A 144,179-nucleotide genomic window follows, 5' to 3' on the forward strand; every position below is an offset into this window, starting at 1 on the left:
AACTGCTAATTATCGTCTATGTGAGAATTAACTTACTACTTGGTCAAGTTTACAACCAACATATTTGCATCGCGATTCACGCGCTCCATGAGTTGCAAGTGAATTGCAACTAAGATTTTCAGTTACAAGTGAATTGCGGCTCAGATATCTTTGTTGTGAATGTGTTGCAATTGGGATTTTTCAGTTGCAAGTTGAGGTGCACTTAGATTTTCCAGTTACACATCGGACAAGTGAGTTGTAACCGAAAAAATTGGCCGGTTCACACAGGGTTGCTAGATGAGAACTATCTTAGCACCCAGTCGAGTCATACACTATAAAATTTGCAAAATGCCTCCAACCTTTATATTTACATTGTGATTCATGCTAATCATAAGTTGCAACATGAATGGTAACTAAAATTCGATGATTTCACTTGATTGAGAACCAATTTAATTCTCAGTCGACTGAAAATTAGTCACTTGGTTTTGCTAACTCCTAGTCAACTGAGAATTAACTTACTTCTTAGTCAAGTTCTACAAATTAAATTTTATCATATACAAACATCATGTGTGTACAAAGGGATTGGAAGTCTTGTTGTACCATGTAGATCAAGGTATTTGCATGGTTGCTGCTATCAACTAAGTTGAATATTCGTGACAGTGTCCAACATCAACACTGGAAGGTGACGGATGACACGCATTGTGAGCTCGGTCCAAATAGGGTTTATGAGGACCAGACACACTTGTTCTTTGAATGTAATTTCATCATCAGGATATGGAACTATCTTCAAATCTCGTGGGAGTCAAATGACAATATTCGGTCAGTGATCGTACACCTTGGTAGAATATTTGACTCATAATGAATTAATGGTAAAAAAATTTAGGCAAGAAAGGCCTTCTTTCGGCAAATGGAAGTGCAAATTTCTACATGATATTACTCTACTGCGCTATAGGGTAAAGGCCGGCTAAATATAAGGATTGTCTTTTAGATTGGGTCAACTCTCTTCCTTTAGGAGTTTGCTCTCTCCTTTTGTAAATAATTGTGTCGCTTTTGCCTCACAGTCCATGGTAAAAACAACAACTTAGTTCTCAGCCAACTTCTAAATCGTAGGATTGAATCGTGATGCATGCTAAAATAAGTGCAAAATGAGTTGCAAAGAAGAATTTTCTAGTTGCAAATGAGGCCGCAGAAAACTGTCTGAATTGTTGGATTGCCTCCTGATTCGTAAGTTTACAAAAGCTTACAAAAGCAGAATGCTGGCATGTGGAAAATAAAACATGCAGAAAATTTAAAAGGTTGATGTGTGTATTGGCGAAAAATCCGAATTTTTGCCATCCAGTTTGGAAATGTACACTTAATTAAAGATGCAAGACATGTGGCATCTCCGTTAGTTCGGCCAGCCGTCAACAACTTTTTTTTTTTTTGCCGAGTGTAGCAAAATACGCTGCAGGGTTTGCCGTGTTTTATGCCCTTTGCCGTGTATCTTGGATACTGCTTGGCAAAAGAATCTTCCTGTAAACGGAAATGCTGATAATAGACATCACCTTGCGGGTGGGTGAACGGTGCAACAGCCAATCTCGCTCGCCCAGTCCAGGACTCGTATCTTGGCCGGACCTCCACGGCTCCACGGCACGCGCACCACGACGCGAGCGGTCCTCCCTCCGTGTCTCCCCGCGGGCTATATGTACAACCCTAACGAGTAGACGCAGCTTGCCAACACAAACACACAGAGTCTCATAGCTCCCTCCAATCTTCTCGGTAGCCTCCAGACCAGCCTAGATCCGAGAGCTTGTGATCGATCGAACCCTTGCAAGCATGGCTTCCCCTTCCCGGGTGCCGAAGGAGGTGCCGGGCAGCTACGGCTTCCCGTACGTCTCGGCCATCCGCGACCGCCTGGACTTCTACTACAACCAGGGCCAGGACAAGTACTTCGAGTCGCGCGTCGAGAAGTACGGCTCCACCGTCGTCCGCATCAACGTGCCGCCGGGCCCCTTCATGGCGCGCGACCCTCGGGTCGTCGCCGTCCTCGACGCCAAGAGCTTCCCCGTCCTCTTCGACGTCACCAAGGTCGAGAAGAAGGACCTCTTCACCGGCACCTACATGCCCTCCACCTCCCTCACCGGCGGCTACCGCGTCTGCTCCTACCTCGACCCCTCCGAGCCCACCCACGCCAAGGTCAAGCAGATGCTCTTCTCCCTCCTCGCCTCCCGCAAGGACGCCTTCATCCCGACCTTCCGCACCCACTTCTCCTCCCTCCTCGCCACCGTCGAGTCCCAGCTCGTCCTCTCCGGCAAGTCCGACTTCAACGCGCTCAACGACGCCACCTCCTTCGAGTTCATTGGCGACGCCTACTTCGGCGTGCTCCCTTCGGCCTCGGAGCTAGGAACCACCGGCCCGACCAAGGCCGCCAAGTGGCTCATCTGGCAGCTCCACCCGCTCGTCACGCTCGGCCTCCCCAAGATCCTCGAGGAGCCGCTCCTGCACTCGTTCCACCTCCCTCCATTCCTTGTCAGCGGCGACTACAAGGCGCTCTACAAGTACTTCTCCGCCGCCGCCACCAAGGCTCTCGACACCGCCGAGACCCTCGGTCTCACACGTGAAGAGGCGTGCCACAACCTACTTTTCGCCACCGTGTTCAACAGCTACGGCGGCCTGAAAGTCCTGCTCCCGGGCATCCTGGCCCGCGTCGCGGGCGCCGGCGAGAAGTTCCACCAGCGGCTGGCCGCGGAGATACGCGGCGCCGTGGAGGACGCCGGCGGCAAGGTCACGATGGCGGCGCTGGAGAAGATGGAGCTCACCAAGTCGGCGGTGTGGGAGGCGCTGCGGCTGGACCCGCCCGTCAAGTTCCAGTACGGCCGCGCCAAGACCGATCTCGAAATCGAGAGCCACGACGCGGTGTTCGCCGTCAAGAAGGGGGAGATGCTCTTCGGCTACCAGCCGTGCGCCACAAAGGACCCCCGCGTGTTCGGCGCCACGGCGGCGGAGTTCGTCGGGGACAGGTTTGTCGGGGAGGAAGGGAGCAAGCTGCTGCAGTACGTGTACTGGTCCAACGGGAGGGAGACCGAGAGCCCCAGCGTGGGAAACAAGCAGTGCCCGGGGAAGAACCTCGTCGTGCTCGTCGGCAGGCTCCTTGTCGTCGAGCTCTTCCTCCGGTACGACACCTTCACCGCCGGCGTCGGCACCGACCTGCTCGGCACCAAGGTCGAGTTTTCCGCAGTCACCAAGGCCACTTCTGGTCCTGAGGCTGTATCAAACCAGCAGCACTAGTCGGGATCAAGATCAACGGCAGCAAGACGTACTTTCCCCAGTCATTGATCGATCCTCACCGTCATACATATCAGTGTTGCATGCATGCATGATGCATCTTAATTCCTTTCGGTTGCTTCCCAGCATGTTTATTCTTGTAATAAGGACTTTTCGGTAATAATAAGATTCTCCCTCAGGGTTGGAGGATAGACGACTATTGACTTGTTGATACAAAGTGAGTCAAACGTAAGTTATCTCTTTCACCAACATTTTTTTAGACAAAAGCTTCGAAATGAGCCCAGCTTTGACGCAAGGCTGCATTCGCAGCCACGTACTAATTTAACTACGAGTACTACGTACGTGATCCTATCATCAATCGACCTAAAAAGTTGCACAAAAGTGACTGACCAAAAGAACCTAGATCGGAAATAATCCAACCGTTTTAAGATCTCTTTGGGCAACTGGAAGAAGGAAATCATATACAATATACAGTACCATATTGCTTAGTACTTTTGGCAAGGAGATAGTGAGAAAAAGAAATATCGATTGACTAAATGGAATGTAGTTTGCCGTCCAAAAGACCAGGGAGGACTTGGGATTCATGTCTTTAGGTCAAGAACCGAGCCCTCCTTGGAAAATGGTTATTCAAGTTATTTCAGAAGAAGGTATATGGCAAACAATTCTCAAAAGAAAGTATGTAGGCTCGAAGGCCTTGTCCCAGGTCTTTTGAAAATCTGGTGACTCACACTTCTGGGCTGGACTTATGGCGACGAAGAAATTCTTCTTCCCATACACATCTTTCTCTATCAAGGATGGATCTCAGATACGTTTCTAGGAAGATAAGTGGTTAGGCAACACTACCCTTCGGGAACAATATCCAGCCTTATATAGTATTGTACGCCACAAGTCTGATACCATTGCAACGGTGATGCAAAATTCACCATTGGCGATGGCATTCAGACGTGGCCTAATAGGTCCAAGACTTGCATCTTGGAATATGTTACTTCAACGACTCGAGAGGGTCCAGTTGTCGCATGGGTCTGATGTGGTTCGATGGAATCTTAAAGAGAATGGTAAATTCTCTGTTGATTCTATGTATAATGCGTTGATTCAATCCGATACGCCAGTTGAAAATAACAAAAAAAATCTGGTCTATGAAGATTCCTATAAAGACGAAGGTCTTTGCCTGGTATCTTCGTAGAGGGGTCATTCTTACTAAGGATAATCTTGTGAAATGTAGTTGGCAAGGTAGTAAAAAGTGTGTTTTTTGTCTTCATGATGAGACAATCACCTTTTTTTTCCAATGTCAATTTGCGAGATCTATATGGTCAATAACCCAAATAGGTTCTACCGTGTACCCACCTTGGAGCGTTGCACATCTTTTTGGTAGCTGGCTCAATGGGGTGGAGCGTAGGTTCAAAACTTTTATTCGGGTGGGGGCGATCGCCATTATTTGGTCGCTATGGCTGTGTAGAAATGACAAGATTTTCCATGATATTAACTCTTCTTGTTTGAAGGTTATCTACCGGTCCACCGCTTTGCTCCGTTCGTGGTCTTTGCTTCAACGAGCAGAGAGTTGCGACCTCTTTATGGAGGTATCTACACGATTGGAGGATGTGGCGAAGGATATTTTGTTCCCAACATGGATGGCGGCGTAATCTACGAATAGAGCCTCCTGCACCTTAGGCGTGCGTCCTTATATTGTTATTTCAGCTATTGTAACAAGACTGGTAGTTTGGTGTGTGTGTGCGGCTGTGTGCATCATGTTATGCAGATGCTAGATGCTGGGTGTAATACTTTTTTAGAGTAATGAAAGCGTCCTTTATCGAAAAAAAAGTGACTGACCCACTTCGACGCTTGAAGCGTCATGCTGTCTTCGCAAAGCATGTCTCAGATTTATCTAAATATGAATGTGTTAACGTTGGAGGCGTTAAATTGATCTACCGAAAACAAGCAATCATAGCAAAACGACACCGAGATTTGGTAACGCAGTTCGACAAACGCCTACATCTGCGGGGCATGCTTTACGGGCGCTCCTTCCCAGGCACTATCACGGAACCGTCGATGACAAGTCCACCGAGGTGTATAGACACATCAGATCTACAACGCCACACCGGTCCAGCGCCCCTACCATGTGCACCGGACCGTCGCCGAAAATCAATCTTTTGTCTAACGTACAACTTGTGTTTAGTTTGACTCCAACACGCAACCTTCCAGATAATTACAAGTCTTATTGTAGCACTGCTCGTACACATGTTCGACATAAATTCAACATAATGTATTTTGACGTGATTTAGTGTATAGATAAATTTAAACTTGGAGAGATGTGAGACATCCTAATTTGGGCAGAGGATAATAAGACAAACAAAGTTTTATCTACATTTTCTAATGTCTTCTCTCTTCACTAGTGTAAAACCTTGTCGAAGTTTTATAAAGTAGACTAAATATGTTCCCGCGGAAAAAATAGACTAAATATGGACCAAAATAAGAAACCTACACACTAAAGCGCTTCTAGATATATGCATTTTAGAGAGAAAAAAAAATCCAGTGAACGGACAACTGTAATAAAAATCAATGTTCAGCTACTCCCTCTATTCACAATTATATCGCGTTCTGGATTTAGTCAAGGTTAAATTTTGTGAAGTTTGACCAAATATCTGAAAAATATTAACACCTACAATATACTTTTTTATAGTAGTACTCAACAAATTATAAATTTAACAGAACCCTGAATGTGAGGTAATTGTGATTGGAGTAAGTACAACATGAAAAATGAAGAAGCAAAATCTCCAACTTAGCAGCACCCGGCCTAGGCTGCACAGATATCGTCATAGTCAACACCTACTTATCCCTCTGTGGCAGTCATGCATACATCTTGGCTCTTGCTCGGTTGCTTCCCGGCCTGTATATATGTTGCCAACTTGCCCCTGAGTTTAGGTATGTATGTATCAGTGTATGGTTTACTTTTCCCAATCTTGCCCCGAGTTCTTCCTAGCAGTGTAGAAGGGATAGACCTTTTGCGACGGAGTTTACAGTGAGTCAGACGTCATCTCTTTGACAAGCATACACAACACAAAGGTTGCATCAAGCCATCAAGGGTTACCCATTATAGAAACCTAGGGTCGCACCGATCGACGCGAGAGAATCGAGGCCACATTCAGGTTTGACGCAAATGAAATAAAATTATACACTATATAAAAGACAATCAATTTACCATATCTCACATTGATTGGGGCACTGTTTATGGGCTATTTATCCTTTCCTTACCCCATTCATGGTGCAACACGTGGATCCTTTTTTCCCTTCTATTTGATTCAGTCGATTAGATTTCCTTTGTTTCTTTTTTTCTAGATGGAAAAGATTACCGGTTACCGGGGTTATAGCCTTTTGCCCACGAGCTCTTTCGGTCATTGTGCTGTTGCTGGGTGAGCGGTCAAAGCGGCGCGGAAATATCGAGAAGCTCCACATCTTTCGCTTGAGAAACAACCAAAAAAATAAAGATCCTCTCCCCTCCGGCCCTCCCCATCGTCTTCATCCTCCTCCCTGACCTCCCCTGCAACAGTCCCACGCGCCCATCTGCGTCTACCTCCACCCGTCATCTGGCGCCCTCCTCACTGGTGCCCAATGTGCGCGCCTCCACGAGGAGGTTCATCTCCGCGCTCCAGCCGGAGGAGCTCATGGTCCTTGACGCGGACGAAACGCGGAGGGGAGGCTGGAGAGGAGCGGGGCAAGGAAGCTGGGAGGCGTGGGCGAGGCTCCCAATCCTCCCATCCTCTCCTCATGTCTGGAAGATTCGATGGTGGCTGAGCCGTCCGGCAGGGAGAAGGGGCGGAGGGTATGGAGACCGCCTCGCCCACCTACGTGGATGGAGGCGGCAATCGGCGGGGCGGAGGCCGCGGCGTCCACCGGCGGAAGGGAGGTGGGCGGATACTGTCGGGGATTGGGGCGGATCTATTGACACAGACAACAAGATGGGTGCAGAGTCTGGTCCCCCTCGACTGTAAGCGGCTGTAAGCCACTGAATACCATGAGAAATTGAGAATCAAGTGATTGCTCTTCTTTTCTTTAAGATCAGAGATGCTTTCACCCAAAGGTATACATACGTACGTCTACTCTTTCTTGATGTGTTTGTAGTCCAGAAAAGTTGCGGTGTATTTGTCTACTTCCTAATTGCAATCGAATACCCTATGAGTACCATTGTAAAATTATTATGAGCAATACAAGGTTTAATCGGTAGCTGCCCCTAGCTAAGTACACATTATAACTGTCAATATCATTGCTCGCTTGATGATGTCTGCACTTTTTTTTCTATTTCGTTGATTTCATTTTTTTTTAGGACCTTGCTCATGTGGGTTCAATTTGAAATCATATTTGTAGGCTAGAAGTTATCGTTTTTATTCTAGCTCTATGAAAATTAGTTGCCTAAAACTGGAGGTGCACTAGATTTTACCATGTTTCTGCTAAGGCATCCTCTTTTAGCCCACAGTTGTATAATTAAAAGCTACATATTGACATCGAGAATCACGATATACAACATCGTTTCTGAATTTATACATCCATCTATAAGATGAACAGCAGAGGCTGTTCACTAGATACTAAGGCCATAATCATCAAAGTTAGTTTGTGTATGTATTATCTTATGATGCGCTGCGGGTAGAAGGTAAAGGAGCGGAAAATGATGTTTTATTCACTTTTTAGTGTTCGCAAAGAGTGAATTCAGGTACTTCTTACTGAAACTACTCACCCAAGAGGTATTACTTCTGTAAATTTAGGGTTGGTGCATGTGCTTGCTTGCCAGGATACTTTCTTCTTTCTCTGTCATATGCAGGTTGTCATGTACATCCTTTGTCTGATATGGGTTCTTCTACCTCTGTTTTTTCTCCGCACTCTTATATTCATTGTCAACCTGTTATTATGGTTGCCTCTGTTGGTTCTAGATTATGCCGCACACCTGATGGTATGTTTGTGCTGATGCTCCTCTTTTTTTATGTTTGTTACACTGTGTACTATGTAATCATATTCTCAAATAGAGTTGCTCTGATTAAAAACCAGTATGCATATATAGAATGCCTCATGTGTACATCATCATGGTACAAATAATGATCTGTAGATTCTTGCAAGCTTTGTCATTATTTGTCAAGCATAGATATTGTGAAATGCTATACTATGCTATCAGGACATGATTTCTTTGTATTCAGTGTTCAAGGGTATATGTTATATCTCTGCCTGGGTTTTTGACATGGTGCTGAGAGCGAACTCAAGCTAGTGATTGCATATGTGTCAACAAGGTGATGGACCACCTCTTGATTTAGTTAAGATATTTTTCTCCTTTTCCTGACTATAACTTTACTCGAAAATCCATTCAGGATGCTGTTGTTAACTCAAGGGAGCGCATGAAATTTCTCCAATGGATAAAACTATTGCTAAAGTTCTTAAGTATGGTTTACTTTTCTGCTGCAAAAACAATAACAATTGTGCTGATCTTACTTTCCTTCCCTGGATTATATCCAGACCAGCTTCAGTATAGGGAAAGAAAGCTTCCGTTTGATTTGTTCTGAATGCCTACACCGGTGAACATTTTGATTTGTCCCTTCAGAAAAAATTTCTATTTGGGAAAGTTTGTTGTTCCATTCTGTATCTCGAATTTCTCAACGGTGGTCATTGCATTTTCTGTTATAACAAGGTCTGCTATATACCAAAAGGAATCTTAGCCAAACATTCATGATGAACATATACAAAATTTTAAGGAACAATCTTTTTTCCAGTTATTACCTTTGTTGATTTGCAAGAACACAGTTCAAGATAGTTGAATCTGATTTGTGCACCGAAGTAAGAGTAATTTTCTGAAGTACTTCGATTTTTCTTGCATTATATTTACCTGAGTACTTTGTTTGAACAGTTTGAATGAATTGGTTCCTGGTGCACAGCTCCCCTCTCTGAGGAACTAGACGTTGACATTCATAGATGGAAGATGTCTGGGACCTTGAAGGTCTTCGTGGACACAGCCTCCAAGGGAGGCTGAAGGTGTGGATCAACCTGGCCGATGAGCTGTAGGTTGATGTGAATGGCGTTGGCGAGAAAGTTCCATTGTTTTCTTATCAGTGGTCATCTTTGAGATTTGTTCCTTGCATGTGCTATACAAATTATGCTCCTGGCTGGTGGTATACCGAAGTAATGCCTTTGTCGAATTTACAGAAGTGCTATTATAGCCCAGTTTGACCTAGAAACAACGGTGTTGCATGAATGCAATCTTTCCAATTCTATCTTAATGCCAATGTTCTGCATGAATGGTTTTTGTAAGTATCGGACATACCCTCCTTCTAATAACAGGGCTGGTACATGTTGAATTGAACCTGTAGGTTGGCTTGATTATGCTTTGAATGTTGGAAGAACATGTTTTGTGCCTGTATAGCCTTTTGGGAAAAAAATCTCTGAATAATTTCTCTTTAATTATTGGTTTCTACTTTTATTGCACATATGTGACCTTGAAGAACCTGAGGCCACAAATATATCTACTTTCAGACCATTTGGCAGATACATATACCAAAGAATGAGACCACTGAGCATTTTAAGAGCATAATCAATTATTCAGGTCAAAGCTTTCTTTTTGTGTCGTGTCCCTAGAGAAGCATAAGCATACCTCATGTTTTGAAGCAGCACTGTATAAACTTACAAAACACTACATTTACTTGGACGATTGAATCATAGCGTGAAGTGATTAGGACGGAATTACAACACTGTACTCTTTGTGCTAGAATTTCAGTCTTGCAACACACAATTTCTATAGACAGTTTTCTTCGTTTTATGAAATTTAGTATAATAACTCTATCATGAATTCTACAATTGGAAAGTGAGTCTGCCTTGGTGCATCAAAATGTCCACACTTGATACAGTTAGGCCAGCGTCCGCCCGTCTGCGATTCTTTGTGGCGCTTCATTCCATATAAATAGGTCTACATTTATATCCTATCCCAATACCTAACAATTGCACAACACATTTCCTTCTATGCATCAGAATCGTTTCACGGGCGCGGCGTGCCGCCGCGCCATAGCTTCCTAGTATGCATGTAAGAGCTAGAGAGGGAGGAACATGCATGCATGATCACGAATTCACGATGCGCATGCACGACACGCATGTAGATCGGTGACTGGCTGCAGCTTCTCGATCTCGTCCGTGGAGAACGTACGATCCACATGAATCGTTTGGTGGGATACGCGCAAATCAGGGGGTGGAACTGACTTACTATGTCTGGCCGGGGTTGGTGCGGCCGGCGTCGCTCGCTGTAGCCGCCACCAGCGCGCCACGCCCGGTGGACGGTATTACAATATTGTTGTGCCTGTCTATTCGTCTATATGGGTGGAAATTATTTTGATCTTCTAATAATGCGCGGTATCAACTACTTCCTCCAAACGAAAAGAATGTCACGGAAATGTATCTTTACCTACTAATAAAGGAAGTAATGTTTCTCCCCTCTTTTTTCATCCGTTTTAAAATTATCCCTATTTTTCAGTCGAATTACAGAAAATGCCACTGCTTATGTTAAGCTACCAGCGTACGTGGAAAAACCAGAACGCTATCCCTTTTTTACTTCGCTGGGAGTTCCCTCGTCCTTCATCGTACTGGGCCAACTTCTCTGTTGGACCTGCTTCCCAGCAAATTGCTGCACTGCTGGACCTGTGCGAAATAGGCGAAAAAATAAATTGCGATCGTGAGGAATCAAAGTGGACTGGTAACGTCGGTCAAAATTAGTCCCACCTTGGTTCCTTATAGGGACTTTTACCGATTCATATACCTCGCCAATTGGCAGGATTACCAGCAAGGTGTCCAAATTAACAAGCAGCACGTATGGCTAATTAACCTGCCATGAGCAAATATAATGAAAGGCATGACACGAGTTGGTCCATGAATGGATGGATATGGGATATGAACTACGCTGCTTGCAGACGGGAAGGAATTCGACCGACGAGGAGATGTGTAAGCCTCCACAGGCTGGGCCGCGTTTCGCTGCCGCCGCCGGAGAAGAGAGCATCTTCCAAATCGATGAATGAAAGACGAATGGAGCATGGCGGCGCAGGGGCTGTACACGGCTGTGGCGGCCTGGTACTTTGATGGACGGCGGAGCTGGAGTTGCTAGCGGCGGCGGGCGTGTGTGATTGGTGAACGAGGCCAGAACTAGGGGATAAGGTCGGGGGGCGTCGGAGCTACCGGCCTGTTCGGCTGGGCCGCTTGGCTGCGGGCACAACAGGTATGGCTGCATTTATTTCTTTTGTTTTTTTGTTTTTTGAGAAAAATAAAAGAGATAGAAAGAGAGACCTTGGGAGACACTAGACCACGGATTGCACAGTTCTATATTATGGTTCACAAATTATTCCATGGTCACAAATTATTCTTCTTCTTCACAATTGTATGGTTGTATGCACGCCCATAATTAACTATTCCCATAGTCACATATTATTTCAGTTACAACTTTGTGCGTTTTTATGACGCAAATTTATTTTCTCCTGTTGCAATGCACGAACATGTTTTTCACAAGTTGTACTTGCAAAATTTTGAATTTGTTGCATGTCAAAAGTTTTTTTTAATGGAGGATGAGACCTTCAGCCTCCACATCGAAGAGATACGAACCTCCTTTATGAATTTGTTGCAGATTATGGGTACTTAACAGTAGCCTATTACTTTTAGAGTACGTAGACACTTTGATATGATCATGAGGTGTAAAATACTTCCAATAGCCTTAATGTAATGTCGTGACTGTTAATGCTTTATTTTCATTGACATCGTTGCAATTTTCGCTATAAAATGATTTAAATTGTCAGCTGATTTGCACCATTACATGTTTAAAATTCATGTTCTATAATTTACATTTGATCGACGCGCAGATTAAAATATATGAATATTGTTCTATTGACTTAATTAATGTGTCACGGTAAAAACTCACAGTCTTCGTGCTTCCGCAGCAACGTGCGGGCATTGTACTAGTCTATATATAAATAGTGTGTCTCTCTCTTTCTCTATAGGCCCGTTTTTAAGAGTCTATGACAATCATCTAGGTATGATATACACAATGCTTTTGTGCGTGCCTCATGCTTGGGCTGTCAAGGATTCCTTAAATAAGGTGATAATGTGTGAGTATATATATGTGTTTTGTTTCCTAGTGCTAAGCTTTGGTCCTTAGTCTACGCCGGTAGACCCACTACCAATCTATCATTGCAACATAAGTCCACCAGAAATCTAGATATATGTAAGCCTTTTGCTAGTTCCAGATCAACTCGATAACCGTTAGATTGCATCGTGATTCATGCATATGAGAATTACACATGGATGTGTAATTGCACATGCATATGCAGTTGCATATTCTTTACCCCAGTTACACGCCATACACCGTGAAACCATGTTGACCAGGAATTATCGACCGGAAATTAGCCGCGTCCTATATGTAAACTATACCTCTTCGAGGTTTTACTCGTATGATTGATAATTGGTTGAGCGGTCTCCATCATAAGTTGATGTCTTTAGTTCTAGTTGGAGCAGTCGTTCTTTGTTGCACACAATGGCTGTGTAAAATAATGCCGCGTTTGATGATTGGAATACAAATCACATCTGCTTGTTCTATACTGAAATAGATACCATCCTGGTGATGCTACTGTGCAACTGTGTACACATTTGGGTGGATTCATCAGGCCTTTGTTTACCCGCGATGCATGGATGCAGGCCTAATTTTCGTACCAAGGCATCTTGAGTGTTATATATGCTTTTCCGAGTTTCTATCCTTTCAAAACTACGCACACCTTACATGGTTTGTACCCGATTTTTTCAGCTTGTACTTGGATGGTTGTGTCCATCTTCGATGCATAGGCGGGTGAATTAATCTCTTTTGTGGTTTTATGAGCTTGTTAATTTTGCAAAGAATCGATTGAATATGATTTGAGCCGAAAAACTTTACATATCTGATTAGTTAACAGTATAACTTGCCTACCTAGGAGCCTCAACAGCCATTTGGACTCATAGGCCGTCCCATCCGGAAATCGTACGGTGCTAAAGATGCTTCCGTTCCCGAATGCACCTTAGGCAGCATTTAGCGATTTTATTTCGTTAAACAAGCCTTCTTCCTTAGAGGGCTGCTACTCCCCTAATGGACCTACGCGTCACCAGATTATTTGGGCCGCTAATCTTTAAAACATCCCTATTTCTTGGGCCTCCTCTCTTCCTCTATCGGACACATGCATGAGCCGTTTCTGCCTCTTTTGTTCCCGTACCAGAGTACCAGACACAGCCAGGACAAAAAAAAATGGTCTTCATTCTCCTTCACGATATCTCCGCCTCCGGCTCCGCCGCTAGACCTCCGCTTGTGCCGCATGTCTAACTCCGCCTCTACCGCCGTATCTCAACCGCGTGAGTTCCAGCTAGCAATCCCGTCGTCACACCGAAGGTAGGTTAGGAGCTTCACCATTGTTGCCCTTTTTGGATCGCCGCCAGACCTCCGCCTGCGCCGCCAGTCTAACTCCGCCTCCGCGGGAGTCCCAGCTACCAATCCCGCCGTCACACGGACGGTAGGTTACGACTGGCGTTTTTTGGTTATATTTTCAGCCGGATTCAGAGAGCCTGACTGTTGTCTTCGTTCTTCTCCGGCACCGGCGACGGCGAAGTTTGTACTCCATGCATGCCTCGCAGTGGACTCCCTCGACATGGGCCTATGATTCGTACATACATCCGTTCGAAGATCAGGCCCATCATCGGAAGAACGATTCTGCTTCTAGCCCAGATTAGTGTATCTAACAGCGCCGCATAATGATGGATTGATGGTGGTAATTTCGACCCCTTCATCATCCCTGCAATTATATTCCGCCCGTTATTATGACGATTAATTGGAGCGTTACAATCACTTCTCCCCTCTCGTTGATATAAATAGGTGGAGGCAGCACTCTATCTTTCCTCAGTCCTTCCATCTCACATTCCACCCCTCATTTGTTGACTGGAGATGATATCTGCTTAGGTTTTTTCTTTCTGCTTGCGTGCAATTTTAGTTTTGTGCTGTAACTACATTCCGGCCAGAATTAGGTTGCAAAATGGCATATTGTTACTTGTTCCAGGGATTATTGTCTTTCTTTGATCCAAGGATTGTCGTCTTCATTTGTTCCAGACTTTTATTCACGGATTTCTGAAAACAGCTATATCACATTCATTTTCCAACATGGCTACTGGACAGGTAAGCTTACTGAAACATTGGATTGTACCACTGTTTATATATTCTTTGTTATATTTTCCTCCATTTGAATTATCACCTTTATACTGCATGGACCTACTTAGTTTTTTAGTTACAACAACTTTATGCATCTTGCTGCACCCTGCATACAACATTGTAGTCGGCAGAAAAGAAGCTGCAGAAAACTAGAGCAGCTTAATTTAGAAGTTAACTTGTTAAGAAAGTATCTTGCTTATTCAGATTTTCTTATTTTCCAAATTCCTATGCAGTTCACTGCTGAGGTAGCATCCATTTTTGTCGAAACTCGTGCTTGCATGTTAGCACTAAATTAGGATGCTCTTTCACAATTCTGTTGCATGGTGACAATGGTTAGTCTTTCACCTAATTGTCTATGACTAAGTGCTCTTGGTGTCAATTCTTAAAAGTTCTGAAATATTTATTCTGTACTTTGGATTACTCGTATTCCACATGTCTTCTATGGGTTCAGTGCCAGCGAATATACTTGGGAGCACTTTATGTCAATGGTTATGGAAAATCTGTATATAATGCCATACTGGTTTAGTGGTTGTGTTTCTTGTGAGATTTAGCTTGTTCAAATATACAGAAGATTTGGTAACACAAAAATTATTTACGTTGTTTTGTTAAGCCGGTGCAGGATCCATCAATGTCAACAAACGGTCTTATCTGGAAGATATCATTTAGACTGACATGTCTACGATTGATGTCATGGATTATTCAGTAGTTCAAAATTCCTCTTGTGAGATTTGTTTTGTTGGTATTCTAGAACTTTGTATCATTCTTATTTTCCCCTGAATTTATGGGCTTTAGACCTCCAGTGTTAGCGAATATTCTGCAGAGTATTTTCAGTGGTTACGAAAATCTGTAGATAATGGCCACCAGTTTTCAGTGGTCATGTGAAATCCATACTTAGTGCCCACCTTATTTAGCGAGAAGTGTACATGAATATTTCTGGCAAGACTTAGTTTTGAAATATACAGAAGATCTGGCAACACATAGTTTTTAGCGTTGCTTTGTTAACCTGGTATAGGAACATCAATGCCAGTGAACGGAGTTACCTGGAAACATGGATGATTCAATAACTCAATCAGAAAATTCCTCAATTTGTTTTGTTGGTCTCGCACACAATAAAACTTTACCTCGGATTTACTGTCAGACTGGCCTGGTAAAGCATCCAGAGAAGGCAAATAATATCTTTCAGGTATACACAAAGCCCAAGAATTAGTTATTACTATGATATTTATTTACCATAATATGGTTTCATAGGTACAGTAATGCTATGTGTATCTGAAGTGGTTAGTTATGGAGCATCCTTTTCTTGAAATAATATCCAACTTCTAAGGAAGAAAATTACATATACTGTGCTACCTAGAAATAACATTGTTTTTAGCCTGTAAGGTGACGTTGGACTGAAAATCCATGATTAGTATGTTCCTTCATGTGCTTATTGTATACCTTGAATTACGATATACTCACATTTGAAAAGGTGAAACCAAAGGCTATAATGGTGGCATGATCTAATACTAATATTTATCATTAATTTATCTTTTCCTGGTTCCTTCTTTCCAGGTCAATCTGGAGACTAAATTTACTTGCAGCTCAGGCATTGCAAGAACACCAACACATGAAGTTGCATCTACTGACGCAAACTTGCTAATTGTGGGAAGATCAAGGAGTACATATGGCATATAACAGTAAGCTCCTAAAACAAGCAAATAAAAAAGAAGAGGAAGCTACGTCTCTGTTATGTTGAAATCAACTCTTATGTTCTGACTTTTCTCAAAAAAAAAACTCTTATGTTCCGACTCTTAAAACCTCAAATGTGATTCTTGATATTCAATTCGTTTACCTATATTTTAGTTCATATTATTAATTTTGCTGGAACACTCAATGATACAATTGTGACCATTATAGGATCCCTCCGAGGTGCAAACTACTGCTGTGTGTATCCTCCGAACAACTGATCAGTGAGTGCTAGGCTGTCAGAAAGTAGTACTCAATTTCACAGTTGTGACCATTTTAGGAATCCATTTGAGGTGCAAACTACTGCTCCATGAATGTTACAAATAACTGATCAGTAACTGCCTAATGAATTTGGAAGCTCGTTTAGTGCTTTTTGCTGTCTTGCATCTGATCATAATGCTATGGCATATTCGGCGTTTGTAAAGATACATACTTTTTTTCCTTCTATTATCATGTGTGCTAAGTTCCATTTCTGTTGGTGTAACTATATGTTCGGATGGAGAATCCATTAAATGATGACGAAATGTTGGTACATTAATAAAATTTAAAACAAGCAGTTGTCCAGTTCATGATTTCTTTGTAAATACTTTTCTGGTCAGGCTTTAGGAGATATGTACATACCTCTGGACTTACTAATAATACTGTTGTAATATTGCTCAGCTAGACTAACAATGTCTTTTCATTTGAAATCAAGGCCTATGGTTACATCTCATGCCTAATCTTTCTATTTTCTTCAGTTCATTTGTATGCGCTTATTTGACATTTTTTATGCATGGAAAATATGGTTTAAGTGAATGACCTGTGTCACGATACATGTGTAATAAGACCACTCATGCTTATATATATATGTACAAATATGGTGTATTATGTTATCTTTGATGCACTGTTGAAAGTATTGTTTGGCAATGCAAGATGCTATGCAACAACAACATCATGTCTTATTTGCACTCTTCGTAAATTGCACAGAATTAGTATATTATGAGAAACATTATTTGGAAAAAAATGTTCTGTGGAGACCTAAGCACCTAATAAGTTCAATTAGCAGCATATTGTATTGAAAACCCCATTTTAATCAAGGCTTATATTATTATTTGTGTTTATCGTGCAGAAATACAAGATGCACCATCCAGTACGTATCTCGGCAAGATGCATCGTTCAGTAGTTAGACTGGGCTGTTGCTGAGAAATGAACCTAGATTCACGTTTTTCTTTTAAAGTCATGAACTTACTCCGTAATATTGGTCTGATCAGTTATTTATTTTCAATGTTCAGTACCTTGAAAAGACATGTCCTATCACCAATATAGCACGTTTAATTTGTTTCATATATTTTTATCTTCCTGATTTTACAAAATATACTTCTCTTATTTTCCATCACCATGGACGGGCGCGGCAACGCGCGTCTTTATGGTCTAGTATCATGTAAAATTACATGCTCTTGACAGTTTAACAAAAAAAACTGACATAGAATTTAATTTCTTCGTTTACATGGAATTGCATGCTTTAATTAACCGGTTCCAACCTTTCCATTAGCAACTGTTTTCGCATCCGGTTCACGTGGAGACGAAGAAGCATTGGTACGTTATCTTGAACCCACGGACCACATGTGGCTCCAGCAAAGCAACCCGCACCCATATCCATCTACACAGCGTGTTTGGCAACAGTGGGGAAGGGGATGTTAGAACTGGCCCGACACACCGTGTACTTTCCGGCGTGAGCGACGACGAACGACGATACCAGCGAGACGCACAACGTAGAGCAAAGGTACTAGATTACTTTACTAGCAGCTAACAGCTCACGTACTGATCACTGCACACTCACGTACCTAGCTAGCTTGGCTAGAGTGCTTTCCTAGCTAGTAGCTCACGTCTGAACTTGACGAATGCTGTCTCGTCGAAACACGCACACAAGACACGATTTTGGATTGCTAGAGGCCCGTGTCGAGCCTCTCGTAACACCTCTTGCTTTCTTTTCTTGGTACAGATTACAGGGGGTTACAGGTGTATATATAGTAGTCTTTGTGTAGCTAACCTAGTAGAATTAGGACTCCTAATCCTACTTAAACTGGACAACACAAGACCTACTCGTATACACGGACGTATACCACTCGTATACGACAATGCCGCACGATGCCGTATTGGCATCGACGTGCTTAATTCCAACAGGGGAATGGTAGTTTAGTCGTGGGAGTTAGCTGGGGGATTAGTCAGGGGAAATAGCTATTTAATCCCATTCCCTTATTTGGTGCCTGGTGAGAATTAGCTGTGAAATTTCAAAGGGAGTTCCTCGCCCTGTTTCATTCATGGGATTATTACGCATATATAAGGCCTAATTAAGCATAACGAAAGTTGCGTTGGTGTAAATTATTCTTTAATATGGTCATAGCTGATGTAGAATCATACACCTCATCTCAAGTTGCAAGCTAGCCAACACAGGGACTCGGCTGTCAAACAACACATGAACCGTAGCTCCACCAGTGGCCTGAATTGCAAAGAGGAAGCTGAAAAATTAATTTGTGCCACACTGTAAAAAGACATGTACTAATGAAATAAAAAAATTACACAGCGCGTCTGCCACACAAGCTCTCCTGTCCTATCAGCAAAGAAGGCCTACACAAGAACATCCTGATGGCTAGACCATCCATGTTGTTGGTGCTGAAGAAAACGATCAGCCCAGCCATTTTCACATAACGTGAAACAACAAAAGAAGAACAAGCATACCAGAGCAAAAGCAATGAAAATTAGAGACTGCTGGAGTTCAATGCATCCATTCATATAAAAATACACTACCTGGTAGTAGTTAACACAGATTCAGAGGAAAAAGCAAAAAAATAAAACAAGACGAGGAACAAATTATGGGATAGCATACATTATCCAGACGCAACGAAAATAGGAAGGGGCACAACTCTGGATCAATCTGTAAAGGAAAATGCTACAAGATTCAGAATTTAAATTCCACTTTTTACCCCCTAGTTTCGCATTTTTGACATAAATTGCCCCATTTAGCAAATTTTTATTCTAATTACCCCATTTAGCAAAAGTTGTTCCAATTTTTACCCCTTCTAAAATTTTGTGAGCATTTTCAGCGGTGTGTCCTTGTTGCCTCTGATATACATGGCAGCCGTGTTGGCGGTTCTTGTTCCTACGTTTTTTCCTTGCGGTTATTTTTTATTTTGGATCTTTGGGGGGGGGGGGGGGGTCCTTTTTACTCCCGCCTTGTTCGTTTTAAAAGGACTCAACGACGTAGTAGTCGACGACAACTGGGAGTCGTCGAGGAAATTCTTAAAGCCAAAGACAACAACCATTGTGAATGCCATCAATCTCGTGTCGTGGGATCAGAGTTGTTCTCAACGCCGGCAACATGTATTTGGCCAAAGTAACTACCACATTACTGCAGGCAGCAGCTAAGCACCAGTTTGCCTACATATCAAGATAAGAATATTGTATATTAGTCCCTCCAGACCCAGAAAAGAACCATAAGGGGTAAACGAAGAAGAAAATCTTCCTACATGGCCCACATGTGTACCTGACAGCTAAGACCTACCAGTTAAAATTGTCACTAAATTTTAGAAGGGGTAAAATTTGGCAAAACTTATGGTAAATGGGGTAATTAGGATGAAAATTTGCTAAATAGGGTAATTAGTGTCAAAAAAGTCAAACTAGAGGGTAAAACATGGAATTACTCTTTGTGAGCAGAGGCAGATAAGTTCTACTACATGGGAAGGAGAGGAAAAAGGCAGCTGATTTGCAATAATTTGCAGTATTTCAGATTGCAGGAGGAAGAACATGCCTACATCAGCTCTGCTCGCACCTGGTGTCGCCTCTGCAGATCAAGAGGCGGTTAGACCTTTTTTCGAGAATTACGCGGGGGGGGGGGGGGGGGGCCCCCACCGCTTGTTATTATTGCTCGAGAAGACTTGGCAGTCATACCATCCGTACAGAAAGTGAAATACAAAAAAATTACATAGTAGCGGACAGGAGGAAACTACGAAGGGTATCCAGCCGACCACGGTCATGAATCATGTATCTCCATCTCCAAGTAGCGAGATCGTTGCCAGCTCTGCGGAGCACATTGCAAACCGAGGATGTCTTGGTGATACGCGTACAACACGCGACCGTTGGGAACCCCAAGAGGAAGGTGTGATGCGTACAGCGGCAAGTTTTTCCTCAGTAAGAAACTAAGGTTTATCGAACCAGTAGGAGCCAAGAAGCACGTTGAAGGTTGATGGCGGCGAGATGTAGTGCGGCGCAACACCAGGGATTCCGGCGCCAACGTGGAACCTGCACAACACAACCAAAGTACTTTGCCCCAACGAAACAATGAGGTTGTCAATCTCACCGGCTTGCTGTAACAAAGGATTAGATGTATAGTGTGGATGATGATTGTTTGCAGAAAACAGTAGAACAAGTATTGCAGTAGATTGTATTCGATGTAAAAGAATAGACCGGGGTCCACAGTTCACTAGTGGTGTCTCTCCCATAAGATAAATAGCATGTTGGGTGAACAAATTACAGTTGGGCAATTGACAAATAGAGAGGGCATGACCATGCACATACATGATATGATGAGTATAGTGAGATTTAATTGGGCATTACGACAAAGTACATAGACCGCTATCCAGCATGCATCTATGCCTAAAAAGTCCACCTTCAGGTTATCATCCGAACCCCTTCCAGTATTAAGTTGCAAACAACAGACAATTGCATTAAGTATTGTGCGTAATGTAATCAATAACTACATCCTCGGACATAGCATCAATGTTTTATCCCTAGTGGCAACAACACATCCACAACCTTAGAACTTTCTCATCCTTGTCCCAGATTTAATGGAGGCATGAACCCACTATCGAGCATAAATACTCCCTCTTGGAGTTACTAGCAAAAACTTGGCCAGAGCCTCTACTAACAACGGAGAGCATGCAAGATCATAAACAACACATAGGTATAAATTGATAATCAACATAACATAGTATTCTCTATCCATCGGATCCCAACAAAAATAACATATAGCATTACAGATAGATGACCTTGATCATGTTAGGCAGCTCACAAGACCCGACAATGAAGCACATAAGGAGAAGACAACCATCTAGCTACTTCTATGGACCCATAGTCCAGGGGTGAACTACTCACTCATCACTCCGGAGGCGACCATGGCGGTGAAGAGTCCTCCGGGAGATGATTCCCCTCTCCGGCAGGGTGCCGGAGGCGATCTCCTGAATCCCCCGAGATGGGATTGGCGGCGGCGTCTCTGGAAGGTTTTCCGTATCGTGGCTCTCGGTACTGGGGGTTTCGCGACGAAGACAATATGTAGGCGGAAGGGCAGGTCAGGAGGCGTCACGGGGGCCCCTGATACGTCTCCGACGTATCGATAATTTCTTATGTTCCATGCCACATTATTGATGATATCTACATGTTTTATGCATACTTTATGTCATATTTATGCATTTTCCGGCACTAACCTATTAACGAGATGCCGAAGAGCCAGTTGCTGTTTTCTGCTGTTTTTGGTTTCAGAAATCCTAGTAAGGAAATATTCTCGGAATTGGACGAAATCAACGCCCAGGGACCTATTTTCACACGAAGCTTCCAGAAGACCGAAGAGGATACGAAGTGGGGCCACGAGGTGGCCAGACAGCAGGGCGGCGCGGCCTGGCCCTTGGCCGCACCGGCCTGTTGTGTGGGGCCCTTGTGTGGCCCCCTGACCTATCTCCTCCGCCTACTTAAAGCCTTCATCGCGAAACCCCCAGTACCGAGAGCCACGATACGGAAAACCTTCCAGAGACGCCGCCGCCGCCAATCCCATCTCGGGGGATTCGGGAGATCGCCTCCAGCACCCTGCCGGAGAGGGGAATCATCTCCCGGAGGACTCTTCACCGCCATGGTCGCCTCCGGAGTGATGTGTGAGTAGTTCACCCCTGGACTATGGGTCCATAGCAGTAGCTAGATGGTCGTCTTCTCCTAATTGTGCTTCATTGTCGGGTCTTGTGAGCTGCCTAACATGATCAAGATCATCTATCTGTAATGCTATATGTTGTGTTTGTTGGGATCCGATGGATAGAGAATACTATGCTATGTTGATTATCAATCTATTACCTATGTGTTGTTTACGATCTTGCATGCTCTCCGTTATTAGTAGGGGCTCTGGCCAAGTTTTTGCTAGTAACTCCAAGAGGGAGTATTTATGCTCGATAGTGGGTTCATGCCTCCATTAAATGCAGGACGATGTGAGAAAGTTCTAAGGTTGTGGATGTGCTGTTGCCACTAGGGATAAAACATCGATGCTATGTCCGAGGATGTAGTTATTGATTACATTACGCACCATACTTAATGCAATTGTCTGTTGTTTGCAACTTAATACTGGAAGGGGTTCGGATGATAACCTGAAGGTGGACTTTTTAGGCATAGATGCATGCTGGATAGCGGTCTATGTACTTTGTCGTAATGCCCAATTAAATCTCACTATACTCATCATAATATGTATGTGCATGGTCATGCCCTCTCTATTTGTCAATTGCCCAACTGTAATTTGTTCACCCAACATGCTATTTATCTTATGGGAGAGACACCACTAGTGAACTATGGACCCCGGTCCAATTCTTTACATCTGAAATACAATCTACTGCAATACTTGTTCTACTGTTCTCTGCAAACAATCATCATCCACACTATACATCTAATCCTTTGTTACAGCAAGCCGGTGAGATTGACAACCTCACTGTTTCGTTGGGGCAAAGTACTTGGTTTGTGTTGTGCAGGTTCCACGTTGGCGCCGGAATCCCTGGTGTTGCGCCGCACTACATCTCGCCGCCATCAACCTTCAACGTGCTTCTTGACTCCTACTGGTTCGATAAACCTTGGTTTCTAACTGAGGGAAACTTACTGTTGTACGCATCACACCTTCCACTTGGGGTTCCCAACGGTCGCGTGCTGTACGTGTGTCAAGCTAAATTTCTGGCGCCGTTGCCGGGGAGATCAAGACACGCTGCAAGGGGAGTCTCCACCTCCAATCTCTTTACTTTGTTTTTGTCTTGCTTTATTTTATTTACTACTTTGTTTCCTGCATTATATCAAAATACAAAAAAATTAGTTGCTAGCTTTACTTTATTTACTGTCTTGTTTGCATTCTATATCAAAAACACAAAAAAATTAGTTACATGCATTTACTTTATCTAGTTTGCTTTATTTACTATTGCTAAAATGGGTACTCCTGAAAATACTAAGTTGTGTGACTTCACAACCACAAATAATAATGATTTCTTATGCACACCTATTGCTCCACCTGCTACCACAGCAGAATTCTTTGAAATTAAACACCTTTCTTGAATCTTGTTATGCGAGAGCAATTTTCTGGTGTTAGTTCTGATGATGCTGCTGCCCATCTCAATAATTTTGTTGAATTATGTGAAATGCAAAAGTATAAGGATGTAGATGGTGACATTATAAAATTAAAATTGTTCTCTTTCTCATTAAGAGGAAGAGCTAAAGATTGGTTGCTATCTTTGCCTAAGAATAGTATTGATTCATGGACTAAATGCAAGGATGCTTTTATTGGTAGATATTATCCCCCTGCTAAAATTATATCTTTGAGAAGTAGCATAATGAATTTTAGAAAATTGGATAATGAGCATGTTGCACAAGCTTGGGAAAGAATGAAATCTTTGGTTAAAAATTTCCCAACCCATGGACTGACTACATGGATGATCATCCAAACCTTTTATGCAGGAGTGAATTTTTTTCGCGGAACTTATTGGATTCAGCTGCTGGAGGTACCTTTATGTCCATCACTCTTGGCGAAGCAACAAAGCTTCTTGATAATATGATGATTAATTACTCTGAATGGCACACGGAAAGAGCCCCACAAGGTAAGAAGGTAAATTCTGTCGAAGAAACCTCTTCCTTGAGTGATAAGATTGATGCTATTATGTCTATGCTTGTGAATGGTAGGACTAATGTTGATCCTAATAATGTTCCGTTAGCTTCATTGGTTGCTCAAGAAGAACATGTTGATGTAAATTTCATTAAAAATAATAATTTCAACAACAATGCTTACCGGAACAATTCTAGTAACAACTATAGGCCATATCCTTATAATAATGGCAACGGCTATGGTAATTCTTATGGGAATTCTTACAACAATAATAGGAACACACCCCCTGGACTTGAAGCCATTCTTAAAGAATTTATTAGTACACAAACTTCTTTTAACAAATCTGTTGAAGAAAAGCTTGGGAAAATTGATATACTTGCTTCTAAAGTCGATAGTCTTGCTGCTGATGTTGATCTTTTGAAATCGAAAGTTATGCCTAATGAAAATCATAATAATAATATTGTTACTACAGCAAATGCCATCCAAGTTAGAATTAATGAGAATATAAGATTGATGGCCGAATTGCGTGCTAGGTGGGAGAAAGAAGAAAATGCTAAAGAAGATAATATAGCTAAAGTTTGGACTATTACCACCACTAGTAATGCAAATGCTCCACATGTTGCTGCACCTCCTACTATTAATGGTAAAAGAATTGGTGTTGGCAATGTTTCCACTTCCAATGCAAAGCGCAAAAAACCGCCTAAAACTGCTAAAACTGCTGAAACTGCCTGTGATAAAAGCTGAAATTTTTTCCAACATTGGGGATAATGATCCCATTGCTTTAGATCATAATGGTTTGGATTTTGATGATTGCCATATCTCTGAAGTTATAAAGTTCTTACAAAAACTTACTAAGAGTCCTAATGCTAGTGCTATAAATTTGGCTTTCACAAAACATATTACAAATGCTCTCATAAAAGCTAGAGAAGAGAAATTAAATCGTGAAGCTTCTATTCCTAGGAAGCTAGCGGATGGTTGGGAGCCCATCATTAATATGAAGGTCAATGACTTTGATTGTAATGCTTTATGTGATCTTGGTGCAAGTATTTCCGTTATGCCTAAGAAAATCTATAATATGCTTGACTTGCCACCATTGAAAAATTGTTATTTGGATGTTAATCTTGCTGATAATTCTACAAATAAACCTTTGGGGAGAATTGATAATGTTCGCATTACCGTTAACAATAACCTTGTCCCCGTTGATTTTGTTGTCTTGAATATTGAATGCAATGCATCTTGTCCCATTATATTGGGAAGACCTTTTCTTCGAACTGTTGGTGCTATCATTGATATGAAGGAAGGTAATATTAGATATCAATTTCCTCTCAAGAAAGGTATGGAACACTTCCCTAGAAAGAGAATGAAGTTACCTTTTGATTCTATCATTAGAACAAATTATGATGTTGATGCTTTGTCTCTTGATAATACTTGATACACACTTTCTGCGCCTAGCTGAAAGGCGTTAAAGAAAAGCGCTTATGGGAGACAACCCATGATTTTACTACTGCACTTTAATTTTATATTTGAGTCTTGGAAGTTGTTACTACTGTAGCAACCTCTCCTTATCTTAGTTTTGTTGCATTGTTGTGCCAAGTAAAGTCTTTGATAGTAAGGTTCATACTAGATTTGGATTACTACGCAGAAACAGATTTCTTTTCTGTAACGAATCTGGTCCTAATTCTCGGTAGGTAACTCAGAAAATTATGCCAATTTACGTGAGTGATCCTCAGATATGTACGCAACTTTCATTCAATTTGAGCATTTTCATTTGAGCAAGTCTGGTGCCTCTTAGAAATTCGTCTTTACGAACTGTTCTGTTTTGACAGATTCTGTCTTTTATTTCGCATTGCCTGTTTTGCTATGCTTGATGGATTTTTCGATTCCATTAACTTTCAGTAGCTTTGTGCAATGTCCAGAAGTGTTAAGAATGATTATGTCACCTCTTAACATGTAAATTTTAATTGTGCACTAACCCTCTAATGAGTTGTTTTGAGTTTGGTGTGGAGGAAGTTTTCAAGGATCAAGAGAGGAGGATGATACAATATGATCAAGGAGAGTGAAAGCTCTAAGCTTGGGGATGCCCCGGTGGTTCACCCCTGCATATATCAAGAAGACTCAAGCTTCTAAGCTTGGGGATGCCCAAGGCATCCCCTTCTTCATCGACAACATTATCAGGTTCCTCTAGTGAAACTATATTTTTATTCCATCACATCTTATGTACTTTGCTTGTAGCGTCTGTATGTTTTTATTTTTGTTTTTGTTTGAATAAAATGGATCATAGCATTCATCGTGTGGGAGAGAGACACGCTCCACTGTTGCATATGGACAAATATGTCTTTAGGCTTTACTCATAATATTCATGGCGAAGGTTGAATCTTCTTCGTTAAATTGTTATATGGTTGGAAACGGAAAATGATACATGTAGTAATTGGTAAATTGTCTTGGATAATGTGATACTTGGCAATTTTTGTGCTCATGTTTAAGATCTTGCATCATATACTTTGCACCTATTAATTAAGAAATACATAGAGCTTGCTAAAATTTGGTTTGCATAATTGGTCTCTCTAAGGTCTAGATAATTTCTAGTAAGAGTTTGAACAACAAGGAAGACGGTGTAGAGTCTTATAATGTTTACAATATGTCTCTTATGTGAGTTTTGCTGCACCGGTTTATACTTGTGTTTGTTTCAAATGACCTTGCTAGCCTAAGCCTTGTATCGAGAGGGAATACTTCTCATGCATCCAAAATCCTTGAGCCAACCACTATGCCACTCGTGTCCACCATACCTACCTACTACATGGTATTTCTCCGCCATTCCAAAGTAAATTGCTTGAGTGCTACCTTTAAAATTTCTATCCTTTACCTTTTCAATATATAGCTCATGGGACAAATAGCCTAAAAACTATTGTGGTATTGAATATGTACTTATGCACTTTATCTCTTATTAAGTTGCTTGTTGTGCGATAACCATATTCCTGGGGACGCCATCAACTACTCTTTGTTGAATATCTTGTGAGTTGCTATGCATGTCGTCTTGTCTGAAGTAAGGGAGATTTACCACTAGAATGGTTAGAGCATGCATAATGTTAGAGAAGAACATTGGGCCGCTAACTAAAGCCATGATCCATGGTGGAAGTTTCAGTTTTGGACAAATATCCTCAATCTCATATGAGAAAATTAATAATTGTTGAATGCTTAAGCATTAAAGAGGAGTCCATTATCTGTTGTCTATGTTGTCCCGGTATGGATGTCTAAGTTGAGAATAATCAATAGCGAGAAATCCAATGCGAGCTTTCTCCTTAGACCTTTGTACAGGCGGCATAGAGGTACCCCTTTGTGACACTTGGTTAAAACATATGCATTGCGATGATAATCCAGGTAATCCGAGCTAATTAGGACAAGGTGCGGGCACTATTAATGCATGAGGCTTGCAACTTGTAGGATATAATTTACATAACACATATGCTTTATTACTACCGTTGACAAAATTGTTTCTTGTTTTCAAAACCAAAGCTCTAGCACAAATATAGCAATCAATGCTTCCCTCTGCGAAGGGCCCTTCTTTTACTTTTATGTTGAGTCAGTTCACCTATCTCTCTCCATCTCAAGAAGCAAACAGTTGTGTGAACTGTGCATTGATTCCTACATACTTGCATATTGCACTTGTTATATTACTCTATGTTGACAACTATCCATGAGATATACATGTTACAAGTTGAAAGCAACCGCTGAAACTTAATCTTCCTTTGTGTTGCTTCAATACCTTTACTTTGAATTATTGCTCTATGAGTTAACTCCTATGCAAGACCTATTGATGCTTGTCTTGAAAGTACTATTCATGAAAAGTCTTTGCTATATGATTCATTTGTTTACTCATGTCATTTACCATTGTTTTGATCGTTGCATTCATTACATATGCTTACAATAGTATGATCAAGGTTATGATGGCATGTCACTCCAGAAATTATCTTTGTTATCGTTTACCTGCTCGGGACGAGCAGGAACTAAGCTTGGGGATGCTGATACGTCTCCGACGTATCGATAATTTCTTATGTTCCATGCCACATTATTGATGATATCTACATGTTTTATGCATACTTTATGTCATATTTATGCATTTTCCGGCACTAACCTATTAACGAGATGCCGAAGAGCGATTCTTTGTTTCTGCTGTTTTTGGTTTCAGAAATCCTAGTAAGGAAATATTCTCAGAATTGGACGAAATCAACGCCCAGGGGCCTATTTTCACACGAAGCTTCCAGAAGACCGAAGAGGATACGAAGTGGGGCCACGAGGTGGCCAGACAGCAGGGCGGCGCGGCCTGGCCCTTGGCCGCGCCGGCCTGTTGTGTGGGGCCCTCGTGTGGCCCCCTGACCTATCTCCTCCGCCTACTTAAAGCCTTCGTCGCGAAACCCCCAGTACCGAGAGCCACGATACGGAAAACCTTCCAGAGACGCCGCCGCCGCCAATCCCATCTCGGGGGATTCAGGAGATCGCCTCCGGCACCCTGCCGGAGAGGGGAATCATCTCCCAGAGGACTCTTCACCGCCATGGTCGCCTCCGGAGTGATGTGTGAGTAGTTCACCCCTGGACTATGGGTCCATAGCAGTAGCTAGATGGTCGTCTTCTCCTAATTGTGCTTCATTGTCGGGTCTTGTGAGCTGCCTAACATGATCAAGATCATCTATCTGTAATGCTATATGTTGTGTTTGTTGGGATCCGATGGACAGAGAATACTATGCTATGTTGATTATCAATCTATTACCTATGTGTTGTTTATGATCTTGCATGCTCTCCGTTATTAGTAGGGGCTCTGGCCAAGTTTTTGCTAGTAACTCCAAGAGGGAGTATTTATGCTCGATAGTGGGTTCATGCCTCCATTAAATGCAGGACGATGTGAGGAAAGTTCTAAGGTTGTGGATGTGCTGTTGCCACTAGGGATAAAATATCGATGCTATGTCCGAGGATGTAGTTATTGATTACATTACGCACCATACTTAATGCAATTGTCTGTTGTTTGCAACTTAATACTGGAAGGGGTTCGGATGATAACCTGAAGGTGGACTTTTTAGGCATAGATGCATGCTGGATAGCGGTCTATGTACTTTGTCGTAATGCCCAATTAAATCTCACTATACTCATCATAATATGTATGTGCATGGTCATGCCCTCTCTATTTGTCAATTGCCCAACTGTAATTTGTTCACCCAACATGCTATTTATCTTATGGGAGAGACACCACTAGTGAACTGTGGACCCCGGTCCAATTCTTTACATCTGAAATACAATCTACTGCAATACTTGTTCTACTGTTCTCTGCAAACAATCATCATCCACACTATACATCTAATCCTTTGTTACAGCAAGCCGGTGAGATTGACAACCTCACTGTTTCGTTGGGGCAAAGTACTTGGTTTGTGTTGTGCAGGTTCCACGTTGGCGCCGGAATCCCTGGTGTTGTGCCGCACTACATCTCACCGCCATCAACCTTCAACGTGCTTTTTGACTCCTACTGGTTCGATAAACCTTGGTTTCTAACTGAGGGAAACTTACTGCTGTACGCATCACACCTTCCACTTGGGGTTCCCAACGGTCGCGTGTTGTACGCGTGTCAGCCCCACACGCTAGGGCCGCGTGGGCCCCCCTTGGGCCGCGCCGCCCTAGTGTGGCGGTGCCCCGTGGCCCCACTTCGTCTTCCCTTCGGTCTTCTGGAAGCTTCGTGTGAAAATAGGCCCCTGGGCGTTGATTTCGTCCAATTCCGAGAATATTTCCTTACTAGGATTTCTGAAACCAAAAACAGCAGAAAACAACAACTGGCTCTTCGGCATCTCGTTAATAGGTTAGTTCCAGAAAATGCATAAATATGACATAAAGTATGCATAAAACATGTAGGTATCATCAATAATGTGGCATGGAACAAAAGAAATTATCGATACGTCGGAGACGTATCAGCATCCCCAAACTTAGTTCCTGCTCGTCCCGAGCAGGTAAACGATAACAAAGATAATTTCTGGAGTGACATGCCATCATAACCTCGATCATACTATTGTAAGCATATGTAATGAATGCAACGATCAAAACAATGTAAATGACATGAGTAAACAAATGAATCATATAGCAAAGACTTTTCATGAATAGTACTTCAAGACAAGCATCAATAAGTCTTGCATAAGAGTTAACTCATAAAGCAATAAATCAAAGTAAAGGTATTGAAGCAACACAAAGGAAGATGAAGTTTCAGCGGTTGCTTTCAACTTGTAACATGTATATCTCATGGATAGTTGTCAATGTAAAGTAATATAACAAGTGCAATATGCAAGTATGTAGGAATCAATGCACAGTTCACACAAGTGTTTGCTTCTTTAGGTAGAGAGAAATAGGTGAACTGACTCAACATAAAAGTAAAAGAAAGGCCCTTCGCAGAGGGAAGCATTGATTGCTATATTTGTGCTAGAGCTTTGGTTTTGAAAACAAGAAACAATTTTGTCAACGGTAGTAATAAAGCATACGTGTTATGTAAATTATATCTTACAAGTTGCAAGCCTCATGCATAGTATACTAATAGTGCCCGCACCTTGTCCTAATTAGCTCGGATTACCGGGATTATCATTGCAATGCACATGTTTTAACCAAGTGTCACAAAGGGGTACCTCTATGCCGCATGTACAAAGGTCTAAGGAGAAAGCTCGCATTGGATTTCTCGCTTTTGATTATTCTCAACTTAGACATCCATACCGGGACAACATAGACAACAGATAATGGACTCCTCTTTAATGCATAAGCATGTAGCAACAATTAATGTTCTCATATGAGATTGAGGATATATGTCCAAAACTGAAACTTCCACCATGATTCATGGCTTTAGTTAGCGGCCCAATGTTCTTCTTTAACAATATGCATGCTCTAACCATTAAATAAGTGGTAAATCTCCCTTACTTCAGACAAGACGGACATGCATAGCAACTCACATGATATTCAACAAAGAGTAGTTGATGGCGTCCCCAGGAACATGGTTATCGCACAACAAGCAACTTAATAAGAGATAAAGTGCATAAGTACATATTCAATACCACAATAGTTTTTAGGCTATTTGTCCCATGAGCTATATATTGTAAAGGTAGAGGATAGAAATTTAAAGGTAGCACTCAAGCAATTTACTTTGGATTGGCGGAGAAATACCATGTAGTAGGTAGGTATGGTGGACACAAATGGCATAGTGGTTGGCTCAAGGATTTTGGATGCATGAGAAGTATTCCCTCTCGATACAAGGTTTAGGCTAGCAAGGCTATTTGAAACAAACACAAGGATGAACCGGTGCAGCGAAACTCACATAAAAGACATATTGTAAACATTATAAGACTCTACACCGTCTTCCTTGTTGTTCAAACTCAATACTAGAAATTATCTAGACTTTAGAGAGACCAATTATGCAAACCAAATTTAGCAAGCTCTGTGTATTTCTTAATTAATAGGTGCAAAGTATATGATGCAAGAGCTTAAACATGAGCACAACAATTGCCAAGTATCACATTATCCAAGACATTTTAGCAATTACTACATGTAGCATTTCCCGATTCCAACCATATAACAATTTAACGAAGAAGATTCAACCTTCGCCATGAATACTATGAGTAAAGCCTAAGGACATATTTGTCCATATGCAACAGCGGAGCGTGTCTCTCTCCCACACAAAGAATGCTAGGATCCATTTTATTCAAACAAAACAAAAAATAAAAACAAACCGACGCTCCAAGCAAAGCACATAAGATGTGACGGAATAAAAATATAGTTTCAGGGGAGGAACCTGATAATGTTGTCGATGAAGAAGGGGATGCCTTGGGCATCCCCAAGCTTAGACGCTTGAGTCTTCTTAAAATATGCAGGGGTGAACCACCGGGGCATCCCCAAGCTTAGAGCTTTCACTCTCCTTGATCATATTGTATCATCTCCCTCTCTTGATCCTTGAAAACTTCCTCCACACCAAACTCAAAACAACTCATTAGAGGGTTAGTGCACAATCAAAATTTACATGTTCAGAGGTGACATAATCATTCCTAACACTTCTGGACATTGCACAAAGCTACTGAAAGTTAATGGAATAGAAAAATCCATCAAGCATAGCAAAACAGGCAATGCGAAATAAAAGGCAGAATCTGTCAAAACAGAACAGTTCGTAAAGATGAATTTTATTGAGGCACCAGACTTGCTCAAATGAAAATGCTCAAATTGAATGAAAGTTGAGTACATATCTGAGGATCACTCACGTAAATTGGCATAATTTTCTGAGTTATCTACAGAGAATTAGGCCCAAATTCGTGACAGCAAAGAAATCTGTTTCTGCGCAGTAATCCAAATCTAGTATGAACCTTACTATCAACGACTTTACTTGGCACAACAATGCACAAAACTAAGATAAGGAGAGGTTGCTACAGTAGTAACAACTTCCAAGACTCAAATATAAAACAAAAGTGCAGTAGTAAAATAAACACATGGGTTATCTCCCAAGAAGTGCTTTCTTTATAGCCATTAAGATGGGCTCAGTAATTTCAATGATGCACTCACAAGAAATAAGAGTTGAAGCAAAAGAGAGCATCAAAAAGCAAATTCAAAACAAATTTAAGCCTAACCCACTTCCTATGAAAAGGAATCTTGTAAATAAACAAATTCATGAAGAACAAAGTGACAAGCATAGGAAGGCAACACAAGCTCAACTTCAAGATTCTCAACATAAAGAGGGGAAACTTAATATTATTAAGATGCATATAACCATGTTTCCCTCTCTCATAATAACTTTCAGTAACATCATGAACAAACTCAACAATATAAGTATCACATAAAGCATTCTTATCATGAGTTTCATGCATAAAATAATTACTACTCCCAACATAAGCATAGTCATTCTTATTAATTGTAGTGGGAGCAAATTCAACAAGGTAGCTATCATTATCACCATAATCATCAAATATAGGAGGCATTGTATAATCATAATTAATTTTCTCCTCAATAGTAGGTGGATGATAGTCATCATTGTAATCATCATACATAGGAGGTAAAGTATCATCAAAGTAAATTTTCTCCTCCATGCTTGGGGGACTAAAAATATCATGCTCATCAAAACCAGCTTCCCCAAGCTTAAATTCTTCCATAGCATTAGCAATAATAGTGTTCAAAGAGTTCATGCTAATAACATTGCTACAACTATTTTGCAGACAAAGTTCCATGGGTTTTTTTAATTTTCTCTTCAAACACCTCATGTCCTAACTCAAGATAAATACTATAAAGATCTCCAATATTTTTGTTGTTTTCCATTAAGCCTAACTAGTGAAATAAAAACATGCATGGAATTAAGTAAAGTAAAACAACTAACTAATTTTTTGTGTTTTTAATATGGCAAACAAGACAGTAAATAAAGTAAAACTAGCAACTAATTTTTGTGTGTTTTGTTTTAGTGCAGCAAACAAAGTACTAAATAAAATAAAGCAAGACAAAAACAAAGTAAAGAGATTGGGATGTGGAGACTCCCCTTGCAGCGTGTCTTGATCTCCCCGGCAACGGCGCTTAAAAAGATCTTGATACGCCAGACAAAGACGCGACCGTTGGGAACCCCAAGAGGAAGGTGTGATGCGTACAACGGCAAGTTTTCCCTCAGTAAGAAACCAAGGTTTATCGAACCAGTAGGAGCCAAGAAGCACGTTGAAGGTTGATGGCGGCGAGATGTAGTGCGGCGCAACATCAGGGATTCCGGCGCCAACGTGGAACCTGCACAACACAACCAAAGTACTTTGCCCCAATGAAACAGTGAGGTTGTCAATCTCACCGGCTTGCTGTAACAAAGGATTAGATGTATAGTGTGGATGATGATTGTTTGCAGAAAATAGTAGAACAAGTATTGCAGTAGATTGTATTCGATGTAAAAGAATGGACCGGGGTCCACAGTTCACTAGTGGTGTCTCTCCCATAAGATAAATAGCATGTTGGGTGAACAAATTACAGTTGGGCAATTGACAAATAGAGAGGGCATGACCATGCACATACATGATATGATGAGTATAGTGAGATTTAATTGGGCATTACGAAAAAGTACATAGACCGCTATCCAGCATGCATCTATGTCTAAAAAGTCCACCTTCAGGTTATCATCCGAACCCCTTCCAGTATTAAGTTGCAAACAACAGACAATTGCATTAAGTATGGTGCGTAATGTAATCAATAACTACATCCTCGGACATAGCATCAATGTTTTATCCCTAGTGGCAACAGCACATCCACAACCTTAGAACTTTCTGTCACTGTCCCAGATTTAATGGAGGCATGAACCCACTATCGAGCATAAATACTCCCTCTTGGAGTTACTAGCAAAAACTTGGCCAGAGCCTCTACTAACAACGGAGAGCATGCAAGATCATAAACAACACATAGGTATAAATTGATAATCAACATAACATAGTATTCTCTATCCATCGGATCCCAACAAACACAACATATAGCATTATAGATAGATGATCTTGATCATGTTAGGCAGCTCACAAGACCCGACAATGAGGCACATAAGGAGAAGACAACCATCTAGCTACTTCTATGGACCCATAGTCCAGGGGTGAACTACTCACTCATCACTCCGGAGGCGACCATGGCGGTGAAGAGTCCTCCGGGAGATGATTCCCCTCTCCGGCAGGGTGCCGGAGGCGATCTCCTGAATCCCCCGAGATGGGATTGGCGGCGGCGGCGTCTCTGGAAGGTTTTCCGTATCGTGGCTCTCGTCTTCGGGGTTTCGCGACGAAGACTATATGTAGGCGGAAGGGCAGGTCAGGAGGCGTCACGGGGGCCCCACATGCTAGGGCCGCGCGGGCCCCCCTTGGGCCGCGCCGCCCTAGTGTGGCGGCGCCCCATGGCCCCACTTCGTCTTCCCTTCGGTCTTCTGGAAGCTTCGTGTGAAAATAGGCCCTTGGGCGTTGATTTCGTCCAATTCCGAGAATATTTCCTTACTAGGATTTCTGAAACCAAAAACAGCAGAAAACAGCAACTGGCTCTTCGGCATCTCGTTAATAGGTTAGTTCCAGAAAATGCATAAATATGACATAAAGTATGCATAAAACATGTAGGTATCATCAATAATGTGGCATGGAACATAAGAAATTATCGATACGTCGGAGATGTATCACTTGGCGTTGAAGACGAGATCGTTCTGAGCCTTCCATATAGACCAGAGGATTGTCGCGACGTCGGCATGCCAGATGTGGGTAGCCGTCCCGGGGGGTGGTGGTAAATCCCAAAAGGAGAACCTGCCGGCAGGGACCAAGACACCCAACCGCGCCCACACCTCGGCGGCAAGCGAACAGTCGAAGAAGAGGTGCCTCCCCGTCTCGGTCGAGGGGAGGGCCGCACACACATTGGACGGGGCGCAGTTCTTGTAGAAGAGGTTGGATCGAGTGCTGAGCCTGTCAATGTCGGCGAGGTACGAGAAAAGCCGAACCTTGGCAGGCAAGAGGAGGCCCCAGGAGGTGCAGGCGGACACATCCTTGGCATGCCGGGGGGAGAGCATGCGGTAGGCCTCCCTGGAGCTGAACGGGGGAGCAGAGGGGGAGTCGATGCAGCGGAGATCCTGTCCATCACCAAGGGCGACAGAGCCCACGAGGGTCACAACGGCGCGAAGCTCCCGCTCGGCCGCACCACTCAGCCTAGGCTGGAGTGAGAATCCAGACGAGATGACCGTGGCCACCGAGGCATGAGGCCTGGTGACGTGCGAGAAGAGCGCGGGGTACTGGTCGGCAAGCATCATGCCAGGAAGCCACTTGTCGAGCCAGAAGGCCGTAGAGGTGCCACTCACCACAGAAACACGGGTGATGGCGTGGTACAGCGGGAGACATTCCCGCACGATTTTGTCGATGAAGGAGGGAGATGAAGTCACGTCGCCGAGATCCTGTCCAGAGTGCTGCCGGAACCAATCTTTCCAAGGTAGGGGGTTAGTTTGGTGGAGTTTATGGACAAAGTTAAGAAGAAGACACCTGTTCTGCTGGTGGAGGTCCTTAATGCCGAAGCCGCCCTCCTGATTAGACAACAAAACTTTATCCCAAGCAATTAGACAACGAGCCCCCGAGCAAGTATCCTTGCTAGTCCAGAAGCAAGCGCATCACCTTTTATCTATACTTTCGAGCACACCCTGTGGAAGCAAATACAAGCACATATAGTAGGTTGCAAGATTATTTAGCTCGGCATTACATAACACAAGGCGCCCACCCGAGGAGAGGAGGAGAGCACGCCATCCAGAGAGACGACGATCAAAGGAGAGGATAGGAGGAGCGTAGGCAGAGATGGGAAGTTTAGTAGGAGAAAGAGGCAGACCTAGGTAAGGCTGAGGGAAGGAGGAGATCGGGCACCCAAGAGTAGATGCAATGCAGGTTTCGTCGTCGGGGGGGGGGGGGACATGCATGGGGATGAAGCAAGATTTATGGAAGTTGATAGCTAACCCAGTTGCATCAGCGAAATCATCCAGAACCTCCTTGAGGCAGGACCCGGCTCCGGGAATCGCCTTACAAATAATGAGAGTATCGTCGGCATATTGCAGGACGAGGCACGGGGTAGTAGGGGAGAGAGGGTGAAAAAGCATGTTGTCAGAAAAAGCTTTGCGGATGAGGCGTTGAAGGCGGCGGTTAGACCTGGCGGATAAATGGGAGAAATAGGGATCACTAGTGGAAAACGGGGCAACATGCCCGGTTTGTTTGGGCCTTCAGTCCCGGTTTGCAAACCGGGACCAACAAGGCGGGACTAAAGGGTCCCCCCTTTAGTCCCGGTTCAAAGATGCACCAGGTCCAAAGGCATCGCCACGTTGTGCGGCCAGGGCGCTCGCGGTGGAGGGTCTTTGGTCCCGGTTCGTGGTACGAACCGGGCCTGTAGGTTCTCTGCCGCGGCAGAAAACTGCTATTTCTCTGCCGCGGCACAGGTTTAGGGTGGAGCAGCGTTTCTCTTCCGCGACAGAATTTCAGCAATGCATATATCATTCAAGAAACCACAAAATATTGTCGTAAATATATAGACATCGTCAACAGTACACGTCATGCATGCATATTTACAATATAAAGTCGGATCTCTTTACTAAATCTATTTTCCTTTACGAAATTGATCAAGATCTACGACCTTCCGATAGTGCTCTCCAGTTGGGGCAATGACCTCGGTAAGAAAGAATCCCGTAATTTCCTCTTGAATTGCTCGTATGCGATCCTCCGTTATGAGAGTGTCCCGCAGGCGTATCATCTATATTTAAAAAAGGAGATCAATATATATATATATATATATTTATATATTTATATTTATATATATATATATATGAATGGAACTCAATACATTTGATGGTACTAAGATTAATTGTGAAATATTGTTAACGTACACGAGTGTGGAGTATAGATTCATCCGCATTGATGCCAAATCAATGCACTTGTCTTCTTGGTGGTGGTATCTACCAGGGGTATTTAATTTATGCCTTGATGATATCCAAGGAGGCAATTTCTCATTTGTAAGGCTCGCATGCCTTTATTAGGCGAATAAATTGGTTTTTCTTAAATAAAACTTATAAAGTTGTTTTGTAGTATCTATAAGTCCCTAGTACCTTAAATATTAGCCCTTAGTTGAGTGGTTAGCTTCTGGATTGTTGCATGTTTGTTTTGTTGGTGCAATGTGTTGATTGTGTTCCTTTTTAATTCACGGCGGATTCGGGCATTGTCGAGTTTGAAGGAGAGGAAGAATTCGAAGAATTTGAAGAATTCTAGGGACAATTAGCCAACCAAGGCAAGCCAACTTTTGATCTCCATATGTTGTGCTACTTGTTGTTGTTATCCTCTTATCGTTGTCTCTTGATCCATCTTGTGTTAGTTTTACTTGTGTGTCTATACATGCTTGTCTTAAGTATGTTGAGTTTCTTGACACCCCAAATACCCCCCTAGTGGTATGATGGTTAGCATTATGCCTTTGTAGTATCGTTCTACTTATGATGACACTATGCATGCTTATCCAAAGTATGTATGACCCCCCCTTGACACCTCCGTTATCATCTCCTTAGTGGTATGATGGCTAGCATCATGCCCTTGTTGTAAGCTTAGTTCACCACCATAAAACCTTAGGTTGGGAAACCCCGATGTTTTATGTTTTAGAAAAGCTTTGGAAAACTTTGGGAAGATGAGGTCTTGCCCAAGTGTTGTTTCAAGAAAAAGGCCTTGATGTTTCAGAAAGTGGTAATTGGTTAATCGTTGACAAACAAAGGAAGTGTGGGTAAAATGCTTTTAAAAGAGTAATGCGTATAAGTTTTTGCCATCCCAACTTTTTATCGCGCAACCACACTACCCCGAGTTGGGACGGGGCTTAACTTGTGGTTTGTTCTTCTTAACATGGGACACCGCACAACTATATTAGGGTAAGGTTACCCCTGAATCCGGGTTGTCATTGGTGGAGACAATAGTATAACGGGATGCCTTCGGGGCTACCCGTCCGGACGACACTATAGGTCTCCCGACGTGGCGATGGAGTCACGCTCAAAGTGAGGTGAGCTGCCATGGTGCCGGGGAGGTACATACTCCATAGGGTAGGATCCCGTGCTAAGACGAATGGGCGAAAGGTTATGTCCGAGTTTTTGTCATGGCATAGTTGATATGCGGGGAAGTTTCCCACATGATAAACTCGCGGATCTTGTGGGGAAAGTGTGCAAACTCTGCAGAGTCAAATTATTCGAATAGCCGCGTCCGCGGTTATGGACGAGTTGAAATGGCCATACTTAACCGGGGCTATTTTGTTTTAGAAATGCTTTACAAAGAAAAAGAGGAAGTTGTTCTCGAAGTACCGGAAGGGTACGGGAAAGGTTGACGACCATATGGAGATGGTCGGGAAGGAAACAAAAAGGGCTACTCCCATCCTAGCGGTTTCATGTCGTAGAACTCTTTTGAAGTATCTTCTTCAACAAAGATATAGAGATGTCATAGGATATCTTTTGAAGTATCTTCTTCAACAAAGATATAGAGATGTTATAGGATATCTTTTGAAGTATCTTCTTCAACAAAGATATAGAGATGTCATAATACTCTTTTTAAGTATCTTCTTCAACAAATATATAGAGATGTCATAGAACCCCCTTGAAGTGTCCCCTTCACCCGAGAGGTAGGGATGCTACATCCACAAGAGAAACTGCTGCTCTTTCACATGCTATATCCACAAGAGCAATTGCTTCTCTTTCACATGCTACATCCACAAGAGAAACTGCTTCTCTTTACAAGCTATATCCACAAGAGAAACTAGTCTTTCTCTCTTGTCATCTTTAGTTAGCAGATGTTAGTACCTTCTTGATGGTTTGCGAGTACAATTCCAATGTACTCACGGCTTTGTCCATGGCTATTTACTTGGCCAGACTTGAAGGAATTCAACAAATGAAATAGGATATGGTGACGTCTATGCGAGCTAGGAACGTTCTCCCAGTCAGTTGCATGTAGGGTTATGGCAGATGACTTGGGCTCTACACTGTTGAAGTGATTCCGCTACTCTGGTGATTAAGTTAGGCCCTTCAAGGCTATTATGTAAATATTGTTCATGTGACCTTATTGTAATTTTCTTATTCCATTTTGTAATGGATGATGTAACTTTGATATCAGTTCGGTTATGTGTTCACAGCGCACTATCATGAGATCGTGAGCTGTATACATAACGGATATTTCGGACAGCTAGTGCGGGGTCCCCACACATGTTGTCTGTGTATATATAGGTTGTTCTCCTCGCATACGTTGTTGGGGCAAGCATATGTTGCTAAGTTTTTAGGTATTCGTTGCAAGTATTGTGCAACATTCGTTGCAACAAAAGCTAATAGAAGGAGAAGTCATTTGTTACCTGAAACTATCATGTGTTCTTTTCTGTATTGCTAGTTCCATATTTTCTACTTTTAGTCAAAGATGAGAACGAATAGAGAGAATGAAGAGAGAGAGAGAACACTAACAAGATGCATGCATGACTAACGCGTAAAGCAGGGCATGTAAGTACGTACGAGTTGACGGTGATGATCTACTCGGGGACCAGCGCAGGTTATATAGGCAGCCTTAGGACCGGACGTAACCTTGATGATAACCTTATGGTTCAAACGGCGCGACGATCTATACGATACCGCAGACAAAGTGGTTAGAGCTTGCTATTACTGCACCCATTTCAAAATAAGTATCGCAATTTTATTTAGATACAAACATTAATTTTGTTTTAATGTGTACATACAACTTTACGATATTTATTTTGACAAAGGGAACATTTGTTGCTTTTATCTTTGTTTTTTTAGAAACATAATACAAAGTAGACGCTCACATACATGCGTATACAGTCACCTTTATGAACACATATACGCACATCTTACCCCTATGAGCACCTTCGGAAGACTGAGCCAGCGGATCGAATCTTAAAATTGATGAATTCACCACATGCGCCTCATTATCGATGGTAACGTCGCCTCCCACTGAACGAACATTCCGCTTTTATGAGACACACAAATGTTAAATCTGTTATTTGAACTCTGGTGGGCTAGGGGTACAAAACCACCCTCCTAGGCACCTAACCCGAGGTTGGTTCTCCATCTTTGTTGTTATTGTTTTCTACTTCCTCCACAAATTTGTCTAAATTTAGATATCTAAATTTAGTGTATAGATATATCTATTTTTAGGCAACTTTACAGTATCCTTTTTAGGGCGGAGTAGGCATAAAAAGTTGCTTATTTTGGAACGGATCGAATATTTGTTGCTTTCATCTTTGCTGAATCATGTGTTTGATGTTTGCCCTATCGAATGAGAAGAAAAACCCAAACGAACATGATGTATTTTGACATAAAATAAGTGAGACGCCTAATGCATTGTAGATCTGGCCACGTTAACAAGTATACATAGTTTGACTGGCAAGTGAATCGAACTACTTGAGTCGAATGCTGCCTACAACTACATGCAAGGAATCTGACCTCGATTATCTCGCATCGATACATGCTAAGATGGGCGATTTGCACAAAAATAACCTAAAAGTGAAAGAAAAGCACAGACTGATCCTCCGGCGAAACTATTTTACTCATCTAACCCTTTTGTGTGGCGTCCCTCTCATGGGCGCCACATGGGTGGCGCCCCTGCTGCCGGCGCCACAAACCCATCCGACGTGGCCCGTCGACGCTAAGCTGGCGAGCCGATCCGAGGTGCCACACATGCACTTAAGTTTGGCCGTGCGCGCCCGCCCAGCCCGACCCAGTTTCTTTCTCCTCCCTCTGTTCTTCTTCACTGAGCAATAGGCGCCCGGTTCTCTCTCTCCCCCTACCAAATCCACCACCAAATCATCAGATCTGTCCGTGGAGATCGTTCCCAACTCGTTCCTTGAGGTAATCTCCTCCGTTCCCCTTCTTTTCATCCATTGATTTTGTGTATTTGGTTGAATCTACATGTGAAATCCTAGATGTGGATTTGGTTGATTTGAGGGTGGAGATGGATTTGGTTGGATGTTAGGGTTGTTGAAGTAGGAGAAATGGTAGTGTGCTAGTTTGTATGGGTAGATTATGTTGATTATGGTAACTAATGAACACATGTGTGTATGTGTTGTTCCCATTATGCTAGGGGGATGGAAAGAATTGTTCATGTTCATCATGTGGACAAGGATGCTTTTTTGAAGGAAAACATAGAGCCGAACCCGGAAGAGGTTGACTTGGTGTTTGACGTTAGCCCTAGCTTTGCAGAGGTGGTAGCACAAGTGAGGGTTGAGTTGAATTGGAATGAGCCAAATGATGGTTTTGAGCTAGAGGGAAGGCATAATGTGGGGTTTGGAATGCACACCCGTTGGAAGACAATGTGTATCAACTCCGAGCAACGTTGGTCCGTTTACAAGGAGACGGTGGCCGGGTCACAAGATAAGGCTTTGGAGTTGTTTGCAACCAAGACGGTTGATGCTCGTATCGAGCTTGACCTTAATCGGCCCTCCTCCCCCGTTCGAGAGAGGAGTCCTCCACCCATGAGCCAAGAAGAGGCCACCCAATCTCCCATTGTCCAATCTCCCATTGCCCAACAACCTCCGTTGGATAATGAGTATGACGAGCATGACGATGGTGATGATGGTTTCGAGATGAATGGCAACAATATCGGTGATTTGGATAAATATTGGACGCAACAGGAGATGGACCACTCCATTCCTTATTCCCGATGCTATGCGTCGGACTCGGATGATGATGGACCCGAAGAGGAGGTTGACGAGGATGGCTTGACGGCTAAGGAAGCCGAAAGAGCCGAGATCTTCAAGAAGGTAACCGGACGGGATATCCAGGTACCATTGTTCCGTGATGTTAGTCTTGCGGATGGAGCCGTGGTTGATGGTGGCAAAAGTTTACTTCTTGGAGCTAGGCCACTATCCAAGAGAGATGTGGATGGTAGGACGGCTATGATCTCTAAAGGGCTCACGTTTGATACCTTCTTGGAATTGAAGATATGGTTGAAGGAGTTCTCCATTAAGCATCATCGCCCTTACCTCGTTGTTCACTCGGACTTGAAGAAGCGGTACACGCTAAAATGTGTGGATAAAAGGTGCCCATGGGTTGTCCGTGCAAGACCTTTCAAAAAGGGCCCTCTTGGCACATAACAAGTTGTGTAGCCACTCACATGTGCCGGGGGCCGAAGCTTGATGGCAAGGATGCGCAGCCAGACCACCGTCAACTCACATCCGAGTTCATTGCATACAAGCTCTCGGCGGAGATATCATCACTTCCTATCATGAGCATTAAGTCCGTGCAAGATACGGTCAAATCCCGGTTTGCCTACGACGTCAAGTACGGGAAGGCATGGAAGGCCAAACAAGCCGCATTTAAGATGTTGTACGGTGATTGGGAGGAAGCATACAACCGAGTCCCTAGGTTGTTGTTAGCGATGGCCGCAACTAACCCGGGCATGGTGCATGTGGTGGAGCCTTCCGCAACCAAAATGACATTGCATGATGGTAAAAGAGTGAGGGTATTTCACTGTGCATTTTGGTCATTCGAGCAATGCACGAGGGCATTCGAACATTGTAGGCCCGTCATAGCCGTGGATGGTACCTTCTTGACCGGGCAGTACAAGGGCACACTATTGGTGGCAATAGCAAGTGATGCGAGCAACCGTTTAGTACCACTGGCTTTTGCATTGGTAGAGATTGAGAACAATGATAACTGGGAATGGTTTTTCCATATATTGAGGAAGAGGGTCATACCACCCTCAAAGGAAGTGTGAGTCATCTCCGATCATCATCAAGGAATTCTTAATGCGGTGGAGCTTGCAATTCCCGGGCATGCTCCCTTGCATCACCGATGGTGCATGAGGCATTTTTGTGCAAACTTCTACCGGGCATGCAAGAGCAAAGAGTTGTCTGACCTTCTTCAAGATTGTTGCCTCGCTTACTCTGAGCGCCGCTTCGCAAACCTGTACAATGGCTTGCCACGCAGTGATGTCACTTTGGCTATGTTCTTGTTGTCGAACCATGATGTTGTGTGAACCTTGATCTTCTCGAAGCTTCATGTCGTTGAACCTTATTGTAATTGGAACCTTGATATCGTCGAACCTTTATGTTGTTTGAACCATTATGATGTGTCGTACATATTCAGTGCAATGTTGTACTCAAAAATGTTTGAATATGGTAGGATTTTTCATGGTTTTAACACAAGTCAATGTGTGGCGCCCTTCCCACTGGCGCCACAGTGCACTGTGTGGCGCCCCTCCCATCGGCGCCACACATGACAGCATGTATCAACTTTTGGGTCGAAAACATCCAGGGGCTCAGGACGATTAGTCCTTAGCCGTTTTGGCGAGGCTCTTTGTGTGGCGCCCGTGGCATCGGCGCCACACATGCCAACATATATCAACTTTTGTGTCGAAAACATCCAGGGGCTCCGGACGATTAGTCCTTAGCCGTTTTGACGAGGCTCTTCGTGTGGCGCCAGTGGCATCGGCGCCACACCTGTGGCGCCCGTGGCATCGGCGCCACACATAGAGCCTCGCCAAAACGGCTAAGTCCCAGACGATTTGTCTTGCAGTATGTCTTGGGCAATTACAAATGGATGTGTGGCGCCGATGGGAGGGGCGCCACACAGTGCAGTGTGGCGCCAGTGGGAAGGGCTCCACACATTGACTTGTGTTAAACCATGAAAAATCCTACCATATTCCAACAAAACTGCCATCATGTCAACAGCTATTTCATACACACATCATATCAATAGCAATTTCGTACACACATCATAGACATAACATCATCATACCTAACATCGTAGCACATAGTTTCATACAATTTAAGATAGAATTCAAACAACACGTAGCAATGAAGATAGAGTTCACAACACTCTAAGTTCTAACTATCGGTGTCCGAGCCGGCTTCGCCGGTGTGGTAATGCACGCGGCAGGCTGTGTCGTCGAACACCTTGACGATCATCTCGCCGTCCCCCTCGTAGAGGAAGGTGAGCTGGCAGCCGGGCTCGAGCGCGAGGTCACGGGTGAACTTGTCCCACCCCGTGTGCAGGTACATCTTGCCCTACCCGTCGAACAGGACCTCCATAGGCCAGCGGCAGAAGTTGCAGTTGGCCTCCCGTAGCTGCAACTGCGCCGGCTCGACGCCATCGACGAACTTGGCGAACTTTTCCGGTAGCCGCTTGATGCCGAGTGGGTCGTCGTCGATGCGGAGGAGGAACTCGAAGCAGCGTTTGTCATGCGAAGACGAGGAGGGTGCAGGTGACGGTGAGCGTGGAGCCGTTGCTGCTCCACCGCGGCGGCCCCTTCCCCGGCCCCGGGGGCGCCCAGGGCCGCGGCCTCGACCGCCTCGCCGGCCACCAGGACCGGCCATCCTACATGTTTACATGTTTGAACCATATTATGATCCATTCCACTAACAAATATGAGTTATTCCATCACAAATACTAGGCATATGTAACACATTTGAATGCATTTCCTAGGTAAATATTACACATTTCAACACATACATACATAGGGTTTCAACACATACATGTGAAATTTCATATCTAGGTTTCAACAAATGTATGATTCAAACACATGCATACATGAGGCTACCATCTTCAACACTAACACTACAATATAGAGTGCACAAAAAAAATTCCATGTCTAGGGTTCATGTACAAATCTAGCAAGATCTATGAAATTAGTGGATGAATGGAGAAGATTCGAAGGGGATTACCTTGAGAAATGGGCGGGGAACGATCTCCACGGACAGATCTGGTGATTTGGTGGTGGATTTGGTGGGGGAGAGAGGGGGAGAGAGAGAGCCGGCCGCCTCTGTGAGAGAGAAGAAGAACAGAGGGAGGAGAAAGAAGATGGGTCGGGCTGGGCGGGCGCGCGCGGCCAAACTTAAGTGCATGTGTGGCGCCCTTGCCACGGGCGCCACACTTTCAAAGTGTGGCGCCGGCGAGAGCGGCGCCACACATGCTGCCACGTCGGATCGGCTCGCCAGCTCAGCGTCGACGGGCCACGTCGGATGGGTTTGTGGCGGAGGGTCAATCTGTGCTTTTCTTTCACTTTTGGGTTATTTTTGTGCAAATCGCTGCTAAGATGCTACTTTAGATATGTAAAATGGGTAACTGGTAATGAAATCTTGCATTGCGTATCTACCATTTTTTTTTTTTTGACCTGGTCTACCATTTCTTCTTCTATCTATCCTTTCTGATATTTAGAGAGTCGTTGATTCGTGCACATGAAATTAAATTGCACATAGCTGTCCAATTGCATATGGTTACATAATTATACATTTTTTCAGTTACACGTGAATTACACATATAATTGGGTGATCCAGAATTAAGTTGGCAAACAGTCAACCCCTCCAACGTGAGCTGCGAGGGAGAATCTTATTACAGAAAAGTACATCTTATTTCTCAAAAAAAAAAGTACTCCCTCGCCCATAAATAGATATCAAAGATTTATCTAAATTCGAATGTATCTATACACTAAATTATGGCTAGATACATTCAAATTTAGACAAACTTTTAGCATATATTTATGGACAAAGATAGTACATCTTTATTAGAAAAGTAAACCATGCACGCAAGGCATGGTGTAAAACACGCATGCAGGAGCTCCCAACATGCATGCAGTGAAACCACCGAACAAGATGCATGCATGACAGATATGCATAGCACGTAATTTTGACAATTAAGGACGATCGATCGATGACTGCAACTGCAAGTGTTGCTGCCCTTGGCTCGACTAGTGCAGGTTTTAAGCAGCCTCAGGACCGGAGGTGGCCTTGGTAGCAGCAGTGAACTCAACCTTGGCGCCCAGAAGGTCCTTACCGATATCGGCGGTGAAGGTGTCGTACCGGAGGAAGAGCTCGACGAGCAGGAGCCTGCCGACGAGCACGACGAGGTTCTTCCCCGGGCACTGCTTGTTGCCCACGTCGGGGCTCTCGGTCTCCCTCCCGTTGGACCAGTACACGTACTGCAGCAGCTTGCTCTCTTCCTCCCCGACGAACCTGTCCCCGACGAACTCCGCCGCCGTGGCGCCGAACACGCGGGGGTCCTTTGTGGCGCACGGCTGGTAGCCGAAGAGCATCTCCCCCTTCTTGACGGCGAACACCGCGTCGTGGCTCTCGATGTTGAGGTCGGTCTTGGCGCGGCCGTACTGGTACTTGACGGGCGGGTCCAGCCGCAGCGCCTCCCACACAGCCGACTTGGTGAGCTCCATCTTCTCCAGCGCCGCCATCGTGACCTTTCCGCCGGCGTCCGCCACGGTGGCGCGTATCTCAGTAGCCAGCCTCTGGTGGAACTTTTCGCCGGCCCCAGCGACGCGCGCCAGGATGCCCGGGAGCAGCACCTTGAGGCCGGCGTAGCTGTTGAACACCGTCGCGAACAGCACGTTGTGGCACGCCTCTTCGCGATTCAGCCCGAGGCTCTCGGCGTTGTCGAGCGCGTTTGTGGCGGCGGCCAAGAAGTACTTGTAGAGCGCCTTGTAGTCGCGGCTGACGAGGAAGGGAGGGAGGTGGAACGTGTGCAGTGTTAGGAATAAGCACTCCGAGTCTGGCACGATGTCGTACGTCTCCGTATACGAGTATGTATACGTACATGTTCCGGGTAGGAACACTACGTGTGTTGCACGGTTCAGAGTATACATGATGTAACCGAGTAGTACTAGAGTTAGTCACCGACTAGGTTTGGTTTAGCTAGCTAGATGTGCTATTTATATGCTTGTAACCTGAACGTGTAAACCACCGTGAGTTGAGATTCAATACAAAGAAAAGGACCGAGACGGCCCTTTGGCTAAATTGTTTTGCTGCGTTACGTGAAGTAGCTAGTAGCTAGCTGATCTAAAGGAAGATCGAGCTAGCTAGGTTCAGCTTGGTGGAACGTGTGCATCGCGGCGGAAAGAAAGTATTCGCGTACGTGTGTGACATCTCGCCGGAAGCTCATCGTCAGCGTCGTCGGAAAGCACTCGACGGCAGGGGCTGTGTTTGGTATCAGATCGGCGAGAGTACTGCCGGGTCTGGGCCAACAATTGGTATCAGAGCCTCGTGGAGGATCTCCTAGTAACGGGAGGTCATGACGAAGGAAGTGGGCGAGTATTTAGGCGTTGCGGCGCCGGTGTCGACGCAGTATCCGCAGTACATCCGCGACAACTACACGGTGTGGGCGACCACGATGGAGTGGGCGCTCGAGTCCAACGAAATCTGGGAGGCTGTCGATCCCGGCGGCGACGAGTTCAAGAAGGGCGCGTCGAAGTACCGCAAGGACCGACATGCACTCACGGCCATCTGCTCGGTGATGCCGATGGACGTGAAGCAGCACCTAATCTCGAAGACATCTGCGAAGGAGGCGTGGGAGACGATCAAGACGCTGAATCTTGGTCATGCGCGTGTCCGCGAGGCGGCCCTACAAACCTTGCAGAAGAAGTACGAGAATCTGGAGATGGGAGAAGATGAGACGTTGGACGCCTTTGCTTCGAGGGTCGCTACATTGGTCAATGGGATTCGCGCGCTCGACGAGAAGCTCGAGGAGATCTCGATCGTAAGGCGTTTCCTTCGCGCGGTGCCGCCGCGTTACTTGTTCGTTGTTTCGGCGATCGAGCAGTGCGTTGATCTCAAGACTCTCACGATGGATGATCTAGTTGGACGGTTCAAGGCTCATGATGAGCGGATGAAGATCACCTACGGTGATACGGTACCGGAAGAGCACGTTATGCTAACCCGTGCCCAGTGGCAGGCGGTGGTCGCCAAAGAGAAGGGCGATAAGGCATATGACAATAGAAGTGATAAGGAAGCTTCTTTCCCAGCGAGAAAGTACATCGCAGGGGAGGACGAGGACGACGCTCCGCCGAGGAGGAAGTTTGACATAAAGAAAGTAAGATGTCATAACTGCGGCGAGCTCGGTCACTTCAAGGTTGATTGCCGGAAACCACCAAAGCCAAAGGAAAGGGCTCTCATCGCCCAGGAAGGAGATGATGGACCGATGATGCTGATGCTTGAAGTATGCGAGCAGAAGGACGAGGAGGAGCTACCTCCTCCATCACCGGCTACGGAGATTGTGATGGATCACGGTCTACTGTGTGTGGATCACGTGGAAAAGCTATGTGACGAAGGTGTCGTCGAGAAGCAACGGAGTTCCCCGTTTTCACGTGAAACCACGGATCAGGCAAGTGAAGCTTTGGAGCTCGTTCATGGCGATATATGCGGTCCAATTTCACCCGCAACCCCGTCCGGCAATGAGTACTTCATGCTTGTGGTGGATGATATCAGCCAATACATGTGGATTGTGTTGTTGAAGAGTAAAGATCTAGGTCTACAAGCATTCGAGAAGATCAAGGAAGCTGGAGAAATCGAAGCAAGGGAGAAGAGAAAGTCCCTACGCATAGACCGGGGTGGTAAATTGAAGCATACGGTGGTGGCCATGGCACGGAGCATGATGGAGAGCAAAGGCTTGCCGGAAAGTTACGGGGTGAGGCGGTCAACACGGCTGTCTACTTGCTGAACAGGGCGCCAACTAGGAGTATGGTTGGCGGGACTCCGTACGAAGCATGGTACGGACGCAAGCCCTCAGTTGATCATCTTAGCACCTTCGGGTGTGTGGCCCATGTCAAGACGGTGTCCAGCCATAAAAGGAATTTGGAGGATCGGAGTACTCCAATGATCATGACTGGCTATGAAAAAGGCTCGAAGGCATACCGTTTATGCAATCCCTCGACGAACAAGGTGATTGTCACGTGCGATGTAGTCTTCGAGGAAGACTTATCATGGATTTGGAACTCCACGGAGCCGGATGATACTTTTACTGTGGTTCATAGTGAAGTTGAGCATGCAGATGATCAACCTGGAAAAGACATGGACGAGTCGAGCGGTACATCGAGTTCATCTACGTCGGAACCTTATGACGCTGATGCAGAAGCTGAAAACTTGGGACGTCGTTTTGCATGTCCGGCGGGCGCTACGCTTGGTGATGCATCACTAGTCCCATGCAGCCCAGGGAGCGGCTTGGCATGGCTGCCAGGCTCACACGCGTGGGCAGGAGCTCTGCAAGGGAGCATATGCAGCAGCGCAGGAGGTGTTCGGGCTGGTAGTCCAAGCAGGCTAGGAGGGCCGGATGGAGCTCTGCCTGGAGGCCTTGATGCTCAGCCGAGCAATTCAGGTGGGCAGGTCAGGCCTGGAGAGGCTCTACCGCCAGGACATAGTCCAGAAAGAGTGTTGGGACGAGAACCAGAAGCTAGCGTTGAAAGCCACGCTTTGCCAGGAGCTACGTCGCCAGAAGAAACAACAAACGGGCAGGCCTCGTGCCCAGCAAGTAGGTCAGAAAGGAGCAGACTTTGCGCTGCACTAATAGAGTCAAAAGAGAGCAACGGTTCAGCTGATTTGGGTGGAGGTAGACCAGTTCAGGCTGCACTTGTTCCGCTGGAAGCAGATATTCCAGTAAGGAGGCACACACGTTACATGTGTCTAGAGCTGATGGAACTAGCTATGCACGAGCTAGCTTGTACGGGGGTGCATTATAGCCAAAACCATCGGCAAGAATCGCATCCATCAGGTAAGGAGCTAGCTATGCATGTTCCTTTGAATCTCGGGGAGGAAGTACTTCGACGAGATTACAAAGGTGAGTCGCGAAGAAGCGACGTGGGTCCTCAGCTAGCAAGTGAAGGATCCGCAAGTGAAGAAACAAGTGCGACGTCGGGCGCAGAAGAGTATGTCGTGCTATCTCTACTTACACTGGAGACGAGACGACTACGACCGACACGAGCACGCATGCGACGCGTGTTGAACTACTATTCGAAGAAGGAACTTCGGACGGTAAATAATCCGGTGAAGATGAAGCACACGAAGCAATGTTTGTTCATCAAGGAACCGGTGAAGACTGAAGACGCGGACAAGGACTGTCAGCGTGAAGCTCAGGAGAAGCCGGCGAAGGTAAAGTCGGTAACATGGGTGCCACGAGGAACGGCGAAAGCAATGCCGATGAAGACGCCTGCAAGAAACAGCTGGCGCATTTGGGACCCTGGTGGAAGTGAAGCACACGTCGTGCTTAGGGGGTGATTGTTAGGAATAAGCACTCCGAGTCCGGCACGATGTCGTACGTCTCCGTATACGAGTATGTATACGTACATGTTCCGGGTAGGAACACTACGTGTGTTGCACGGTTCAGAGTATACATGATGTAACCGAGTAGTACTAGAGTTAGTCACCGACTAGGTTTGGTTTAGCTAGCTAGATGTGCTATTTATATGCTTGTAACCTGAACGTGTAAACCACCGTGAGTTGAGATTCAATACAAAGAAAAGGACCGAGACGGCCCTTTGGCTAAATTGTTTTGCTGCGTTACGTGAAGTAGCTAGTAGCTAGCTGATCTAAAGGAAGATCGAGCTAGCTAGGTTCAGCTTGGTGGAACGTGTGCATCGCGGCGGAAAGAAAGTATTCGCGTACGTGTGTGACATCTCGCCGGAAGCTCATCGTCAGCGTCGTCGGAAAGCACTCGACGGCAGGGGCTGTGTTTGGTATCAGATCGGCGAGAGTACTGCCGGGTCTGGGCCAACATGCAGGAGCGGCTCCTCGAGGATCTTGGGGAAGCCGAGCGTGACGAGCGGGTGGAGCTGCCAGAGGAGCCACTTGGCGGCCTTGGCCAGGCCAGTGGTGCCGAGTTCGGAGGTCGAAGGGAGGACGCCGAAGTAGGCGTCCCCGATGAACTCGAAGGAGGTGGCATCGTTGAGCGCGTTGAAGTCGGACTTGCCGGAGAGCGCGAGCTGGGACTCGACGGCTGCGAAGAGGGAGGAGAAGTGGGTGCGGAAGGCCGGGATGAAGGCGTCCTTGCGGGAGGAGAGGAGGGAGAAGAGCATCTGCTTGACCTTGGCGTGGGTGGGCTCGGAGGGGTCGAGGTAGGAGCAGACGCGGTAGCCGCCGGTGAGGGAGGTGGAGGGCATGTAGGTGCCGGTGAAGAGGTCCTTCTTCTCGACCTTGGTGACGTCGAAGAGGACGGGGAAGCTCTTGGCGTCGAGGACGGCGACCACGCGCGGGTCAGGCGCCATGAAGGGGCCCGGCGGCACGTTGATGCGGACGACGGTGGAGCCGTACTTCTCCACGCGCGACTCGAAGTACTTGTCCTCGCCCTGGTTGTAGTAGAAGTCGAGGCGATCGCGGATTGCCGAGAGGTACGGGAGGCCGTAGCTGCCCGGCACCTCGCGCGGAATCATGGAACCCTCGCCGTTCTCCATGTCCGTGCCGTTCTGGCTCATCTTACGCTTGCTGCTTCAGATCGATCGATCACGAGTTTGCAAGCTTCGATCGCGAAATGGCAGGTGTAGCTAGTGGTGAAGATTGGAGGGTGGAGTCTTTGTGCGGGCGTTGGCGGTGTACATATAGCCCGCGGGGAGAGCTGGTAGCGCGCGCGCGGTCTCGTGTTTCGCGTTGGGAGCTAGGGCTGCTCACCGACAAGTTGGAAGAAAAATATTTGGACGTGCCAAGTTTCCGGGATCCACATCTGAAAAAAATAAGAAGTTTCCGCGATCCAAATTAAGCTACTGCACCGACGGTATCATCCGCATTTCCCGCGCGTCCGGCTTTCTTCGGAGTAGCAACGGGTGAAACACCTTCATCCGTTTCAAGGAATAAGGCGCACGCATTATTTCAAGATAAACTTTAACCATAAAAATTGAGTAACAAATTCTTGATTATATTATATGTAATTAGTATGGTTGGATTCGCATTAAAAAACACTTTTTAATGATATTAATTTTACACAAATAGTCTTTATCTATTTAAAGTAATTTTTGGTCAAACAAAAAACTCGTTGAACAAGGACGCCTTATTCCTTGAAACGGAGGTAGTATGATATACCCCACGAGGGCACCCAGGATAAGTATTTCAACACTACTGTCTACTAGTATGTACGTAGGTGGTAGGTGACAAGAGATTAACTTATCAATGCCTACGTATTGTAGACTAGGGTTTCGTTGGAAGTAGATGGCAAGTAGATCTCGAAGGTTTCAGCCGAAAAGTACTCGACGATTATGAAAACTAGGATTGCATGAAACAATGAATCGATCCTCTCTTTGTCCCTCGACTCCCCCTTATATAGGAGGCGGAGCCGAGGAATTCGTAATACACAAGTTACAGAGTCTGGGAGGGTTCCCAACCGTCCCGAGAGATTACAAGTAGTATTCCTAATACAACTCTAGCTTTCCTTAATAACAACTTGGGCTTCCGAATCTCTTTATTCTTCGAGCTGCTCTGTGACTATCTCCCGAAGTGCCAGATTGTCGACTTAAATCCGTCCTTCACCTGGTTGACGCAGAAGCCGCTTCCTGCCTTTTGTTCAGAGCAGCTGTCCGTTTTTCCAATTCTCTTCCGACGCGAGCGAGTCTATATTGATACGCTTGCAACTCTTCCGACGTTGCAGTTGTAGTCATTGGTTCTGTACCATCCATAGCTCTTGCGGCTCTATCCCACGCTTCTTGTGGAAGTTGAACCCTTAAACGCGGCGTAGACCCAACATATTTAGTGCCTAGACCGCGCCTAAGATCAGCGGGATCGACGTATGGATTTCCCAAATCGTCGAAAGCCTCTGATGTCTCCTCCTGATCACGACTTGGTTCTCCGATGGCATAGATCTGATGATATTTTGGATTTTGAACTTTGCTGGGTTTGATGACACCATCACAGAGATTGGTGAAGACCTTTCCAACAGTAGTGGATCTGTCGATGAAGTTGAAGCCGTCGATGTCGCTTGAGTCATCGCTTATATCAGAGTCCGCGGATGACTCGAAGGACACGTCGCTAAAGATCTTGGCGAGTTTTTCACTTGCCCTGGTGCCGATGAAGCGTGGCGATGAAGTCTCCTCGTCGCCTGACTCGATTGATGATGCTGAACTTGAAAAATCGGGATCGACCGCTGATAATCCCGACGAGATCGGAATTTCGAGACGATACGCTCCTTCTTTCTCGACGCGAAAGTGGAACCTTCCGAATGTCATCTCCATGGGCTCCTCCAGATACGTATATGCATCCAAACGGGAGGGCGGGTGAGGTACAAAATCAACTAGACCAGTTTCGATCTATTTACCTCTATCCATCGCGTTGCTTGCAGTTGACGAAGTCGACGAACTTGAACGTGCCATCGAGATCAGATCCTTGACACCTCTAATTCCCACAGACGGCGCCAATTGACAAGGGATTAACTTATCAATGCCTATGTATTGTAGACTAGGGTTTAGTTGGAAGTAGAGGGCAAGTAGATCTCGAAGGTTTCAGCCGAAAAGTACTCGACGATTATGAAAACTAGGGTTGCGTGAAACAATGAATCGATCCTCTCTTTGTCTCTCGACTCCCCCTTATATAGGAGGCGGAGCCGAGGGATTCGTAATACACAAGTTACAGAGTCCGGGAGGGTTTCCAACCCGTCCCGCGAGATTACAAGTAGTATTCCTAATACAACTCTAGCTTTCCTTAATAACAACTTGGGCTTCCGAATCTCTTTATTCTTCGAGTCGTGGGCTTCCAGTAAACCCCGGGTACCATCTTCGGCAGGCCCATTGGGGATGCCAATGTCAGTAGGTGACATCGCCGAGCCAAAATGATGAACATACCAATTTTATTCCCGCGGAACGAACATATCAAAAGCCGTCGGGATGGTGGATGACAATTATGAAGAAAAAAGGCCGTTCTCAGTCAGATGATGTTATTAAGTTTCAATTGCAATATGAGTTGTAACTCATGACAAGGACGAATCACGATGCAAATTAAATGGTGTAAAACTTGACTGCGCATGAACTTAGTTCCAAATCCCAAGAAAAAATGCCACATGTTAAAGTTGTAGGGCCCATAATCAAATTTTAGGGGGGCAAATTTGATGATTTTTTCTAAATTAATAATTGTTTATTAAATTTCACAAATAATACGCGAATCACATGAATTTCAAAATTCATGGGGCCTTCATACGTCCAAAACGTATCTACTTTCCCGAATACTTTTGCTATTGTTTCGCCTCTAATTTGTGTATTTTGGATACAACTAACACGGACTAACGCTGTTTTCAGCAGAATTGCCCTGGTGTCCTATTTTTGTGCAGAAACTCAACTATCAGGAAAATCCCCGAAAATAATCGCAATGGGCCTATTTTCATAGAAGATTGACGGAGCCAGAAGACGAGACGAAGTGGGGCCACGAGGCGCCCTCACCATAGGGCGGCGCGGCCAGCATGGGGCCCGTGCCGGCCTATGGGGTGGGGCCCTCGTGCCTCCCCGACGCTCCCCTCTGGACTACTTAAGGGTTTCGACCTAAAAACGCACGGGGATTAGACGAAATTGCCAGAAGACATCCAGAACTCCGCCGCCATCGCGAAACTCCGTCTCAAGACCAGAAACTCCGTTCTGGCACTCCGCCGGGACGGGGAATTGGAAGAGATCATCGCCATCATCAACACCGACGCCTCTCCATCAACCATCCATGCTTCCCCCATCCATGTGTGAGTAATTCCCCCGCTGTAGGCTGAAGGGGATGGTAGGGATTGGATGAGATTGGTCATGTAATAGCATAAGATTGTTAGGGCGTAGTGCCTAGTATCCGTTGTTGGTACTTTTATGATATTGTTGCAACTTGTTATGCTTAATGCTTGTCACTAGGTGTAAGGGTATTTTACCCTTATCCATTATTTTGGTAACAATGACACCGTGCTAGAGTATTTGGCCTAATACATGTCTATAAGGATAATCTCAGGTATTAGGCAAAGAGGCATAAATGGTGTATCAAAGGAACAAGAAGGCTGAAGGAGACCCCCCATTTCAACAACAATCAAAAAGGGGTCTACAGCAGGAATCCGGTCAGCAGCCCGGTCAGACCGGCCTCCCGACCGGCCGGCCCGGCGTGCCGACCGGTCAACCGGGCGCCAATCGGGCGCCAACCGTGCGCTGATCTGATCCGGTATGTTGCCCGCTCAGCCGGCCTACAGACCGGAGGGCCCGGCGTGACGACCGGTCGACCGGGCGCCAACCGGACGAGCTTCTGGACGTCGCAAAGTGACCCCGGTCGGGGTCCGGCCTGCCGACCGGTTTGGACCGGCTGGTCCGGTCCCTGGTCCGGTTCGACCGGGCTCTAAACCGGACGATCCGGTCTGTGGTCCGGTTGACCGGGTTTGTCGGGAGAAAGGATGATGTGGCAAGTGACCAACGGCCATATTTCGAAGAACACTATAAATAGCCCTTCTCCTACCTCTGAACAGTTAGGCACTACACTACAAGCTGTTCTTGAGCTCTCTCTCTCATACTCCATTGCTAGAAACACCAAAAGCCTCAGATCTCCCTCCTCCTCCACCCAAACTCAAATCCCTCTGGGGAAACGTTAGAGGAGGACCCGATCTACTATTCTACCAAGCCAAATCTCATTCCCCCTTGTATTCATCGAGAAGCTTGCTTCCTAGTGTTCCTTGGAAACCCTAGGTGGGCAAGAGTGGTCCGGAAGCATCCGGGCTGTGGATTCGCTCCGGGCAAGATTGTGAAGGTTTGGAGGCTACCTCAAAGTCTACCACAAGTGAGTGAGCTATTCCTTCGTGGGATAGGCTCCGGAGAATAGGGTGAGCCTTCGTGGCGTGGGGAATCCTTCGTGGGACCTCCACCCCTCCAAACGTGACGTACCTTCTTGCAAAGGAAGGGAACACGGGAATACATCCTCGTCTCCGCGTGCTATCGGTTATCTCTAACCGAACTCCTTACTTGTGATTTAACTGCCTGTGAGAGCCTTCGTGCTCGAGTTAGTTGTATCCTCATATAGGTTGTTTCACCTAGTTTGCATTAGGCTCATCTTTATATTCCGCAAAGCCTAATATTGCAAAGAAAGAATTAAAATCTGTAGAAACCTATTCACCCCCCTCTAGATTTACCATCTCTATACTTTCAATTGGTATCAGAGCCTGGACTCTTATTAAGGGCTTCACCGCCTTAAGAGTGAGATGGAAAAACTATTCGAGGGTCTAGATGAAGACTCTAACCTTTCGGTTAAAGAGATGAAATCTAGATTCTTGGCATATGATGCCGAGAAGAAGAAAAAGGAGGATGAACTACAAAGCCAAATGGCGGAGATGTCCGCCATGCTTAAGAACTTGACTAGTGGGCCTCCTAGTGGGGCTTCGGCCTCTCTAGGGAGCTTTCATGAAGTCAACCATGACTATCCCAAAAACACCTCACCCATGCCTCATATAAACCATAGTGGGAACGTTCCCCATTTTGATGGAACTCACTTTCCTTTTTGGAAATCTGCTATGGAATCTCATATTCGCAGCTGTAGTGTGGAGTTATGGGAGATCATTGTTCATGGATACTGAGTGCCACAAGATCCCATTCGGTTGACCTCCACCAAATTCTACAACTGTCAACTCAATGCCTCCGCACGTGACAAGATTAGGAGTGGCATCAGCCGCAAGCTCCTTGATCAAGTCAATGACATAGACTCCGCTAAAGAGTTGTGGGATCGAATCATAGTACTCCAAGAGGGAACCGATTTGATCCAATCAGCTCTTTATGAGACCGCAAAGCAAGAGGCTCATCAGTTCATGATTCGAGAAGGAGAATCCGTGGCCGATGCTTATGCAAGGCTTGGTGCTCTTAGAGTAAGGGTCAAGGGACTTGGTGTTGAGAAGTACAACGACGGCTTCGAGATGAATGAAGCATTCATAAAGTCCAAGGTCATTGCTATGATTGCTGTCAAGCAAGAAGACACCAACCTTGCACTCAACTTGCAAATCATGACCAAGAGCGCCGATCTCAACTCCGATGATCTAGTATCCTATGTGGCCGCCAATGAAAACATGGCCAAAACAGGAAAGAGGCTCATGGCAATGAACCGTGTTGATGAAGCCTCACACAACCATGAAGCGTCACACAACCTTGCTCTCAAAGCTAGAGCCGACCATGGAAGAGAAGAAGACTATGAAATTGAAGGAGATGAAGAGATGACTTCAACTAGTGACATTGCTACCGAGTTTGCCTTCTTTGCCAAGAAGTACAAGGCAAAGTTTCCAATGCTCCTCAATGACAACAAGAAGAAGAGAACTTGCTACAATTGTGATGAAGATAACCACTTTGCAAATGAGTGCCCTTATGAGAAAAGGGTAGACAAGCCAAAGTTCATCAAAGGGGTCAAGCCAAGATTGAAGCCAAACCCAATCAACGATCGATACAAGAAGAACAAGGGAAGAGCCTTTGTTGGAGCCGAGTACTTGTCCGATGAAGAAGAGGAAGATGAGGAGAAGGAGGCCGGAGTGGCCGGTTTGGCTTTCTCTAAGCCCGGGTCACTTTTCACATATGACTACTCCAAGGATTACTCCACGGAGAATGATGTTGGCTCTTCCTTCATGGCAAGAACAACTCAAGATGATGACTCCGATGACTCTACCTCCTCTACAATCGTTGGCTCTTGTCTTATGGCAAGGGAAACCAAGGGGTATTCCTCCGGTGGTCCAAAATGGGTGTTTGATAGTGGATGCACCAATCATATGACCGGAGGAAGAGGTGTGCTTGATCAATTCATTGAAGATATCAACAAGAAGTCAAGCATCACCTTTGGTGACAACTCAAAGGGAAAGGTACTTGGGTATGGCAAGGTGGCAATCTCTAAGGACTTGTGCCTTGAGACGGTCATGCTTGTTGAATCCCTTGGCTATAACTTACTTTCTATATATCATCTTGCCGATGCCGGTTACAATTCATATTTTACTAATTATTGTGTGAAAGTCTTTAGGAGTGACAATCTCAAATTGGTCCTTGTTGGATATGTGGAGAACAACCTTTACGTGGTTGACCTCTCGAAAGAGAGCTCCTCTCCCTCCACATGTCTAATGGCGGCCAAGCATGACGAAGGTTGGTTGTGGCATCGCCGCCTTGGTCATGTTAACATGAGAAATCTTAAACAACTCCTAAAGGGTGAGCACATTGTAGGACTAACCGGCATTTCTTTTGAGAAAGATCGTGTTTGTAGTGCATGTGTAGCCGGAAAGCAACTCAAGACGAAACATCCTATCAAGAGTATTGTCACCACATCTAGGCCTTTGGAGCTCCTTCATTTGGATCTCTTTGGGCCATCACATTATGATACTCTTGGTGGGAGCAAGTATGGACTTGTCATTGTTGATGATTACTCAAGATACTCTTGGGTCTTTCTCCTTAAGTCTAAGGACGAGACCCATAGAGAGTTCATCACCTTCGCCAAGAAAGCTCAACGTATGTATGAATCCGAGATCAAGGCGATTAGGACCGACAATGGCACCGAGTTCAAGAACTACACCATGCAAGAGTTTGTTGATGATGAGGGCATCAAGCATGAGTTTTCGGCGCCATACACCCCTCAACAAAATGGTGTTGTTGAAAGGAAGAACCGGACTATCATTGATATGGCAAGAACCATGTTGAGTGAATTCAACTCACCCCACAACTTTTGGGGAGAAGCCATCTCTATGGCCGTCCACTACTCCAACCGGCTCTTCCTCCGTCCCCTCCACAACAAAACTCCATACGAGCTTCTTACCGGTAACAAGCCTAATGTCATGTACATTCGTGTCTTTGGATGCAAATGCCTTGTTAAGAACAACAAAGGAAAGCTCGGTAAATTTGAAACTAGAACCATAGAGGGTATATTTGTTGGGTATGCGGAGAACTCTCACGCCTATAGATACTACAACCGGTCCACCGGGACTATTGAAGTATCTTGTGACGTGGTGTTCTTGGAGGATAATGGCTCCCAAGTGGAGCAAGTTGTTCCATGTGTTGTAGGTAATAATGATGATCCATCTAGTGCCATCAAGCATATGGGCATTGGACACATCCGGCCCATGGAAGTTCATAATGATGATCAAGATGATGGAGTAGAAGTATCAAGCTCGGCTCAAATGGAGCCTAGCTCAACTCAAGCCGAACCATCAAGTGCAACTCAAGAACCATTCTCCACTCAAGATGAGTCACATTCCGAAGAACAAGAAGAAAGCCCTCATACCACGGAGCAAGACCATGATGATGATCAAAAAACATCCTCAATTCATGATCAAGCTCAAGTGATCCCTCATGATCGAGTACTAGCAAGAGATGAATTCATCGATCATGAAGGAACCATTCGAAAGATCAAGGCCGCTACAAGGGCAAGTGACATGAAAGTAGATCAAGTCCTTGGTAGCATCTCAAGAGGAGTGGTAACTCGTAGACACCATGCATTACTTATCACTTATTGTCAACACCATGCTTTTGTGTCTAGTTTTGAACCACTCAAGGTACATGAAGCCTTGGTTGATCCGGATTGGGTAATTGCCATGCAAGAAGAATTGGAGTGTTTCACTCGTAATGAAGTATGGTCTCTAGTTGAGAGACCCAAGGATCATCGCATCAATGTTATTGGGACCAAATGGGTATTCAAGAACAAGCAAGATGAGAATGGCATTGTCATACGAAACAAAGCAAGGTTAGTGGCGCAAGGGTTTTCCCAAATAGAAGGTATGGATTTTGAGGATACCTTTGCGCCGGTAGCCCGTCTTGAAGCTATTCGTCTTTTGCTTGCATTTGCATCTTTCCACAATTTCAAACTATATCAAATGGATGTGAAAAGTGCATTTTTGAATGGTCCCCTAAAAGAAACCGCATATGTGGCTCAACCCCCGGGTTTCGAAGATCCATGCCGACCCAACCACATGTATTTACTCCATAAGGCACTCTACGCTCTCAAGCAAGCTCCACGTGCTTGGTATGAGTTCCTTAGGGATTTCTTACTACATGATGCGTTTTGCATGGGTACGGTCGATTCCACCCTTTTCACCAAGTGGGTTAAAGGGGGTGGCTTATTTATATGTCAAATATATGTTGATGATATTATCTTTGGTGGAACTAACCCCAATCATAACAAAGATTTTGAGCTATTGATGACTAGGAAATTTGAGATGTCCATGATGGGAGAGTTAAAGTTCTTCCTAGGCTTCCAAGTGAGGAAACTTGCAAAAGGCACCTTCATCTCTCAAGAAAAGTATGTGAAGGACATGCTCAAGAAATTCAACATGACCAATGCAAGCCCAATGAAGACACCCATGCCCGTAAAGGGGCAACTTGGCTCATGTGACGGTGAGAAGGATGTGGACATAAAGGTATACCGCTCCATGATAGGATCCTTGCTCTACCTTTGTGCCTCTAGGCCGGATATCATGCTAAGTGTAGGGATGTGTGCTCGTTTTCAATCCGCTCCCAAGGAGAGCCATTTAATGGCGGTCAAACGGATTCTAAGATACCTTGTTCTCACTCCTACTCTCGGGCTATGGTATCCAAAGGGGTCAACCTTTGAACTCATTGGCTATTCGGATTCCGATTGGGCCGGTGATAAGGTTGACCGGAAGTCTACCTCCGGGGCTTGCCAATTTATTGGCCGGTCATTGGTGAGTTGGTCATCCAAGAAACAAAACTCCACCGCTTTATCCACCGCCGAAGCCGAATACATATCCGCGACATCTTGTTGCACTCAATTGTTATGGATGAAGCAAACCTTGAAAGACTATGGTGTGTCTCTTGGTACGGTGCCTCTTCTTTGTGACAATGAAAGTGCAATTAAGATCGCCAATAACCCGGTTCAACATTGTCGCACCAAACATATTGACATTCGCCATCACTTCCTATGTGATCATGTTGCCAATAAGGATATTGATCTCACTCATGTGGGGACAACCTACCAATTGGCGGATATTTTCACTAAGCCTTTGGATGAAGCCCGGTTTGTTAACTTGAGAGGAGAACTTGGTATTCTTGATCCTAAAAACTTGGATTGACTAACTTCTTGCACTATATTCTTGCATTTATCGTGCTCTCTAGCTTAGAGGCATAGCACATATGGGGATAGTCATCTTACCATGTCTTGGTATGATGCATACCTATGTGTGCAACATAAATAGACCCAATGTCATTATATGGACCCAAGCATGTCTCTTCGAGGTCTCATGACATTTGCGCTTTCACATAGGGGGAGTAATCCCCCGCCCCTCATTGAGCCTCAATTCCAATTTGATTTGACTATATAAGGCTAAATGATCTTATTGCAAAAACTATTTCAAAATGTTTTATGGTTCTTGATATACTTCGAATCATGCCCATTGTTGCTATTTATATCTTGTTTGGATTTCACTCCAATGGGTATGCCTAGAGAACTTTGTGTTTCCAACCCCATGTCTATGCTCATCTCATCATCATCTATCTATCTATATGTACATGTCATCATCTGAGCATTTATACACATTTGCACAAAGAATAGGGGCAAAACGAGGCAAAATGAGACAAAACTAGGCAGAATGGCCCAGGCCGGTCTCTGGTCCGGTCGGACCGGCCTCTGGGCCGGACCAGCCGGCGCCAGGCCCGGTCGACCGGGCGCCCGACCGGCCGTGCGGCTGGTTATGTTTTGAGGAGGATACCCCTTGGGGTCTTCTTCCTCATTATTCCCCAAACTCCACAACCACCATTGCCGCCGCCCTCTTCTCCACCTCTCCCTAGGGTCTTCCGACCATTAGAACTCTCCCAAACTCCACCAAATCATAGATCGGGCCTCTTGGAACATCTCCACCAAAGGATTTAGTCCCTCTCAAGCTATTTTTGGAGATCGTGCGGATTTGGCTATCAAGGCCTACCTAGGTGTTCTTCTTGTTCTCTTGATCAAGGAGGACCATGTCTTCGGGTAATTTGTTCTCTCTTTCTCCCTTTTTCCTTGTCCTCATCACACATTGCACATCTTGAGAAGATTTGAGGAAATTTTAGGGTTAGGGTTAGGGTTTGTAAGTCCTCATGCCATTAGAGTGTCTCACAACACAATGCACATACCCCACTCTATTGCTATAGTCTATGTCCAAGTTTATGAGCTTTTGCATGATTTTGTGATGGAAATTCTGGGCAACATCTCACAAATCGACAGATCCGGTCGCCAGCCCGGTCAACCGGCCCCTCAACCGGCCGGCCCGGCGTGCCGCCCGGTCAACCGGATTGGCAGAAGCTCTCGTCCGTCTGCCCGCCTGTTCGACCGGCCTGTGCGCCGGATCGCCCTGCCCGCACAATCTCGTTGAAACACTTGGATATATGCTATGCTTTTTGGCTTCCCTACTTACTGATGACATGTACACTTACCCCACTGCTATCTTCGCTCTATTTTCTCATTCACAGATAGTTGGAGTGGAGAAGAACGTGGCAGTCTTGCCAAGAGAGGAAGGCCTGCAGCGCCTCCACCCCGCCGTACTAGTAGCCGCATGCCCTCTAAAGCACCTCAGACCACTGACACTGGCAGCTCTGCTAGAGGAAGAACCAAGACTGTTGGTGGTAAGAGGAAGGACAAGCATGTCGCCCAAGAGGATGAGGAAATAGTGCCATCCTTTAACATTGGAGACGCACATCGTGCTCATTGGCAGGATTTGAGGACTGAGAATCCGTATCGCTTTGAGCAACAGACTTACACTGGTGGGGACAAGTTTTTCTGGACCAAGAATCAAGCCCGTCTATGGGAAGACTTCTATGATACAAGAGAATGTATGAAGAATGGTGCGGTTGTGATGCCCAAGGCCATCAACCCTGAAGAGCTTGACTTGCATGCCGCCACAAAGTATCACTTTGTGGTTGATACATTGAAGGGTTTGGGACTATATGAACTTGTGTGCTTGAAGCCCGATGATGAACAAGCAGGAAGCCTCTATTGTCCTCTTCTAGTCCGTCAGTTCCACTGCACCGTCTTCTTCCATGATGATGAGGACCGCTCTATGACTTGGATGACTGGCAAGGAAAAGTACTCATGCACCTACACTCAGTTCTGTGAAGCCATGGGGTTTGGTGGTGGTCGTGCTCAAGGGTTCCGTATTCACACTCGGCCTAAGCTCACTAAAGGTGACATCTCATTTTGCTATCCACCGAACCCCACCACTGGGCCTCCCACTATCTCTGGGATGTACTACTCTTATCTTGTCCTTGCTAAGATGTTCCGTGAGAATCTCATCAGCAAGTGAGGAGATACCAGTGAAGTCAGGAGCTACCACCTGAACCTGATGTACTTTTGCCACCCTGACAGGCTAAGGAAGATTGATGGTTGTGATCTTATTCATTGTGAACTGAAGCGTTCAGTTATGGCCCGCATGACTCCGAATTATGCTTAGTATGTTCAGCGGCTCATCAACCACATAGTACCTCCTCCTCTCAACACACTTGATGAAAGAGTCATCATGGAACCATTCAAGTTCCCCTCTCAGGACGGTCGCCAGGACGTCCCCTCCATGATGCCCTCCTCTGAGCGCCGTTCCAAGGAACGCCATGATCCTGCAGCTAGCTCCAGCTCCTCTCGGCGCCCACAACGTGGTGTCTCTCGGTTCTTCTCCTCCATGTGGCAGATGTGCAAGAATACCAATGATGTTGCACATCAAAGTCTTGCTATGAACCAAGATACGAGGAGGCGCCAAAATGAGTTCATGGCTACAAGGAATGTCTCTGTTCCTCCTCCTGGTCCTGAGTTGGAGCCCGTTCATGCACCTAACTGGGAGATGCCTCGCATCTCTGATCAGATGTTCCAGAACTTTGATCCCACATGGTACTGTTTTGGTGGTCCTCCTCCTATGCCTGCACGTGCTCCTACTCCTGATGATGCTGAAGACACTACCGGTCACGAGGATGAGGGACAGGATGATGATCGCGAGGGCTCCTATTCCCCTTTACATGAGTTCTATTGATGGGTGCGCTAGTATCTCTCCCTTTTTCTTCCCCTTTTTGGTGTTCCGATGCCAAAGGGGGAGAAGAGTGTAGAGTCTACGATTCACGGGGTTCTTTGATTGTCACAAGCCATGGGCGTTGCTTTATTTGATTCTTATATGGCTTGTGCTTATTTGCTTTTATCTTCCCAAGAACCATTTGCTATTCGTGTATGGACATGTACCTTTATGCTTAAACTCTATTATGTGTGCTACTCTATGTTAGGATGATTATGTGTGCTATGCTATATATCTTGAAATGTACATCTCCATACCATGCTTGTTTCCTAAATATATTGGGGGAGCTTCTCATGTTCCACAAAAGTTGCACTTTGCATTCAAACGCAAATTCTCCAAGTGCACACTTTATGGGGGAGCCGTCTCAATATCTTATATGGAATCAAGGTTTAAAGCTCATCATAATATCTACATGTGACTCTAGCTCGGTTTGTCATCGTATACCAAAAAGGGGGAGATTGTAAGGGTATTTTACCCTTATCAATTATTTTGGTAACAATGACACCGTGCTAGAGTATTTGGCCTAATACATGTCTATAAGGATAATCTCAGGTATTAGGCAAAGAGGCATAAATGGTGTATCAAAGGAACAAGAAGGCTGAAGGAGACCCCCCCATTTCAACAACAATCAAAAAGGGGTCTACAGCAGGAATCCGGTCAGCAGCCCGGTCAGACCGGCCTCCCGACCGGCCAGGCCGGCGTGCCGACCGGTCAACCGGGCGCCAACCGGGCGCCAACCGTGCGCTGATCTGATCCGGTCTGCTGCCCGGTCAGCCGGCCTACAGACCGAAGGGCCCGGCGTGACGACCGGTCGACCGGGCGCCAACCGGGCGCCAACCGAACGAGCTCCTGGACGTCGCAAAGTGAGCCCGGTCGGGGTCCGGCCTGCCGACCGGTTTGGACCGGCTGGTCCGGTCCCTGGTCCGATTCGACCGGGCTCTAAACCGGATGATCCGGTCTGTGGTCCGGTTGACCGGGTTTGTCGGGAGAAAGGATGATGTGGCAAGTGACCAACGGCCATATTTCGAAGAACACTACAAATAGCCCTTCTCCTACCTCTGAACAGTTAGGCACTACACTACAAGCTGTTCTTGAGCTCTCTCTCTCATACTCCATTGCTAGAAACACCAAAAGCCTCAGATCTCCCTCCTCCTCCGCCCAAACTCAAATCCCTCCGGGGAAACGTTAGAGGAGGACCCGATCTACTGTTCTACCAAGCCAAATCTCATCCCCCCTTGTATTCATCGAGAAGCTTGCTTCCTAGGGTTTCTTGGCAAGAGTGGTCCGGAAGCATCCGGGCTGTGGATTCGCTCCGGGCAAGATTGTGAAGGTTTGGAGGCTACCTCAAAGTCCACCACAAGTGAGTGAGCTATTCCTTCGTGGGATAGGCTTCGGAGAATAGGGTGAGCCTTCGTGGCGTGGGGAATCCTTCGTGGGACCTCCACCCCTCCAAACGTGACGTACCTTCTTGCAAAGGAAGGGAACACGGGAATACATCCTCGTCTCCGCGTGCTATCGGTTATCTCTAACCCAACTCCTTACTTGTGATTTAACTGCCTGTGAGATCCTTCGTGCTCGAGTTAGTTGTATCCTCATATAGGTTGTTTCACCTAGTTTGCATTAGGCTCATCTTTATATTCCGCAAAGCCTAATATTGCAAAGAAAGAATTAAAATCTGTAGAAACCTATTCACCCCCCCCCCCCCTCTAGGTTTACCATCTCTATACTTTCACTAGGGCCCGAGTGCCATGATTTCAGATCTGAACATGTTATCAATTCATGATGATATTCATTGCTTTATGATCTTACCTGCAAGTTGTATACACATATTGTTGTCCGGAACCCGAGGCCCCAAAGTGAAAGAAATTGGGACAACCGGAGGGGAAGGCGGTGATATGAGGATCACATGTGTTCACGGAGTGTTAATGCTTTGCTCCGGTGCTCTATTAAAAGGAGTACCTTAATTACCAGTAGATTCCCTAGAGGCCCGGCTGCCACCGGCTGGTAGGACAAAATATGTTGTGCAAGTTTCTCATTGCGAGCACGTACAACTATACACGGAACACATGCCTATGGTTGTTTAGTACTTGGATACTGTTTTATTACTATCTGCAAATGCCCTACCTTGATTGTTACATGAGTACTCTCATCCATGCAGCGCCCGTTCATCCATCCATGTGCCTACAGTATTTTAATACTGATGTTTACTATAATCACTACTGCTGTCTTTATTACACTGCTGCTTATATTTCACTACTGCTACTGCTATAAAACTGTTGCTACTGGTAAACTCTTGCGAGCAAGTCTGTTTCCAGGTGCAGCTGAATTGACAACTCCGCTGTTAAGGCTTACAAATATTCTTTGTCCCCCCTTGTGTCGAATCAATAAATTGGGTTTTACTTCCCTCGAAGACTGTTGCGATCCCCTATACTTGTGGGTCATCCAGACTATTTTCTGGCGCCGTTGCCGGGGAGCATAGCTTTATTTGCAAGTTCACTTGGATTGATATTGTTCGCTGCAAATCCTCCATCATGGGTAGACCTCGCGATCCTAAAGTCGCCATATTACCATCCACTATAAGAAAAGGTACAACTCTGAGTACCTCTGCTACTCTTGATTCACCATCTGTGATAAGTCAACTTGTTTCACCACCACAAGCTTCACATGCTGGTACTTCCGCTGAATCTAAAAATTCCTCTTATAATTTTAATGATGCTTCTACTGTGCTTGATGATCATGGTTCATTAGGTTCTTTTCTAGATGCTACAATTGCTAGGTCTAGACAAATTGAAAATGCTGAAATTCCTAATGAAAATATTGTTACACCTGTTAATTCACCTGAGTCTGTTGAACACTCTAGTGATGATCTTGATGAAGATTATGTGGAACTTGATGATGATTTTATTGATAAATGCAATGCTACTACTGGTACAAGTAATATTAAAAAGCTTGTTGCACAACATACTGTTAGATATAAACTGTCTCCTGATCCTAAATTTGCCACATCTCCTATAAACATTAAGGATAAGGATTATGATTTTTCTCTTGATGTATCTCATATATCTATTGTTGAGAAAACACCTTTTTGTGGTACTGAAAAAGAAAGTGTTGTAGAACACATGAATGAGCTTTCTACTTTGAGTAGCTTGTTTTCTGCTGATATCAAGAAGCGTACTTATTTTGTTTCTAAAAAATTTCCTTTCTCAATAAAGGACGATGCTAAAACTTGGTATAATAGTTTGCCTCCTGATTCTATTGATAGTCCGAGTGGTTTGCTTGATGTTTTCTTTCAAAAATACTTTCCTTCTAGTGCTCAACATATTACTTTGCAGAGAATTTATAGTTTTGACCAGGAAGATGGAGAGAAATTGCCTGAAGCTTGGGCAAGGTTTTGTTCTCTTATCAGAGCTCGGCCTGGACATGATCTGGAAAAGCATGACTTACTTGATATATTTTATAGTGGACTAACCATTGAGTCAAGGGCATACCTGGATAGTTGTGCTGGTTGTGTTTTCAGGAAAAGAACTCCAGATGAAGCTGAAGAATTATTGGCTAGAATAGGCCGAAATCATGATGATTGGACTACACCTGAACCAACCCCAACGCCAATATTGAAGAAGAGGGGTATGATTAAATTAAGTGATGAAGATATGAGGGAAGCCAAGAAATCTCTTAAGGAGAAAGGTATTAAATCTGAAGATGTAAAGAATTTACCTCCCATAGAAGATTTATGTAAGATAACTCCCCCTTCATCCATGATTGAGGTACATTCTCTTCAACGCTTTAGTAGGGAACATATTTCTTATTCAAAACCTCCTGATCAATGTTTAGATGAGTTTGATAATTATATTTTTAAGCAAGATAATTTTAATATGAGAGTGGAGAATCATTTAATGGAAAATTCTCAAGCTATTAGTAAATTGCATGATATTGTGGAAAGAACCTCCAATGATGTTAAGATGCTTGTTAAACATTTTCATATGGTTCAAACTCAAATTGATCAACTCACTAAAGTGCAAAATGACTTATTAAAAAATAGTTCTAAAGAAAAACATGCTTATGAAGTAACAACTAGAGGCGGTGTTTCTACTCAGGATCCTCTATATCCTCAGGGGCATCTGATACGTCTCAAACGTATCTATAATTTCTTATGTTCCATGCTAGTTTTATGACAATACTCACATGTTTTATACACACTTTGCATCATTTATACGCATTTTCCGGCACTAACCTATTAACGAGATGCCGAAGAGCCAGTTCCTGTTTTGTGCTGTTTTTGGTTTCAGAAATCCTACACAGGAAATATTCTCGGAATTGGACGAAATCAACGCCCAGGGTCTTATTTTTCCACGGAGCTTCCAGAAGACCGAAGAGCATACGAAGTGGGGCCACGAGGCGGCCAAACCACAGGGCGGCGTGGCCAAGGAGGGGCCTGCGCCGGCCTGTGGTGTGGGCCCCTCGTCAGCCCTCCGACTCTGCCCTTCCGCCTACTTAAACTCTCCGTCGTGATAACCCTATTACCGAGAGCCACGATACGGAAAAAGTTCCAGAGACGCCTCCGCCACCAATCCCATCTCGGGGGATTCAGGAGATTGCCTCCGGCACCCTGCCGGAGAGGGGAATCATCACCCGGAGGACTCTACATCACCATGATCGCCTCCGGACTGATGTGTGAGAAGTTCATCCTTGGACTATGGGTCCATAGCAGTAGCTAGGTGGTTGTCTTCGGTCCCTTTCCTTGTTCAAAAAAAAGTAGATATGGAATATGGAATGGAGTTCGAAGTTTTGTTCGGAGTCTCGGATGGGATCCAGGACATCACGAGGAGTTCCGGAATGGTCCGGAAAATAAGATTCATATATAGGAAGTCATTTTATAAGTTTGAAAATGATCCGGTGCATTTATGGAAGGTTCTAGAAGGTTCTAGAAAAGTCCAGAAGAAATCACTATGGAAGGTGGAGTCGCATGGCCGGCCAGCCCTAAGGGGGAGGAGTCCCAGGTGGACTCCACCCATGGTGGCCGGCCACCCCCCTCAAGGAAGGGGTGGGACTCCCACCTTGAGTAGGAGTCCCACCTTGGGTAGGTTTCCCACCTTATGCCAAGTTTGTGTGTTGGGGTCTTATTTGAAGACTTGGACTACAACTCTTGGGGGTTCCACCTATATAATGAGGAGCAAGGGGAGGGGGCCGGCCACTCAAGCCTCCAACCTTGGCCGCCCCCCTAGTGGCCGGCGCCCAAGCCTCCCTCTCCCCAAACCCTAGCGCCCCTCCTCCACATACTACTCCCGCAGCGCATAGGCGAAGCCCTGCCAGAGTTCTCCACCACCACCGCCACCACGCCGTCATGCTACCGGGATTTCGAGGAGGATCTACTACTTCCGCTGCCCGCTGGAACGGGGAGAAGGACGTCTTCATCAACACCGAACGTGTGACCGAGTACGGAGGTGCTGCCCGATTGTGGCACCGTCAAGATCTTCTACGCGCTTTTGAAAGCGGCAAGTGATCATCTTCTGCAACAACGAGATCTAATCTCGTAGGCTTTGGAAATCTTCAAGGGTTAGTCTCGTAATCCCCTCGTTGCTACCATCTTCTAGATTGCATCTTGGCTTGGTTTTCGTTCTTGCGGTAGGAAATTTTTTATTTTCTATGCTACGAATCCCATCAGTTGCTAGCGAGTCCATCGGGGAGGCGATGGGATTGGGTCGCCCTAGTCTTGAACAACGACTCCCACCAGTGAGCCTAAAAAGGAATCTCTACATGTCTGAGTCGACATTCCATGACACTTTGTACATGTTTTGTTGGGCAATTGCCATAGTGTTTAGACCACTCTAAGGATGGCAATGGATATAGTATGGGCAGGGTAGAGCATTACCCCTATCTTCCCATTCCCATATAGTGAGTTGGTACAAACTTATACCCATACCCATACCGATGGGTATAAAACTACCCATACCTGTTGGGTACGCGACGAGTAGGTCGTACACAAGATATTCAAAATTTTACATTTATCAGTACCAAACTTGATAGAAAAATTAATTGTCTCAACTCAATAATAGGTAGTTAGATACATAACAATTATCAAAGTTTAGAAATTACATTATCATATTTTAACTCATAAGTCAACAAGAGTAGATATATCACATGAAAAATTGATAGTAAACGGGCACGGTATAGGTAAACCCGTGGGTGCAATGCTATAACCATTCCCAACCCATAACTTAACAGGTAGGGTATGGGTACTACCCGTGGGCATAAAAAGTGTGTCCATACCCTGTCCATGCGGGTACGGTATCGGCGGGTAAAATTGTCATCCTTAGACCACTCTATTTGAGAGCGTGGAATGAAAAAGACACAACTTGGATCTTGTCACATAATGCAATGAGAGAAATCCTGAGATGTTTGGAAGCATCTACTACATGTATTGTAATGGAATAATTCACTACTAGATATCCCCTTTTAGCCGAGGGTCCATTTACGGTTGGATATTGTAGTCACCCTCGGATACACTTGTATCTGACAGTTCATCGTCGGCCATCTCCCGTCGGCTATGCTCGGTCGGCAATTACCCTAGTAGCCGGTGGTACGTTTGGCTAATATCTTTTCCCGCGGTAATAAGCCGATGGTGAGCCGTCAGGTATGTTCTGGTCAATAGCCGATAGTTTCCCGTCGGGTATAATTTATCTGAGGGTTATTTCCTCCCGTCGATTTTTGTAATACTGGACGGTGCAATTTTCCCGTCGGAGTTAATTTAACCATGTGTACCAACAAATTGTAGGTACCAGGTCTATTTCAAAATTTCCAACCATGTAGATTAGGCCCATTTTGTTTTCCGATTCACTCTTCCTTTTTTCCATTCATGCTGTTATATTTCAGTTATGTTGCCTAAAATTTGTAAATCCATGTTGTTGTATTTGTATTTTTATTTATTATTGCACTTCGTGTCAACCAAACTTTCGTACACATTGGAGAATACAAAACATTGATATAAACAGCCAAATAAATTCAACGTCCTGAGATTTCACAAGATGCAATTAACAATTGCAAAAAATATGTGATCAAAGTTACAAGATCATATTGTATTTGGTGTGCTTTAAGCTTGATTTTCTATTGTTCGATACCCTACTCTTTAGCGGTCGACATACTACATGTGAAAAGTCATAAATTCCTATGTGATCATACAGTATATGATCGTCTAGAGTGAGTGCGCTACTCCAGCGAATGATGGTCGTCCATATGATTGCAAGCGTCCTCTCGCCGAAATTGATCACCGGAGTTTTGGGCTTTTTCTTGCCATGCATCAGCAAATCTGCAACGAACAAGTTCATTGCCAACCGTAAGATGATGTAGTGGATCATTTGCGGACTGTGAGATTAAACGCAGCATGAGTTTTGACCTACGTGAACTTCAAGATTATTTGATTGAATTATTTATTTGAATAATTTGATTTCTATGTATGGATTGGGTTGAACAATGTTAGTTATTTGATGAATAATTTCATTGGTTTACGTTTTGTTTGCAAATATGGTTTTATTGTTATAGAATATTTAAAAGAAAATATATAAATTCAATTGGGAGAATAATTCGGGAGTGTCGATGTGCATAGGCCCCCAATAGGGCTTTCGTGTGTGTCGGCGCCCCCAAAACAACTGTTCCGATGTTGTTGCAGGACGTAGCTTAGGCGGAGCCGGTGGAGATGCTCTCATGCACTTCCCTTTAATTTGGATCTTCTTTTCTTTCCCTCACAAAATTTGAGTTCTTCCAAAAAAGAGAGAGAGAGAGAGAGATTGAGGATTCCGGAACTGAAAAATGGTGCACATGCCGTTTTCTCGAAAAGAAAAATGTCACATGCCTCCGGGCGCTTCGTACAGGTTGGGCTAATGGTCCAGACCACCATATCCCGTCCGTGCTATAGGTGGGCTGTATTGCCTATCCATATTGGACTCCACACCGCTAAGTTGGCTACTGCGCGTTCTGGTCCACGGCCCATCCAAAGTTTTTTTTTGTATGCAATCAGCAGTTCAGAATTTGGATTTCCTCAACAAAAAGAAAGTTCAGAATTTGGTCTCTGCCCGACTGGAACGTACAGCGGTAGAGGGAAATTTCAATGCAACGAAAGGATTTATTCAGCTCCAGAGCAGCACATATTTCATGCACATTTTTCTCTATTTGAACTTCCAGATCTTTAGTCAGCTCACGATTTATCATAAAAGGATTTATTACACACAACACAAAATCCATTCCCCCCACCCCACAAAAAAAAACAATAATATATACACACACTCTTTTTTTCCACTGAGGAACATTAGAACAGCAAGTGATGGTGACGCGAGTGAATCGCCGACCAAGCAACAATGGTTCGACGGATCGTGGATGGAAATAGAATGGTGGTATATAGCGGAGAGCTGCATGCGCCTAAGCAGAAGGCTTCATCTCTTGCTTGATGGCGGCGACGAGCTGGTCGTAAGCTTCGCCCCACGCGTTCTTCATCTCCGGGCCCCACATGTCAGCGGGAACCGCCTCCTTGATCGTCTCCAGCAGAGCGAACCTTGTCACCTCAAAGTGGCCGTCGGCCACGCCGTACTTCAGGTGCGTGCCACCCAGCCTCTTCAGGGTGGTCTCCCTCACGGTGATCTTGCCGGCTTTCCGCAGCTGCGCAGCCGCCTCACACGTCTGCGCATACGCATTGGTCAGTTACAATTCCATCTGTGATCTATCCATGCATATATAGATCTTCAGAGGTCGTGTATTAGTGTATTACCATGACGAAGACGGAGACGGCGTGGGTCTTGAGCTTGGGGTTGGTTTCCAGCGGCACGTCGGAGTTGCGTAGGAACGGGAACATGTCCTTCGCCGACGGCGCAATCTCGAATATCCTGGAGGCACGTACGCAACATGTCAGTGAAAATTAAATCTGCAGAGGCAATGCTTATACCAGTAGTGTTCTAGCAACATAATTAGGGGAACGTACTTGAGGAAGAAGCGGAGCCCGAGGTTGGCAGAATCCTTCTTCATGATGGCCCATGACTTGAGCACCAGCGCCTCCTGCTCCTCGCTGAACACGACGGCTCCCTCCGCGGCAGACATGGTTTCCTTCCTGCTTAATTAATTTGGCTACTGTGGGTGACTGCAGATGATCAACAGCACTAAGCACTGAACAAATTGGTCAGCCAAGATCGATCAGGTGTTTGTCGTGATTTGATCCCAAACTGGAGCCGATGCTTATATAGGTCGAGATCGCCCCAAACTCGCGCGACCCTTGGAGCTCCCGATGAGGCATCGAAGCCAGGATGCATGAACGAACTGGGCACGTTATGCTGTTTCCGCTCAGCTCATCGTCGTCATCGATGACCCAAAATAAAGAATACCGGATAGGCGTGGAGATGGCGGACTGGTAGACAAGGCGGAAACTATGTGCCGCGGCAACACAAGCTGGTGGTTTCGCCTTTCGCTCGCCCTTCCCGTTCCCGACGCCGTGTGGCTACCTGGTCGCAAGTGGGTCAAATAACGTGGGCGTAAAGCAGCGGCTGGGATTCAAGAAAGGGTGCCCGTTTGTGTCCGCCAGAAGGCCAACACGGAGTTTTCCACAGTTATGGGTAGAAGGGAGAAAGGTTTGGCCTTTTTGGGCCCGGAATTGACGAACCTCAGTCGTCCAGTGAATGCGTAGCACTACACAAACAGACGGCCCTAACTTTTTTTCCATTTTTTTTACATGATTAGCCTATCTTTGAGGCCGTTTGCAGCCGACGAATGTTTATTCCTTCTAGTAACCACACGATGGCACAAAAAATGTTTTAACTCTCCTGTCCATGGAAAGTTCAATCTATTTTGGTCCTTCAAATCGTACTTTTTAGCAAATGGAAGGATCGTGAAATAGTTTGTTCAGACTGCATCATGCTACATGGTGGCTTTTTCGATAAAGGACATATATTAATATCAAGATGATATTAATTACATCGAAACTCTGCACTAACATGATGCCAAGAGACTACGGTCCCCTCACTGGGAGCGATGTTGAGAAGAAATAAGGAGCTACATTGGCTTAGATCAAGCATCAGCTGATACCACACTTCAATCAAACACTCACACCCAAACATCGAACACCCTTGGTGTTCACCAAAATAACACCTTCTTGAAGGATGCAACAATTGTACGACAAACAACATGGTGAAGGCTAAATATATCTTCTAACCATGGAGTTGAGCTCTAGAACTTCAAGACAATTCTTCAAGAAGCAGCAGATGACTGAGTCATACCCTTGGAAGATTCCTCAGCTCCTAGCAAAAAACTCTAAGGTCTTAATGAATGAGTTATACACTAGAGCCAATAATAGTAATAAGAGTTATTTCTTATCTATAACTTCATGTTTATTACTAAGTTTATCCTTTATGCTATAATTGTGGCATTCCTCGAATATGAGATTCTAAGAAAAGCTCACTAGCAGGTATAGAGAGATAAACAAGAAAGAAAATAGTTCCTAGTTATGCCTCCTCACACCTCCTAGCCGCCCCTCTCTACTCCCTCCCCCGCCACCCTATCTCTCGTCTCGAGCCCCCTCCCCCTCCTCACAGGTCGCCCGCGCGGCGACGGATCCGGAGGGCAACATCCCCAGCACAAGACATCCCTCCCGTAGCTCCCCTGGCCTCTGCCACCACTAGCGTAAGCGGTGGTGGCGGTGCCCGGTCGGTAAAGGAGGATGGATAGGAGGCGCATCGGGTGGATCCTCTCCACACGGAGGTGAAGCTCTGGTGGGTACGATGTGGTGGTGCTCTCATCGAAGGGCGCGAGCGATGGTTTGGCGACGGGATGCGGTCCTGGACCACGGATGTACGACATCATCGATGAACGGCCAGGCGAGCATGATCTAGGCACTGCGCTGGCTCGATCTGGGCCACACGGGCCCAATCTGGTTCACGCGGGTTGTGGTTGTTGCACGTACCTCGACAGCCCTAGTAGTGATGGTTGGATGTGTTGCAATGGTGGACGTCGTGTTACTCATATATCGCTGGTGCGCCTACCGTTTCCCTACTACGGTGGAGGTTCTGAACCTCCTTCATCATCATTGGGCGGTGGATGGCGGCGTGGGGACCTATTCTTCCATATCGAAGAATAAATGTGGTGGTCCTAGGATTACTCTAGCATCAAGAAGAAGATCTACTGTATGATTGTCCTCCTTGATCTAGTTGGAGTGTCAAGTCCTGGAAGGTTCCACATGCAAACTTCCTTGGGAGACTCATGCCTGGAGATTGTTGGATCGGATGGGATTCGGTCGTGCGTTCCTGTGTTTTATTCCAACAATTTGGTTTCAGGAGGGAGCGGCGGGAAGCTCTACTATATTTTGCCATCATGGACACAGTTTTTTTTGTTCCATGGTGAAGTCCGAGGTAGAGAATGGCATGGAAGCCGAGTTTTGAGGACTAGTGCCGGTGGTTCGAGGCTTTGCATCGAGATGAACTAGTTTGGTGTTTAGGGATTCATAGTAGCGACATGCAAGTTGGGACGTTAGCACATGAGAAGTTCAATGTCCTACCTTTTAGGATGAAAATCCAAGTTCTAGCCTTAACTGGTGGTTCCTGGCAATGGACTTGTTGAAGACATTGTTTTTTGAGAGCGGGTACTTTTTTCAGGGTGAAAACATAAGATCTATGATCGGGCGATGACAACGTTTGTGCACTGTTTCCTTCTTGGAGGGGTTGCTTTTGGAGAACTTAAACTTCAGGTATTGTCATGGTGTTGTTTTGTGTTGCTGCTATTGTAAGGACTGGAACACTATATACAACATGACTTTTTTTTAGTGTCTTCTTATTTTTCGGTTGTGTGCATCCGTACTACCATTAGGGTATTGCTTTGTTGCAGAGTCTAGGTACAATTGGTATCTTCGTGATTACATTTTAGTGAAAAAATTGCCTCTAATAAAATTAGCTCGTTTGTTGTGAGATGATCAACCTTTTCTGATCATGAGCATGGCTATGCTAACAACAATCAGGATAGATTATTTGTCTGAACAATCGCACCGAAGAGACATAAGTCACATATATTCTATGAGACATTCTGGTTAATAGCATATATCTTTAATTGTTAATTATGTATAGGTCCTTTGACCATAAAAATATTATGGTAAATCATATTGAAGGGTATGCTTTGATCTCATCCACACTCGTCGGTTAACTCTGACTATTGGGAAGGTTAAGACATAGGTATATTTGAAGGTGCGGGAAACCTAGTTCAAGACTGGGATTTGTTCCTCCTAACAAAGGATATATATGAAATGGGACCTCTAAGTATTTTCATGTTAAGTAACATATCTTCACATATACATTGTGATAGTGATCACATGCCATCATCAATATACACTAAACGAGAAAATTAGCATTGATATCGGATCAAGGATAATGGGCCTAATAATCAAGAGTTGATTACAGGAATACCAAAGTCTCGCCTCGGTTTATCAACATATTGTTTAACTATGGGAATGACATTTAACAACACGGAAGGTTAGTTAAATACTAAACTTCGAGTACGCAAAAGGACCTAGCATGGATGTCCGAATCCCGATGTTAGTTATTGATCTGAAGTTGTTCAGAGTCATGACTGCACTACATCGAACCTGACTGCACTACATCGAACCTATCGGTTCACACGCTTAAGGATGTACAATCTGTTGTGAGAGTTGTATTTATGGTATGTGGTTGAGAGAAGTTGTTCGGAATAATTCCGACATCATCTGGAATTGTTACAGGGATTTTATGACTAAGAGAGAAAGACTTCAGTCACTATGCGCATGTCATAAGTGATTTAGGGTAACATCAAAAGTGTTCCTAGGCTACTATATATATGGAATTATTCCCGGAATCACTTAGGTGATATTTCATATAGGGGGAACTTGTTTTGGTGAAATCTAAAAGTGTCGAATGGACACCAGAAGAAGAGAGGGAATAGTTTTGGTGGAGATTAATGGGAGGTGGCTGGCCAAGACCCCAAGGGCCACAGGAAGCCGGCCAGGCCGACCCAACTAGGCTAGCTAGCCAGGCCCCCGTGGCCCATCCGTCATCCCATCCCGTTGCTCCCTCTCGGGGGTGGGCCTTAATATTTGGGGGTGGCCAGACCACCTCCCGCCGAATCGAACTAAGGGAGGACGGTGGCCATCCCTAGGTGCCCTGCGGCGGCGGCTGCCTCCTTCCCAAGTTGGTGCCCCCTTCCACATATAAATAGAGGTGCCCCCTCCTCAATTGATGTGTAATTTTGTCGGAGTATTTTTACTAGCCCTTTGGTTGATCGTCTCTCTCTCTCCCTCTTCACATAGGCAGTAAGGCTTCACCTCTCTCGCCGCGGTAGCCTAGCCCTGGACGACGAATCCCTCGCTGATTGTACGTCTATACGTGTCGACTAAGCCGGAGGAATCATCCGTTCGATTCTTGGAGCAAGAAGGATATATGCACACGGCTGGGAAGTATCGCCTAGCTGCGACGATCGCCCGAATCATCATCGTCATCGAGCTTTTCCGTTTTACACGGTGAGTTGATGTCGATCGAATCTCGTTATTGCAACTACATATTATATATCTTGGGAATTCGTGTAGATGTAAAATTCTTTAAATACATGTACAATCCCCTTCACTAAATACCAAGCAACCGATGTAAACCAGAACGATCATTTTGCTTGCACGTATACCAACATCGATCTAAAATGGTAAGACTAGATCATTACCGACAGTTGTGTTGATGCCTACTTCAAACATGGTGACTAAGCTATCGCAAACGATGGTTCATCGCGAAATAATTACATCTCTCATAACACCATGGCGCACCTGCAACCACCAACTAGGGTGGAGGCCCTAGCTACAATGTCAGTGCCGACAGGCCGAAATTTGATGGAACAACACGAGACCCAATAATGGTCGTCGGAGCTTTATGGGCCATCCTCAACAATGGGCATTCACCGCAACGGTGCATAGGGGAGAAACCCCTCCGCCACCATCAGTCATGAAACCTTTGCCATGGCATCCTCCCACGGCGCCCAAGAGGATGGGAGGGGAGGAGGTGGCTAGGGTACTCTCTGCTTGTTTCTCTCCAAGTTTGCATTTCTCATCCAGAAAGTCATATGTTCCCGGTATAGGCAGGACCCGCAACCGTGTACAGTGTACCTAGTTGAAGATCATGTACATTTTGCGTGCTGAGTGCGCGCGTGCATGATGCATGGCCAACGGATAGAAATACAACACACCCATCCTCGTCTCGTCGTATCCATTCTCCTTCTGTACATAGAGCCAAACCACGCCTAGAAGATGAGAAAGTTGCAGCATGCAGGTCGCAGATCTGAATCTCCAGCTACAAATCTTGGACTCTTGCACGCAGCAAGCACTGAATCATCCCATACCATCATCATGCAACACGCCGGAGACGTCACTGCCTGCTGCACGCCGGGGACCCTACCAGCTCCCGCGCCAGCACGTATCTGAAGGCCATGTTGTGGGGCCTCCACTCCACGCCGCCGCCGCGCGGCCTCCCCTGCTGCCGCGCCGCCTGGAGGCTCTCCGGGAGGCAGGACTCCACCACGCGCAGCAGGTCCCCCGCGCCTAGCCCGGCATCCCTCGCGTAGGACTCAAGCACCTTCGGGAGGAGCACCCTGCGGCCCGACCCGCTCACGCCGACGTTGGCGCGGATGAACTCCTCCTTCGCCGCCTCCAGCTGCTGGAACACTCTCTTCGGGCTGTACAGACGCACCTGACGACGGCAGCGGAGGAGACAGATCATGACGATCCACCATCAGTTCGGTGTGCCAATATTGACAAAACAAATCGGAGGTAGAGATTTTGGACTGAATCGGCGCTTCGTGCTTACCACTGGATCTGAGTGGCTTCCGGAGGACAGCGCAAAGTGCACCAGCGGCTCAGGCCGATCGATGGCAAAGCCTTGCAGCTCATCCTTGTCTCTGGGCTTCCATCTCGGGTACAGAAGTAACCTTAACCACTGCAGAATTTGGAAGGGAATCAGCATGTGAAGTGAATGCCATATTTGCAATTCAAGCTGATATGCAGTAAAAGAATTGAGGAGAGGAGTTAGAATAATGAACCTGCCCGGAAGATTGTACTCGGCAGCACAAGATTTGGTACTCTATCAACTCCACGTTTATCTTCTGGCCACTGATGATATAGGATACCTGCAGTACAGAAGTGGTTGCAAGATCAAAATTTTGTGAGGGGATGAGTAGGTGCTGCTATATCTAAGCATGTTCTCAATCAATGTGGGCATGACCTTATTAAGCAACAATCTCTTGCTGTTACTCTGCGGGACCCCTTGTTCTATATGTGCCTGGAAAATAACAATGTTAGGACTGAAGTTCAACATTCCAGAATTTTGAGAAAGTATAGCGAGATATGTAAGTACACGCATGCCAAGAAACTAGATACATTACATGCATCATCATGGCATTGTGAACATTGATCCAGAAAGCAAGCTTTTCTTCATTTTTCATTCCACCGAGATCAACTGTTTCTAGCAGTTGTACAAGTGATCTGCAGAGTTGCACAATAGTCAGTCAAATGCACATAGCTGTATGGATCATTTGCTCGATATGGACTGGAACACAATAATATGGCATGAAAAATACTCACTTATATTTACACAACATCTCTTTCGTATCGGTAGACCTCTGAGACCCCTTGCAGAGAGCAGACACCTCAATTACAGAATCATACTGCTGACCAAGATCACCAGAACTGAATGAACTGTCCTGCCATGCCTCAATAAAGCTATCTTTCCTCAATCTTGGGCTCCATATATCGCCAGTAAATTTAGAAGAGATCCCGCTCGCCGATGAAAAGGACGAGCATGGTGAGGGGAGGAAGGCACGTTGAACGGCACTAACGTCTCTGAGCTTAATGTATATGGAAGCAATGCATTTGATCATGTCCTCAGATATCCTGTTAGGTGTCTGAGGAACATGATCTGCAATCCTGGTACCCAGGATATCTGCTAAGCTTACAATACTTGAATCCATGCACTTGCCCTCCTGGTCACGAAAAATATGTTAGTACAAAAATTTCTACAAGCCTACTGCAACCAAGACCATATAGCAAATGATGAGAGGTTCCAGACAACGTTGCATACCTCAACAAATGATAGAGGCGATGTATGACATGGTTTAAGAGCTCTAGCAAGATTGTTTGCTGAAGGAGATACTCTAGCGGAGCAAATGGAACGCGGAAGTAGTGAGGAATGGCTGCGCCCAATGATGGTCTTGCTGTCATTGTGCTGTGAAATGCCAGGCTCACTATTAAGTGTTGCCGTCGCCGACCTGCGTGCTTGGACCATGCGACTGGACTGAACCAATGGATGCTTCTTTGGGGTTGAGAAATCGAGTGCAGAAGTTTCTGATAGTGTTCCTGAAAATGACCTTGCTGATCGCTTGCTTCGTTCCGTGCCGCAAGCAGAAATTGTACTGCACAATTGCTGTTCAAAGGCCTGCCGGTAGAGTGTTAGGAGATGCTGCTCCAAGCATATGACTTCTAGCTCTAGTACCGCAATTTCCTGTATTAGCTTCTCAGTAGGCTGTCATGACATAAAAGACAGATAGCTGCTTTGAATCAACAATCCAAAAATATTTCCTTGCAAAACAATGTGCAGACAACAAAACTGGGAAGTATATGATGTGCTTAAACACTGAATTTTCTGCTTCTTCCAGTATCACTATATCATAAAAGATGAATTTTACCTTTGGAACACAGCAGTCTTTCGATAAATGGATGGCACAGGGCTTGTGACCTAATGCTTTCTCTAGAGCATGCCGCATGGCAAACTGATCATTTAGTCGCTTCTCAAGATGTTGGACCTGCAGAAATAACCTCATAAGTATCGCATACTAATTAAAATATCACCATATGTCAACAAGCATAATCAACTGAAGCAATTCTGAATACAGTACAACTGATTCTCTGATCTTATACTGTACTGGCACAACGAACTAGTGGGCAATAGTGTCTACCGTATCCTTAAATTACTCAAATTTAGAATGCATTCTTTAGGCGCTGCAAGACTGAATAGCTTTCGATGGAATACTGTACTAAGAATGCAAAAGTGATCAACATGGTCTGAATCTTAATATTTGCATAATTGGCAATGTTCCCTAATAAGAGAGACATACGCCAATGCAGCTTTTGCGCAATATCTATCTCTTACCTCTTGTACCAAAGTGCACGGAATCTCAGTGGTGCGGGATTGCCTTTTACTGGTGCTGTTCTGATCCCTCTGTTCCCCAGAAATCTTGCAAAGAACAGAAAAGGGTAAGGCGTGGAGAAATGTGAGAATATTCAGAGTAAATACACATGCATCTTAAGGCATCTAGCAAATACTGTAAGCAAGAGACAGAAAAAAAAATCTTATCCTTGACAGAACAAAGTGGTTCAGAAATTGAGAATTTCAACAAGAAGGAAAACACTGGTTGAAGAACTAGGGGGGATTTTATCTCTGTAACTGCCACTTTACCTGTTGATGCTGAGGATGGCACCTGGGAGATGGCAAATCCATGCCATCCATTCTGAGCGTTCTAATAGAACCGCTACCAACGCCACCAAGAAGTGCTTCTATCTAAAAAGATATGTTCATAAAATCTTTCCTGAGACCAATATATCCAAACTCCAAAGTCCAAACATGGTGTCGCAAGGAAACAAAAAAGCTTGTTGCAATTGCAAAATGGCACAGGGCGCTAACCTCTTTGAGCGGCGGTGACACATTACGGATTCGGAAGGATCCTGCAGGTCAGCAACTCTGCTGCAAGTCTGCGCCGCCGAGCTCAAGAAGAGCTCCTCCTCAGTGATCTCACAAGTACAACTGCATTCCAGGTTAGAGAAACTTAATGAAGAGAAACGGGAGAGACGCTATGAATGATGGGGAGGAGGAATCTCACCTCATACATAAACCATCCACAAGAAGCGGGACGCCGGAGCTGTTGCCGAGGGGCTGATCACCTAACGAACACCTTTGCGTTGGCCTGCTTGCAAATGGCACCCTTTCCTTGTCTCCGAGCTGCCGCCTCCGAGGTCGCTTTCCCCTGTGGTCTGTGGAGTGTGAGGAGCATATGAGGTCGAGGTTGAGGGCGATGGATGAACTCGAGGAGGTGGGATTGTACTGTACTGGAGGTACTGCCAGTGCTCCTATCATGCTGCCATCACGCCGGATCGGTCCTCCTCCTCTCCACTGTCCGGCTATTTCCGATACTTTGTTTATGGTGGCGGTATATGTTTATGTCTGGCCAGAAACTTACCAACTTCGCTTCTTTTTTATGCAGGTTTTTTGTAGAGGTGAGAGGTCAGAGTGGGCTCCACACACTCGCTCTATTCTATCCAGATCTGGAAGCATCCTTTTTTTATATCCCCGCACGCTGATTCACTTCGTACAAAGGTGCTCACCTTTTTACCCCCCTTGATACCTCAGACATTCAGATCAGATGATGATGGTGTCACTGGATCTTCAGTCACCTTAAGCATCTGCCACTAAGCTTTGGATTATTTGAGCTGCAGGGATACTTAACATGTGTTTTGCTTAACTCTTTGACATAAAAAGTATTTCTACCTCTCAGTAAAAATGACGATCTTGTGCACTATGCAAGTTTTACCAGTCTGAACGATAATGATGAGCTCAGATGCAGATAAACGGCGCAGCAAGTCAGCATGGAGGACAGTAAACATGCGTGGCTTTTCTTTGACCTCTGTGTGAAGACTAGGCTGCTCAGGTAATTGATTGGAAGTCGTCCTCTGTGTCCACGCATCAGACACGAGCAGAGAGCAAGGGCTGCATGAAGAGCGCAGAGCAAGAACACACAAGTCCAAAACCCCAAAGAAGCCGAAAAATGCTTTTAGCTCCCGAGCTCCAGTGCTCTCGCTATGTTAAAAAAAAAATTAAAAATATTTTTACAAGTTATAAAAATCATGAAAATAATTCTGAAGAATGTCATTGATACATCCCACAATCATGCAAAATCCCAATCCGAAATTCTTTTTATTTTGAGCTAGAGAAAAATGACAAAATCTGATATGTTTTTGAGATTTGAAAATGACTACTCAGATCTACAATTTTGTCATTTTTGTGTAGCTCAAAATATTAAGTATTTGAAATTGATGTTTTGCACGTTTGTGGGGTACACCTTTGACTATGTGTGGATTTTTTTGCAGAATTTTTTGAAACTCAAAAATATGATTTTTATTTTTTTCAAAAAACGAGATCACTGGTGCCCATGTGCACCAAATCTCTGCCCCCAAAGAAGCGGCCAAGAAAAATGGCCAGGCACACGTCCACTGTTGCGGTGAATCAGCCATCTTTTCGCCTCGAAAACGCCGCTCCTTTGCCTTGATGCGCTGCTGCTACTTTGACCTCCCAAGCAGCAACTTTGGCAGGTCATGTGACACCGTCATCACATGTATCTCGCCGTCTACCCGTACACCTGCACATCGGCACTAGCCGGTGCTCACAGGATATCCACGGCGCCGGGACCGTGTCCTGCTGGACAAATCTTACGCACACATAGGTCTCATTTAGGACCTCTTTGGTTAAAAAGAAAAGCGAGGAATAATAACATAGTAATAGGAAAAAATTATGATGACATCATTCTGCTAGGTTCACAAGAATTGAGCAAATGAAAAGCAGGAAATTTTCATGTAATCTTAGTTTCAAAAGGAAAACATAGGAATTTTACTATTTACTTGACCCTCTTTTTCAAATTTCTGAAGTACGAGACCAAGGTTTTTAGGGAGGTGATGAACAAGACAAGCAATAACAAAAAACGAAAAGAAAATCATAGTGAGAGACACAAAATTTAATGTGGAAAACCTCTCCCACACAGTGAGGAAAAAACCATGGGTACCAGCCAGCAAAACTTCTCTATATCGCAGAGTGTTTACAGAAGCCGTGAGTCATCGTATTAAGCGATGAACTCTAGCCAACAGCTTACAAGAAGTATAAATTGACGGTAATGATGATCCACTTCGGCCCAAGCCCCAATCAAAGTTGGAGATTATATTCTTCTTGCAAGAGATCTTGTGGAAAAAGTGTTGCTAAATTTCTCACTGCGTCCATTTCATATGCGACTGCAGGGCGAATGGAAACAAAATACTTTTTTCCTTGCTCTTGATAACTTTTTTTTCCCGTAGAACATACACCCATTTTTTATTTTTTTATTCCTTAGAATCTCACTTTTGTCTCTCTAGTGGTATAAACATCCACCTAATACCTTATATGCCTCTTCAGGAAAATGAATATCGTCAGAAAATATTTTGAGTTCTGCCTGTTGTAGATAGAAATTCCCTCATGATCTAATTCCGAGCAGTAGTAAATACCAGGACTTAGCTATATTTGATTGATCACAACTCAGGCAGCGGTGATGATCCTTGCTCCGCTCGTCAGAATTAACTTTCTTATGAATTTGGATCATAATATAAAAAACTTCACCTTGAGAAAAAATCCTTATTGTAGTATGAACTTCAAAAATTACCTCAACAACAAAGAAAACACTTGTTGGCGCTAACAACCACTTGGGCAAAACAGTTATACACCTCGAGCAAAGCTCAAACTTGGCCACAAGAACTGAGTATGTCATCATATCAGCATGATTATCATAAGTACTAATGTTGCATGCTTTCAGTTTACCTTGTGCAACGATGTGGTTAACATAATGGTACTTGACATCAATGTGCTTCGTCCTCTCATGCAACATTTGATCTTTAGTAAGGTAGATGGCACTTTAAGTGTCACAAAACAGATTAATACAAGAATCATCTCCACAAAGCTCAACATACAAACCTTTCAACCAAACAGACTCTTTGCAAGGTTCAACAATAGCCATGTATTATGCATTAATTGTAGATTGATCAGCAACAGGTTGTAACGTTGCCTTCCAGCTCATATCACATCCACCAACGGTGAACATCTAACCTGTGAGGGACCTCCTCTTATCCAAGTCGGCAGCAAAATCTAAATCCACATAGCCGAGTCCCTCACCGGTCTTGCCAAACTTCGAGCAAGATTTGGATGTGCCACGAAGGTACCTAAAAATCCATAGCTTTCCATTGTCTTTTACCAGGATTAGCCATGTATCGACTGACCAAATTTATAGAATATGATAAATTAGGACGAGAACAAACCATGGCATACATCAAGAAACCAACAACACTAGAATATGAAACTCGTGACATGTACTCAATATCTTCATCAGTACTAAGACACTGAAATAATGCTGACAACTTGAAGTTAGGAGCAATATGAGTACTAATAGACTTTACCACATGCATATTAAAGTGATGAAGAACTTTTTTAATACAATTTTGCTAACTAAGAAATGAAAACTATATTTTATGTCCCTTAAAATTTCCATACCTAGTATTTTCTTAGCAGCACCAAGATCCTTCATCTCAAACTCATTACTGAACTGAGACTTTAAAGTAGTGATATATTTCTTGCTCTTGGTAGCAATCAACATATCACTAACATATAACAACAAGTATATATGACATTCATTAATAAACTTGATGTAAACACGGTTATCATACCGAGATCTCTTAAAATCATCATGTGCAAACATAAATGAATCAAACTATTGTACCACTATTTTGGAGACTATTTCAGGCCATAAAGGAGCTTCTTTAATTTGCACACAAGATCCTCCTTACCAGGCACAACAAAACCTGCAGGTTGATCCACGTACATCTCCTCCTCCAATTCTTCATACAAAAAATCAGTCTTTACATCTAGTTGCTCAAGCTCAAGATCGTGCATAGCCACAATACCAAATAATGCACAAACAATACTATGTTTCATAATCGTAGAGAATACATCATTATAATCAATACCTAGAATCTAGCTGCAACCTGTTGTTACCAATTTTGCCTTAAACCAGGCTCATTTGGAGACACACCTTCATTTCTCTTGAATATCCACTTACATCGGACAACCTTGTTTTGTTTAGGCAATCGAACAACATCACATGTGTCATTTTTCTCAAGCGATTTTATCTCCTCTTGAATAGCAGCAATCCACTTCTCGTGGTCAACAGATGCAATGGCTTCTGTATATGTAGCAGGTTCAGAATTGTTGTTCCACCTGTTCACCACAACTCAAAGCATAATGAAAAAGATGAAGTAAACAAAGATGTGGACCTTTGTTACGCCTCGGTCTATCAGCGGCAATGGAATTATTTCTTTGCTGTAAAACAGATGATGAGTGTTGAACAATAGTGTTATCATTTTAACAACTTCATTTTCTTTCTCCTCCATCTTCTTCTCATCATCAGAAACAAAAAAAAAGCAATAGCATCAGAAACACTTGTAGATAGACTATCATTAAACATAACCATTTATTATAAACAACATTCATGCTCATCAAAAACTTCTTAATTTTAGGATTCTATAACTTTTATGCCTTAACTCCTAAATTATAACCAAGAAACACGCACTTAACAACCCTACACTCTAACTTTCTATTATCAACATGTGCATAAGAGTGTAACCACGATTTTCCACGTTAAATCTTGTGCTTCCCGATGTGATTTCCTTTTTGTTCTTCGTTATTTCTTGTCCTGTTTGTAACAGTAATAACATCTTGATTGTACTTTGTCATGTGGTTTTACTATTATTTGACCGTATTTATTAGGAATTCGGTATTTTTCCTATATTTTTTTAAACCTAACCCCTAAATTTTAGAGTTCATGTGTTCCATCGTCCTCTATTTTGCAGTTGCATTGGTAACTTATTTATGTGTTTTTCTGTTCTTGCGTTTTCATAATCAGTTCACATGTATTTTTGCACTAAAAAGTATGTAGATAAATCTGTGATAATTAATTTGGGACATAGGGAGTATTTACTAAATTATTGCACGCAGGCGCACAATTGTTTCTAACTCCATCTGTGAGAAACAGCATATGCAATTAGATAAAGGCACACACATGGTTGGATTGTGTCAATTGTTGCAAAGCTGCTTTAGCTTTGGGGCAAGTAGCATACATGACAAGCGCTACATGGAAATGCATATCGCCATATCGGTTGGATTCGGTAGATGCATGCCTAGTCCCATTCCTCACGTACCCTAACCGGCCGTCCGGGCCCCAAATGTCATGTAGCTCCTTGTCACGGGAATCCTAGTGCAGTTCAGCTGTGGATTTGATCACACTAGGGCAACCCCTGCCCGGCCCCCTCAACTGTTCCTGAAGCAGGACGGCAGCACGTTGCATGTGGCCGTGGTACGTACCATTATTTGTCCAGGCTTTCTTTCATTTTTGTCCTTGCACGGATTATTTTGCTGGACCAATCTTCTGCTGATCATGCCATAAATCTCCATAGGAAATGTACTTGCATCAGCATTGGCTATATTTATCACATTGCACGTTGGAGACTTCATGGCCAACGGAAAGGGTACATGTTGAAATTTGCTACTAGTAGTAAGTATTGCCCTCCTGGTTCTTTGCCTTCTTGCATGGAGAATGAAGCCCTCCTGAATGGTACAGTACTACCCACTTTTATGTCAAACTTGTCAAGGCTTTGTGCTTCCTTGTTTCAAAAGAAAAAAAAGGCTCCTGCTTCTTCTTAAGCTCAGGAAAAGAAGAAGGGAGGCACACGAGTTGCTGTATTCTTTTCCCCACTTCAGTTACAATGATCATCATCGTGACCAGTAAGCAAGATCCTCCACTTCCAAAATGATGCTGCAAATGACGACTCGGTGAGCCGTGCCAGTGATAACGACAAAATGACACCTCGGTTAAGCTAATTTTCTTCTGCATAATCAAATCCTAGTGGAGTGATTAAAGAAAACATCCCAGCGACAGACATGCCCGAGGTCTCATGTGCTGTTGGACCCTCTTCTACAGCGCTGATCCTATTGCTAGCGTCCATGTAGACAGCTACTGATAATGCTAAAGTAGTTACCGGAAAGAGTTGCTGCGATAAGATACCGCACAGACAGAGTTTTGGTGAGCATAGGAAACCATCTCCATCCAGTGGCATTTGATTACTGGAAGTGGAGCCTCAGTTCGAGATCCGGAAAAGATTCTTCTCATCGGTCTTCCAAGCTGTCAGTAAGAGAGACGCTAAACGCCTAAAACTTACCAGCTACTACGACCGTGGCGACGGCGTCTTGTTGCCAAGTCAATGGGCGTGTGGAGCTCGAGCATTTTTTTTCGAAATTTATCTTCAGCTACTACATGTAGGTAGCTAGAGAGTACAGGCGCTACGATGATGCTATAGGAAAACACGAGACAGGACAATATGGAGTGTTCTTTCACGCAGAAGATTCCCAGGTGCTGCGCAATGTACAAGCGCATCCTCAATTACCAACGTGCCATGTTGTTCTAGAAAGCTAGAGGCTACGTTTCAACGCATAATCCAGTTTCAACGCATTCTCCAAAGCTTGACTTGGGATGCATGTTTGTTCCTACTAGTAGCTAAAAGATGGCTCAACAGTGAGAAGAAACAAGATCACCTCTAAACAACCTGGAGTACATCAAACACCGGATTTGCATCTCGGGTTACAGCTCTCTACTCCCCAGGTCCCATCTCAAATATTTTGTTTGAACAAAACGGGCAATATTGCCTCATTTTCTTTAAAAAAGAGAGAGTTAGCCGGTTAATTAGCAGCAAACAGGGCTTACATTTTTATTTTTTTGAAATAGAGGCAAAAGTTGTGCCTCATTCATTAATTAAGAAAAGAGTACGCAATTTTTAGAAGAAACCCGGGCGAAAACCTACAACACAGCTAAGCCCACATACGCGCATCCATTTTTCAGCACAAGAGAACAGGTTTCTAGTGTCAAGTTAGAATGCAAATCAATCAGCCACAAGATGGCTTCGGATAAAAATGCTCCCTCTAGACCGAAACCATACTCAGTATTCAACTCAGAATAGAAAATATATAGCACTAGGATGTCATGCTAGTTTAGAGGGGTTCCCTTTGATTGTAGTTTAGAAATTTTCTATAAGTCAAACCTAATATTGTTTCCTTCAAATTTACACTACATGATTTCTATGGGACGAGTTTCTACAGAATATGATCCAATGAATGAAACAACTCAGGAAAAATCAATACATTCTCAACCCTACAAAAATCCTATGCAAATCCCATGAATCAAAGGGGCCATAGATAGTTCACGTCCCCTAAGAGCGTCAACCAGTTAATTCAGTATGTTCCCTACAATATATTTGCAATTTGCGGCATAAACATAGCACTCCCTCCGATCCATATCAAGTGTCAATGATTTGGTACAACTTAAATCAGAGACACTTATTATGGATCGAAGGGAGTAGAACATATCTAGAGTTCTCTTCCAAAATGTCCTCCACTTGCTTGCGGGGTAGATTTGGCATTATAGTTGCTGTGCACAATGGCATCAGATCGTATCATTGATATACAAGAGAACAGGTGAAAGTTGCTCTATTTGTAGGGATCATAGCCCCAGGGTGGAATTGCAGCGCAGGCACCCTAAGGCAACAAAAAAGAACAGAGGATTCCTTTATGTAGCTGAAGAAGCACAGGTCAGCTGTACAGTTGCGGCAGAATGTTCCGTCAGATATTGAAGCTTCAGATCTTGTCTGCCAGTTCAGCAGGCACGTTGAGATCAAAAAGAGCACCACCACCATGAGCATCTCTTCTTTCTCTCTTGTGAGATGGGCGCCCGCTGTTGTCAGAACTTGATCCGTGCAACTGAAGAATAGGTCGCTTTCCTGTCACAGATGAGCCTAAATATGCAACAGAAACCAGAAAAGGTTAAATTGGGTTAACCTCTGTATGGTGATCCTTATCATACTATCAATTTAAGGGCGTGATAAGAAGGAAATATGGCATATGAATACCTGATTCATTACTGTATAAACCAGGCTGAATCTTGTGTTCATCCTGACTATGCTTCATAGATTGTGAACTTTGTTCATCAGAGTCCAAACAAATATGCAGCTCCGAGGCTCTATCAAGACCCTTGGATTTGTACGGAGCAATATTATGAGGCGTGCGGAGAGGGTACAACAGATCATTCTCGATGCACTGATACCTGCAAAGCAATATAGTTAATACAATAATTTACAGACACACTGCTATTTTTTTTCAATGCAACTGAGGGGACTTCGCCGAGCAGAGTTCTTACATTTGCTTGCACAGCCTATCTACCACATTGGAAAGATTGATGACGTGCTTCATCGTATCCATAACCTCCTCATCACTGAAATTTTGAAAATCCTTCTCAAGGAAACCAGATAGTCTTTCAACGTTGAATTCTAATTGTTGTTGCTGATCCTCAAATAGGTTTTGCTTAAGCTCTCTTTCCTCAGTGGTCATCTCATCCTTGAAAATCTCATCACCAAACATGTAGAATGCAAAAGGATAAGAATATGAAAGAACACGCCTTGATCTGAAAAGCCTGTTCAGTCCATTTATCACCCAAGAGTAGTCCTTTATTTTGGATTCCTTATTTTCAGAAATGGATATCTTCCACTGGATGTCACGCTTAAGCTTTGCTTCCTGCTTAAGAGAATCAGTGTGAGCCTTGTATCTATTGTGGTAGTGCATATATCTATACAGGTCTCGCCTTGCTTGCTCTGTCTTCGTTGACTGATCTTCTGTGAATCGGCCACAGCTGTGGCCACTAATACTTGACCATGTATGATCTCTACCAGTAGCACCACCACATAACCAACTGCATCGAAAAACATCAAATCAAATCAGCAAAATAAAACTCAAACTTAATAAACAAGTGGAGAAGAAAACAAAATCTAGAAACACCAGAGAACATTTTTTATCACTGCAGCCTTTAACTTGTGGGACAACATAGATGACACACCAAATAACTTTAAATAATATTTATAACCTGCCAGGCACATAGTTATAGACGGCCTATTATATGTGATGACTCGTGATCTCTTGTACTAACACTATAATCTCTATATTTTCTATCAAGTAAACGCAAGAGTGCCCATAATAGCATGTTTGCAAAGAATACAACAATACACTCTGTTTCTTGGCACAATTTGCAGAGAACTGATTTTGCTATTATATCGATAATGCATAAGTCCATTAGGCACCTATCCTACATTACTATAATATACGTTTCCTCCATATTCACTCTTCCCATGTAGCAACAAGTGTCCCTAAAAAGTTCAAGTGGTGGTCTGTATGTAAGTATGGGATTGTAAATATCCAGCAAACTATGCCCTTCGAAAAAGAGCCATCAGCATCCAAGAGGCCACACTACATACTTCACCAGCATCCAAGGGAACGCTAGGTTCCTCGGCAAAGGCAACAATAGCCTCGCTGGGCAAGGTTATGAGTTTGGTAGCGAGCGGCTAACCAACTTTGCCAAACAAATTAGCCAGCATGGGCTAGAAAATCCTTACTGCGCTGGGATAGCCAATTCGGCTCTACTCTGACGGCAAGAAACAGAAAAAGTAGCGTTTGACTTCTGCCTTGCGAATGAACAAAGTAACTGTCCCTAGTATGTGCTCATTTGTGGCTGGCAATGCTAGGCATAGCTAATGAACCAAACAAGTAACCTTGCCTAGGTAGGCAATAGCCAAAACAAGCTCGTTAGCCCAGCCTAGCTAAGCGGGCTAATGATCCAAGTACACCACAAGTATGTAACTACCTACACTATGATCTCTTGTACTACACTATGATCCCTATATTTTCTATCAGGTACACGCAAGAGTGCCCATATTAGCACTAGCAGAGAGCATGTTTGCAAAGAATACAACAATACACTCTGTTTCTTGGCACAATTTGCAGAGAACTGATTTTGCTATTATACCGACAATGCATAAGTCCATTAGGCACCTATCCTACATTACTGTAATATACTTTCCTCCATATTCACTCTTCCCAAGTAGCAACAAGTGTCCCTAAAAAGTTCAAGTGGTGGTCTGCATGTAAGTATGGGATTGTAAATATCCAGCAAATTATGTCCTTCGAAAAAGAGCCATCAGCATCCAAGAGGCCACACTACATACTTCACCAGCATCCAAGGGAAAGCTAGGTTTCTCGGCAAAGGCAACAATAGCCTCGCTGGGCAAGGTTATGTGTTTGGTAGCGAGCGGCTAACCAACTTTGCCAAGCAAATTAGCCAGCATGGGCTAGAAAACCCTTGCCACGCCGGGATAGCCAATTCAGCTCTACTCCAACGGCAAGAAACAGAAAAGGCAGCGTTTGACTTCTGCCTTGCGAATGAACAAAGTAACTGTCCCTAGTATGTGCTCATTTGTGGCTGGCAATGCTAGGCATAGCTAATGAACCAAACAAGTAACCTTGCCTGGGTAGGCAATAGCCAAAACAAGCTCGTTAGCCTAGCCTAGCTAAGCGGGCTAATGATCCAAACACACCACAAGTATCTAACTACCTACACTATGATCTCTTGTACTACACACACTATGATCCCTATATTTTCTATCAGGTACACGCAAGAGTGCCCATATTAGCACTAGCAGAGAGCATGTTTGCAAAGAATACAACAATACACTCTGTTTCATGGCACAATTTGCAGAGAACTGATTTTGCTATTATACCGATAATGCACAAGTCCATTAGGCACTATCCTACATTACTGTAATATTACTTTCCTCCATATTCACTCTTCCCAAGTAGCAACAAGTGTCCCTAAAAAGTTCAAGTGGTGGTCTGCATGTAAGTATGGGATTGTAAATATCCAGCAAACTATGTCCTTCGAAAAAGAGCCATCAGCATCCAAGGGAACGCTAGGTTTCTCGGCAAAGGCAACAATAGCCTCACTGGGCAAGGTTATGTGTTTGGTAGCGAGCGGCTAACCAACTTTCCCAAGAAAATTAGCCAGCATATGATAGAAAATCCTTACCGCGCCGGGATAGCCAATTTGGCTCTACTCCGACGGCAGGAAACAGAAAAAGTAGTGTTTGACTTCTGCGTTGCGAATGAACAAAGTAACTGTCCCTAGTATGTGCTCATTTGTGGCTGGCAATGCTAGCCATAGCTAATAAACCAAACAAGTAACCTTGCCTGGGTAGGCAATAGCCAAAACAAGCTCGTTAGCCTAGCCTAGCTAAGCCACTAAGAAGTCAAACGGAAGTAAGAAAAATGTGGAACGTTGGTTTGTGTGAGTAAGTATTAAGTAAAATAGAACAAGGTATCAATATAACAATAGCGCATAAGTAGCTGACAATAAACAGTATTTGTATGTAAAACATAAATGTTGAAGCAGAATATGATATCTCACCAGAATGCCTGTCCACATATACATGCAACCAGGTTACAGCCACCATTCTTCTCCACGGGTTTGTGGCACTTGGGACAGGGCTTAGTATTTACAGTTATCCAGTTCACAGTCTCTGATTCATCACGACATTTCTTGATCCAGAGCTCCCACATAACGCAGGAACATGGTGAATGTGCCTCCGAGGAGCAATTAAAACAAAACTGGCGTCCACATGTACATTCTACCTCACAATGTATATCACCTTTGACGCGGATAGCATTTCCACAATGTGGTGTGCTAGGGCACCACTTGACAGTATCATTGTCCTCAATATAAGATTCCAGTAAAAACCTCTCAAAGCGCTCAGCAATATCTGGGCGCTTTGCACTAACTAGCTTCCGGACTAATGCTTCATCACAGATGGCATTGCATTTTGGAGCCATGCAATTGACACGCCGACTCTGCCCCTCGTTTATTTTCACAATGAAATATTCTGTCCAACCTGATGAAATGCACATGTTAGTGGCTATTCGGAATATATTTTGATATAGCAATGCTAGTTCACAGGGTGATTATTTGTTCCTTTTGGTGTATATGGTGGGAGTGGGGGTAGGGGGTATATAAAAATTTGTAATGTTGCTATGCTGATATACCCTTCAATGGCAAGATCCCGATTTTGTAGTGATAATATTACATGAAGGAACATAATGATAGTTTTTGCGATTATGAAGTGATATCCCCTGCCTCCCTAGGTTTGATTCTGTGCACAAAGTACAAATACAGATGCTCTACAGTAATAAACAGATTAATTAAGATGATAAGTTGCAGCATTTTGTCATTAACTAGAAGGGTAAGATATTTGCTGATTTGTCACTCCTAACACACAAATGTCAGACTGCTGATTATCACGGTTGTCAACATGTGGGTCATTCTCCCTGATAATGCATCATGCAATCGTTCTACCAGGAGTACTTAGACACCAAATTTTGTAGTGCTAAGATTACATGAAGGAATATAATGATTGCTGTTGCGACTATGAAGTGATATATCCCTGCTTGCGTAGATTACTTTTGTGCATGAAGTACAAATACAGATGCTCCCATGGTATAAAGTTTAAATGAAGATGATAAGATGAGCCATTTTGCTTGGTAAGTAAAATAGTAAGGCATTTGCTGATTTGTCACTCCTAGGTTGTCAGGCTGCTTATTAGCACAGTTGTTAATACGAAGGGCATTTTCCCCCAAATATGCATGATGCAGTCATTCTACCAGCATCTAAAAGCTTTAGGTAGCACATACGCAAAGCTTCATATACATAACAAGCACTTCCTTTGTTCTAAATGAGTAATACTCACAATCATTGCAGTAGTCGTGGCCGCAGTCCATATGGGAGGCGGCCGAGAGGGGCACGTCGTCGTAGCAAACATTGCAGGTGACCTCCACCGGAGAGGGCAACCCGGCATTACTAGCCGGTCGGAGAGAGATACCAGCCTCGGAGAAGAGCCTGTCCCTCCCCTTCTGATCGAGCAGCTCGAATATCCTCTCGACGTCCCAGCGGTAGTGGATGAGGAGCGTCCGGGCGTGGTGCTCCTTCAACCCTAGCAGCTCCATGACCTTCCTCAGATCCTCCCTCTGCAAACCGCAACAAAATCACAAAAGAAAGTGTCAGCACCAAGAAAACGGGCTTACCCCCCTGGAAACCGAATGGGAGGAGCCCTCAGGCCCCCGTAGTCACCTGCGCCGCCAAAAGGTATTCTTTGGTGATCACCTGCAAGCAGAAGCAAGGAAGGAATCCGTGAGGGAGAGAATCAATCAATCAATCAATCATTCGGGGGCGGGCAAGGGGGAGACGATCGGGGGCGTACGGAGGAGGCGGACCAATGGCAGTCCTCGAGGTGGCCGTCCTCGAGGACCTGGAGGACGGACTCCTCTAGGGCATCGTCCTCCTGATCGCTGAGGTAGCAGTCGTCGTCGTCGTCGTCCTGCTCGGGCTCCGGCGACGACGCCGGCGGGGATAATAGTTCCTCGGCGTCGCGGCCCATCGGCGCGGCGACCGATCAGATCAGCCGAATCGAACAACCGGCGGTGGAGGAGGAAAAATAGGGGTTTGCAGATTGGCGGACGGAGTCGGCGGGGAAGGAAGATTGTGGCCGGGAAGGGAAGGCGTGAAGGAGTCGGAGACGGGGACGGGGGCCGCCGCCGGAGAAGCTGGGAGGGAAGTGGAGGGGGAAGCTGAGGTGTGGCCGGAATTGGGGAAGGACTGCTGCCTTTCGGCTGCTGGTGCGGGCGGAGGGTGTAAGTGTAAAACTGGCACGCACCGTTTTGATTTTTTTAATGGAATCTGGCACTGGCAGACACCTATGCTCATCCTACGTCGGCCCAGGCGTCAGTTTGGGCCTGTCTAGCAGGCTGGGCTTGGAAGACAAGCTAACCCTTCCCAAACGTCCTTGCTTAGTGTTCTAGTTTGTGTGCCGTGCAGTTCTCTCCTAACCACTTTCCTGAACATAACACGCGACATAGTGCACAAAGTACTACAGTACTTTGGCCTATTTTTCACCTACTTATGGCTAAACAGCCCATAACCGACGTGACATCGTCTGATTCTTAGGTTGATGGTTGTGGCTTCTCCCTAAGTCATCGCCTATACCTCTTGTCCATCTGAATTCTGAACCATGCTACTGTAAATTGTTTGGCCTCTAGTCACAACTCGCAAGCAAGTTGTTTTATCCAGCTGGCAGCGATAGCTCTGCCAGCATCTTTTGATCTTAGTCCACATCACTTTCCGAAAAAAAAAAATCTTAGCCCACAGTGTTGGTTGAGGAATGCACTTATATTGTCCAAATGATCTAAATTCCTTTTGGGGCCATGGCTGCTCAAGGACACTAGGATTGAAATTTCGGCCCAGTCTGTAATCAAACATGGGCATAGTGACTACTGTCATAGGGTGCCCCTATACCCCGCTCGCGTGCGTGTGGGAGTAACGCACGCAAGGCTCCCCTCGCGCAACCCTATTGGGCTGGCACAAACGACCAAGCAATGGGTCCTCCGATAGGTTTTTCTATTTTCCTATTTATTTGAAACCTTATAGATTTTGGAAAAAAAAAGTTCATATCTCATAAAGGTCGAATTACAAAATTTTAAAATTTTAAAAATTGTTCAAAGTTAAAAATCGGTCACATTTTGAAAATATTCAAATTTGAATATTGTTCATATTTTGAAAAAATATGCAAAGTTTAAAATGGTCGAATTTGAAAATGTTTAAATTAAAAATGATCATATTTTAAAGAAAAAATCAATCAAAAAAGAAAAGGTGAAGAGGCAAAAAAAACAAAAGTCGTCGGAAAACCGATAGAACATGAAGAACCAAAAAAAAAGAAAAAAGAAAACAATAATATGGAAGTTCAAGAAACTACCTAAAATCAGAGAAGACCAAAGACACACGTGAAATGTGCCGCAACCTAGCTAGCTCACTATATTTGGGTCTTCCTCTTCATTTTCGCCGCCTTCGTAAAGTGGACCTCCAACCTCTCATCGACAAAATCGTCGGGAAGCTACCGGGCTGGATGGGGAAAAACCTGGCTCACCCAGGAATAGTCACACTCGCCAAATCAGTCCTCCCACAAACATTTACCACTCCAGTGTTATCCCCCTCGCCAAATGGGCTCGTGACAAGATTGCCGGAATTGCAAGCAATTTTGTTTGGTTAGTCGATGATGTTGACCATGCAAATGGTGGTCATACATTAGTCAATAGGAAGACGGTGTGTAGACCAAAGGATCTAGGTGGCATTGTTGGCATTCCTGGCCTAGAAAGATTAGGTCGGGCCCTCAGACTCCGATGGCCCTGGATGCAATGGACTCATCCACAACGTTCCTGGGAGGGATCAACTCTCCACTGTGACGATGTAGACATGGCGCTTTTCAGGGCTTCCACGAAGATTACCATTGGAAATGGCGATGGGGCCTCCTTCTGGCACGACAGCTGGTGTGATCGGGGGCCTTGCGGCTATGGGAGTTTGATCTATTTAGGGTCGCAACAATAAAAACCGCAGTGTTGCAAAGGAGTTGCAGGATGACAATTGGATTCGTTCCATCGCAAGACTAAACACGTTGGTCGAGATTGCGAAATATATTCTAGTCCAGGGCATTGCTTCAGTCGTTCATATTTCTCCTGACACTCCTGACATCATTGCTTGGTCTTTCACCTTGTATGGAATATACAACGCTAGCTCAGCCTACCACGCCCAGTTCATTGGAAGCCACCCCAGATTCAACGCTTCAAAGATCTGGAACGCGCACACAGAGCCAAAATGCAAGCTATTCTCATGGCTTGCCCTGCATGGGAAGCTTCTCACCGCCGACATGCTCGCCGACATGCTCGCCGTCAGGGGATGGCCCCATGATCCCACTTTCCCTCTTTGCCTTGGTGCTCCGAAATGGCAAGACACTTCTGCAAAAACTACCCCTATACCTCGGCTATCTGGAACCTGGAGCAATCTTGGGACAATGGACAATCTGCCACCTGATACGTCTTAAACGTATCTATAATTTTTGATGCTACATGCTTGTTTTACACCAATTCATATGTGTTTTGTTTACACTTCGTTGCACTTTTACATGATTTCCGGCACTAACCTATTAACAAGATATCACAGTGTCAGTTCCCTGTTTTCTGTTTTTTTTGTATTTCAGAAGAGTTGTACATGAAATATTCTCGGAATTGGACGAAACAAAAGCCGAAGTTAATATTTTACCGAAACGGAGACGAAGTACGGAGGGGGGACAAAGAGGCGCCACAGGGCGGCCACACCTGCCCTTGGTGCGTCCTGGGCCTGGCCCGCGCCAAGGCATGGTGTGGGCCCCCCAGGCACCCCCACCGACCTGAATCCTCCGCATATTTATACATCTTCTCGGGAAGACCCTGGATACCTGAGCCTCCATCCACGAAAAGTTCCGTCGCGGCCGCCATCGCCGAACCCATCTCGGGGGGTTCTGAAGCTCTTCCCGGCACCCTTCCGGAAGGGGAAATCATCGCCGGAGGCATCTACATCGTCATGCCCACCTCCGAAGTGATGTGTGAGTAGTTCATCCCTGGACTATGGGTCCATAGCAGTAGCTAGATGGTTGTCTTATCCACCATGTGCTTCATGTATCGATCTTGTGAGCTGCCCTACATGATCAAGATCATCTTTATGTAATCCTCTATGTTTGGTTTGCTGGGATCCGATGAATGTTGAGTACTATGTTAAGATTGATTATATATTCATGTCATATATTATTTGTGATCTTGCATGCTCTCCGTTGCTAGTAGAAACTCTGGCCAAGTGGACACTTGTGACTCCAAGAGAGAGTATTTATGCTCGATAGTAGGTTCATGTCTCTAGTTTCCTGGAAGAGTGACTTTATAACTTCTAAGGTTGTAGATGTGTTGTTGCTACTAGGGATAACCCAACAATATTTTATCCGAGGGTAATTCTATTGATTACTTTACGCAAATTACTTAATGCAATAGTTTGTTGCTTGCAACTTTATACTGGAATGGGGTGCGTATGCTAACCTGAAGGTGGATTATTAGTCATAGACGCAGTTGAATTACGATCTATGTATTATGTTGTAATGCCCAATACCAAATTATCATAGTAATCATCTTATCATGTATCGATCGATATTCTGTCAATTGCCCAACTGTAATTTGTTTACCCAACATGCTATTTCTTTATGGAGAGACACCTCTAGTGAACTGTAGACCCCGGTCATATTTCCTTTACTGATAAATTCAACTACAATCCTGTTCTGTTTACTTTCTGCAAACATCTTCTTCCATTCGATACGTCTAATCCTTTGTGTTCAGCAAACCGGTGAGATTGACAACATCACTATAAGTTGGGGAAAAGTATTTGGGTTGTGTTATGTGCAGGTTTCATATTATTGCTGACGCTGATAGTGCGCACTGCCACTAGTCAGCCAACAACACCTTCAGAAGTCACGCCTTTCTCCTACTGGTCGATTAAACATTGGTTTCATACTGAGGGAAAACTTGCTGCTGTGCTCTTCACACATTTCTCTTGGGGTTCCCCAACAACGTGTCTGCGTACTACGAGTGCACGCCGGCAAGACTTTTTCTGGCGTCGTTGCTGTGGAGAAAGAGGATTTCTGCAAGGGGAGTCTCTCATCTCCAATCTCTTTACTTTGTTATAGTTTGCTTACTTTATTTTACTTTGTTTTGTTTGATTCATTATATCAAAAACACAAAAAATAGTTTCTGTTATAGCTGTTATTTTTGTTACTTAGTTTATTTTATGCTTACTTTTCATGTTGACGTTTCTTATTTTTATTTTCACTAGTTAGGCTTAATGGAAAACAACAATAAAATTAGAGAGTTGTATAGTATTTATCTCGAGTTAGGACATGAAGTGTTCAAAGATAAAATTTAAAAACCTATGAAACTTTATTTCCATGCTGATGGTAATGTTATTAGTACGAATTTTTTGAACACCATTGTTGCTAATGCTATGAAAAAAGTCTAAGTTTGGGGAAGGTAGTTTTCATGATCTTTTTACTTCCCCCGTTTTAGAGGAGAAAATTTGCTATGATGATTACAATGATGAATATGATATTTTCAGTCCACCTACTATTGAGGAGAAAATCAATTATGATTACAATATGTCTCCTATATCTGATGATTACGGTGATGAGAATAATAATAATAGCTATTTTGTTGAATTTGTTCCCACTACAATTAACAAGAATGACTATGCTTATGTGGGGAGTAGTAATTATTTTATGCATGTGGCTCATGATAAGAATGCTTTATGTGTTGGTTATATTGTTGAGTTTATTCATGATGCTACTGAAAGTTATTATGAGAGAGGAAAATATGGTTGTAGAAGCTTTCATGGTACTAAAACACCTCTCTATATGCTGAAAGTTTTGAAGTTACTCGTGTTTTATCTTCCTATGCTTGTCGCTTTGTTCTTTGTGGATTTATTTGTGTACAAGATTCCTAAGAATAGGAAGTGGGTTAGACTTAAATTTGTTTTGAATTTTCTTCTTGATGCTCTCTTTTGCTTCAATTCATATTTCTTACGTGAGCATCTTCTTAAACTATCAAGCCTAGTTAAAAAGCGTTAAAGAAAAAAAGCGTTTATGGGAGACAACCCATATTTTATTTATAGTAATTTTTCTTTTTATTGAGTCTTGGAAGTTATTACTACTGTAATAACCGCTCCTTATCATTTTTATTTCGTTTTTGTGCCAAGAATAGCCTCTAATAGGAAGAAAGTAATGTTTGAGGAAGTTGCTGTCCAGAAAATAGATTATGTGTTGTTACCATAAAAATTCTTAAAAATAGCCAGAGCGTAATTTTGAGCTGTAATTTTTTATGCATATTTCCCAGTTTATTATATAACTTTCGTTAGTTGACCACTTTTCGAAATAAGCAACAGAGAATTTTTGGAAATTTCGATCTTTACCTGCTGTTCTGTTTTGATAGATTTCTGCACTATTTGTATTCGCCTCTTAAATATCTTTCTTTTGGAGTTCTTTTGATCATAGAACTATTTGAAAGGTTGTTACAGTAGCTTACGCTTTAATATATGTTTGATACATGTTAGTACTGAACATAAGTGGATTTGTTTATTTTGATTATACTAATGCTGCTAATAAAGAATTGTGAGAAATTTTTGTATAAAGAAAGTTTTCAAGTGTAGGGAGAGAAGAATGATGTGATGAGATGAAGAATGGACAAAATCTCAAGCTTGGGGATTCCCCTAAACCCCAATAAATATATTCAAGAGGTACAAGCGTCAAGGCTTGGGGATGCCCAAGACATCCCCTCTTGATCAACAAAGCAACATGTCATCTCTCTATACACTATATTTTCATTGCTTCATACGCTATGTGTTGTTTTTGGATCGTATTTATTTTTGTTTTTTGTTTTGTTTTGTTTTGTTTGTTGTAGCATATGTTGGATCCAGACACATTTGTTTTGGAGAATGTTCCGCTCCTTTTTAATTGCATAGAACGCTCTAGTTTTTGTTGTTATTGTTCCGCGAGTGCTCTAGTTTTCTGGTACTGCGTTTAGCTCTTGTGCTTTCACTTGAATTTTGTTCAGAGCACGTTAGTATTATTTATTTATATATGATTAGCTCTATGGTCCATATTGTATTTCATCTCTGAGAGTTATTTCAAATAAGTTGATTGGTGTTGGATACGAGTAAAATGTTTCATGACTATAGTGATGCAAATGGAAGCTTGTCTAGACTGTGGCATAGACTTTGGCATGTCATGTTGGATATTATTCTTGTCATATGCTTAGTATTTATTATTTTAGCATGACTTGTTTCAAATGGATGAGAGTGCATAATGTGTCATTAAAAGAATCATGTCTTGTTTCTATCATAAATACATAGTATTGCGGTATTCTCCTTTGATGCTTTATTGGGTTGACTTGGCGCATGCTTATACCATATTATAACTATAACCAGTCAACTAAAGTCTCTATGATAATTTAGTTTTTGATTTGTAATATCACTTTGTGCTTTGCTTGATAATGTTTTGTCGCTATACATGATTATGGCCCGTATTGCTCTCTTAGTTGGTCGCTTCTAGTCTTTTTGCTAGCTTCACTTGTACTCAGTATGAGATCTACTCGTGCATCCAACCACCAAAAACGAAAGTTGCCAATTGTGTCCACCATATCTACCTATATGTGGTATTTCACCGCCACTCCAAAGTAAATTGCTTGTGTGCTACCTTTAAACCTTCAAAAATTATCACCTGTTATGTGTAAATTGTAGCTCATGAGAAAGTAGTCTAAAAACTATTGTGGCAAATATTATGTCCTATGCATTTTTAGTTCTTATTTGTTGCTTGTTGTGTAATAACCATGCTGTCATGGGGAAGACCATCAATATGCTTTTGTTGAATATCATGTGAATTACTATGCATGCTCATCTTGTTTGAAGTAATAGAGATTTACCATGAGTTGCAAAGATTTGAGTATGCATATTGTTAGAGAGGAACACTGGGCCGCCAACTAAAGCCATGTTCACATGGTGGAAGTTTCAGTTGGGCAAAAGTTGAAATATCTGTTGTCCTTGCTTTCCTGGTATGGATGTCCAAAAAAAGTTGAGATTCATCAAAATTGAGAAATTAAATGAGATCCATCTCCTAAGGACCTTTGTACAGGAGGCAAGGAAGTACCCCTTTGTTACACTTGGTTAAAACATATGTATGCGATGAAAATCCATGGAAGTCCAAGCTAATTATGACAAGGTGTGAGCGCTATTGGTATATTATGCATGAGGCAAGCAAACTTATAGGAAGTAATTAAGCATAAGTCATACTATTTATCACCACCGTTGACATAAGTAGCACCTCTCAAAATAAATACTTTAAAAACTCTTATTGCTTTCAAAATAAAAAGCTATATCACATGGGTAATCCATGCTTCCCTCTGCGAAGGGCATTTTTTTAACTTTCATGATGAGTCTCTGATGCGTGTAGTTGACACGTCCGTTGGGAACCCCAAGAGGAAGGTGTGATGCGCACAGCGGCAAGTTTCCCTCAGTAAGAAACCAAGGTTTAATCGAACCAATAGGAGTCAAGAAGCACGTTGAAGGTTGATGGCGGCGGGATGTAGTGCGGCGCAACACCAGAGATTCCGGCGCCAACGTGGAACCTGCACAACACAACCAAAGTACTTTGCCCCAACGAAACAGTGAGGTTGTCAATCTCACCGGCTTGCTGTAACAAAGGATTAATCGTATTGTGTGGAAGATGATTGTTTGCAGAAAACAGTAAAACAAGTATTGCAGTAGATTGTATGCGATGTGAAGAATAGGACCGGGGTCCACAGTTCACTAGAGGTGTCTCTCCCATAAGATAAACAGCATGTTGGGTGAACAAATTACAGTTGGGCAATTGACAAATAGAGAGGGCATGACCATGCACATACATATTATGATGAGTACTGTGAGATTTAATTGGGCATTACGACAAAGTACATAGACCGCTATCCAGCATGCATCTATGCCTAAAAAGTCCACCTTCAGGTTATCATCCGAACCCCCTCCAGTATTAAGTTGCTAACAACAGACAATTGCATTAAGTATTGCGCGTAATGTAATCAGTGACTACATCCTCGAACATAGCACCAATGTTTTATCCCTAGTGGCAACAGCACATCCATAATCTTAGAGGTTTCTCTCACTCCCCCAGATTCACGGAGACATGAACCCACTATCGAGCATAAATACTCCCTCTTGGAGTTACTAGCATCAACTTGGCCAGAGCATCTACTAATAACGGAGAGCATGCAGGATCATAAACAACACATAGACATAACTTTGATAATCAACATAACAAGTATTCTCTATTCATCGGATCCCAATAAACGCAACATATAGAATTACAGATAGATGATCTTGATCATGTTCGGCAGCTCACAAGACCCGACAATTAAGCACAATGGGGAGAAGACAACCATCTAGCTACTGCTATGGACCCATAGTCCAGGGGTGAACTACTCACTCATCACTCCGGAGGCGACCATGGCGGCGTAGAGTCCTCCGGGAGATGAATCCCCTCTCCGGCAGGGTGCCGGAGGCGATCTCCTGAATCCCCCGAGATGGGATTGGCGGCGGCGGCGTCTCTGGAAGGTTTTCCGTATCGTGGCTCTCGATGCGGGGTTTCGCGACGGAGGCTTTAAGTAGGCGGAAGGGCAGGTCAGGGGGCCACACGAGGGCCCCACACCACAGGTCGGCGCGGCCAAGGGCCAGGCCGCGCCGCCCTAGGGTTTGGCCGCCTCGTGGCCCCACTTCGTCTCCTCGTCGGTCTTCTGGAAGCTTCGTGGCAAAATAGGACCCTGGGCGTTGATTTCGTCCAATTCCGAGAATATTTCTTTACTAGGATTTCTGAAACCAAAAACAGCAGACAAAGAATCGGCACTTCGGCATCTTGTTAATAGGTTAGTTCCAGAAAATGCACGAATATGACATAAAGTGTGCATAAAACATGTAGATATCATCAATAATGTGGCATGGAACACAAGAAATTATCGATACGTCGGAGACGTATCAGCATCCCCAAGCTTAGTTCTCCTCGTCCCGAGCAGGTAAAACGATAACAAAGATAATTTCTGGAGTGACATGCCATCATAACCTTGATCATACTATTTGTAAACATATGTAATGAATGCAGCGATCAAAACAATGTATATGACATGAATAAACAAGTGAATCATAAAGCAAAGACTTTTCATGAATAGTACTTCAAGACAAGCATCAATAAGTCTTGCATAAGAGTTAACTCATAAAGCAATAAATCAAAGTAAAGGTATTGAAGCAACACAAAGGAAGATTAAGTTTCAGCGGTTGCTTTCAACTTATAACATGTATATCTCATGGATAATTGTCAACATAGAGTAATATAATAAGTGCAATATGCAAGTATGTAGGAATCAATGCACAGTTCACACAAGTGTTTGCTTCTTGAGGTGGAGAGAAATAGGTGAACTGACTCAACATAAAAGTAAAAAGAATGGTCCTTCATAGAGGAAAGCATCGATTGCTATATTTGTGCTAGAGCTTTTATTTTGAAAACATGAAACAATTTTGTCAACGGTAGTAATAAAGCATATGTATCATGTAAATTATATCTTACAAGTTGCAAGCCTCATGCATAGTATACTAATAGTGCCCGCACCTTGTCCTAATTAGCTTGGACTACCGGGATCATCGCAATGCACATGTTTTAACCAAGTGTCACAAAGGGGTACCTCCATGCCGCCTGTACAAAGGTCTAAGGAGAAAGCTCGCATTTTGGATTTCTCGCTTTTGATTATTCTCAACTTAGACATCCATACCGGGACAACATAGACAACAGATAATGGACTCCTCTTTAATGCACAAGCATGTGGCAACAATTATTATTCTCATATGAGAGTGAGGATATATGTCCAAAACTGAAACTTCCACCATGAATCATGGCTTTAGTTAGCGGCCCAATGTTCTTCTCTAACAATATGCATGCTCCAACCATTAAGGTGGTAGATCTCTCTTACTTCAGACAAGACGGACATGCATAGCAACTCACATGATATTCAACAAAGAATAGTTGATGACGTCCCCAGAAACATGGTTATCGCACAACAAGCAACTTAATAAGAGATAAAGTGCATAAGTACATATTCAATACCACAATAGTTTTTAAGCTATTTGTCCCATGAGCTATATATTGCAAAGGTGAATGATGGAATTTTAAAGGTAGCACTCAAGCAATTTACTTTGGAATGGCGAAGAAATACCATGTAGTAGGTAGGTATGGTGGACACAAATGGCATAGTGGTTGGCTCAAGTATTTTGGATGCATGAGAAGTAATCCCTCTCGATACAAGGTTTAGGCTAGCAAGGCTATTTGAAATAAACACAAGGATGAACCGGTGCAGCAAAACTCACATAAAAGACATATTGTAAACATTATAAGAATCTACACCGTCTTCCTTGTTGTTCAAAACTCAATACTAGAAATTATCTAGACTTTAGAGAGACCAATTATGCAAACCAAATTTTAGCATGCTCTATGTATTTCTTCATTAATGGGTGCAAAGTATATGATGCGAGAGCTTAAATATGAGCACAACAATTTCCAAGTATTAAATTATTCAAGAAATTTTAGAATTACTACATGTAGCATTTTCCAATTCCAACCATATAACAATTTAACGAAGAAGAAACTTCGCCATGAATACTATGAGTAAAGCCTAAGGACATACTTGTCCATATGCAACAGCGGAGCGTGTCTCTCTCCCATACAGTGAATGCTAGGATCCATTTTATTCAAACAAAACAAAAACAAAAACAAACCGACGCTCCAAGCAAAGCACATAAGATATGACGGAATAAAAATATAGTTTCAGGGGAGGAACCTGATAATGTTGTCGATGAAGAAGGGGATGCCTTGGGCATCCCCAAGCTTAGACGCTTGAGTCTTCTTAGAATATGCAGGGGTGAACCACCGGGGCATCCCCAAGCTTAGAGCTTTCACTCTCCTTGATCATGTTGTATCATCTCCCTCTCTTGATCCTTGAAAACTTCCTCCACACCAAACTTAGAACAACTCATTAGAGGGTTAGTGCACAATCAAAATATACATGTTCAGAGGTGACACAATCATTCTTAACACTTCTGGACATTGCATAAAGCTACTGGACATTAATGGATCAAAGAAATTCATCCAACATAGCAAAAGAGGCAATGCGAAATAAAAGGCAGAATCTGTCAAAACAGAACAGTTCGTATTGACGAATTTTACTGGGGCACCAGACTTGCTCAAATGAAAATGCTCAAATTGAATGAAAGTTGCGTACATATCTGAGGATTACTCACGTAAATTGGCATAATTTTCTGAGTTACCTACAGAGAAAACAGCCCAGATTCGTGACAGCAAAGAAATCTGTTTCTGCGCAGTAATCCAAATCTAGTATGAACTTTACTATCAACGACTTTACTTGGCACAACAAAACACTAAACTAAGATAAGGAGAGGTTGCTACAGTAGTAAACAACTTCCAAGACACAAAAATAAAAACCAAGTACTGTAGTAAAAACATGGGTTGTCTCCCATAAGCGCTTTTCTTTAACGCCTTTCAGCTAGGCGCAGAAAGTGTGTATCAAGTGTTATCAAGAGATGGTGCATCGTTATCATGAGCTCCCCCATCCGTAGTGGTACTAAGGGCTTTGTCAATTTTAGGCCTATAATAATACTTCTTTGGTTTAGGCACTTTAGAGACATATATAAACTTTTGCTCCTTACCCACATAAGCTTTCTCCTTATATTTAAGAGAAGAAAATGTTGAACCCAAGGTTCCCATAGCTTTTTCAAGTTCGTCAATCCTATTGCTTTGATCGTCATGGACAACACAAGTTCCTAGGACACTAATTCTTTCATCAATTCCTCCTAAGGATTTATCAAGTTCATCAGTTTTATCAAGTGACATTTCCAATTTAGCTTCAATACTTGGAAAAATTTTCTCTAAGGTTTCCAATTTTTTCATAACATCTTCAAGAGAGATTTCAGTTTTAACTTCATCAACAGGGGGTATTCCAAATAGACTCTCAATAATGCAGCTAGCTTCTAATGCAGGAGTACTTAGGAAGTTACCTTTCGCGAGACTATCAAGAACATACCTATTCCAGCTAGAGATACCAACATAAAAATTCCTGAGTAGGTGATGACCCACAAGTATAGGGGGTGTATCGTAGTATTTTCGATAAGTAAGAATGTCGATCCCAACGAGGAGCAGAAGGTGTTGACAAGCAGTTTCGATGAAGAATTCCCTGTAAATGCTCACAGACAAGTATTCGGGGGGTTTTGATGTAACAGTTGAATAAAGTACGAGTAAGTAAAGTGCGAGAGTAACAATTGCAGCGAGTGGCCCAATCCTTTTTAGCACAAAGGATAAGCCGGTTTGTTTACTTATAATGACCAAACGTTCTCGAGGACACACGGGATTTTAGTCTAGTGCTTTCGCTACATACGGCTAAATAATCTTCATTGTTATGATAAGTGTTGTGTGGGTGAACCTATGCTAATGTACCGCCCTTCCTAGGACTAATACATACTTGTGATTATACCCCTTGCAAGCATCCGCAACTACAAGAAAGTAATTAAGATAAATCTAACCACAGCCTTAAACTCTGAGATCCTGCGATCCCTCCTGCATCGATATACCAACGGGGGTTTAGGTTTCTGTCACTCCGGCAACCCCGCAATCGGCAAACGAGTACAAGATGCATTCCCCTAGGCCCATAAATGGTGAAGTGTCATGTAGTCGACGTTCACATGACACCACTAGAAGAATAACACCACAACTTAAATATCATACCATTGAATATTACTCAACCATAGTTCACTACTAACATTTAGACTTCACCCATGTCCTCAAGAACTAAACGAACTACTCACGAGACATCATATGGAACATGATCAGAGGTGATATGATGATGAATAACAATCTGAACATAAACTTGGTTCAATGGTTTCACTCAATAGCATCAACAACAAGTAGAGATCGATACCGGGAGAGTTTCCCCTATCAAACAATCAAGATCAAACCCAAATTGCTACGGCGGTGACGGTGTCCAGCGGTGGAGACGGCGGTGATGATGGTGGAGATGATGATGATGGTGATGGAGATGATGTCCAGCTCGATGACGGTGACGATGGCGTCGATTTCCCCCTCCGGGAGGGAATTTCCCCGACGGATTCGTGCCCGCCGGAGAGCTCTTTTCTCTCTGGTGTTCTCCGCCCCGCAGAGGCGGCTGTAACTCTTCGCGAGGTACCCTCTGTGGCTTAGGTTTTCGGGATGAAGGGTTTCGCGAAGAAAAGGAGGCGAAAGGGGCTGTGGGCCCCCCACACCACATGGTGGCGCGGCCAGGCCATGGGCCGCGCCGCCCTATGGTGTGGGCCCACCCTGGGTCCAGCTGGCTCCTCCTTCTGGCTTCCTTCGTCATCTTGAAAAATAGGATTTTTGGTATAATTTCCTTCCACAGTTGATCTTCCGAAATATTGCGTTCTGACGGTGCTTTTTCCAGCAGAATCCTGGCTCCGGTGCTTGATCCTCCAATAATGATGAAACATGCAAAATAGATGAAATAACATAAGTATCGTATCCAAATATGAAATATATCAATGAATAACAGCAAATTATGATACAAAATAGTGATGCAAATTGGACGTATCAACTCCCCCCAAGCTTAGACTTCGCTTGTCCCCAAGCGAAACTGAACTCAGTAAACAGGACCACATGTTTATGGAGTGAAGAGTCGATAAATAAAATACGGACAAGAAGCATCATATTCATTCACACAAGACATTATAGTAAACAACTTCCTCATATAACTCAACTTGAAACAAGTATAAGGTAATCACAAATAAAGGTGCATAAGAAATCATAGTTGGTGATGGCAAACTTCGTTCTTGGTCAGAGAACAATTAACAGATTATATTTATCTCATTGAGCAGCGCTCTCTTGTTAAAGTTTATAGGGCACAACTTGCATACTCAATCATAATGGTCTCCTCGTAATCATTGATAACTTGCAAAGTTATATTCATTCAGATAAAACTTGTACTAAACAAAGAAGAATAAAAGACATGATGAAGCAAATCACAATATAATGGTTTGATCACAACTACTCAAATGCTTGCTTGAGATGGAGGGAAATAGGTTTACTGACTCAACATAAAGTAAAAGACAGGCCCTTCGCAGAGGGAAGCAGGGATTAAATCATGTGCTAGAGCTTTTTCAGTTTTGCAATCATATAAAGAGAATAAAAGTAGCATTTTGAGAGGTGTTTGTTGTTGTCAACGACTGATAGCGGGTACTCTAACCCCCTTGCCAGACAACCTCCAAAGAGCGGCTCCCATATTATTTTCATTTTATGTGGCACTCCTTCCAACCTTTCTTTCACAAACCATGGCTAACCGAATCCTCGGGTGCCTGCCAACAATCTCATACCATGAAGTAGTGCCTTTTTATTTTAGTTTTATTATGATGATGACACTCCCCCCAACCTTTGCTTACACAAGCCATGGCTAACCGAATCCTTCGGGTGCCGTCCATCAATCACATACCATGGAGGAGTGTCTATTTAGTTTAATTAATTTGGGACTGGGAATCCCATTGCCAGCTCTTTTTGCAAAATTATTGGATAAGTGGATGAAGCCACTAGTCCATTGGTGAAAGTTGCCCAACAAGATTGAAAGATAAAACACCACATACTTCCTCATGAGCTATGAAACATTGACACAAATAAGAGATACTAAATTTTGAATTGTTTAAAGGTAGCACATGAAGTATTTACTTGGAATGGCGGAAAATACCATGTAGTAGGTAGGTATGGTGGACACAAATGACATAGGTTTGGGCTAAGGTTTGGATGCACGAGAAGTATTCCCTCTCAGTACAGGTTTTTGGCCAGCAAGGTTAATTAGCAAGCATAAGAGTTGAGGGAAACAAACAAATATACATGTGATAGAAACAATCATGCATCTTCCTTGTAAGCACCAACAATTTTAACTTCAGAATAATAAGCTATGAGCTAACAAGAAAGAAAGATATGAAACAACTACATGTATTTCTCTTTTCTACTTAAACCTCAAAGTGTTGTTGCTATTGACCAATGCTAAGTTTGCCAAAACCAAATAGATTTATTCAATGCTCCCAAAGTGATACCAATACTAACAACGAGGTAAATCATATAATAGAGATTGCAAACTAAAATAAGATGTGCAATATATAAATGATAAGACTTCTCATTAATATTCCATAACGATAACTCACACCAAGGGATACATAGACAACCAACTAAAGGAGAGATACTTCCAAACTGCAACCCATCTTATACGATAACTTCCCTACTCATGATATGACACTACTTGACAATAAAAAGTAAAAGATAGTGATGATGTGATACCGCGGCACTCCCCCAAGCTTGGAACAAACCAAGGGGATGCCAATACCGATGATGAATTACTCCTTTGGCGATGGTGGTGATGAACTCCCGTCATCAAACTTCCAAGGAAGAGGCTCTCCATCAAGAAACGACATCTTGGTCTCGGGAATCCTGAAACTAGCAGCACGGCTTATGTATTTAAACCTGTTTTCATACTCACAGTTCTGATTCTGAACGTCATAGAGTTGTGCTTGGAGCTTGTTGGTGGTGTCGTGAAGTGAGAGGATGTCGCTCCAAAGCTTTGCAGTTTCCTTCTCATGTTCAGCAATGAGTTCAGACACAATCCTGTGGAAGATATCCACCTCACGCTCAGCCATCTTCTTGTATTTGAAAACCTCTTGTTCTAGCTTCTCCATCCTGTCTTCCAAGCTTCCTTCCCCTTTAGGACCCTGGACATCCTTAACCTGCAGTTCTCCTTCAACAAGCAGCAACTCCTTGGGGTGCATCCTCAGCTCCTCCATGTACAAGTTGCCAACATCCTTGCAGGAGCTGTCCTTCGGAGTTTCCGACGAAGACATGATGGCTCTAGATCCGAAGCAAATCCTGGCAGAAACAGCTCAAAACAAAACACGTCGAGAAAACGACATACGGACCTCCAGGGGTCCGGGGGATTATATAGCAAAAAAATTCACGACACAAGGAAAGTACCAGATCGAACTAGAGTCGGAAAGGGGCGACGAGGCGGCCAAACCATAGGTCGGCGCGGGCCCAGGTCGGGCCGCGCCGGCCTATGGTGGCACCCCCTCGTGCGTCCTTTCCACTCCGTTTCGAACTCGTAATTTTTCATATTTTCCAAAAACAGCAAAAATATTGTTCGGAAAGTAAATTGCGTACTTTTCATTACCGATCTTTACCTATTCAAAGTCGAGTTAAGTGATTGTCAATTTGCCCTTTGATGAAAGCCTCCGGTGTTTCCACTTGAATAATATCAACATCAACATTATAAGAATCACCCGAGATATAATGCTTGAGTCTTTGTCCATTCACCACTTGCGTGGCATTGCCTTGGAGAGAGCTAATTTTAATTGCTCCTGAACGATACACCTCCTTGACAACATATGGTCCTTCCCATTTCGAGAGTAATTTCCCTACAAAGAATCTGAGACGAGACCGATACAATAGGACTTTATCCCCAATATTAAATTCTCTTTTGATAATCCTTCTATCATGCCATTTTTTAACTTTCTCTTTAAAGAGTTTAGCATTTTCATAAGCTTCACTTCTCCATTCATCTAGAGAACTTAATTGCAACAACCTCTTATCACCGGCAAGTTTAGGATCTTTATTTAATTCTCTAACAGCCCAATAAGCTTTGTGCTCTAGTTCTAAAGGTAAATGACAAGCTTTCCCATAAACCATTTTATAAGGTGACATTCCCATGGGATTTTTATAAGCAGTTCTATAAGCCCATAGTGCATCCTTCAATTTACTAGCCCAATTCTTTCTAGTTTTATTAACAGTCTTTCCCAAAATAGATTTAATCTCTCTATTTGATAATTCTACTTGACCACTAGTTTGAGGATGATAAGCGGAAGCAATTCTATGATTAATACCATACTTAGCAAGAGTTTTTCTAAAACCTCCATGAATAAAATGAGAACCTCCATCAGTCATAATATATCTAGGCACTCCAAATCTAGGAAAAATAATGTCTAAAAGCATTCTTAAAGAGGTCTCACCATCAGCACTTTTTGTAGGTATGGCTTCCACCCATTTAGTAACATAATCAACAGCAACAAGTATATGAGTGTTACCTTCTGAAGACGGAAAAGGTCCCATGAAGTCAAATCCCCAACAATCAAACGGTTCAATAACAAGAGTATAATTCATAGGCATTTCATTACGTCTGGAGATATTACCAACCCTTTGGCATTCATCACAAGATAAAATAAACTTTCTCGCATCCTTGAAGAGAGTTGGCCAATAAAAACCTGATTGTAGAACCTTTTGCGCGGTTCTTTCTCCGGCGTGATGTCCTCCATAAGCACTACCATGACATTTACTCAATATCTCTTGTTGTTCATATTCGGGAACACATCTTCGCATAATACCATCCACTCCTTCTTTGTATAAGTGTGGGTCATCCCAGAAATAATGCCTCAAGTCATAAAAGAATTTCCTCCTTTGCTGAGCTGAAAAGGTTGGAGGCAAGTACTTGGAAACAATAAAGTTAGCATAATCAGCATACCAAGAATTTGTCTCGCGAGCTCACCTTTATTACAGCCAATTGTTCATTTGGAAAACTATCATTAACAGGAACAGGATCATAAGCAATATTTTCCAATCTAGACAAATTATCAGCAACAGGATTATCAGCACCTTTCCTATCTACTATATGTAAATCAAATTCTTGCAAAAGAAGTACCCATCTAATAAGCCTTGGCTTAGCATCTTTCTTTGTCATAAGGTATCTAATTGCAGCATGATCAGTATGAATAGTAACTTTTGAATCAACAATATAAGATCTAAATTTATCGCAAGCAAAGACTACAACTAATAATTCTTTTTCAGTTGTAGCATAATTTCTTTGAGCAGCATCAAGAGTTTTACTAGCATAATGAATAACATTCAGTTTTTTATCTACTCGCTGTCCAAGAACAGCGCCTACAAAGAAAATCACTAGCATCACACATAATTTCAAATGGTAAGTTCCAATCGGGAGGTTCAACTATAGGAGCAGTTGTTAAAGCTTTCTTTAGAGTTTCAAAAGCTTCCTTACAATCATCATCAAAAACAAATGGTACATCTTTTTGAAGAAGATTAGTAAGAGGCTTTGAAATCTTGGAGAAATCTTTAATAAATCTCCTATAAAACCCAGCGTGACCAAGAACACTACGAATACCTTTAACATCCCTCGGATAGGGCATCTTCTCAATTGCTTCAACTTTAGCTCTATCAACTTCAATACCTCTCTCAGAAATTTTATGTCCCAATACAATTCCTTCATTAACCATAAAGTGGCATTTCTCCCAATTAAGAACAAGGTTAGTTTCTTCACATCTCTGCAAAACTTTATCAAGGTTTCGCAAGCAACTATCAAAAGAATTCCCATAGACGGAAAAATCATCCATGAATACTTCCACAATACTCTCACAAAAGCCATGAAAAATAGCAGACATGCATCTTTGAAAAGTAGCAGGAGCATTACATAAACCAAAAGGCATACGCCTATAAGCATAAGTTCCATAGGGACAAGTAAAAGTGGTTTTCTCTTGATCTTTAGTTTTAATGACAATTTGTGAAAACCAGAATAACCATCAAGGAAGCAAAAATGAGTATTTTTAGACAATCTTTCTAGCATTTGATCAATAAATGGTAAAGGGTAATGATCTTTCTTAGTAACTTTATTAACTTTTCGAAAATCAATGCACATTCTATACCCTACAACTACTCTTTGAGGGATGAGCTCATCATTATCATTAGGCACAATAGTCATTCCTCCTTTCTTGGGAACGCAATGCACAGGACTAACCCATCTACTATCAGCAATAGGATATATAATACCAGCTTCAAGAAGTCTTAATACCTCATTCCTTACCACTTCCTTCATCTTCGGAATTAGGCAGCTGATGTTCAACAACAGGCTTTGCATCATCTTCCATATTAATAGCATGTTGGCAAATAGAAGGAGAAATCCCTTTCAAATCATCAAGAGTATAGCCAATAGCTCCTCGGTGCTTCTTCAATATTTCCAATAACCTTTCTTTCTCAATCTCTGAAAGCTTAGAACTAATAATAACAGGATATATTTTCTTATCATCAATATGAGCATATTTAAGATTATCAGGCAAAGGCTTTAATTCAAAAACAGGATCTTCCTTTGGTGGCAGTGTTGTACCCAAATCTTCCACCGGTAAATCATGCTTAAGAATAGGTTGGCGAAGAAAAATTTCCTCACGCTCATCTCTTTCTTTCCTAAAAACTTCACTCTCGCTATCCTCCAAATGTTGCTGCAAAGGATTATTAGGAACAAGAACAATAGATGCACACTGCTCCATTTTAAAATCATCACTAGGCAAATCAGCTTTATAAGGGGTTTTGGTAAATTTAGAGAAGTTAAACTCATAAGATTCACCAGCAAATTTAGTCAAATTTTTCTCTTTCTTGCAATCTATAATAGCTCCACAAGTATTTAGAAAAGGTCTACCAAAAATAATAGGACAATAATCACTAGCAGCAGAACCAAGTACCAAAAAGTCAGCAGGATATTTAATCTTACCACATAGAACTTCCACATCTCGAACAATACCAATTGGAGAAATAGTTTCTCTATTAGCCAGCTGAATAACCACATCAATATCTTCAAGTTCACAAGAATCAATTTCGTGCATAATCTCCGTGTAAAGCTCATAAGGAATAGCACTAACACTTGCACCAATATCACATAATCCATAATAGCAATGATCACCAATTCTAACAGATAGCATAGGAACACTAGCTTGTTTGGGTTTATTAGGATGTGAAACAATATTAGAAGCATCTTCACAGAAAATAATATGACCATCCTCCACATTTTCAGTCACAAGATCTTTAACTATTGCAAAGAGGTTCAACTTTTATTTGTTCTTCGTGTTCTAAGGTGTTTCTTTTCACTTTTATGAACCGCACTATTTATAACAGAGTACTCCTTCATTTTAGCAGGGAAAGGAGTTTTTTCAATATAAGCTTCAGGAATAACATGATCAGCAGTTTCAACTACAACGCATTTATTAATAGATGAATCAATTTTATCTTTATACGGTTCATGATACTTATCAAAATTCTTCTTTGGCAATTCATAATGAGAGGCAAAAGCTTTATAAAGATTTGCAGCAACTTGAGAATCAAGACCATATATAGCACTCATATTACGAAATTTATCAGTATCCATAAAAGCTTCAATGCATTTATAATCATAAATTATACCTGATTCTCTATCCTTGTCGTTCTCCCAACCTTCAGTATTTTCTTGGATCCGATCAAGAAGGTCCCTTTTAAACTCTTCTTTGTTGCGTGTAAATGATCCAGAACAAGAAGTATCCAGCAAGGTCTTGTCTTGAAAAGAAAGTCTTACATAGAAATTATCAATAATAACATTACCAGGAAGCTCATGAATGGGGCATTTGAGCATTAAAGACTTCAATCTCCCCCAAGCTTGGGCAATACTCTCTCCATCATGAGGCCAAAAATTATATATGCGATTCCGATCCTTGTGAATTTCACTTGGAGGATAGAACTTAGAATAAAACCGGGGCACAATATCATTCCATTCAAGAGAATCCCCATTATCCAGTAATTTATACCAATGCGCCGCTTTACCAGACAGCGATAAAGAGAATAGTTTCTTCCTCACTTCATCCATACCAATACCTGCACACTTGAATAAACCGCATAATTCATGCAAGAACAATAAATGATCTCCAGGGTGGACAGTTCCATCCCCTTCATAGCGGTTATCCATAACACGTTCAATAATTTTCATAGGTATTTTATATGGTATCACTTCCTCACCTGGCGCCTCATCCACTACCATTGTAGTAGTAGTAGATTTCCCAAATAAAAATTGAAGAGAAGATCTCTCCATAATGACTTATAGCAGCAGGCAGAAATAAAATCAGCACAAACAGTAAAGATTTTCCTTACCAATTCCACTTACCAATAGCGCTTCACTCCCCGGCAACGGCGCCAGAAAATAGTCTTGATGACCCACAAGTATAGGGGGTGTATCGTAGTATTTTCGATAAGTAAGAATGTCGATCCCAACGAGGAGCAGAAGGTGTTGACAAGCAGTTTCGATGAAGAATTCCCTGTAAATGCTCACAGACAAGTATTCGGGGGGTTTTGATGTAACAGTTGAATAAAGTACGAGTAAGTAAAGTGCGAGAGTAACAATTGCAGCGAGTGGCCCAATCCTTTTTAGCACAAAGGACAAGCCGGTTTGTTTACTTATAATGACCAAACGTTCTCGAGGACACACGGGATTTTAGTCTAGTGCTTTCGCTACATACGGCTAAATAATCTTCATTGTTATGATAAGTGTTGTGTGGGTGAACCTATGCTAATGTACTGCCCTTCCTAGGACTAATACATACTTGTGATTATACCCCTTGCAAGCATCCGCAACTACAAGAAAGTAATTAAGATAAATCTAACCACAGCCTTAAACTCTGAGATCCTGCGATCCCTCCTGCATCGATATACCAACGGGGGTTTAGGTTTCTGTCACTCCGGCAACCCCGCAATCGGCAAACGAGTACAAGATGCATTCCCCTAGGCCCATAAATGGTGAAGTGTCATGTAGTCGACGTTCACATGACACCACTAGAAGAATAACACCACAACTTAAATATCATACCATTGAATATTACTCAATCATAGTTCACTACTAACATTTAGACTTCACCCATGTCCTCAAGAACTAAACGAACTACTCACGAGACATCATATGGAATATGATCAGAGGTGATATGATGATGAATAACAATCTGAACATAAACTTGGTTCAATGGTTTCACTCAATAGCATCAACAACAAGTAGAGATCGATACCGGGAGAGTTTCCCCTATCAAACAATCAAGATCAAACCCAAATTGCTACGGCGGTGACGGTGTCCAGCGGTGGAGACGGCGGTGATGATGGTGGAGATGATGATGATGGTGATGGAGATGATGTCCAGCTCGATGACGGTGACGATGGCGTCGATTTCCCCCTCCAGGAGGGAATTTCCCCGGCGGATTCCTGCCCGCCGGAGAGCTCTTTTCTCTCTGGTGTTCTCCGCCCCGCAGAGGCGGCTGTAACTCTTCGCGAGGTACCCTCTGTGGCTTAGGTTTTCGGGATGAAGGGTTTCGCGAAGAAAAGGAGGCGAAAGGGGCTGTGGGCCCCCCACACCACATGGTGGCGCGGCCAGGCCATGGGCCGCGCCGCCCTATGGTGTGGGCCCACCCTGGGTCCAGCTGGCTCCTCCTTCTGGCTTCCTTCGTCATCTTGAAAAATAGGATTTTTTGTATAATTCCTTCCACAGTTGATCTTCCGAAATATTGCGTTCTGACGGTGCTTTTTCCAGAAGAATCCTGGCTCCGGTGCTTGATCCTTCAATAATGATGAAACATGCAAAATAGATGAAATAACATAAGTATCGTATCCAAATATGAAATCATAAATACTTTTGTACACCCACGCATGGGTGTGGGTGTTTCCATCACCGTTCATTTATTCCTCGAGATTCGTGCCCACCATAGTATATAAAAAGATTCCTCTCTCTCCTCTTTTTATCCGAATCTCAAAGCACAATGGACGGTGACGGAAACACCCACACCCATGCGTGGGTGTACAAAATCCACTCTCATATGAAATATATCAATGAATAACAACAAATTATGATACAAAATAGTGATGCAAATTGGACGTATCAGTAGGATAGTGGTGGAGTGTTTCTTAATGCACCTATTATGGGCATCACTAATTCTGTACCAAGCATCTCTTAAACATTCTCCCCCTCGTTGCTTAAACGTACGAACTTCAACTTCAGGATTACTCATTTTAGCAGTAGTAAATAAAGCAAACTAGATAAAGTAAATGCAAGTAACTAATTGTTTTTGTGTTTTTGATATAGCAAACAAGATAGCAAATAAAGTAAAGCTAGCAACTAATTTTTTTGTGTTTTGATATAATGCAGCAAACAAAGTAGTAAATAAAACTAAGCAAGACGATAACAAAGTAAAGAGATTGGGAAGTGGAGACTCCCCTTGCAGCGTGTCTTGATCTCCCCGGCAACGGCGCCAGAAATTTGCTTGATGCGTGTAGTTGACACGTCCGTTGCGAACCCCAAGAGGAAGGTGTGATGCGCACAGCGGCAAGTTTCCCTCAGTAAGAAACCAAGGTTTAATCGAACCAGTAGGAGTCAAGAAGCACGTTGAAGGTTGATGGCAGCGGGATGTAGTGCGGCGCAACACCAGAGATTCCGGCGCCAACGTGGAACCTGCACAACACAACCAAAGTACTTTGCCCCAACGAAACAGTGAGGTTGTCAATCTCACCGGCTTGCTGTAACAAAGGATTAACCGTATTGTGTGGAAGATGATTGTTTGCGTAAAACTTGATAAAACAAGTATTGGCAAGTAGATTGTATGCGATGTAAAGTATAGGACCGGGGTCCACAGTTCACTAGAGGTGTCTCTCCCATAAGATAAACAGCATGTTGGGTGAACAAATTACAGTTGGGCAATTGACAAATAGAGAGGGCATGACCATGCACATACATATTATGATGAGTACTGTGAGATTTAATTGGGCATTACGACAAAGTACATAGACCGCTATCCAGCATGCATCTATGCCTAAAAAGTCCACCTTCAGGTTATCATCCGAACCCCCTCCAGTATTAAGTTGCTAACAACAGACAATTGCATTAAGTATTGCGCGTAATGTAATCAGTGACTACATCCTCGAACATAGCACCAATGTTTTATCCCTAGTGGCAACAACACATCCATAATCTTAGAGGTTTCTCTCACTCCCCCAGATTCACGGAGACATGAACCCACTATCGAGCATAAATACTCCCTCTTGGAGTTACTAGCATCAACTTGGCCAGAGCATCTACTAATAACGGAGAGCATGCAAGATCATAAACAACACATAGACATAACTTTGATAATCAACATAACAAGTATTCTCTATTCATCGGATCCCAACAAACGCAACATATAGAATTACAGATAGATGATCTTGATCATGTTCGGCAGCTCACAAGACCCGACAATTAAGCACAATGGGGAGAAGACAACCATCTAGCTACTGCTATGGACCCATAGTCCGGGGGTGAACTACTCACTCATCACTCCGGAGGCGACCATGGCGGCGTAGAGTCCTCCGGGAGATGAATCCCCTCTCCGGCAGGGTGCCGGAGGCGATCTCCTGAATCCCCCGAGATGGGATTGGCGGCGGCGGCGTCTCTGGAAGGTTTTCCGTATCGTGGCTCTCAGTGCATCGGGGGTTTCGCGACGGAGGCTTTAAGTAGGCGGAAGGGCAGGTCAGGGGGCCACACGAGGGCCCCACACCACAGGTCGGCGCGGCCAAGGGCCAGGCCGCGCCGCCCTAGGGTTTGGCCGCCTCGTGGCCCCACTTCGTCTCCTCTTCGGTCTTCTGGAAGCTTCGTGGCAAAATAGGACCCTGGGCGTTGATTTCGTCCAATTCCGAGAATATTTTTTTACTAGGATTTCTGAAACCAAAAACAGCAGAAAACAGCAACTGGCACTTCGGCATCTTGTTAATAGGTTAGTTCCAGAAAATGCACGAATATGACATAAAGTGTGCATAAAACATGTAGATATCATCAATAATGTGGCATGGAACACAAGAAATTATCGATACGTCGGAGACGTATCAGTCTCCACCTTCTACTTTATGCACCAATTAAGAGAGCATAGTTTTCATTCTTACTGCAATGTGTATAGTCCCAAAATTATTATTGATAGATTCATGATTGTGCTATTGTTTGCTCTCAAATTATTTGTATCTAGTCACCCTCTGAGCTTTGAAGGTGTCCTTGCATTTATGTTTTGCTATTACATAAGGACATGTTGTGTACTACTTTGTTATGTTTACTCTATGATCATGATCATAAACACACAATTGCTTTCAATGCACTATTATTCATGATCCTTTGTTTGAGTTACTCTTCATGTTATAACATAGTCGGTAAGTTCAATTGATTTATATCTATCATGCCTATATATGTTAGAGTACTTAGATCCCAGCTCACAATGCTTTACATGCTTGATCAAGATTGTGTTGGCTTCATGTCACCTCAAAAATTATTTTGTTATCACTTACCTACTCGAGGACGAGTAGGAGTTAAGCTTGGGGATGCTGATACGTCTCAAACGTATATATAATTTTTGATGTTCCATGCTTATTTTACACCAATTTATATGTGTTTTATTTACACTTCATTGCACTTTTACATGATTTCCGGCACTAACCTACTAACAAGATGCCACAATACCAGTTCCCTATTTTCTGCTGTTTTTGTATTTCAGAAAAGTTGTACATGAAATATTCTCGGAATTTGACGAAATAAAAGCAGAAGTCAATATTTTACCGAAACGAAGACGAAGTCCAGAGAGGGGACAAAGAGGCGCCACAGGGCGGCCACACCTGCCCTTGGAGCGGCCTGGGCCTAGCCCGCGCCAAGGCATGGTGTGGGCCCCCCAGGCATCCCACCGTCCTGAATCCTCCGCCTATGTATACATCTTCTCAGGATGACCCTGGATACGTGAGCCTCCATCCACGAAAAGTTCCTTCGCGACCGCCATTGCTGAACCCATATCGGGGGTTCTGAAGCTCTTCCCGGCACCCTGCTGGAGGGGGAATTCATCGCCGGAGACATCTACATCGCCATGCTCGCCTCCGAAGTGATGCGTGAGTAGTTCATCCATGGACTATGGGTCCATAGCAGTAGCTACATGGTTGTCTTCTCCACCATGTGCTTCATGTATCGATCTTGTGAGCTGCCCTACATGATCAAGATCATCTTTATGTAATCCTCTATGATTGGTTTGCTAGGATCCGATGAATGTTGAGTACTATGTTAAGATTGATTATATATTCATGTTATATGTTATTTGTGATCTTGCATGCTCTCAGTTGCTAGTAGAAACTCTGGCCAAGTGGATATTTATGATTCCAAGTGGGGGTATTTATGCTCGATAGTAGGTTCATGCCTCTAGTTTCCTGGGAGAGTGACTTTATAACTTCTAAGGTTGTAGATGTGTTGTTGCTACTAGGGATAACCCAACAATGTTTTATCCGAGGGTAATTCTATTATTTACTTTACACACATTCCTTAATGCGATAGCATGTTGCTTGCCACTTCTATGAACCATATCTACTCCGAAAGTGTTCAGTTAGGAGACTGTCTACTTAGCTTTAACCCCTAACTCTGAATATATGTACCCAAAACGAAGTGACAAGCCTTTGACAACAACAAAAAACCACATTGACAAAGCGTCACAATGATTTTACTTAAAAGTGCAACGCGACTTCTCTGAAATAAATAGAAAAGGTGTGTTTTTTTCCATCCAACTATAAATTATCTGTTGCATATTAGATTATTGAGCCGTCAGTAAAACAAATTTGACAATAAACTTGACAAGATACCCACAAGTCCGCTTCAAAGTGTTCTTGGCCCTCCCAGATGTGGTACTTAATGTCTCTGTCACATCACATACACATCATCTGAATCAATAAAATGGCAAAAACTCTAAGTTAAGTTTGAGAAAAATATATTTTGAGAAAGATAAATCAGAATGCAGCCATGTTGGAACATATATGGATAATTCATTTTTTGGAATCTTTATCTTTTAAAGGTCAAAACTCGTGGAAATGGTTGCATTTCTGGTTTAGAGTTAAAACACATCTAGAGCAATATCAAAATTGAAGTAAAGGATATGTACATTGAAAATTTAATGAGTTTGAAGTGTTGAATATCTTACTTTTACACACTTTTCATGTGTAGGAGATGATGCGGCATACACTTAGACACCCCATCAACTAAAACAAAATTAAATTGGTCAATGGCGTTTTGGAGATGCTCTAAAGAAGGTATATTAGATGGTGATTTATTTTATCCAGATTTAGAGTCTAAAGTGAGATATAATCGTCCAAATTCAGTAGTGGAAACTCACTTTACCTTGAAGAGGATACATAAAGAATATTAGACCAATGAGTTTGGCTAATGTTGGTGTACTTAGTTTGTTGTGGTTGTCTTTTAGCTTGTGATAAGGCAGATACTCATTTCATTTGGCAAACTTTTCGTTATCTATATAGTCATTGTCTCTTTCCCACTGTCATGGGGGAACAACTATTGTTGTCATCTATGAGCAATCCATGGTCATGTTTGATCATTGATTTGCCTCATTCCAACAATTATTGCAGCCTGGCATGATGTCATTGTGTCAGTGTCGTTCTTGTTCATCGATGAGTTGTCTTAAAAAAAATGTTCATGATTTTGTGTTTTCCTCCTGTTGCCGTTATTTTAGAGTATATTTACCTGGACTATTTTTTTTTCATATGCTATGAACCGGCTTTGCTAAACCTCTATGAATCTCTTGGCAGTTGGCATGGGATTGGTGGACATGCACGGTCTGAATCTCTAAAAGATCATTAGAAAATGGTTCGATTTCTTGATTATGATTGTCTCTCGGGAACTTGATAAGAGCGGAATGCCATGGTTTCCACGCATATGCACCTTCACTATCTAGTCAGTGTATAATGAGAGCAAAACAATTGTGCAACCTCATGCTAGGTCCTTTCTGTTTCTTTTGTAATTGAATCTGCCAAAGTAAATAAAACTCAAATCTTTTGCCGTGTCAACAACTTGTAGAAATGAGTTGCCAGAAATGTTCTTAGTTCCTTGTACTACCAAGATATGCGTCAAAACACATGATTAGACTGAATCAGTTGATGCATCTATTTTATGCTTTGGACAGAGGCCCAAGAGATGATATCATGCTTCTCGCCGGCTAGTGTACGATTGTACGAATCCCACTGTATCTGGTAAAAAAATCTCGCACTCATCGGGCGCATCGATAATTTGTGAGTTAGCGCGTAGCTTATTATTCCGGTTAACGTTTAGCATACTCCGTAGTATAATCTCTCTTTCTTTCTCCTGACAGCGATACCGCTGTAAGTACTTTCATCTGACAGGCATTTTCGCCCAATCTTCAGACGGCAGACCCGTTCCGTTGTTCCAACTGTAATCAATCACTCGATGAAAGCTACCTTCAGTTAACTAAGTGTTCACTGAAGAAGCTAGCACCTTCGGAACAAAGCCGCCAGAATTTTTCGTCGTCGTCCCAGCAATCAAACTCGCCGGTGTTTTAATATCTCTGCGATCAAATGATTCATAGCACAAACTAATCTGGTTTAATGCGGGCAGGAAGAAGAAACCGCATCTGCTTCGCGAATCAAAGGCGCGCGAGCCGCGACAAAAAATGGCCACCCGCGGTTGACTCGAACAATGGTGAAGCTGCCGCCGGGCTAAGCTGCACGATAGCCATTGTACTAAACCAAGCCCTCCGCCTGCATTTCGCCACACACGAACAGACACAGAGCGCGCGTGCCAAATGGAGCCCCGCCGTCTCCGCTTCCCTCTGCTCCTCCTCGTCGCCGTCGTCCTCGCGTGCCGCCGCTGCGGCGCGCAGGACGCCCCCAACGCCACCGTCCCGGCGCAGTTCGCATGCATGGTGCCCACGCCGTGCGACACGTACGTCGTGTACCGGACGCAGTCGCCGGGGTTCCTCACCCTCGGCGTCATCTCTGACCTCTTCGGCGTGAGCCGCGCGATGATCGTCAGCGCCAACAACCTGACCACCGAGGACGGGGTGCTGCTGCCGGGCCAGCCGCTGCTCCTGCCCGTCAAGTGCGGCTGCACCGGCAACTCCTCCTTCGCCAACATCACCTACCCCATCCAGTCCGGCGACACCTACTACGCGCTCGCGCTCACCGCCTTCGAGAACCTCACCAGCTACGGCCTCGTCCAGGAGCTCAACCCCGACGCGCCGGCCAACACGCTCGAGATCCATCAGGAGGTCACGCTGCCGCTCTTCTGCCGGTGCCCCACGCCGGCGGAGCGGGCAGACGGGGTGCTTAAACACATCACCTACCTGTGGCGGCCGTTGGAGGATGACATGGACGGGGTGAGCAAGCTGATGAACGCGTCCAGGCAGGCCATCGCCAAGGCGAACAACGTCACCACGGACTTCACCTCCAACGCGGCGATACCGATGCTGATCCCGGTGTCGCAGCGGCCGCAGTTTCCGCCCCTGCAGTATAGTGCTAGTACCGGACATTCTGGGGCTGGCAAGCGCAGCCCTGCCGGTGCCACCATCGCGGTCAGCGTCGCGGTGACTTTCGTCGCCTTCGCCGCCTTGTGCGTAGCGGTCTTCGCGTACCGGAGGTACCGCCGCGACAAGGCCACGGTGCACTTGGGGACCAGGTCCGCCCCGAACCCGAGGCTTTGTTGGAACCACAAAGACTTTCATAGCAGCAGCTCCATCGCTCGCATGATCAACAAAGGAGGGGACAAGCTGCTCACCAGCGTGTCCCAGTTCATCGACAAGCCTATCATCTTCGGGACGGAGGAGATCATGGAGGCGACGATGAACCTCGACGAACGGTGCAGGCTCGGCACCTCCTACTACCGCGCGAAGCTCGACGGGGAGGTGTTCGCGGTGAAGCCGGCGAAGGGCGACGTCTCGGCGGAGATGCGGATGACGCAGATGGTCAACCACGCCAGCCTCATCAAGCTGGCCGGCATATCCATGGGCGCGGACGGGGAGTACACCTTCCTCGTCTACGAGTTCGCCGAGAAGGGGTCGCTCGACAAGTGGCTGTACGAGAAGCCGCCGTCGTCGCTGTCGATGCCGTCGTCGTCGAGCCACGTGGACACGCTCCTGTGGAACCAGAGGCTGGGCATCGCGTTCGACGTCGCCAACGGGCTGCTCTACATGCACGAGCACACGCAGCCGAGCATGGTGCACGGCGACGTCCGCGCACGGAACATCCTCCTCACCGCGGACTTCAGGGCCAAGATATCCAACTTCTCGGTTGCCACGCCGGCGACGCTGGACGCCGCGGCGACGAGCAGCGACGTGTTCGCCTTCGGCCTGCTCGTCCTCGAGCTTCTCTCCGGCAGGAGGGCAATGGAGGCGCGCGTCGGCGCGGAGATCGGCATGCTGTGGCGGGACATCCGTGCGGTGCTGGAAGCCGGGGACAAGAGGGACGCGAAGCTGAGGAAGTGGATGGACCCGACCCTCGGCGGCGTGTACCACCTGGACGCGGCGCTCAGCTTGGCCGGCATGGCGCGGGCCTGCACGGAGGAGGACGCGTCGCGGCGGCCGAAGATGGCCGACGTCGTGTTCAGCCTCTCGATGCTGGTGCAGCCGCTGCCGGTGGGGGACGCGTTCGAGAAGCTATGGCAGCCCAGCTCGGATGAGAACATCGCGATCGTCAATGAAGTGGCGGCACGATAGGATCGACACGTGACAGAATTTACTGACTAATGTTGTGAGTTACTACTACTATGGTGCGTTCAGTATTTTTGGTACCTTCTATGAATGTGTACATGTTACCGTGTTGTACATTATGTTGATTCACTCTGTACTCCGCAGACCAAGTATTGACATTTTGTTGCAGCTTGCAACTGCGCTGGATAATACTCACTAGCATGAGACGTCCCTTGCGTTATGCGTTAGTCAGAGATTCGGATGGGAATGTGCCGTTTCTCGTGTTCAGATTAGAAGATTGCGACTCACCTAGTTACCCAACAATAGAAGACAAAATAGCCCTTTATGTGAGAATGATTCAAAGAGCTACGTGTAAGTGATGTATCCCGGCGAATAGACTTGTTCAACCTTGAAGCCCACTCCCGTGGAGGGAGAAAGCCAGATAAGACCTTGTTTGATTCGCAGGATTTTCAAAATGTAGAAATAGAAAAACGTAAGATTGGACTAACATGTCCTCTCCAACCTTATCGGATTATGAAACTACAGTATTTTGGATCCACGAGCGTTTGATTGCAAAAAAACAAAAAAAATGAAAAAGAGGTTGAGTGAAGGTAAATTATCCTCCAAAACATAGTGCAAATGAATCATTTATAGAAAATTTAAAGAATTGCAATCCTATGAATCGAACAACATTATGGATCCAAATCCTACAAACATATTCAGAGCCATCTTCAATACGGTGCATGACAACCACAATAGATAGCTGCTATTGGTGTCAGGCGCTCTTGAGGGGAGGGGCTGCCTCCAGCAGCGCCCGCGCCCTCCCAACGGACATCCCAGGTGTTGGATTGTTTTTGTTTTCTAAAAAAAATCACTCATTAGATCTTGGTGGTTCACTAAACCCACCCAGTGGATTTTATGTGGCCATAACCTATAACATGGCACACGGGCTACCTCCCATAGCCACAGAAAATCCTAGAAATGAAGTGGCACCATGATAGGATTAAAACTTAACAAAACATATCTACTAATGTTTTGAGTTACTACGGTGTTTCAATATCTTATGTTCACTATAAAGATACCCCGGGTGCAACAACTAGAATTTTTAAAAGAACTATCATATAAAAGAAAAGGTATAATATATAAAGATGGAGTTGCCTACATGAATATGCAGATTCCATAGGTTAAAGTAATTAAGAGGTTGAATTTATTTGACATGAAGTTGTTGTATATTTTATGATTAAAATTTGGTGAGATGAACACATGGATGAAAAATATAGATGACATGGATAGCTTGCATATCCAAATAGACTATCATTAATGAATACATTGAAACATGGCCTGCCCAATTGATTGATTAAAGAAATAGATGGCGTGGATAGATTGCATGAAAAGATAGATACACTTTCAAAGTGAAAAATCCACTGATGTATTAATAATCATCAAAGGTAGTACAAATAGCCTACAAAGTAATAAAAATTACAATGTGAAAAGTGAATATTTGAAACAAGAAATAGATTCAATTACAAATAGTATAGATTTATAAATATGTATTACTATGTTATACAGTATGTTGTTCCACTCCGTATTCTCATAGATCATGTTGACATTTCGCTACATAGTTGCTAGCATGAGACGTCCCATGTGTTATCCATTCAAGTCACGCATTCGGATGCCAATGTACCGTTTCTTTGTGTTCAGATTGAAAGGTTGTGTTCGCATGACAGAAGACAAAATAGCCCTTTATGTGATAATGATTCAGAGAAGAGAACATGCAAGTGACAATGTAACAATAGACTTGTTCAACCCTGATGCATGCGCGCTATAGAAGGGAGAGTCTGGTGAGTTTTTTATGGGAAATATATTGGAAAAACGTGCCCGCTAGAGTCCCACTTTGCGATTGGAAAATAAGTTGTGAGGGTCATGTTGTGGGTCCTAGCAACTTTGATATTATATTTTTGGATTTTGCATTCACCACTGGATCTAGATCCTACGGCACATGCGATGCGCGTGCGGGAGCTAGATTTCTAACATGCACACCTTGAGTGGGCTCTTTTTTATGGTGAGAGAGAGGCATTTTTTGCCGAAATGGAAGAGTGAGGGTAAAGAGTTACGTAGTGGGTTCCTCATATCAATGCCTTCGACGTGTCTACGCTAACATCCAAAGGAATGACCGATGGGCTAGGCCTGACGATGTCAAACCTTTCTATATCTTCATTGCCGTCGTGTTGCACCACCAGTTGTTGCAGTGCCACCTTGGCCCGTCCACTATCGTGGAAAAATCACGACAATAGTAATTGGGACAACATACAGAAAGGTGATTCCAGGTAGGTGATGAAGCCGAGGGAACGTGATTGACATACATGACATATCAAGGTTTAGGCCTCATGGTGGAGGTAAAACCCTACCCCTCTTTGGTTGTATTAGGCTAACACTCGGAAATTACAATGTGTATGTAGTCTATGGCTTGATTATATGTACCCTCGAGGGGTCTTTGTGTTTGATTTGTATAGGAAACCAACTAGGATTACAAGATGTGGAGTTGGTTTGGTAGACTAAAGAGTTCTAGCCTACAATGTATGTCATATCTTCTACTGCAAGTTTTATCACTAGTATAAAGTGACACTAAGAATATGCCTTATTAGAAACGGCAACAATAAGGCCCACATGAAACGTAATCGTGCTTGGACAACAAAGCGTACCCAAAATGGGTCACTGACGCGGAGTAAACATGGGCCACGACTTTCCACAAATATTCGTTACCCCTATGTTGCCAACGGGTATTTATCAAACACCATTTCCAATACAAGTCTCTCTAGAAATGGAGATACCAAATTATCCATTGCCGATTATTCCACTGTGTTTATATATAAGTTTATATATAACCATGTTGCCCTACGAAAAAACGTACCCCTTACTCAATCCACACTCTCTTCCTGCATCTGGACACATTGCAATGGCGGTGATCAAGATGACCTAGATGTCTCTTGTGCCATATTTTTGCAGGAGCGTGCGCACCCGTTGCTCCTCTCCTCTTTGGCCATATCTAATTTTGCTCGCTGGGAGCTAGGTTCCCTGGGAAGCGAGTATTTAGAAGAAGTCTTGCGGCGGTGGGTGCATTCGGTAGGCATCGCCGCATCAAGCACATTCGACTGGAATCTGGCGCATCCTTCCGAGACATCTGGATTCTTCTCTAGCATTAGGCATAGGATAACACTGATGACAATGGATCCTACGTCCCATGGCATGTCGATCTACGTGTGGCGCTGCCGATGATGAACCGACTAGACTAGTGGACAACAATGACCATGGCCATGAGTCCAGGCTACTCCAAGGTAATTTTTTGTTTATGACCATCCTTAATGCGAATGAAGTAGGGTTTCTGTGGGGACTTCGGACTAGCTGTCCGAAGTACCCATTATGTATACATTTCACGATCACATGGTCAGTGCGCCGTGAACACATAACCGAACTGATATCAAAATTACACCATCCATTACAAAGCGGAATGAGAAAATTACAATAAGGTCACATGACCAATACTTACATAATAGCCTTGAAGGGCCTAACTAAACATCAGAGTAGCAACATCACTTCAACAACGTGGAGCCCAAGTCATCTGCCATAACCCTACAGGCAACTGACTGGGAGAACGTTCCTATCTCGCATAGACGTTGTCCAATCCTTCTTCATTTGTCGAATTCCTCCAAGTCTGGCCAAGTAAATAGCCACGGACAAAGCCATGAGTACATTGGAATTGTACTCGCAAACCATCAAGAAGGTACTTTGCAAGAGTACAAGATAACAAGTGTTAATCTAAGATGACAAGAGGGAAAGACTAGTTTCTCTTGTGGATATAACATGTGGAAGAGAAATAGTTTCTCTTATGGATATAGCATGTGGAGAGAAATAGTTTCTCTTGTGGATATAGCATGTAAAGAGAAATTGTTTCTCTTGTGGATATAGAAGCCCAACATCACAGTTCAAGGGGCACTAAGAAGATCCTATGACACATCTATATTTTTGTTAAAGAAGATACTTCAAAAGATAAACTACGACATCTCTATATCTTTATTGAAGAAGATACTTCAGAAGAGTTCCTCTACATGAAACACTAGGAAGGGGGTAACCCAAAAAAATTTTCCTCGACCATCTCCATATGGTCGGCACAAGCTTTTCTGTACCCTTCCGGTACATCAAACACTTTCTCACTTTCTTTGTAAAGCATTTCTAAAACAAAACTCGACACAGCTCGGTAACGGCCATTCCAACTGTCCATGACCGCGGACGCGGCTATTCGAATAGATTTGACTCTGCAGAGTTTGTACTCTTTCCCCACAACTATCCGGGTACCTATCGTGTGGGCATCATCCCCGCATAACAACATATGGCACGACGGATACCCGAACATAACCTTTCGCCCATTCAACTTAGCACGGGATCCTACCCTATGGAGTATGTACCTCCCCGGCACCGTGGCAGCTCACCTCACTTTGAGCGTGACTCCACCGCCACGTCAGGAGACCCATAGTGTCTTCCGGACAGGTAGCCCCAAAGGCATCCCGTTATACTATTGTCTCCACCAACGACAAGCCGGACTCGGGGGTAACCTTACCCTTGTATAGTTGTGCGGTGTCCCATGCTAAGAAGAACAAACTATGAGCTAAGCGCCGTGCCCACATTGGGGTAGTGTGGTTGCACGGGTTGGTTGTTCCGGGCGAATACAAAGAAACGTGTGTCGTTTTTCTCAAAAATCCAAGTCACACACACATTCCTCTTTTCAACCATTTTTGCCAAGATCCTTTCCTTTCATAAACCATACATTCGGGTAAGGTCGACTCACCCAAGGTTTTCTTAAAAAATTTACAACAAGGTAAACCTTGAGGGGTTCCCAACCTAAAGTTTCATGATGGAACTAAGACTCCATATGGCCGTGATGATAGTCATCATGCCAATAATGAGTGGATATGGTGGAATCAAAATAGTCATACTTGCTTAAGGTAAGCATGTATGTTGACAACATAAGAGGAGAAATACTTTCAGATTTGTGGTGCTAACCCAACCAACACTAAATGAAGTAAGGGTGAACAACCATATTTTACATAGTTAAGGTAGGTAGGCATATTCATCTCAAAATGAGAGCACAACAAAAATTATGATGGGATTACCACTACACTAACAAGGGGTGTAGGGGTGAATTGGCAAGAAGGGTCACATGCTTAAGGTAAGCATGTAAATCAACAAGGTATGATGGCATAACCATGATCATCATGAATTCCAACAATTACTAAGATATGCATAAGGTATGACCAAGAGGATCATCATGCTTAAGACAAAGCATGCATTGACAAGATAAAGAGACTAGTACACATAAGATCAAGAGACAATAGTCACCACAAGATGACATCAATATGAGACACAATAATCAGAGATCAATAGATGGCTTGCCTTGGTTGGCTTATTTTTCCCTGGACTTCTTCAACTCCATCAAATAAGAATTCCAACAATATAAATAAATTCCTTGTTCGAACCACTTCTTCTTCTCCGGAATTGTTCGCATCTATCGTCGGAAAATATAAAAGGAACGCAATCAACACAATGCACCAACAAAACAATATTCAACAAAAAACAATCAATAGCGAACCACTTTACTAAGGGCTAACATACAAAAGACTTATAGAAACTACAAAACAACTTTTTAAAAAGCAAATTTATTTCACTTAATAAAAGCATGAGAGCCTCACCAATTAGCAATTGCATATCCGGTTATCACCATGGTATAAATAAATATCCCTTAGTAGATAACACCACAAAGAAGACAAGTGCAGGTTTGGCATAAAAAACATTCATATTTTTATTTTCAAACACTTTTGGAAAAGTAGAAATCAGTTTTCCTAATTTAATTTACTCACACAACACTACATCCAAAAATAGGAAGTAAACATTATGCCACACTATTTTGAATACTCAAACAAAACATTGAAACTAAGTTTAAGTTGCAGAGGTTTTATTTTGCAAGAATAAAACATGGGTTGACCATTTTTAAAAACAAAGGGGTGGTCAAAGATTTCAATTACCCAACAAGTTTTGATCAAACAAATCATGTGACACATACATATTACTAACAGTAACAAATATGCATGAACAAATATTAACAATATTTTTCCTAGATGGCCAGTGCTAATGCAAAACTAACCCAATTGGATTCACCCAAAAAGGTTAATCCTACAAATTTAGGAATTTGCTTGAATCTGACTGTACAGAAAATAAGATATGTATTCCAAAAATCGTAGAAAATTTTAAAATATGAGGTCAGTTGCATCTGAAAGGTATTGCAAATCTGGTTCTAATGCAATTGGTTTCACTCAAAAATTCATCTCCAAGCTCCTGGTGTAATTGGCCAAAGTCAGATCTGACCAAAACTTCATCTGTGTACCATTTAAATTTTAGGAGGTAATTTGAAGTGGAACCAACGGAAAAATGAAACTATGGCAGAGGGCTTTCATCCAAAGTTGAGTTTTCCCAAAAATATTTTGTAGAAAAGATTAAATCTAACAAACAGTGATTCTGCATGTTTTCAGAAGTTTGTTTACCAAGGCAGATTTAAAACAAATTTGGGTGTGATACCAGCGTGACGTTGTAGATCATTCCCGTAGTTACCCGTGGAACTTTGAATCACTCGATTCGGAGCTATACACGAGTTTTGGTGGATTTTACAAATTTGAACGGAATCTGAAACAGCAAGATTGCAGAAATTACTGAATGTATTTGGACGAACTTTGGTCAAAGACTTCAGATTTGAGGATGGGTGAAGCTTCTCCATGCTTGGTTCAAACATGCACTTGCATCAAGATCCAATCTTAGCAAGAGAGGAAAAGAAAAGGGGAGAAGAAATCATCTAGGGTTATGGGAAAAGAGAGAGAGAGATGCTCTCATGGTGACCAAGGGAGAGGAGGAGCTTGAGGGAGGAGGAGAGCTGCATCTTGGCTGGTTTTCCATGGCCATGGCCGGCCATAGAGGCTTGGGGGAGCAGCACCTCGTGGTGGAGTGGTAGGAAAAGAGTGTGAGGGAATGGAGGAAGGAGTGGGGAGTGGAAAATGAGAGCAAAGAAGAGGAGGGTGGCCGGCCAAGGGCCATTTATAGAGGGAGAGGGGGTTGGCTGCCTCCTCATTGATTGGCTAAGGTGGGTGGCTGCCCATTTATTTATTGGGTTAGGTGTGAGGCAATGCTTGTGGAAGAAGGAATTGAGTAGATGGAGAGATTATGCTTGTGCATGACAAGAGCTAGTCAGGATCGGCTCCTTTTGTGCCATGCAAAAATAAATCATCACAAGGGAGCTTCCACCATGTATGTTGATCAAGGTGGAGCTACATGATTCCTTGCCAAGATGGTGGCATAGATTATGCGTATGAAAATATAAAAGAGATAGAGATGGAGGAAGAGTGTGATGGTGATGGTGGTGTACAAGGTTTCATGTGCATGCCATTTTGGAGATGGCCACCACAAGATTTTGACTTTAACTACTCAAAACAAGATGAGACACATGGTACTCAAGTGCCTATGCAAGACACACGACACCACTTGTGTTATGAAAAGAAAATAGGTTCCAACAAGTGCTAAAGAGTCCAAGATTTAGAAGGGTAGTGATGGAAGTACAGATACAATACCAATGATGAATATGGTGACATAAATCATCAATTCAAGAGATCAAGGTGAGGATGGTAATGAGTAGAGGAGTGAGATGGGCATGATGAAATATAAGTTGTTCTTCGAATAAGAAGTCAATGGGAGTGGTTTGAATTACTCCCTGAGTCTGGGGTTATTTGAAGGGAGTTCATTTGAAAGTATCAAATGATCATCTATTTGATCAAGAATTGGAGGATGTAGGAATACTATATGGTAGATCAGAGATGTGCATAAGATGTGCAAGGGTTGCTGAAAGTTCAGAGATGGTAAACCTAGAGGGGGGTGAATAGGTTTCTACACATTTTAATTCTTTCTTTGCAATATTAGGCTTTGCAGAATATAAAGATGAGCCTAATGCAAACTAGGTGAAACAACCAATATGAGGATACAAGTAACTCAAGCACGAAGGCTCTCACAGGCAGTTATATCACAAGTAAGGAGTTCGGTTAGAGATAACCGATAGCATGCGGAGACGAGGATGTATTCCCGTGTTCCCTTCCTTTGCAAGAAGGTACGTCACGTTTGGAGGGGTGGAGGTCCCACGAAGGATTCCCCACGCCACGAAGGCTCACCCTATCCTTCGGAGCCTATCCCACAAAGGAATAGCTCACTCACTTGTGGTAGACTTTGAGGTAGCCTCCAAACCTTCACAATCTTGTCAGGAGCAAATCCACAGCCCGGATGCTTCCGGACCACTCTTGCCTACCTAGGGTTTCCAAGGAACCCTAGAGAGCAAGCTTCTTGATGAATACAAGGGGAATGAGATTTGGCTTGGTAGAACAGTAGATCGGGTCCTCCTCTAACGTTTCCCCGGAGGGATTTGAGTTTGGGTGGAGTAGGAAGGAGATCTGAGGCTTTTGGTGTTTCTAGCAATGGAGTATGAGAGAGAGAGAGCTCAAGAACAGCTTGTAGTGTAGTGCCTACCCCTTCAGAGGTAGGAGAAGGGGTATTTATAGTGTTTCTTGAATTCTGGCCGTTGCTCACATGCCACGTCAGCAGATTCCTCGAGAAACCCAGTCGACCAGATTTGGCGCCGGACGGGCCGGCGCACGGGCCGGTCAGACCGGGCCTATGACCGGACCGGCCGGTTTCAACCGGAGCTGGGACCGGGTCTTGACCGGAGCAACTTCTTCGCGTACTGGAACATGCCCGGTTGGCACAAGCGCCAGGCCTGGTTGGGCGCCGGGGCAGCCGGTCAGGCGTCCGGTCCGACCGGAGCTGTGACCGGAGCGGCCGGTCCAAACCGGGCTGGCGACCGGGCCCTGACCGTACCAGTGCCCAACCTTACTGGACACCACCCGGTTGGCACCAGTCCTAAGGCCAGTCGGCGCCGGGGTGGCCGGTGCCAGGGCCGGTCTGACCGGCCAGGCTCTGGAAAACCTTGTTGCTTTTTCATCGAAGTGGGGGGTCTCCCATTGCCTTCTTGTTCCATTGATACACCATTATACCTCTTTGGCTAATACCTGGGAATCATCTAGTAGACATGTATTAGTCCAAATACTCTAGCACGGTGTCATAGTTACCAAAATAATGGATAAGGGTAAAATACCCTTACAATCTCCCCCTTTTTGGTATACGGTGACAAACCGAGCTAGAGTCACATATAGATATTATGATAAGCTTTAAACCTTGATTCCATATGAGATATTAAGACAGCTCCCCCATAATGTGTGCACTTGGAGAATTTGTGTTTGAATGCAAAGTGCACCATTTGTGGAATATGAGAAGCTCCCCCAATATCTTTAGGAAACAATCATGGTATGGGCATGTGAATATCAAGATATATAAGCATAGAACATAGTCATCTCAACATAGAGATCTAAGCATATAAGTAGAGTCTAGGATTAGGGGGTCCTTGGTTGCACAAGTCATCATCAGCATCATCAGCATCATCATTCTCATCATCATCATCCTCCTCCTCATCATCATCAGCATCATCAGCATCCTCTTCATCATACTGGTCCTCGTCTTCATCAGCATTGTTTCTATGCCTAGGAGGAGGACCACCAAAAGTGTACATGGAGGGATCAAAGTTCTGAAGCATCTCATCGGTAATGGGAGGCATCTCCCAATTAGGAGCATGCACAAGCTCCATCTCAGGACCAGGAGGAGGAACATGGGCATTTCGTGCAGCCATGAACTTATTTTGGCGCCTCCTTGTCTCTTGGTTCAAAGCAAGACTCTGATGTGCAACATCATTGGTGTTTTTGCACATCTGCCATAAGCTGGAGAGGAACCGTGAGACACCATGTTGTGGGCGTCTAGAGGAGCTGGAGCTAGCAGGGTCATGACTTGCCTTAGACCGGCGCTCAGAAGGCATCATGGAAGGGACATCCGGTTTATCTCCTTGGATAGGTATCTTGACGGCTTCCATCTTGACCCGTTCACCGTGAGTATTGAGAGGTGTTGGCACAACCTTGTTGATGAGCACCTGAACGTACTGAGCATAGTTAGGAGTCATCCTTTCGCGAACAGAGCGCCTCAGTTCGCAATAGAGGAGATCGCAGCCATCAATGGTCTTCTGGCACTCAGAGTGGCAGTAGTACATCAAGTTCAGATGATATGCACGACATTCACTTGTATCTCCGGACTTGCTGATGAGATTCTCAAGGAATATCTTGGGAAGAACAAGGTAGGAGTAGTACATGTCGGAGATAGTGGGAGGGCCAGCTGTGGGTTCCGGAGGGTAGCAGAAGGCAATGTCCCCTTTTGTGAACGTGTTCTGAGAGTGGATCTTGAAACCACGAGCATGACCAGCACCAAACCCCATGGCTTCATAGAAGTCAAGATAGTTGCAAGTATATTTCCCTTGGCCTATCATCAAAGTCATAGTCCGAGCTGCGTCATCATGGAAAAACGCAGTGCAATGAAACTGCCTCACCAGGAGTGGACAATAGGACTCATCAGAAGGCGTCAAGCACATGAGATCAAACAGCCCCATCCGCTTCAAAGTCCGAACCACAAAGCTATACTTGGTGGCTTCATGCATTGTTAGAACATCCTTGATGACTTTGGGCATCACAATGGTGCCATTCTTCATGCACTCACGGGTGTTGTAGTACTCATCCCACAGAACTTGATGTGTCTTGGTCCAGAAAAACTTATCCCCATGAGTGTAAGTGCAGTCCACAAAGCGATATGGGTTGGCCTCTCGAAGTCTTCTCCATCCCCCAACATGTACTGTGCCAACATTAAATGTTGGTAGTTGCTCAGTAAGGTCATCCTCCTGGGCTGCCTGTTTGTCTTTCCTCCTAGGGGCAACTGTCTTGGTTCTTCCCTAAGTGGAGCTGCGAGTGGCAGTAGTCTGAGGTGCTTTAGAGGGTATGCGGCCGCTAGATCGGCAACTTGGAGGTTCCGCAGGCCTTCCTCTCTTGGCAGGAGTGCCACGGTCATCACCACTCCAATCATCTGTGAATCAGCAAAATAGAGCGAGGAGAGCAGTGGGGTAAGTGTACATGTCATCAGAAAATAGGGAGGCCAAAAAGCATAGCATATATTCAAGTGTTTCGATGAGATTATGCAAAGAACTGGGCGATCCGGCGCACAGGCCGGTCCAACCGGACGACAGACCGGACGATCCGGTTGCCCATCCGGTCGACCGGGCCACACGTAGGAACGGCTGGTTGAGAGGCCGGTTGACCGGGCCGTAGACCGGATTCTGTCGATTTGTGATGTTTGCCCAGAAATTCAACCACAAAATCATGCAAAAACTCATAGACTTGAACATATACTATAGCAATAGAGTGAGCAATGTGTATAGTGGTGTGAGACACTCTAATGGCATGAGGACTTACTAACCCTAACCCTAACCCTAATTTTTCTCAAATTTCCTCAAAATTGTGCAATGGGAGAGGAAAAGCGAGAGGGGGAGGGAATAGAAGGAAGATTTACCTGAAGACATCGTTCTCTTTGCTCAAGGAAACAAGGAGAACACTTGAAGAGGGCTTGAGGGAAAAATCCCCAAGATCTCCAAATGTGGCTTGAGGAAGACCAAATCCCTTGGTGAAGATGCTTGGGAGAACCCGATCTACGATTGGGTGAAGTTTGGAGAGAATCTAGTGGAGGGAAGGGCCTAGGACGTGGTGGAGATGGTGTAGGCGGTGGCCATGGAGGTTATGGAGGTGGGGGATAATGAGGAAGAAGATCCCCCAAGGGGTAACTTCCTCCCACTTAACCAGCCGCACGGCCGATCGGCCGTCCGTTTGACCGGGCCAGGCGCCGGATGGCCCGGCGCAGAGGCCGGTCCGACCGGGCCAGAGACCGGCCACAGTTATTTTTGCCCAGTTTTGTCCCGTTTTGCCTCGTTTTGCCCCTATTCTTTGTGTAGATGTGTATGAATGCTCAGATGATGACATGTACATATAGATAGATAAACGATGATGATATGAGCATAGACATGAGGTTGGAAACACAAAGTTCTCTAGGCATACCCATTGGAGTGAAAATCCAAACAAGATGTAAATAGCAACAATGGGCATGATTCGAAATATATATCAAGAATCATAAGTCTTTTTTAAGTGATTTTTGCAATAAGATCATTGAGCCTTATATAGTCAAATCAAGTTGCAATTGAGGATTAATGAGGGGCGGGGGATTCCTCCCCCTATGTGAAAGCACAAATGTCATGAGACCTCGAAGAGACATGCTTGGGTCCATATAATGACATTGGGTCTATTTATGTTGCACACATAGGTATGCATCATACCAAGACATGGTAAGATGACCATCCCTATATGTGTTGTGCCTCTAAGCTAGATAACAAGATAAATGCAAGAATATAGTGCAAGAAGTTATTCAATCTAAGTTTTTAGGATCAAGAATAACAAGTTCTCCTCTCAAGTTAACAAACCGGGCTTCATCCAAAGGCTTAGTGAAAAGAGATTTCTATTTTCGTGCCCTCGGTTCCTTAATTGTGCTCAGTTTTTCCCAGCTCCTTAGTTTTTCCTCAGTATTCCCCAAGTCCTTGTTTGAAACCCGCAGAAGCAGCTCAGACGGCAGGATTCCCGTTTATTTGGCCGTTCCGTGCTAACGTGTGGGGCCGCGTTGTGTGGGCCCGCGTCGCGTGGGGCTGGTAGAAAGGGACCGCGTGGGACAGAAAGAGATAGCGTTTGGTTGCCCATGAGCAGGAGCTGGGTTTTGTCTCTCTCGACCCAAATTGGCATTTTCCCTTTTAAGAGTACCTTTTCTGTCTCCTTCTCTCTGCCTTTTTTTCACCTAATTAGTATCAAATCTAGAGAAGCTTGGATTTCTGTCTTTCTTCAATTATTATTTAAGCCTTTTGGCCCTCGTTGTTTGCCCAATATGGCAGCAAATCTAGTAGGGAGCCCAATCTAGTACTCCATCTGGTCCATATGTATGTAGTTAAATCTAGAAGCAAATCTACAGGGAATGTACAATAAATTCACAAGGTCATATAGTAGAATCTTTACTATTAAATTATAATAGGTGACTGCCTAGTGTCACAAACGGACCAACAAATTATTTCTATAGGCCCAGCGCCCGCTCCGCTAAGCCTAAATTTCGACCTGGCCCAGAAAGCCACACGGCATTGCTCCACTATTAAAAACCCAATCGAATACGGAATCGTGCGCCTCGGGGATTCAGACAGTCGCGCTGCATTCATCTCGCATGTGCGCGCCGCTTGCCAACCTCGCCGCTTGATTGCTGCTGAGTAGAGCGGCTTGTTGTGCGGGGCCAGTACATTAACAGCGCACAAGAGTTGTTGCAGCTGGACGAGGAGGATTCGCAAGACTGCTGCTGGGGCCTCCAGTCCTACACCGTGTAGCTAAACCTGGGAACCTGATATGGTTTGGGAACTGCCCCATACCTCAACTGAACCCGCACGAGCAGATCGTGGCAACCAAAACCGTTTTAAACTCCATCAGCCCAACCAAAACCAAAAATGATTAGCATTTCCACCCAAACTGAACTGAACCTAGAGCCAAACTGTGAGTTGAAACCGTTTGGGAACCATTCGCTCAAATGGGGTTGTACAAATGCGTCCGCAACCACGCGGTGGAGCTTGCCAGCGCCCCTGCACCGTCACTGTCCGCAACCACGCGTTGGAGCCGACGGAGGCCACGCACAGGAACTTTGTCCCTGGCTCCCCGTCGTCGTCCTCCCTAGCCTTCGCAGCTCCCTCGCCGTCCGTCACCGTCACCACTCTGCCGACGCCCGAAGCTCCTTCCACCGTTCCGCCAAGGAAGAAGGCGTTCGCGGCCTTGGTGTCGTCATTCGCGGCCTCCTCGCAGGTGCGGTTGTCGCCGGCTCGGACAAAGAAGACGTCGTTGACCGCCTCGGGATCCTCGTCGGCTCTGACTGAAGAAGACGTTGTCGACCTTCTCTGGGTCCTCGCCGGTGCGGCCGTCCTCCACCTCGCCGCTCAAGCACTTGGCGGCGCGCGCCACCATCCTGGAGGAGAGGACGAGGCCGGTGCCTTTGGTGGCAGCTTGGAGAGCGGCCAGCACAGTCTTGGCCCTGTCACCAACGGGGCAGACCACGAGGAAGGAGGCGCCGCTCGTTGCGGCTGCCTTGAGCGCGGCGGCGGGAACGCCGGAGCCGGCGTGCGCTGCCGGAGGGGTGGGCGCCTTTGGGGCAGCCAGAGGAGGAACGGGCGTAAAGGTCCTGGTCTGGGCCGGGGAGAAGGACCTGGGGGTAGGGGAAGAGAAGAGAGCTGAGAGGCGGAGAAGGGATCCGGTTCAGCGGCGCGTCGCGCGGCACGCCGGCCGGGGATGGGCAGGCGAGGCGCGAGCGGCGGCGACCGCAGCGGCAGAGATTGGAAGGGATGTGGCTGTAGGCCTAGAACTGGTCTCCCCAACCGGGTAAGAACCATGGTTCTAACTGTCTGAAACCAGACCTGTTTGGGCCTGAACCAAACCAGCTAGATCGTTCTGCTGAGGTGGTAGACAAAATATTAAACTAGAGCCACGCCAACCTAACTAGAGCCATGCCAGCATGATCGAATTAAAATGCATGATTACAGGGAATTATGTGTATCAATTAGGTTGCATGATTCGTTGTACAAAGAAACATGTAAGGATTTTTTTCCTAGATATTTTATAGGGTAAATATACTTACCTCGTGACTGGAAGTGCTTGCATGTTTTGATTAATCAGATAAATTATGCACATACATCTTTTTTTTTTGTTAGTTTTCAATGCAAAATAAGAATATATATATATGGTTGAGGGGCAATATCCTACTCGGTCCGATCTATAATACTTATCACTAAATAGGATGTATCTAAACACATTTTTGTGTATCTATTCACTTCGTTTCAGCTACAAGTATTTTTTTGTTGGAACTTCAAAGTATTTAAGTTAATCAATATGGATTTATTTATTTATTTATTATTCCGTAGAAACGCATGACTCGTTTCAGCTACAAGTATTTTTTGTTGGAACTTGGAAGTAGTATTTAAGTTAATCAACACGGAATTATTTATTTATTTATTACTCCGTAGCAACGCACGGGTATTATGCTAGTATGGATAGATAATAGGGATCCCTCCCTAGATAATAAGCTGCTTTCAGTAGCCAAACATAGTAGGGTTCGAGGTTCTTCACAACACCATCATACTAACAACATAACATCGAGGGATCCCTAGCTAACAACAAAGGGATCCCAACAACAAAATGCAGGTGACAGCAGCAGCACACGTCCAGGACTCCGCCTACCCCATCTGCCTCTGCCTCCACTTGTTGCTCCCCTTGGGAGCCTTGGGCTTGAGCGGAGGCATGCGCCCGGCGGAGATCTCCACCCGCTGGATGCTGCGGAGGTGCATGCCGAGCGCCAAGTGCTTGGCGCGGAAGGAGTGGGGGTTCATCGACGCGCCGACCTTGGGGTTGGTGTTGCCGATGTTCTCGGCATGCGTGAGGAGGCAGTTGAAGTCAGTGCCGCCGAGCATCCTAGTGCAGAAGAGGCACCTGTAGACACCCTTGTCGATGGCGAAGTAGGAGACGTACTGGCCGACCTGCAGCCTCCGTAGCACCTGGCGAGTCTTGATGTCATGGTGCTCGTCGTCGCTGCCGACGTCGCTGCTAGACAGCTGATCCATATCAAACGGGAACTATTAGTGAATGAGTTGCAACGATGACTAACGTGCATGATAACAAAGTTAGGAGAAACAGAGGCAGCCTCAGTTAGAGTGGACACGATTATATGTCTACAGGGATGTAGTCAGCGAACCAAAGCTCATGCACAACAGATTTGTACACAGAAATGGTTCGCTGAACCCTCCCTGTAAAAATCTATGCCCACCGATTCATCATAGGCAAAGAAACAGATTCCAGATCTGAACTAACACATTCCAGATTATTTGCAAAATTAAATGGTTGATATCTTTTGATTCGTGCATAAAATAACTGATTGAGATCCTATAATTACTTGCATAAATTAACTGATTGAGATCCCATTATTACTTGCATAAATTAACCGAACGGCCGAACCCCAAATCTTAAACGAAATCAAGGAGGGATCAAAGCAAAATGGAATAAAATCGGCGCAAATATTAGCCCAATACTCATCCATCCACAAATCCATCTACACCAGCAAAAATAGGGTTCAAAAAGGAATGGGGAACAAAAAAGGAAGCAAACCGTAGTTACCTCGTTCCATGCGTCCTCCATGGAGGTGTCGTAGGGGTTCGGGGGCGGGACGTACGGCACATACTCGTAGGGGTCATATCCCGGCGGGATCTGACCGCGACCGGCGGCAGCAGCCTCCGATGCACCGGCGGAGGAGGCGGCGACGTCCGTTGAGGGGACGGCGGCGACATTCGTTAAGGGGACGGCGTCGAAGAGGGAGGCTTCGCGCTTGGAGCCGACGGCGCCGTGGACGATGGGATTGGCATTCTCCTTGTCCATCTCGCCGGCAGAGCAGAGGGAGAGGGAGAGGGTTTTTTGCTTTGGAGAAGATGATGGGACGTGAGAGAGGCCGCGTTGCGTGGGCGAGTGAGAGTGACAGAGATAGTGGGAGGAGGCGTCTATAAAGGCGAGGGGTGGTTAATGCGACCCGCGTCCTACGCGTCCACCGCTGCACGTCTGCACGTCTTGGACTTCTGCAATGCGACACGCGTCCACGATTGCACGTCTTCGATTTCTGCACCGCGACCCGCATCTACGCGTAAACAATTGCACGTCTTCCATTTCTGCACTACAACACGCGTCCTCGAGTCTAACCCTGGAAATTTAGATATACTCAGGTATAACCTCGAGTATTATACTAGTATTTTTTGTATGCTCAGTTTTCCCCTTGAGTGCTAATACTGGCTGGTGCAATATGCTCAGTTTTACCCTCAAGTAGCTGGTCAACAGACAGTCAACAAATGGGATTAACTAGTTAAATGAGTCATTTAATGTGCAAAAAATTCTGAAAAATAGTGGCACATACTCATGGAGTCTTTACCACAAATTTCCAGTTCTCAAAACATAGATAAGTCATAGATAAATCAAGTTTTACCACAAATTTCCACTTCTCAAAGGCCTTCTCAAATCACCTAGTAGCTATGAAGCTGCATGGTTTTCCACAATAAGCCCTTCCCAAAACAGCTTTCCCCAAAACATACTTTGTCTAAATGAGGCCACAATTCTCACACTCATGTATATTTGTATTGCAAATAGTTTGAGATAGGCCAAGATGGGTTTCATTGTACAAAACAACGCATTTTCCATTTTTTAAATCTCATATTTGAATCCCTTAGTCTGTTTATTACATAGGTGCCCTTGGTTTCTTGATACTACTCAGTTTTGCCCTCTCCCTCCACAAATTCTCTCACACGTGCAACATTGCCCTGATTGGTCTAGCCCATGTCACGCGGATCGTGCCCGCCGACCGTTGATCGTATGATCTAACGGGCAGGATAACCCCTCTCTCTCTCTCTGCCGGCGGTTACCTTCCACTCTCTAAGTATGCTAAAGGGCGGTTTTCTGTATTCATTTTCACGCGCTAAAAATTATAAACACTTTTAGGCATTACTTTTCACGAAAAAATGATAAACCATCACCGATTTGTTGTAGCCATTAATTTTCACGCAAAAAATGATAAACCATCACCGATTTGTTGTAGCCATTAATTTTCACGAAAAAAATGATAAACCATCACCGATTTGTTGTATCCATTAATTTTCACGAAAAAATGATAAATCATCACCGATTTGTTGTATCCATTACTTTTCACGCAAAAAATGATAAACCATCACCGATTTCTTGTAGCCATTACTATTCACGGTAAAAATGATAAACGAACCAATCTATCTATCTCTGTATTTGAAGTTTGGAAGGGTTCACCATCTACTTATGTTAACTTTCGAGGTTTTGACCTGAAAACAAATGGGTATTATAAAGGGAAATAAAAGTTCAAAAAATGTAAAAACAAAACAATCTACCTATCTTTGTATAGAAGATCGTCTGTATGATTTTTGAGGTCATTTAGAGAAGGTAGAAAAAATCCCTTTTGAGAAGGTCGAAAAAACCTAACTTGTTACAAAAGCTGGTTTCAGTGAGACCTAACCAAATTTGGCATACATTATGCCATATCTATAACAACAAGGAATATCTAAA

The 144,179-nt window shown here is 44.1% G+C and overlaps 7 protein-coding genes and 2 long non-coding RNA genes across 17 annotated transcripts; 4 read left to right on the plus strand and 5 right to left on the minus strand.

Moving 5' to 3' along the window:
• Window positions 1-1,676: 1,676 nt before the first annotated feature.
• On the plus strand, window positions 1,677-3,442 carry LOC127296237 (allene oxide synthase 2). Its single transcript, XM_051326273.2, has one exon. The coding sequence runs from the start codon at window positions 1,795-1,797 to the stop codon at window positions 3,244-3,246; it is 1,452 nt and encodes a 483-aa protein (XP_051182233.1). The 5' UTR covers window positions 1,677-1,794; the 3' UTR covers window positions 3,247-3,442.
• Window positions 3,443-6,595: 3,153 nt separating this feature from the next.
• Window positions 6,596-9,577, plus strand: LOC127296238 (uncharacterized). Its single transcript, XR_007848338.2, has 2 exons — window positions 6,596-7,318; window positions 8,054-9,577. It is a non-coding gene; the product is annotated as an uncharacterized lncRNA (long non-coding RNA).
• Window positions 9,578-13,495: 3,918 nt separating this feature from the next.
• On the plus strand, window positions 13,496-17,512 carry LOC127296240 (uncharacterized). 8 transcript variants are annotated; one of them, XR_007848341.2, is made up of 4 exons: window positions 13,496-15,647; window positions 16,016-16,140; window positions 16,361-16,413; window positions 17,298-17,512. It is a non-coding gene; the product is annotated as an uncharacterized lncRNA (long non-coding RNA). The 8 variants fall into 8 exon arrangements; XR_007848342.2 differs by having other exon boundaries at window positions 13,496-14,796; window positions 15,084-16,140; XR_007848345.2 differs by having other exon boundaries at window positions 13,496-14,431; window positions 15,084-16,140.
• Window positions 17,513-35,214: 17,702 nt separating this feature from the next.
• On the minus strand, window positions 35,215-36,875 carry LOC139830218 (uncharacterized). Its single transcript, XM_071818227.1, has 2 exons — window positions 36,861-36,875; window positions 35,215-36,102 (listed from the first exon to the last, which is right to left on the minus strand). Exons 1-2 carry the CDS (start codon window positions 36,873-36,875, stop codon window positions 35,215-35,217), a joined length of 903 nt encoding a protein of 300 aa, XP_071674328.1.
• A 9,269-nt stretch (window positions 36,876-46,144) lies between these two features.
• LOC127296241 (allene oxide synthase 2-like) lies at window positions 46,145-51,785 on the minus strand. Its single transcript, XM_051326274.2, has 2 exons — window positions 51,062-51,785; window positions 46,145-47,062 (listed from the first exon to the last, which is right to left on the minus strand). The coding sequence occupies exons 1-2, from the start codon at window positions 51,755-51,757 to the stop codon at window positions 46,274-46,276; spliced, it is 1,485 nt and encodes a 494-aa protein (XP_051182234.1). The 5' UTR covers window positions 51,758-51,785; the 3' UTR covers window positions 46,145-46,273.
• A 20,650-nt stretch (window positions 51,786-72,435) lies between these two features.
• LOC127296242 (anaerobic nitrite reductase GLB1) lies at window positions 72,436-73,435 on the minus strand. Its single transcript, XM_051326275.2, has 3 exons — window positions 73,223-73,435; window positions 73,013-73,127; window positions 72,436-72,924 (listed from the first exon to the last, which is right to left on the minus strand). The coding sequence occupies exons 1-3, from the start codon at window positions 73,336-73,338 to the stop codon at window positions 72,667-72,669; spliced, it is 489 nt and encodes a 162-aa protein (XP_051182235.1). The 5' UTR covers window positions 73,339-73,435; the 3' UTR covers window positions 72,436-72,666.
• Window positions 73,436-78,458: 5,023 nt separating this feature from the next.
• Window positions 78,459-82,514, minus strand: LOC127296243 (uncharacterized). 2 transcript variants are annotated; one of them, XM_051326277.2, is made up of 13 exons: window positions 82,383-82,514; window positions 82,156-82,306; window positions 81,960-82,079; window positions 81,735-81,836; window positions 81,429-81,512; window positions 80,965-81,081; window positions 80,361-80,801; window positions 79,865-80,262; window positions 79,666-79,765; window positions 79,506-79,562; window positions 79,324-79,410; window positions 79,092-79,220; window positions 78,459-78,974 (listed from the first exon to the last, which is right to left on the minus strand). In XM_051326277.2, exons 4-13 carry the CDS (start codon window positions 81,783-81,785, stop codon window positions 78,654-78,656), a joined length of 1,785 nt encoding a protein of 594 aa, XP_051182237.1. In that variant the 5' UTR covers window positions 81,786-81,836; window positions 81,960-82,079; window positions 82,156-82,306; window positions 82,383-82,514; the 3' UTR covers window positions 78,459-78,653. The 2 variants fall into 2 exon arrangements, with proteins under 2 accessions (XP_051182237.1, XP_051182236.1); XM_051326276.2 differs by lacking the exon at window positions 82,383-82,514 and having other exon boundaries at window positions 82,156-82,376.
• A 7,042-nt stretch (window positions 82,515-89,556) lies between these two features.
• LOC127296244 (probable E3 ubiquitin-protein ligase ARI2) lies at window positions 89,557-95,733 on the minus strand. The gene is made up of 7 exons (XM_051326279.1): window positions 95,297-95,733; window positions 95,167-95,199; window positions 94,787-95,063; window positions 93,454-93,934; window positions 90,364-90,912; window positions 90,077-90,270; window positions 89,557-89,962 (listed from the first exon to the last, which is right to left on the minus strand). The coding sequence occupies exons 1-7, from the start codon at window positions 95,471-95,473 to the stop codon at window positions 89,805-89,807; spliced, it is 1,869 nt and encodes a 622-aa protein (XP_051182239.1). The 5' UTR covers window positions 95,474-95,733; the 3' UTR covers window positions 89,557-89,804.
• A 28,266-nt stretch (window positions 95,734-123,999) lies between these two features.
• LOC127349054 (serine/threonine receptor-like kinase NFP) lies at window positions 124,000-126,091 on the plus strand. Its single transcript, XM_051374859.2, has one exon. The coding sequence runs from the start codon at window positions 124,054-124,056 to the stop codon at window positions 125,959-125,961; it is 1,908 nt and encodes a 635-aa protein (XP_051230819.1). The 5' UTR covers window positions 124,000-124,053; the 3' UTR covers window positions 125,962-126,091.
• Window positions 126,092-144,179: the final 18,088 nt, after the last annotated feature.

Source organism: Lolium perenne, chromosome 4 (genome assembly GCF_019359855.2).
Source record: "Lolium perenne isolate Kyuss_39 chromosome 4, Kyuss_2.0, whole genome shotgun sequence".
Taxonomy (NCBI): Eukaryota; Viridiplantae; Streptophyta; class Magnoliopsida; order Poales; family Poaceae; genus Lolium; species Lolium perenne.

What these genes read in the sequence shown, in the direction of transcription:
- LOC127296237 (XM_051326273.2), top strand. Translation starts at nt 1,795, where the DNA reads ATGGCTTCCCCTTCCCGGGTGCCGAAGGAGGTGCCGGGCAGCTACGGC.
- LOC127296241 (XM_051326274.2), bottom strand. Translation starts at nt 51,757, where the DNA reads ATGAGCCAGAACGGCACGGACATGGAGAACGGCGAGGGTTCCATGATT. An exon ending in TCGAGGAGCCGCTCCTGCAT is followed by an intron (nt 47,063 to 51,061) that starts GTTGGCCCAGAC and finishes CCAGACTCGGAG; the next exon opens with TGCTTATTCCTAACACTGCA.
- LOC127296242 (XM_051326275.2), bottom strand. Translation starts at nt 73,338, where the DNA reads ATGTCTGCCGCGGAGGGAGCCGTCGTGTTCAGCGAGGAGCAGGAGGCG. An exon ending in GGGCTCCGCTTCTTCCTCAA is followed by an intron (nt 73,128 to 73,222) that starts GTACGTTCCCCT and finishes ACGTGCCTCCAG; the next exon opens with GATATTCGAGATTGCGCCGT. An exon ending in CCGTCTCCGTCTTCGTCATG is followed by an intron (nt 72,925 to 73,012) that starts GTAATACACTAA and finishes GCGTATGCGCAG; the next exon opens with ACGTGTGAGGCGGCTGCGCA.
- LOC127296243 (XM_051326277.2), bottom strand. Translation starts at nt 81,785, where the DNA reads ATGGATGGCATGGATTTGCCATCTCCCAGGTGCCATCCTCAGCATCAA. An exon ending in GCCATCCTCAGCATCAACAG is followed by an intron (nt 81,513 to 81,734) that starts GTAAAGTGGCAG and finishes GTTCTTTGCAAG; the next exon opens with ATTTCTGGGGAACAGAGGGA. An exon ending in AAGACTGCTGTGTTCCAAAG is followed by an intron (nt 80,802 to 80,964) that starts GTAAAATTCATC and finishes ATGTCATGACAG; the next exon opens with CCTACTGAGAAGCTAATACA.
- LOC127296244 (XM_051326279.1), bottom strand. Translation starts at nt 95,473, where the DNA reads ATGGGCCGCGACGCCGAGGAACTATTATCCCCGCCGGCGTCGTCGCCG. An exon ending in GCCATTGGTCCGCCTCCTCC is followed by an intron (nt 95,200 to 95,296) that starts GTACGCCCCCGA and finishes TTCTGCTTGCAG; the next exon opens with GTGATCACCAAAGAATACCT. An exon ending in CCACGACTACTGCAATGATT is followed by an intron (nt 93,935 to 94,786) that starts GTGAGTATTACT and finishes GCATTTCATCAG; the next exon opens with GTTGGACAGAATATTTCATT.
- LOC127349054 (XM_051374859.2), top strand. Translation starts at nt 124,054, where the DNA reads ATGGAGCCCCGCCGTCTCCGCTTCCCTCTGCTCCTCCTCGTCGCCGTC.